The 144,179-nt window shown below is 42.7% G+C and overlaps 1 protein-coding gene across 4 annotated transcripts; it reads right to left on the reverse strand.

Annotated features, from left to right (window-relative positions):
- Nucleotides 1–965: 965 nt before the first annotated feature.
- Nucleotides 966–78,560, reverse strand: KDM7A (lysine demethylase 7A). Of its 4 annotated transcripts, none has more exons than XM_042926396.1 (20): nucleotides 78,281–78,559; nucleotides 43,141–43,226; nucleotides 38,361–38,478; nucleotides 34,924–35,084; nucleotides 32,719–32,860; nucleotides 32,228–32,414; nucleotides 30,834–30,996; nucleotides 27,030–27,117; nucleotides 25,641–25,747; nucleotides 22,200–22,291; nucleotides 19,821–19,910; nucleotides 12,743–12,952; nucleotides 11,109–11,233; nucleotides 10,741–10,895; nucleotides 9,425–9,522; nucleotides 8,788–8,936; nucleotides 8,245–8,453; nucleotides 6,775–6,860; nucleotides 3,958–4,231; nucleotides 966–3,297 (listed from the first exon to the last, which is right to left on the reverse strand). In XM_042926396.1, exons 1-20 carry the CDS (start codon nucleotides 78,472–78,474, stop codon nucleotides 3,203–3,205), a joined length of 2,829 nt encoding a protein of 942 aa, XP_042782330.1. In that variant the 5' UTR covers nucleotides 78,475–78,559; the 3' UTR covers nucleotides 966–3,202. The 4 variants fall into 4 exon arrangements, with proteins under 4 accessions (XP_042782330.1, XP_042782348.1, XP_042782339.1 ...); XM_042926414.1 differs by lacking the exon at nucleotides 78,281–78,559 and adding an exon at nucleotides 72,938–73,486; XM_042926405.1 differs by lacking the exon at nucleotides 78,281–78,559 and adding an exon at nucleotides 50,519–50,709.
- Between the last annotated feature and the right edge of the window lie 65,619 nt (nucleotides 78,561–144,179).

Raw genomic sequence — 144,179 nt, forward strand, 5'->3', positions numbered from 1 at the left:
GAGCAGAGACCGCAAGTTCAACTTTAAATTCCCCCACAGTACTAAGTAGTGCTGGGCACACAGGTGTTTCGTAAATACCTGCTGCTAGTATACGAGTCAATACAGTAGAGTTCATTTAAAAGGCAATAATTAGGATTACTAAAAAAACAGAACAGTATTCAAGCTAAGTATTTAAGTTGTGATAAAGATGGGCTTGTTTTCTCTGAGTTTACAAGGCGATTTCAGTCAGAATTTTTAACTCTGTAGGCTTAAAACTTAACTGATGCTTACGAAGTTCAGTGTATTTCTAGGACGCCAAACTACTATCAACTGCCAGCTTTGTATTATTTACATCGTTAATCAATCCTGGAAAGCATGTTGTGTGACATTATGAGTTACAGTACAGGGGGTCCCAGGTTAACAGAAGTCACTTATTTGAATCAATACAGAAAAACCATGATCTACTAGTACCATTAAAATCACGTATGTTAAGTCGCAATTGTTTTTACCTATTTATTTGCATGTGATCAGCTAAATGCCACCACTGTTGTCTCCTTGTCTATGCTGCAGTGTCCGTGTGGTAGTATGGTTTATAAAGGAGACAGAGGAAAACATGAAAGGTTGTCTATCACAGCGGAGTCCAGACCCTGGCTGCAGTCATCTCAAAGTTCAGTCATTTCCATGAGATAAAAGGATGCATCACAGCCAGTAACTTTAGAAGACCTTTGACTAGGAGACTCACTGGGCCAGTAGGCTGAATTTTCACCAATTCAGAGAAAGATACATGAATTCTGTTTCAGTGGTTATATCATACTACCGAAAGCTGTTTTTTGGTTGTTTTAACTTGGCCCGTTAATGGGCTAAATGTGCCAAAAATGAATCCACAGTACCTTCACTTAATACTTTTACATACTGGCTACTTAAAATTAGTATTTATTGGCCGAAGTACACAGGGTGGACACTGCTCCCCACTTTAATTCATAAAAATAAATCGATCTTCATTTTTATAGCTGAAGAAAAGAGGTCAGGTAACTAACAACACTTAGAGCTAAGAAAAATGTAAAGAAAACGAACCCAGATCATGATGTAGCCGGAAGAAGAAATTATAATTCTTATTTCTTAAACCCAAACAAAATCATGGGAACTCTAACACTAAAACGGTGTCTGCAGAAAACCAAAACGTCACAATTAATACATTGGGAGGTAGGAGAATCAGTCAAACCCCAACTTTTGACAACTTGAGACCCAATGACCAAACAAATGACTGATTATACCCATCTCCTTAACTAGTTTTGGCATAGTGTAGACAGAGTTTAAGTAGGCCATTTATAGACATTTAGTATTTCCATACCAATTCTTTTTCCTGACACCCAGTTAAGACCCAGACTTTGGTCCAGTCGCTTGGACCAGAAAGGCTAATTCATAAGCTATTTTATATTTATTCTATGAAATACTGGAATAGAGACAGAGTAAGAAATATTTCTCTTTGAAAATACACATTTGAATACAACCATGAAAGATGATGGTATAGGTTTTTTTCTTAGCTCTTCAAGTGACACTTAATGCAGAAGGGAATGTCCTGCTACCTTGCTGAGTAAAAAAGAGACAAATCCACAATATGGCCATATTTCTTCTCCATAAAAATAAATTTTATCTTATTTGCCTATATTTTCTTTGTAGAAACTTGTAAAATGTTCTAATGTCAGAATTGGGAATATCTCCACCCCACCCCCAGAAATCACTTATTTTTATGCCATGGGGGAGAAAAGGGAAAATATAAGTTATTAGAGCAACTGAAAACTGGCATTTAGTAAGAACTGTGCATAAAGGAGATAAACGATTCCTTAAAGCTCGACCAGATACTTAATCTCAATATGCACTGGTTAAGTTAGGACATACGGAAGAAACTGCAAGAAGCACCATTTTACTCCAGATCCGTATCTTAAATAATTCCTTAGAAAGTTAAGAAATAAGAAACTAGACACACATACACCCAAAAGATCTACTCCAACATGCTTGCTTCTATACAACTTAATATAGTATAGTCCTATTATATTACGGCTTATTATGCAGATTTGAATATACTAAGTCAAACCATATCTCATATTTTCCAACAAGTTAGATACACACGGAATAAAAGCGTCACAAAATATAACCTCTGTGGCAGGTGCTCGTCCTGCCCTCCAACACCAGCAGTATGAAGAAGGCCCTCTGTAGTTACAAATGTATTTGAAAAACTATAAACGTGACAATTTAACCAAACTTATGATCCTTTCCCCAAAGGTAGGAAAAAGATATTAAAGCTGTTCTCTTTGGGACCCAGATATCATTAGCAAAAATGAAAATGCAAGAAGCCTATTTATATATAATTAGAAGAAAACTGCAATGTCAAACGAAATGCGAAATGTGGGATCTTTTATGTAATTCTTACACGTTGGCTACGAAAGTGTTTCCCTGCAAAGAGAAGAGTCTTGTGTCGTCACAAAATGATGGGGAGTGCAGAGGGAAGGTGGGATGTAAGGTAATCGACCTGGATAACAGTATGCACCTTGGATGTTAGCAAAAGCGAAGCTAATAGCTTATAAAAAACACATGAAATATATAAAATAAAATGATTTTCATATACATCTTAATTTAAAATAATTAATGCATCAAATCCCTGTTTAAGACTTTAACCTGAATATCAAATTTAAGAGTCCAGACTAGTTACTGTTACTGTGGCTCCTCCCCACATGTAACATACACACTATCAAAAATAATTTAAAAACTTTCACATTCTTAAATCTAAATTAGTGAGATATTTCTCCAGAAATCTTCCAAATAAATAGCTTTAAAAAAGAAAGAATTTAAAAGCTGTTAACTTTAAAAAAAAAATCTGTTAAATAAATTATTGATAATTCTTTACCTTACTACTGAAAATAAATCAAGACACTACCAACAACAAAATGAAATTCAAGCCCTGACAAGAGACCTTTCCCAGTTCAAGGTCTCTTTTTAAGGTTCTACCCTCCTTCTTCCTCTCCCCCACCAGGTCCAAAACGGTTATTGCTGAGTGGGTGTGGCACAGTGAAAATGCAGCATCAGGTTCATTTTGTTCTTCAGGCAGTGTTCTCTACTGTACATGCAAACCGCGTCAGGCGAGGGCCCGGCCGGAGCTCCAGGCTCCCGCGCCCCCGAAACCAGTCTGTCTCCAAAGGGAAGAATGGCCACAGCAGCAGCCCCGTCACACAAAGAAACGGGCGTGGCCATTTCTGTTCAACTTAAGGATCTTCCCAAGACGTTGCTTGGCTGTTGCCATTCCTTTTTTCGGACGTTTACCTATAAAACACCAACAACAGTGTAAATCATAATGAAAATCATTCTCGACAGACAGCACTTGGAGGACCTAAAGGGAGAGCTGTACGGAAAGCAAGCCTTTTAAGGTGTTCCGATCGGGCAAAGTCACACTCCTGGAATCCTGTTGCTTCAAACTTCCACCTCAGCACTTGAGAGATACAGGCCAACCTCCTTCACAGGACTTACCAGGCCATCCGTCCCTCAGTCTGATCCCTGCCGATCTCTTGAGCATGAGCTCTAACCGGATTCCTGCGTCATCCGGTGCTTCACTGACAAAACGGTGGGTCCCTAAATACCACCCCCCCCCCCTACTGTCTCTCACCTTTGTACCATGGGCCATCCCATCTCCTTCACCCTCACTGTGGTCCACCCTGTCACTTCCCCAACCCGGCCTGGATAACCCCTTAACCTCCCTTTTCGGGATCCACCTCCTCTTCCAGAAAGCCACTCCCAATCCTCACGGCCGACCTAGGTATCCTTCTGTTCCCACGGGCATCTCTGCTCGCACAACAACCTCTGCAAGCTGCCATCACCGCACCATCCCTCAGGCATCAGGCTGTCAGCAGCTGCAGGGCAAACCACTATACGAGGCCATCGAAACTGCCACCAGCACCGCCACACACAAAATTATACTCAGCCTACCTTTTGTTGCCTGGTTGCTGATAGGTGGTGGATTTGATGCAGGTCTCTTGGTGGGGTGAAGGGGCACTGAAAAGGAAGTTTCACCAACTGGCCTTTCTGGGCTTATACTGCCATTATTCATCTGGCACGCCCCTGAAATCAAGCTTGAATTCTGCGTATACTTTCCATTTTGAGGGCTTGAGCCACTGCTGTCCACAGAATTTCTACTTTGTACCTTCTGAATGATTTCGGATGAACCTTCCTTTTTGATGCATTTCTGGCCTCTACTAAGATCCTAAAAAAGGAAGGAAATAAGGCCGGATTTTTAGAGTCCTTTAAGATAAGTGAGGTATTTACCCTCTCTATTCAATAGCAAGTCAAGGGAGAGAAGAAATAGACTACAGAACTGCGGTTTTTGTAAAATGTGGCAGCCACAGAAGACCACCCCTTCAGGATGGCCATGTCACTCCAAAACCCAACAGCACGAACGGATTCAAGTAGTGAAGTTTGCACAGTAACTTAAGTCCAAAAGAAAACTTTTTTATTTACATATTTATATATACACACATATATAGTTTTATTTACATAATTTATAATTTATATATACATAGCTTATATTTTTTAAATGTTTATTCATTTTTGAGAGAGAGAGAGTGCGCGAGCACGCATGAGTAGGGGAGGAAGGCAGGGTGGGAAGGACTGAGGATAGGAAGCAGGCTCTGTGCTGACAGCAGTGATCCTGATGAGGGCTTCAAACTTCCCAACTGTGAGATCATGATCTGAGCTGAAGTCGGTCACTCAACCGACTGAGCCACCCAGGCACCCCACTTATAATTTATGTATATAAATACCTCTTTCCCTAAATGTATACATTTGTATAAGTACATATAATACATAAAGTATATCATACTGCAGCATGGCACTGTGCGTGTGCCATGGTATGACATGGAAGGAACACGGGGATGGGGTATGTGGACCTACCATTTCCTTAGCATAACACAGCTCCCATGTATGGTGCAATGCACTATCTTTTTTAGAATCTAACCTCTGTTAAGTTTCATCTCCACTGTATGTAAGTTGTGTGCTAAGAAAAGCCCCTGGATGCTGAGCCCCAAGTCTGATTTTTCTCTAACAATTCTTCCTTCAGTCTCTTCAAGATCATTGAGTGAACCATTAGGAAAAACAAACAGTGCTACTGACTGGTAGGTCTTGAAACCAATGGAAAGGGTCATCACCAGAATTAAAAAAGGAAAGGAAAATACAAACTTGAAAAGAGCATACATCTGATGTGATGTTTCATGCAACCAGTTGTATATGTGTGTATGATATAAAATAAATTCCTGATTCCGTAATGGTCAAATAAGTTTTAAAAACAGCATTAAACACAGACTTGCTTTAAATTAGTCTTACAAATCTGTCTGAGGATGAGAAAACAATTGTTATGATTTGACATGGCTCTCTATAAAACCTCTCTAGCTTACAGGCAAAATAAATCTGATATTTTCTAAGGCGATCTTGCTAATTATGTGCTTTACTTCTTTATTTTCAAAGACAACAATAAAAACAACAGCTAGATTCAGGGGCGCCTGGGTGGCTCAGTTAGTTGAGAGTCCAACTCTTGATTTTGGCTCAGGTCATGATCCCAGGGTCGTGGAATCAAGCCCCACACTGGGCTCTGTGCTGAGTGTGGAGCCTGCTTAAGATTCTCTTTCCTTCCCTCCCTCCCTCCTCCGCCCCATCCCCTTCCCTCCCTCGCATGCTCTCTCTTTAAAATTAAAAAAATATAAAAAACAAAAGATTCAAATAATAGCTTATTTTTAATATTGAATCCTATAATACTAACAAATTATAAATTGTATGACCAGTGAGGTACTATAAAATCATACACTGAATGAGTGAATTACTAATAGTTAAAGGATTCCTTCCTTGACCTTTGATTCTGGAGCATATTCTTCTATTAAAAGAACTTGTACTTACGAAAGTTTGCCTTAAAAAAATAACTTGGCTATTTTTCTTATGGTAAAATCGATAGCTATTTAGAAAATGTGGATAAGCCAAATGAAGAAAATAAAAACCACACATAAAATCCACTGCTCAGAGTATGCTTGGCGTTGGGAAGGTTAGGGGACTCAACTCTGCCACATGAGAATTTTGATTCTTCCTCTGTCATTTTCCAAGGTTTGCAGCAAAAGGTCGTATCACTTTCCTTGTATGGTGCTACTGGTAAGGCTGTGGCTTTTCAAAAAGCTATTTTGGGTTCATTTTGTTTGGTATAAGCAATAATACACTGGGATCCCAAGACATCAAGTGTCTCTTCTCTTAGAGCAGGGGCTCCTAATCTGGAGTCAGTGGATGGTCTGGGGTAAGGATGGGACACAAACCGTGAGAAAATTCTATGCAAAAATCAGTATTTATGATGAACATTTTTTTGGAAAGAGAATCTATAACTGTCATCAAATTTCAAAGAAATTTACTATCTAAAAATGTTCAAGAAACACTGTCAGAGATTAAAAAGAGATCTTCATGGTACTTTTTTTCCCTTTCACTCTACCCAGACATAACTTAAAAGTGTTGGCGTCAGGAGTTTTTAACTTTCCTTATATCAACTATTCTTTTCCAGATCACATTATATCCACGTGGCTTGCATTAGTTGTTACATCGGAAACCCGTAAGGAGGAGAGCTGTTAAATGTGCATTTAACTGTAAAGTATTTTTTTACCTTTACAGGTCGAACAGTTGATTACTGGTTGCAGTAAAAAAAAAAAAAAAAAAATAGAAAGCAAAAAGAGTTAATAACAATCTTCATTCTCCTTTTGATGTTTCAAGCCTGGCACATACCTGAAGATGAAATCTGGAAGTGGTATCCAACTGTTTTCTCCAGGAAGAACTCCTCAAGTCTTGATCTTCAGTCTTGACATGGTACCCTAAAGAGATGTTTTAATTAAATCACCTCCGTACAGACTTGATCATAATGAACAAAATTCGCCTAATGTAAAAGTGAAAGTACATTTAGGTGGACATTTTATTAAAAAACAAAACAAAAAACAAAACAGTATGTTAACCCTTTAGGTACTTATGCACATACTTTCACCACACTTGTTTCCCTCCCAAGAATAAAACAGCCACCAGCTCACAATCTAACACATTAAACCTTTCAATTCTCTCCAAGACTGTCTTTCTATGACAGGTTTTGTGCCAGATGCTGGAAGATCTAGAGTCAAATTCTAAGGCCATCTGTTGGAGATGAGAAACCAAATGCAACATACTCTAAAACTGGTATATTTTTCCATAGAGAATAAAGGCATATGTTTGCCTGAATTCCGCAGTATTTTCCTAGAAGCCTTCTTTTCAAGGGACCAGAGAAATTACAAGGAGACACAATGGTGTGGACAGACAGATAAACCCAGACCTGAATCTGAGTTTTTCCATTACCAATGCATCTTCAGGCAAGTTATCTCTAAACCTCAGTCTCCTACTCTACAATAAGCCCAGATTCTGAGATCAGACAGTCCTGGGTTTAAATTCCAATACCAACAAATAATAGCTATGTAATACTATAATAGCTATGTAAGTACTGTAAGTACAGGCAAGTTCACTTAGCTTTATTAAGTCTTCTTGCCTCCTCCTATAAAAGCGTTATTACATACACCAAAATGTTGTTTCAAGGACTAAATGAAATGGATGTCAAGTATCTGGCAGACAATTCACACAACTAGGTGGGAATGAACACAATTTCTACAACAGGAATTTCGTTCTAATGTGGTACCGTCTTCTCCCCCTGTCTTCCTCAGACTTTCGGTAGACAAAATCTTCCCCCAAGGCACAGAGAACAAAAACACTACATGACATCACTAATACTGTCACTGAGTCTTCTCTTCCCCAGTACTTCTTTTTCAAGTAGGAGAGAGAATATTCTCAACCAGAAAGAGATCAAAACTTGTTTCCCCTCCCATGAAAGGCAAGAGGGTTGACGGTTCAAGCCTAGCAGACCATGTGAGATGCCTCAACATTCTTTCCACTCTGAACAGCTTAGGAAAGGGAAATAGTACTAACTATCTTGCAACAGAACTGGTAGGATTATGCCAGTGAACATGATTCTCCAGCCATTAATTTACATTTTGAGTTCTTATACTTGCATCTTGTATACATCAACATTATGCATTTTTTGGCCAATAAGCGTAACACCATCTCCAACTAAAGATGTCCGATCAAGAGTTCTTATTCATAATCTTTAACTGCAGCTAGGATTACAGAGCTATTAGTTGGGGGAGACATGTTACATTTTAGAGACTAATTTATGTTTCTTACCACATTCCACTGGTTTGTCACAGCGATACACCTGTCTGACCTCATGGTTACTGCTGTGGCAGCCGCTGGGATCCTGGAGAGAGTCTCTTTCACCATTGCAGTCTGTGCTTTGTATCTGCCTTTGTAAACATGTGGAATAGTGCAACCCTGCCATAGACAGCATGCCCTGAATCGCTTCTTCCTCTGTGCTCGTCGAGGTAGGACATTCCCTAAAGAGAAGGTAAGTAAAAGGACAAGAGTTTATTTATTCTTTTGACACTTTTTGGTAAAATTTAAAATAAAAAAATGTTTTCATATCATTTATATCACAATGTAATAACACCACTACCATCAATAAGCCTAACTTTTTTTTGAGAGAGAGCACACATACACATGAACAGGGGAGGGGCGGAGAGAGAGGGAGACAGAGAATCTCAAGCAGGCTCCATGCCTAGCACAGAACCTGACACAGGATTCAATCCTACGACTGTGAAATCATGACCTGAGCTGAAATCAAGAGTCAGACACTTAACCGACTGAGCCACCCAGGCACCCCAAGCCTACCTTTTAACTGGAATTTCATTCCTAGATGGCTTCTGGCCCTTTTGAACAAAGTTCCTCATCACAGTAGAGTCCTCCTTGAAGTTTGATGTTATTTCTTGTTTCTTTTCATCACCTGAACTTTCAGACTCTTCAGTGGTAAAATTATTTTTCTGAGATAATAAATAATTAAATGGAAGCAAATAATGTAAGAAATCTGAGTAAGTCTGTACTAACCAAAAACACTTTATCAGTCTAGGCAAAGTCAGAATCTTAATTATCATGGAATTATTTCTGTATTTCATATGACAGCTAAAGTTTCTAGCAATTACAGTACATACCTCCTTAGTACAAAAACATACAGTACAGGATTTCTTTAAAGTAAAATGAAATATAACCTATGAGAAATATAAGAAGAGTATTTCCACCCACCCTTTCTAAAACGAGACAAAAGCCACATTTATCAAATGTAAATAGTCTGTGACTGGGGGTATGTGTGCACGTGCATGTGTGTAATCACCATTACAGGGAAGACCGGGTCCACAAAGGTCATGGAGACGGGCTTTGGGAAAAGCTGTCATTTACTTTCCTCGTAGGTAAAGGAAAGTAGGTGTTCATCTTTCCATCAAAGATTGCAGTAGTCACAGGGGTTTGGGCATACCAGTGCAGTGCAGTCAGGTCCAGAGTCTTCTGAATCAGAAATATCAGAATATTCTGATGATCGATTCCTGAGTTCTGATTTCACACTTGTAAAAAACCCTACAAAGGAAAAGGAAGAGGGAAAAAGGAAAGTCAGTGGAAGCTTATGAGCAAGGTGGTACCTGAAGTTGGTCCAGCCTCCAGGTCTATCTCGACTGCCCCGCTCTCCCCTTTCCCACTGCTTTCATTTTGTTCATTTCTTTCTTCCCCCAGAGACTTTCTCCCTAATTGACCATGATACAGACTGAACTGTACTCTTAAAACGTTTGTGGCATTCACTGAACATGACGATATAGTCCTCATTTGCGTGGAAATTTTGTATTTCTTTCCAGAAAAAAACCTCCGACGCTAAAATTAGCTACAAGATGCTTTTCACTTTCCCTTTTGCATTCTTTCGCTCAACAAAAAACAAAAAGATAACTCTCCTAAACCGAAAAAGCATTCACGTGGATAGCGAATTCAAGAAGTGTGAAAACCAGGCTTTGCCACTGCCCTTCTCTCCCACGTGGCATCACCACATGACAACTGTCTGCTAATCCCACCGATGAGCTGCCTTCCCCCTGGCGTGTGAACACATGCACAGCCACACCAAATTTACTTGGAATTAGCAGGAACTGACGTATCCAAAACAGACTTGATGTTAATTTTTCTTGTCATTATCAAAATACTTAACTACTTTTTAAAACGGAAGCGTACACAGAGGCTCTGAAAAATGCTAAGAAATGAAGACTTCATTCAAACAAGAACGATCTCAAGAAGGAGGAAGTGTTACTATTTGTCATGCTGACAATAACCAAGCAGAGGTCGTCCTGTCAACAGGCAATCAAATAAAACAATATATGGATTACTAACAGCTTCAGACCAGCCAACTGTACTGCCTCCTAATTCTGAAAACCACACACGTTAGCTAAAATTATTTATGAGGCTGTATTAAACTGGTGACTATTTTATTATTTGGAGTAGAGGCCCATAAAACGCACAGGCTTCCATGTGACTCTTGATAAAAACTGTCACTAGACAAAGGTGTCACTGACCAGCACGTATCCTTGTCACTAAAAATGCCTTCCCTGTGCATTACACCTCACTTGGCATCCGCACCCACATTTCCCCGATGGACAAACTACTCGGAAACACTTCAGATTTCTCAAAAGAGTATTAGGGACACGACGATTTTCAATCCTGCCACGAATTTAAGAATCTTAAAGTTAGCAAGATACTTTACACATTATCACATTGGTAATAAGCAGACCTTTAAAGCGACCATTAAAACAAACATACTGTTAAGTGGTTTTTGAGATTCTTCATTCTCCACCCCCTCTATTCCTGAACTCTCTTCCATCTTCATTTTGGCCTTTTTTGTCCTTCTCTTGTCCTCTTCATTTTCACTATCTGCTGTATAAAGACTTGGATCTGCAAAGGGCTGTCTCTCATCCCTGTACGTGGAGGGAAAAGCGACCAAGTCACAAAACAGTGCAACAATGCAGCCAAATAGTATACCCTCTCCCCTAATTTACAGTCGGAGTGGAAAACCGAGATGCTTTCCCTGTATTTGAGTCAGACGTGCAATAATATGGACTAGGGATTAAATGAACACAGGGAATCCACCGAAAACTCATCTGTATGACACTGTGATCTACTTTACATACTTAATTATCCTTCCATTTGTCAGCAATAATCGTAGATCATTATCTTTTGCTCTCCATTCAGGTACCGTGGAAGATGGCTGGAGATGTTTGTTAAATTTTCCATTCAGTTTAGAGCTCAAGATGTCCTTAAAGTACAAAAACAGAATTGAACTTAGCATCTGCCCTCAAACATGCCTGCCTGACAAAAGAAATGCAGTATACTGCTTGCTACCTTCCTCCATGGCCCTGAATCCCAAACTGTGCTAGGCAGTCCCCTAGGCCAGGGGATACACAACGTGTGGCACTAAAGCTATGTGGTTCCTAAAACCAAAGCATAAATATGGTTTATCTTTCTGTAGGGCCATCGACAATAAAACACATTCTATAAAGCAGAATGTAAAATTTACATAAAGTGAATTTAAAGATATTTCACTCTTGCGGAAAGCTGAAAAGCTAGAAAAGCAGTGCCTTAACGTATTTTAATTCTCATTTCCTTGCTTCTTCCTGCGAAGCACTAGTCCCTCCCAGTCATCCTATCCTTGACCTAATCTCTAGTCTTCCCAAGAGGCACCATCAGCAACTCACAGACCACCACCCTGCCATCACGAGGGACAAAGGCCACTGTGTGACATAAAAGAACAACAGTAGCTGGTTTTTAATAGAGAGTATTTCCTTTTGGTGGTGATTTTTTTCTTTAGTAATAAATAGAACCTTTCATAATAAGCTACGTCTTTTCCAGAGGGCTATCGGTTAAAAAGGTTTAGAACAACAAAAGCTTAAAATAGTATCAATACAATTACATAAAAATGTAAAATATTTGTTACAATTCCTACGGAACTTCTTTAAATATTTTAAGTCAGAAGTACTTCTTTCTTATTCATTTTAAATTATTCCTATCCTTTACTTAAGATGTAAATTGATGGGTGATCTGCATCTCATCACAAACTCATTACCATGTTTTACAAAGGTCCGCCCTCTCCCCTTTGTCCATTGTGCCAGCATTTCTCTGACAGTTTCTCTGGGTTTATTCTGACCGTCTTCCTGTCCAACAGTCCCCCATGCTGGTGCTGTTGAGTCAGGGATAGGCTTTCTGTAATTGCTTTTCCCTCTGTTTCCTCAAATCCTTGTATCCACCTGACATCTTCCAGTGTTTGTCAGCTCAAATGCCACCCCACCTGAGAGGCCCTCTGACGGCCCCGGCTAAAGTAGCCAGCCACGTCCCAGGCCCTTTATTCTCTTGCTCTACTGTTTTGGCTTCCTTCGTAATACTTGTTATCTGAAATTACAACATTTTAGTATATGCCTCATGTTCCATCCTTCCAACTTGAGCTAGGATGGAAGCCACACAATAGCAGAGACTTAAGTTGCGCTCACTCCAGTATCTTTTTCAGAGCCTAGAAGAGCACAGGGCATTTGGTAAACACTCAATAAACATGTCCGTAGATAAATGAGATCTATTCATCCTACTTCTACACCGATGCCTACAAAGCTGAATGAAGCCTGTTCCCTGTCATAAGCATCAGTACTGTTGACCCCTACAACGCTAAGCAAAGATTAGAAAACAAGAATGGCCACACTCTTCTTTTTATGACCCTTCTAAAGAACTTGCAGGAACAGCCAAGTCTCTTTCTGTAACAATGAAACATAATACTTGCCTCTTCCCACGGACACATCTCTAACCTTCTGAGGACCTCCCTTGTATGGAGCTCTAGGATGTCTAGATTAGAAGGAGTTCGGACATTATGATCTCGAAGTTTCCTCATCTTTCGTCGGGAATGATATGGGGAAGTTGCTTCATTTGAGGATCGTGAAACTGGACACACAGTAGGAATTCCCTGAGATTTAACTGGTTTGCCATTTTCCTCCTTTAAGAATTAAATTCAGAGTGTTTTTATGACAAGGCCACCATATATACCTGACTAAATAATCAGCCACAAAAACATTTTAGAAAACAAAAACCATTCAGTTCGATCATGTAAAAAACAAAGACCAAATCATAACACTCCTAAGACTCAACATAAGCTTTGCTGAGACCATTATTCCCCTCACTCCCCCATGTAATATACTGTGAACATATTTCTTTGATTTCAAATACCATTTTGAAAGCTGGGTTGTGTTCCACTGTATAGATATAGCATAATTTATTGACCTAAAACACACTGGTAGTTATTACAGGCTGCTTCCAGTTCTTTCCTATGATAAGCATTTTTTCACACATACATATTTGCATAAATCAGCAACTGTTTTTTAAACCAAAGTCACCCATCTATGTAGTTTTAACAATTAACTCTATAAAACGTATCATGAAAAGCAGTTGTCTCCTCTTCCCCATCCGATTCCCATTCTCTTGAGGTAACCACTTGCAAGTTTCTTTTTATTGTAGTGACATCCACGTAATTTCGCACCACGTATATGGTAATATATACGTAACTTACCATTTTAACGTTTTTAAGTGTACAGTTCGTGGCAGTAAGTACAGTCACATTGTGATGCAACCATCACCACCATCCACCTCCAGAACTTCTTAATCTTCCCAAACTTAAACTCTGTACCCATCAAATACAGTAACTCCCCATTCCTCCTCAGCACCAGCCCCTGGCAATCACCATTCTACTTTCTCAATGAATTTGACTGTTCTCGGAACTTCATGTAAGTGGAACCACACAACAGTAGTATCTTTGTGACCGGCTTATTTCACTGAACACGGTATCTTAAAGGTTCATCCACAGTGTAGCATGTGTCAGAATTCCCTTCTTTCTCAAGGCTGAGTAATAGTCCCCGGTGTGTATGTGATGTCTATACCACTCTTTGTTCACCCATCCATCCATGATGGACAGCTGGGCTGCTTCCACCTTTGGGCTGCGTAAATGATGCTACTATGAACGTGCATGAAAACCCTGCTTTCAATCCTTTGGGGCATATACCCAGCACTTGCAACTCTTGCAGCTGTTTTGGTGCTGGTGGTGTTGTTTGTTCAGTTATTTGCCCACAAATTTCTAATCACGTTTAAAGTGTTATTTCTTGATTTTTCAGCTTTAGATATTACTGAATTCCTACTACGCAAGATGAAGTTTTAATCCTTGTACACTTTTCCTAAATGTACACATATTTCCTCTTCCTTCCGTAAACTGGACTCAGTGAAAATTACTTACGACTGAGGGCCACGGCTTATTTATTGCATTTCCTTTCTTTTACATCCTTTGTCTTTCCCTTGAATTTATAATTGTCTCACCCTCTGCTTTGTTTTCTATGTACTTATCACTAACTGATCTTAAAATTTTCCACTGGAAGAATATTCAAACACATTAGGTAATCTATCAATTTTATATTTTTCTTTAGTGACATGCCTCCTGGACAGGAACACCAGCTAAAGTACAAGATGCTCAGCTAAATGTGAATTTCAGATAAACAACAAATATAGAGCCCTTCATTCTCCTGATCCATCCTTGGCTGGTTGCTCATCAAAAACCTTTCCTGACCTGCTCTCACTCCACCACTTAAAACTGCAACCCCCACCACCATCTCTGGCTGTCACTCTCTATCTTTTCCCCTTCTTTATTTTTCTTCATAGCACTTGTTAATTCCGGAGACATTAAAGTATTTATGGTTAACCTCTTCCTACTCAGCTCCATATGGGCACAGCCTCTGTTTTCTTCAGTGTTCTATACCCATCTTAGATGGACACAGCACACAGTAGGTATTCCGTGTTTGTTGGAAGAATTCCAGAGCTCTTTCTTTTGTTGGTGTTATTTACTTCCTCTCTTTTGGAACAGCACCTGTCTAAGAGTTTCCTGAGAAGGGGTACATGGGAGGCAAACCTTTTGAAATCCTGCCTCTTTGTCATCTTTATTTTAAAGTATGGTTGGCTGAATACAGACTTTTGTAGGCTGACATCGCTCCCATCACCCTCTTCCCCCAGAATGTTAAAAGACTTTGCTTCACTGTCTTCTAGTTCTGCAGTGTCACTGTTGAGCAGTCTGATATTATTCTGATTCCTAATGCATTATTTCCTAACGCTTTTTAGAATCTACTCCGTTACATGTATTCTAAAATGTGACCACTATGGGCCTTGGCATAGGTCTTTTCTCACCTAGTGTACTCAGCATTCTGTAGGGTCTCAATCTAGGAACTTGTGTCCTTGAATTCTAAAACATTTTCTTGGATTATTCCTCTGATAATCTCCTTATTTTCTACGTTATCTCTTTCTGGACTTTCTATTATTTTGATGGTGACTATGTAAAATGACCTTCTAATTGTTCTGTCCTATTTGGTCTTTTTTTTTTTTAATTTTATTTTTTAACTTTATGGCAGATTTTTCCCAACTTTATCTTCCAGTGATTTTGCTACATATTGTTTCTATTATATTTCTAATTTCCAAGAACCCCTTTCCTTCCTTCTTTAAATATTCTTTGTTATAGCCACCTGTTCTTTCCTCATGAAAGCAATATTTATTTACTCTTTTCTCTCGAAGATATCAATTATATTTGGGTTTGGGCCTAAAGATTTGTTTGTTTATTGGTTGTTGTTTCCTTCAAATACTTTTTTTTTTCTTTTTCTCTTTTATTTTTTGTTTTTGCCTTCAAAACTCTTCTTGGTTCTCCATGCATTTTAAAAGAAAATGCATTTATTTCTTTATTTAAAAAAAATTTTTTTTAAATGTTTATTTTTGAAGGAGAGAGAGAGAGGGAGACACAGAATCTGAAGCAGGCTCCGGGCCCTGAGCTGTCAGCACAGAGCCCGACGTGGGGCTTGAACTCATGGACCGCAAGATCATGACCTGAGTCGAAGTCGGACGCCCAACTGAGCCACCCATACACCCCAAAAGAGAAAGCGTAATTAAAAAGCTAATTGGTTTCAAGAAATTGTGGCAAGAGAACTAGATAAATATATAGGGAGAAAATAATGCCTTAATTTACCTTATGCTATACATGAAAATTCAAGATTGCCCATGTACCCAAATGTAAAAGCTTCCAGGGAAAAAAAAAGTACCTTCAAATCTTGGGGTGGACAAAGATTTCTTAGAGTGGACACACAAAAAATATTATAAAAGAAAACAAATTTATAAATTGGACTTCTTCAAAATTAAAAATTTTTGCTCATAAAAAGACACTATTAAGAGAATGAAAAGATAAGCCACAGGCTGTGGGTAAATATTCACTATATTCATCATATATGAACACAGGCATGCCAAAGGACAAAGAACTTGTGTCTAAGAGCGGCGCCTGGGGGGCTCAGTCGGTTAAGCATCCGACTCTTGATTTCAGCTCAGGTCATGGTCCCAGGCCATGGAATCAAGCCCCACATCAGGTTCCACATTGAGCCTGGAGCCTGCTTGGAATTCTCTCTCTTCCTCTCTCTGCCCTTTCCCCAAATAAATAAATTTTATTTATAATAAATAAACATTTTTTTAAAAAGAACTTGTGTCCTCTCAAAATAAATAAACATTAAAAAAAAAAAAGAATTTGTGTCCAAGATATATAATGAACTCCTACTAATCAATAATAAAAACAATATAACTTCTTAAATGGGCAAAACTTCCAACAGATACTTCATAAGAAAAGATATATAAACAGCCATGTACAAGAAAAGGTGCTCAACATCATTAGTCATCAGGAAAATGCAAATTAACACCACAATGAAATAGTATTTCCTATCTCTGGGAAAGCAAAAATTAAAAAGACGGAAAACCCCAAATATAGCAAGAATATGGAACAACTACAAGTCCTATACCTTAGTGGTGACAGGGGCACAACCACTTTGGAAAACGGTCTGACAGATTCTTATAAAGTGGAAATTCACTTACCATATGACTTGATAACTCTACTCCCAGGTACTTACCCTCCCCCTCAAATGAAAACATATATTTACCACAAAAAGACATACAACGTTGTTTATAACAGTTTAATTCATACCGACCACATCCATATGTAACCCAAATATCCATCAACAGAAGAATGGAAAGCAAATCATGGTATATTCATTCAATGAAATACCACTCAGCAACCACAAAAGAGCTACTGGCTGATACAACAACACGGATGAATCTCAAAAGCATTAAGTTGAAAGAAGCCAGACACAAAAATAGTATGTACTACATGGTCGCCTTTATTTGAAATTCAAGAACAGGCAAACTAATTCATGATGAGAGCCACAGAGGTCTGAATGGTGGTGGCTTTTAATAGTCAGATTATATTGGGGAGAAAGGACTTTCTGGGATGACAAAAATGATTTCTATATCTCAGTTGCAGTATTGGTTACACAACTGCCTGTTTTTGTCAAAACTCGAACTGTACTTTTATGATCTGTGCATTTTACTGTATGTAAAAAGAAAAAAGCTAATTGGGAGCTCTGTGTAAGTAGGGCTTTGTCAATTGGTGGGTTTCACTGTAGGAAGCTGCCTGGGTTGTTCCATTCAGGAAGGTTTCAAATGGTCACTATCAGCGGATCTTCTTCCTGGCCTGGGAGGTATAGGCCAGGGTGCCAGCGTTTGGAGAGTCGGGTGGAAAAAGAATCATTCACTGTAGACTGTCACTTAATCCTCTTGTTTTCAGTATGTACCCACGTCCCTCAGCTGGGTTCAGTGTCCCCAAGTCCAGTCTCAAGTCCAACCTTGCAAACCACTAAATCCCTAGTTTTCTACATGTGTTAAGACAGGGATTTGGAGATTAATTCATTTCTTAAACAGACCTGTAATCAATCCTGTTCTCAATCCCACCTCCACTCTGATATTCAGAGGGTCCTAGCTCCCTAATTCCCGAGCTTTTTGAAGGTTCTCCTGTACAAGTAAGACCTGCTTCTGGGCTTCACCCACTGCCCACACAGATTTTGGCTCTCTCAAGCTTGTTAAATTGGTGATCACTTGTATACTTCTTTCCAGCTTCCAAAATCACGCTGGAGTTCATTTCTATTATTCTCCTTGTCTTCAGGAATATCGTTTTTATTCTTTTACTATCATTTTGGCTCCAAGAGGTGAGAGCAGTAAGTAGGCATGGTCAACATACCAAGTTTAATTAGAATCCTCTTCTTTACTTGATTAAGTGAAAGGGCTCAGCTAAGGGATATGCCACTTAGAAAGCGCAAGCTAATTTACACTTCCTGACCAGCAGGACAAGAATACAGAATTTTATCTTTGCCAATTAGATAAACGATCATTTGGAATCATAAATTATTTGGTAAAATATGGCTGAATACTTTTTCACATACTGAGAATCTTTTTCATATTTTTATTGGATTGGCCATTTCTATTTCTTCTTTAGTGAGATACCTGTTTAGTTTCTTGGCACATTTTTCTACAGTCATTTTGCTGCCTTCTATACTCTCAACCCTCCAATTTAAAAAACAACAACAACAACAACAACAACAACAACAACAGCACTTTGCTGGCTATTTTTGCCCAATTATTCTTCCAGATAGATCTCACCATTTTAAATCTGTAATATCAATTTGGAATTGACAATATTTCAGAAATGACATTTATTCAATTTTATTTCACCTCCCTTACTAAAGATTTATAGTTTTTTGTTTTTCATATAGACCCACACCTTTCTTTCTTTAAAAATCTCTTAAATGTTTATTTATTTTTCAAAGAGAGAGAGAGAGCGAGAACAAGCATGCACTTGAGTGGGGAAGGGGCAGAGAGGCAGGGGACAGAGGATCTGAAGCAGGCTCTGCACTGACAGCAGAGAGCACAATGCAGGTCTCAAACTTGGGAACTATGAGGTCATGACCTGAGCCAAAGTCAGATGCTAAACCAACTGACGCACCCAGGTGCCCCTAGACCCACACCTCCTTTCTTATTGAGTTTATTCTTAGTTTTGGTTATCACACATGAGATTTATGCATGTATGTATCTATACATATATTTAAGATTATATATGTGACTCTTGATTTCAAAATCTATCTCTGTGCATAAATAAATAAAATCTTTTTATTGCAATTACCACCACTCTTTAAAAACGGAAAATATTTTTCCACCGTATCAGAACACATTGAGAATTACATAAAATATTCTATCCGAGGATATTAAACACAGCATTTCATTGTTTCTTAGATGTATACCTCTTTCCATTCCCAAACACAGCCTGAATCTAAGCTGTTAAATTACCACTTAGCCTCCATTCCTCCACTTAATTTCCTTTCACTTCGAGCGAGACGCTAACAGAACCACCTTGTTGAAGAATTACTTTAATTAAAATCCCCTTTAATACCGAAAATAGTTTTCTAACTAAACAATTAAAACAACTAATCTCAGATTTTATGGGCTTTTATCAAGGGGGGGTTTACCAACCCAAGTTGCTCTCATACTTCAGTCACGTGGGTCTCCTTGCCTTTCCCCACCAGTAGCATCCCTCTTTCCCAACGAGCCTGACCTGGCTCGACTCACCTGACATTTTGTCTCTTCCTCTAATTACTTAACACATACTCATCTCTGCATAGCAGAAAGGAATGGGATCTGAAATTTTTTTTATTGTGTATTTTTTTATTCTTGGAGTAAGCTGAAGAAATTCAAGTAACCTGGTAACCACTTCCTTATTTCTTCATTATGATATAATACTCTAAATTTCTCTGTAGAACCTTGGAAGCCTGAGAACCTGAGACTCCTTCCAAGACACAGCTCATTCTATTTCATCTAAGAGTATAAATGCTTTCCAATGTTTGTAACGTCACGGTAGCTGCGTTTGCTTCTCAAAGCAGACAGTAACCAAGCATTCAGTTGATAGTTTCTACTCTTACCTCTATTGCGCGAATTACTTTTGAAAGTTCTTTAATAAGATGTCCAGGTCTGACGTTGTCTGGGATCTCAAAGGCATGTTCAGATACAAGCTGGATTCGGATTAACAAAGATAAGACAACCAAAGTTATTTACACTTTAATAAGTGAAAACTAATTTACTAAACAAATTTTGGATTCTCTAAGCGAAATACTAATAAGCCAGGTCTCAGAGTTCACAGAGTTGGTATAATACTCTTTAAGGAGAGCCTTATTAGCATGAAATCCTCTTAACTCGAGTTAAAGATGGACTATCTTACAGTGAGTTTTGCTTTACACTGAGAAGTAACCTTGTACTCTATCCCTCAAAGCCCACTGTAATTCTAACTACTACTATAATTAGTAAAGTCTAGCATTTAATTCATAGTATATAAGGATTTGTAAGTAGGAACACAGGGCACTAAAATAATCCTATTTCCTATAGGAGGTCTAATCTGAATAAGTTTTTGAAACTTTTTTTCTAATAGGAAAAAGATTGCATCAGTAGGACAGACGCATTGCTGAGAAACCCCATCTATCCAACTGCAAACTATTGCCATAATTTCTTACTTCTGTTTCTAAACCTTAACTGTTGTTAAGAACACTTTGATTCTTCAGATGCATCTGATAAACCAGTTTTTACTTTTGCTTTACATCTTCTCCTTGGTTTTAGCATAACTTGTTAAAACAAACCAGGAACAACAGTGACCGCAAGTGCTAACTATGTGCCAGGCAAGGTACCGCACTGTGAAGCGCTTGAGGGTGTTAACTCATTCATCCTTTCACCAACGCTATGACAGAGCTAGTACTATTCTCACTTTACATTTGAGGGAAAGAATGCACAGGGGTTCGCTAGTTTCTTAGTAGCATAGCTGAGATCTGAATCCAAACATCTGACTCCAGAGTCCATGCTCCCGACCACTAGACTAAGCTGCCTCTCATCCTAGAGCAAGGTTAACAGGCAGTTAAACGCAAACATCATGCTTTTAAAAGAGCACTTCAAATGTGATGAATTAACAGGACTTATTAATGAATTTCACTGTACGTCAAAATCACTTACAAAGTTTGTTAAAAACAGAGGTTCAGATCCCACCACCAATCTACTTAATCAGTATCTCTTAGGGAGGATCCAGGGAGTTTGTTTTTAGAGAGCTCTAAAGGCGATTCTGACAAATACGGGAGTTTGAGAAGAACTTATCTCAAGTCTTCAGCAGGAAACAAATTACACAGTTTTTGCAACATATCCTTTATTTTGTTATGATATGGTTGTACGGTTTTGTAATCTATTTACACTTTTATGTGTCATCTAGACGATGACGTCTCTGACAGGGGAAGACACAACTTTCTCTTTCCTGAATGCTTCCACAGTGCCTTGCTCTAGAGGGTATGTAGCGATGATAATACAGCGAAAAGAAGTGAAAAAAAATTATCGGAAGGATAACCTATTAATTATTGTCTCCGGTATCTCTTAAGAGCAGAATTTTTATTTCAAGTAGGCATTCAAAAAATTAATATGGGAATGTATTTTCATCAGCTCACATATATATCACTTATTAAAGAGTTGCATGTCAAGTTACAGAGGGGAATAAAGATGGCAAGTCCCTGTTCTTCAAAAGCTCATAAACCTAGTGAAGGGGATGTGAATATGTTACTTTACAGACATTACTTTGAAGTCCACCGGCATAAGAAAGATGCTACTAAGCATAAGGGTAGGACACACAGCTTCCAATTGGGGAGCCTGGACGACCTCTTGGAGGCAGCAGGACTCCACTGCAAACAGACCACATTTTAGTGAAAATGGAAGCTCCTGCTTGAACCTTGACCTCCCTTTTCCTTCATTTTTACAGAAGTCTAGCAGATGGATAAGAGTACTTTGCAATTACAGAGCCCCAGCTTTAGTCCAAGACCCTCCGGTATTCTTGGGCAAGTCACATACAACTCTTTCAACCTCAGCTTCTCCATAGGTAAGACAGGGATAAGGAGAGCATCACAGCCTCACAGAGTTGCTCTGAGAGCTAAATGGGATTATGGATATAAAGACTAAGCACAGCGATTAGCACACGATACGAGTTCAAAATTATTTATTATCGTTCTGTATCTACATGTTCTTTTCTTAGCATCTTAAATATATTTGAATTATTTTCTTTTCAGGCTAAAGATTAAAGAAGTACTTAGGTACTCTATCCTCATCAACGTAAACACAAGCCAGGACATCTGTGCACCACGTATGAACGCACGTTGTACTGAAAGCGTCCATTCCCTTGACCACGCCACTCAAAGTGCTGCCGCGGCAGCATCGGGACTCGCGCTTTGGATCTTGCCATAGAAACAGTAGCCATCGTTTCCCCAAAGAAAACTACTTACTTCTTTCTTCATCCATAATTTTAAAGCAGCATGCAGTGCCTTCACTCCCTGTACCAGGTACGTTTGAGGCTGGAAACCGTCTTCTCTCAGCTCTGTGGGAAGGGAAGCGGAGCGGGGAAGGGAGTTACAACGGAGAAAAGGGCTAACTTCAGATGCTGAGCAACCACCGACTCTCAGAGTGCGTAACTTCCAAGTTACCAGAGAGGAAAAAGGTGAAACAAAAGGCAAGAAAGAAAAAGAAATGGAATTACATTTAAGGGTAGTTGTACTAGGTGCTCCAGGCAAAAAGAAGCTCACACAGTGCTGAGGAAGAGACAAATCACGAAATAATGTCCTATGGATCGACTCACGTGAACTCTAAAAATGGAAAACATTGCGCTATTTTATCACTTGTGACAGAGGTGATAAAACGGAAGAAAAGGATTATCACAAAAGTCAGGACAGTGGTTCTCTCTAGAAGGGAAGGTGGGGGAGCGGTGGGAAAAATAACTGGACGTTTCAAACGTCTTGGCGAGGCTGTTTATGCTCTCCAGGTGAGCCTTGTAATTATTTAAACTGTTAAGCTCATGCACTCTACACAGTGTGTGTTGTCTACACAGTCAGCTATAGGCATGACATAGTTCATGATTATAAAGGTAAACACACCACACACACATGCGCATACCTTTTCCGAGTCTTTAAACCAAACTAATTATCTAAAACTCGCACAAAATATATTCTATTTATGTATGATATGGTCTAAAATTTGGGTAAGGTGAACCAAAAGCAAAAGGTTTTACTTCTGTCCAGTGGCTAATTTAGTTACACAAGTCCAAAATTAGCTCATTGCTGTATTATTACTGACACTAAACACAATTAAGTTTCATACAATCTATCCTCATTTTACCCATCACATAAGCCTAATAACAGTCTGAGAGCTGGTAAGTAACAGGCCACGATGGCAAGTTAAAAGGTCAGGGGTGAAAGAACATAATGCGGGGTGACAAGACCACCATTCCCGCTTCCAGGATGAATGCCTAGGATGATGAGCAATTGGTACACGGCCACTTGGCCCCAGCCTTAGTGGGATTTGATGGCCTCGCTCGTGTTGCCGGCTATCCTATCCCATACTGATCCTGTACTGATGAAATAAAAATATTTAAAAACTTGACCTACCAATATCCGTTTATAGTAAATCTTTTTAAGTCTTTAATGTACAGGGCCATGTTTTCAATCAGACCTCTGTATTTCTGAACTCTCAATGGCCTGAAACAAAGGCTAAATCAATATTCTCAGCAATTTGCTGTTTGTGGGTGCAAGAGGAACAGCAAGATTTTGTCTTTCAGATAAATTTTTTAATTTGTTCCAAAAAGTTGATTGATGAACCTCTCTTGGACATTAGGAAAAAATACCACTTGAGGTGCCTGGGTGACTCAAATGGTTAAGCGTCCTACTTTGGCTCAGGTCATGATCTTGCAGTCCGCAGGTTCGAGCCCCACACTGGGCTCTCTGCTGTCAGCACGGAGCCCGCTTCAGATCATCTGTCCCCCTCTCTCTCTCTGCCCCTCTGCTTGTGTGCTCTCTCTCAAAAGTAAATAAACATTAAAAAAAAAGGAAAAGCATCACTCGAGGGCTGGGTGTATGTTAGTGAGAAAAGATGGAAAAAGACTCTGAACTTTCTGAGTACTGAACTGCCAATCTCTTATCTGGAGAGTTCAGTAACAGGGTTTTATTTCCAAAAACCAAGGACATTTATAAATATTTTTATAAGTACTTGTAAGTGTTCCTATTTATGTAGGCTTCTACTACCCAGTACTTTACTGGAAACCACACACGGCAATTCTATGTATGGTCCACCGGGAGATTCCTGCAGTCCAGACATCAAGGCATGCTCACTGAAGGTGAGGTGGGGCTCAGCCTCACCAAAACCTGAAAACACTCAATGAGTCAGGGATTTAGGATTAGGATGCATTTCTGGAGACTGGTCTTGTAGAGAAAGCACCCATTCCTCTTCATCCATGGTCTCCTTCCTCCATCATATATATGACGGTATACCTGCACCACATTAAGACATCTACCTCCACTGCTGCAAATGTGGGAAGGAGCCCTACTGTTCTTTTTTCCTTTCAAAGAGAGGGAGGTTGTGGGGTGTGTGTGTGTGTGTGTGTGTGTGTGTGTGTCTTGAGGAAAGAAACATAAATGAGTTTTATCATTTAATTCTGTGCATTCTATCCTGGGAAATTATTGTTTCTTTTCATTTTACCTTTTATTCTTGCGCAACTTTTAAATGGAGAAAGAAACAAATGTTTAGAACAGACTACCTTTTATGTTTTTATCTGTTTTTCTGAGAGTTAATTTTTTTTTAATGTTTATTTATTTTTGAGAGAAGGCAAGTCAGGGAGGAGCAGACATAGAGAGACAGAGGATCTCGACAAGGGGCCTGAACTCACCAACCATGTGATCATGACCTGAGCTGAAGTCAGACACTTAACCCACTGAGCCACCCAGGCGCCCCCTTCTGAGAGTTAATTTAATAGCACAATTTACAAACTGACTAGAAAAGTCAGACAACACAAAAACCAGACAAACTGTATTCTCATGAGCACAAGTGAGAAAATGGATAAAAGTAGACATGACAATCTGTGTCAAACTGGACTGCTCAAAGATTATTAAACCAAAGATATAACACCAAAATATGAAATTCCACATTACAAAAGTTGCTTCTAAGATTAAATTTTTTTTTAACATCTATTTATTTTTGAGAGACAGAAAGAGACAGCACAAGCAGGGGAGGGGCAGAGAGAGAGGGAGACACAGAATCCTAAGCAGTTCCAAGCTCTGAGCTGTCAGCACAGAGCCTGACGTGGGGCTTGAACCCACAAACCGTGAGATCATGACCTAAGCCCAAGTCGGAGGCTTAACTGACTGAGTCACCCAGGTGCCCGGTAGCTTCTAAGTTTAAATAAAAGAATTTCCCCTTCCCAAAAAACATTTTTTTCAACAACAGACTCATAGCTTGACATTCAGCTGTTTTGTGCTAACAGGGACCTGAAACTGGCCAGCCGAATCGTCATTAAGGGCAATGAAACAGGTGCTACCTGATTCTTTCAGGACATAAAAAATTCACATTACAGTAACAGTCTCTTAGCTTAAACTCCATTTTTGTGAGGGAGGCCCTTTTACATGCCTGACAGTGTGTTCAGGCTACTAGAGTCCAAGGTGAAATGAACATTTTTCAGTATAACCTATGCTGTTCTGCTACAGCTCTTCATATATCTGATTTTTAAGGCCACGGACTAGAGACTCCGATTTGCTAAAAAGGTTCTTGGCAGGGAGAAATCGTGCATTTAAAAAGCCAAATAGGGGCAACAGTTACACCATAATAAAAAAGGGCTTTTCTCTCAGTGGCTTTCAGTGGAATTTACAAACATCATACATCATAATGTGAAGATTAGTAATTACCTTTCAAGGTTTCCAGCAAATTTTTGGCTACAAACCAACATATGGCTTCAAAGAAAGGGAATTTGAAAAGATCTGGTGTTTTTAGCCTTTTTTCCATCTCATAACACCTAAATAAAATTTGAAGAAATTTAGTATTAATATTAGCATTTCAAAGTTAAATGGAGGCAACCAACTCAAGGAAAATAAAAGCAAGCAGGCCACAACACATAAGCCCTATCAAGTAGGGTGTATTACTAAGCACTGCTTCATTTGAGTAAGAATGAACTGTGATCTTATCCAGGTCTGACTGACCTTAACAAAAGTACACTGAAGAATAACACCGGTCTTCCAGAAGATCAGAACCTCGGAATTTGTATCCCAGTTTTGGTAGAAGGAATTTTATAAGGGTTCCACCGTAATAAGTAAACTAGTACGCTTAGAAGAGAGCTCCCTGTGTTGGACGACACTGCAACACCCACTCAGGGAGTTTTCTTCAGGCTCTACTAAGCATTCAGGTTCAAGGACACAATCGGCGCTGGTCAAGGTGAGAAGACAGGAACCACAGCTTGTCACAGTGTCAGTCTTCCCTGGGAGTCCTGGCAGCAGTCCATATAGCCAGGAGCCATCTTTCCCCCAGGGACAGTTCAGGTAAAGAAACAAGATTCACATCTGACAGGTGTGTAAGGTGCCCTGGCTTAGAGCTTCCTGACCCGTAAGAGCCAGTATTTCTGTAGTAACTCCAAGGACACATAGCTTCCAAGTTCCCCGTGGGTATGCCAAATTACAAGAGTCACCACTTTCAGGAAAGCCCAAAGATATGGCTTCCTACTAGGTATCTCTAGTTCTCCCAGTCGTGATGCAGTTACTCAATCAGAAATCATTTTACCATAAGCAGTGAATGTAGCCTGGTAACATTCTACTCTCTTCAGGCTACCAAGGGGAACAGAGGCATCCAAAGGTCAAATTCTCAGACAGAAGGGGAAACAGCTGCTAATCCTTTACCCACAGCAAAACTAAAGCAGGTGTTCAGCAATACTAACTTAGAATTACTTTCCCCCAGCACCGTCACACCTGAGCCTGAGGGATTTGGTTCATCTCCCTTATTGTAAAAACAGTCAAAGGAGAGGACCCACCCACTTTTATAAAATTTTGAAATTCAGGGATACATTTAGTCTCAAACTGAATAAATGATTCTTTTTGTTTTTAGAGTTGAAATGCATCAAGGAACCTTCCTGACAAAATTTGAAGATAATACATTTGTTGAAAGGTCCTATTTCTAATAATTTCCCAGGGCCTTTCTTCGTGAGATTTCAATTAAAATATATTGCTGAGTTTATTTTTTGGAAACTTTAAAACAATGCCCTATTTAAGAAAAAACAAAAGATCCTTTAAATTACTGATGACACAAACCTGAGCTGCATGCCAATGTTAAGGTTGTGCAGAAAGTTCCCTCCAAAAGCCATACAGTCCTGAGATGTGAGCACAGCATGTATCCACCCTGAAATAGTTAAAAGAACATAAATCAGTGATCTTTCAATATTTAAACCAAACAAATGTGCTATCTATCTGGGAGACAAGAAACTCACAATATCAACATCAGTTTACTTCATACTCCGCCCGGGCTAGAGAAGTTAATGTCTATTATGATCTACAGATACATTCATTTAAGTATCCATTAAATGCCTATTATATGCCAGATTCTGTGCTGAGTTAGAGGAAACAAACGCATCGATCCAACCAAACAAAATCATGGTACAGGATAGGTGATGGTTTTTGTGGTTGTTGCCGTTTTCGTTTTTTAGTTTAAAAACACAACCCAACTTCACATTGAAGATTTTACTCCGAGAGTAGTCAAATGTGGCTAGAATGAGCTGAGCACATGTCTATGAGCACATGTCATGGCTGAGCACATGTCATGGCTAGAATGAGCTGAGCACATGTCAGCCTGGGACTGGCTGAGCATGTCCCTCCTCTAGTGTCATCCTGAAAGGAGTGGTGCCTTAGGGACTAAGCAGAGGAGCAAGAGTAGAACTCAGCTGGAGGCCCGGCTCTAAGAAGATAAAGGTAGATCACCCACATTTCATTATGGAAGGTTATGGTCCTATAAATATAAATGTTGACAATCAAAGTGAGGTCTTTTTTTTCCCCACAAAAATGTTTTGAAAGTAAGAATCATTTCTAAGAGATGATGCCTAACTTTTGAAAGAAATATGCATATGCTGAACATAAAGCCTTGATATAAATATAAATATATACACACATTTGCACGTAAAAATCAGCTACTAAAATAGAACCCATTTTCTTTATATTTTTCATTTTTTGATCTCTCATCATGCTGCAACCCAACATGAAAAAAACTCTTTTTTTCATTTAAAAATTTTTTAACGTTTATCATTGAGAGACAGAGAGACACAGCATGAGCATGGGAGGGGCAGACACAGAATCTGAAGCAGGATCCAGGCTCTGAGGTGTCAGCACAGAGCCTGACGCAGGGCTCGAACTCACAAACCAGGAGATCATGACCTGAGCCGAAGTCGGACACTTAACCGACTAAGCCACCCAGGTGCCCCAAAAAAAACTTCTTTAAAGACTTTCATGTGGTGCCCATTTGTGTGCTCAAAGGCACACAAAGCCTTGAGCTTCACCCTGAAATCACAAATTAGAAATTTTTGTCAGCTACGAATCCTATACATCAGTGGTTCTCCACAGAGGCAGCACTGCCTATAAAGGATGTTTTGGGAAGTTTGGAGGACCTTTTTTGATTGTCTCAGTGATCAGGAGGCACTACTGTCATTTCATGAAGGAGAGCCAGGGATGCAACGAGCAGGCCACTCCACGCAGTAAGAAACTGTCCTGTCCTGCACTAGTCAGGACTCTCTCCTGGGCACTCACACAGGTACAAAATCTGTCATTAACTGTTTAAGTCTAGAAACTGTAAGTCCATGATATATGTAAACAGTATTTTTTGCACATTTGGCACAATTTCCCAGGAATACAACCTACTCTGTAAATTGAAGGAAAGTATAGTTTGTTTGAAAGTTTATCAGCTGCCAGCTACCCTGGAAAAAAGCAACAGTCCCTACGGTAATGGTTCTCAAAGTGTGGTCCCCTGACCAGCAGCATCAGCATCAATTGGGAACCTGTTAGAAATGCAAATTCTCAGCCCCCCTTCCCAGATCTACTAAATCAGAACTGCTGGGGATGAGGCCTAGCAATCTGAGTTTTAATAAGCCTTCCAGGTGATTCTAATGCTCAGTGATATCCGAGAACCATTAATCTACACCAATGCTAAAGAATTTCAGTTGCCAATCATACACTTGTCTGAACAGGCACGTATAAAATTGTATTTTACTATAAATTACTTTTTAATTTCTTCTTTCTATTCTAGTTAGAGCACTACATTTTGGGGGAAATTATTGGTTATTGGAGGTTATATCATCAAAGAATATGAATTCAAGATTTTGAAGAGGGCATAACAAAATATTTGTTATAAAAGGGTGCCCTGGGAAGAGGACTGAAGGGAGGAGCTGAACCCACTCACAATAAAAATATTGATACACATCGAGATTTCTAAATTCTGGCAGTTCTAGGCATTTATTCTTCATTTATTCAATACATATTTATTATTATACACACCAGAGGCAAGGCAACAAAGCCAGACCTGCGGCGACAGATCCCCGTGAACTCTGCAGCCATTAAGGAAGGTCACCCACATCAGAAAAACATACTTCTCAAAACCACTGGCGTGGAGAGTCCATACCCTGCATTCAGTCACAACTCAAAGTGACTGACCTGATACCTATACTTGAGGTTATAGCTAAGGCTGGTATTCAGTCCCTTCCCAGGGTCCCTCAAAATATACCCGCTGTCTCCAGAATGTCCCAGGACAGCAGCCCAGATTCTTACAGCAGACTTGGCCTTCGGCAGCAATATAGAGCCGACTAATTAAAATTGAAAGGGTGTCATCAAAATTTCAACATTTTGTGGAAAGGACATTACAATGAACATATAAAGAAAGTGAAAAGATAAGCCACACAATAGGAGAGTCACCTGCAAATCACATATCTGGATATATCTAGATCATATATCTAGTACACAGAATAGATCAAGAACACTTAAAACTCAACAATAAAAAGACAAATAACCCAACTTAAAAATGGGCAGAGGATATGAATAGACATTTCTCCAAAGAGATACAAATAGCCACATTAAGCACAAGAAAAAAGTTCAGCATCATTACTCATTAAGGAAATGCAAATCAAAACCATAATAAGATACCATTACTTCACACCTACTAGAACAGTCAAAATAAAAAAGATAATTACAGTGTTGGTATAGACGTGGAGAAATCAGAACATGTGTACATTGCTGGTGGGAATGTAAAATGGTACAACCATCTGGAAAACAGTTTAGCAGTTCCTCAAAAAGTTAAACGTCATAAACTGTATGACCCACAATTCCATTACTAGGTATATATATAACCAAAGAGAAATGAAAACATAGCTCCACACAAAAACTTCTACACAAATGTTCAAAGCATCACAATTCATAATAGCCAAAAAGCGGAAACAACCCAATGTCCATCAACTGACAAATGGATAAACAAAATGTGGTATATCTATACAGTGGCATATCATTTGTCCATAAAAACTAATGAAGCACTCATGTGCTACAACATGGATGAGCCTAGTAAACATTATGCTAACTAAAAGAAGCTAAATACAAAAGGCCATACACCCCGCATATTATATATGAAATGTCCAGAACAGGCAAATCCAAAGAGACAGGAAGTACATTAAGTGGTTGCCAGGGGCTCAGAGGAGGGGGGGGAAATGGGGAATGCCAACTAATTGGTACAGGGTTTCTTTTTGAGGTGATGTAATGTTCTGGAAGTGGTATTGGTCACAACTTTGTTAATCTACTAAAAACCACTCACTCTTATATGTTAAAAGGATAAATATCATGGTCTGTGAGTTTTATCTGAATAAAAATTAAAATGAAGGCAAATGACAAAAAACACAATTCTGAAACAGGTCCTAACTACAAGAGAAGCCCTCTAACGGACAAAGCAGTGAAAAGTCTAAAATCAGGATTATCTCTCAGGCTATGCAAAGCTACTTTCCAAGCATGTTAAAGCCAGAGGTTCTAATAAAAAGCCAGCTTCATGTGACTGAGTATCAACCATGGGGTACGGGAATGGGATTAAAGCCTTACCTGTGGGAACAAATAATGTATGTCCCTGCTTTACCACACATTTGTAGCATTTATCCACTTTATCTCCAAAGAACACCTCACTCTGGGTCACAGATGAACTCCAAGACTCATAGAGTGCCAAGTTTTCATCTGTTGGTTTTATCAAATAGAAAATCTTCTCACCCTAGAAGGAAGCAATCACACTATTTTTGAAGAAAAAAAAAAAAAAGCACCATTCTTAAGACGCCCTACAGTGATGCAATTTTCCAGTACAACGATCTAAGTTAAATTACATAATTATCAGATTTTTTTAGGCTCAAAAGGACACCTTTCACAAACCTGATCAATAGCTCTTGCCCTTAATAAACATCTTCACAAAAGCTAAAACTCCTCCCCTCCCCCGCCAAAATCCGAGAAGTCAGTAAGACAGCATCGGAGAAGCAGTTAGAAGAGAGGAGGGTAAAGAATCATGAACATCTTACTGATCTCATTTTCAAAGTATGCAAGTAAATACATGTTAACAGGCCCAGGTCACAGAGAGGCATCTCTGCAAACTCTGCCCTTGCCCCTAAGATCTACAATATGATTATTTTTAAAGGCCTGTAAATAAACCTCATTTCATCAACTAACCCTTTGCCTTCTCCTAGAGAAAAGGAACAGAAGCTCAATGACACAGCATCAAGTACAGTCCAGAGCATCACAGATGCACAGGCACTGTATATAGATGAAGATGTGGTTCTCGACCAGCACTGTCCAACAGAACTTCGTGTGATGATAGAAATGTTTTTTATCTGTGCTATCCAATACACGAGTCATAAGCCACATGTGGCTGCTGAGCACTTGAAATGTGGCTAGTGCAAATAAGGAACTGAATTTTAAATTGTATTTAATTATTATTACTTAAATTTAGCCATGTGTGGCCAGTGGCCACTGTACCAAATAATGCAATTCTAGCTAAAGCAAGGTGAATATAAGCTGCCAAGAAAAAAATAGCAGCTTTGTGGGCATTCCCGATTTATCCAACTAGCTGTCCTGGCCTGCCCTTAAGATCAGAAGCAATTATTACTGTAATTTTGCTATAATCAGGTATTTGATTCAGGGATTAACTGATCATTGACTAGGAGAAAGAGGAAACAGAGACAAAAGGCTAAAAGAGACCAACTTATAAGATGGAGACAAAAAAAAAAAAAAAAAAAGGAATCTAAATACAAATTAAAAACTCATGGTGGCCCCTCCATTACTTGAGACTTAAAAACCAACAACATAATACTTAAAGGTAAAATGACAGATCCTACTTAAAAAGCACAAAAACTTCCCTCTTTACAAATGTCATTTATAGCAAACGAATGCATTCCTGGAAAAACAAGATTATGTGTTTCTGGCAATAAGGGAACAGAGAAATATACCAATCTTACCCAGAGGACATGGTACCAAACTGAAGTTCCCCCAAAGTCAATATGGAAATCTGTGTAGCTGTCTTGAACTCCCATTAAGCAATATTTCTGAACAAATGGCTTGGGAAAAACTGAATCATCTGGCCAATAATTTTCCACCCAGGACAGTTTTCTGGCTATATCAGGGACCTCCACCAATTCAGACATCCTTTAAAAAAAACAAACACACGCATATACATATACCCACGTCATGCAAATGAGTTCTTAAAATTTCATCCCCCATCTCAACCCAAACCAAGAAATTAACTGGAACTCAAGGTTAACACCAATAAAGTTTAAAATTCATCATATTTCTAAATATTCTCTGCGTGTGCCAAAGCAAAATGCACAACATTGCTATCACTGGACCACTTTAGAAGTAATAATTATAGTTCTTACTAAAATAAATGTATCATTTAACTACATTCAGCTAACACTGAGAAGACTACACCAAAATGTCCAGAACTACTCACTTTGTATCTGAAAATTCAAGGCTGATCACATTTAACACTTTTGGTCTGTTAGGATTCATGAAGTATTTAACATAATTGTGAAGTGTCATTTTGCTGTCTGCCTGCCTTGCCACATCAATGACATCTATCACTTTGTCACCACCTGCAGAGAAAAATTATAGTCTTATTATCGGGCTTAAGAGTTACATCAATAGATGCCCTAAACAAAAATATTTAAAAGACCATATTCACTTCAGCCAGCTATAAAACTACATAGCCTAGACAAAGAATCTGCCTGTATTCTTGCTTTTTAAGTCCAACTGGAACTTTTGAAAAAGGGGGCAGTTTTTGAGGGAAAGAATAAAGCAATGAAGACAGAGTTACTGATTAACACTGAGTGTGAAAACCTAAATGTTTACAAAGTTTTCCATACGCTAGTGATTTTTCGTGTGCAGCTCATACTGACAAAAACGCATTCTATTGGTACGTGCAAAGTGCACCACAGGCTCGGATTCTCCATTTCCTCACGCATAAAATGAGCAGACTGACTTCCTCCTTTCGCTTCTGTAACTTCTATGAGAAGTATCTTCTATAAGATTCTATCATTTAGAAAAACCAATCAGTCTCTGCGGAATTAGTGAGCAAGGTAACCACAACAGACAATTTCTGCTTGCCAGGTAGGGTCTCCTCTTCTAATATTCTGCTTCAAGAAAAAAGCCAGTGGTTAGGAGGCAAAACTCAGTTCCTATTAGCGCATGTGAGAGGAGTTGTGAATTGGGATTAATTTATAACTTTCCTATAAAACCATGAGGTGTCGCCTGCACACCAGTGCACTGTCCCCCCGGGAAGCATCACCAGTTCTGCAATGTGCTACAGGACAAGCGGAATTCAAAACACGGCAATAACCAATCTGAAAAAGAATTCAAATAAATGCCATTTTCTTACTTTAACTTTAAAGTATTACCTAGTAGACTTTATTTTATACTTCAGAGGCAATATGATTGTTAACCAAGGCATCTTACAGTGCTGAAAAGGAAGCTATCCAGTCGTTTGAATATTTTTTCCTATACTTACAGTACACTAGCCACTGACTCTACGGTGCTATTTATGCAAACAGGTTCAGGTTAAACCTCAGCCTCCTCCCCTGATTCATCAAATAACTCAAAATTAGCTGAATGTGGGGCGCCTGGGTGGCTTGGTCGGTTAAGCGTCCGACTTCGGCTCAGGTCATGATCTCACGGTCTGTGAGTTCAAGCCCCGCGTCGGGCTCTGTGCTGACCACTCAGAGCCTGGAGCCTGTTTCAGATTCTGTGTCTCCCTCTCTCTCTGCCCCTCCCCTGTTCATGCTCTGTCTCTCTCTGTCTCAAAAATAAATAAACGTTTAAAAAAAAAAAAATTAGCTGAATGTGAAGTCATGACATTTAACCGGGTTTCCTTGGTGAAACAGTTATCAATAAAAACTGTCAACCAGCGGCTCAATAAAAGAAGAAGTCCTCAGACATTTCAGACTCAGGAGATAATGTATCACAGTAAATGTACAATTCTGAGTCAAGGGAGATTTGAGATCTAACCCTCAAAAAATCTCTATCTACAGCTGACAAGGAATGAGATCTACAGAGTCAGTTTTATCTATAAATAGCATGATGAGAAGGAACAAAATGACTGAAAATGTCAAGAAGATGGCAAGACATAAATGGTTTTCCCTCCTGTTTCTTAAGCCTTTCTGGGCCTCAACATCACAAATGGAGTCCATACATCATTAAGTGGCAATATCATCAAGTCGTTAATAGAAAAACAGCCTTGAAAATGGTCTCCTCTTTTTTCTAGTCTTTCTCTACACACAGGAGGCCACTACAACACCAGGACCCAGAGATTCCTCTCTGAATGAACCCGTCCGGCTTCCCAGTGTCTTTCTTAGTATTTACAGTTACACCTCAGTTACGGTTTTTCCTAAGCAAGTACCAGAAAATTTGATGACAAAAAAAAGGAGCATGGTGAGCCTGAGGAAATAAGAATAGATACATTGTTCCATTCTGTTTTCCTGGTAATTGTAGGTCTGCTGAGAAGAAATAGTTTTCAATATAGGTGATACTGAATTTCACTTTTCCTGACCCAGAAAACTGAACTAAATTAACATCTCCTCACTTAACTTCTCATGTTATTAGGACAATACCACTATTACTTTTACCGCATTTTCCCAAGTACTTAAAGGAATCAAGTGCGTACCTACATAGCGTTCCACATCCATGACTGAAAAAGCAGGTGGAGGGAGCCTGAGTCCCAGGTCATCTAATTTGGGGACCATAATAGGAACTTCAAATCCATGTTTCTCCAAGTATCTTTGTGTCAGCTGGCTGCCATGCATCTTTACAATGATTTCATCGGCACTAAGGAAAACATAAGGATAAAATGTCATCTTTGTTGTTAAGTTCAGCTTTAAAAAAATAGTCTGGTAATGGGTCAATTCATACACTGCATTATTGTCCATATCAGCAGTTCTCAACCTGTCATACCGAACTGTCCATTCTATAAAAAATGTTTTTATAAAGTCTCTTTTACTATCCTAAAGTGAAATTCATAATTAGTCCAATACATATAATTGGAAAAATACAGATGTATTGTATTAAATGCCTTCACTAACACAAGAGAAAAAAATTACAGCAAAATATATATATTTCAAGATGTAAATGTTTAGGAAAACTATGCTAGAAGAGAGAATATAATAATAGGGTGATTACAATTTGTTGTAATGAGTGGCTGAATTTAAAAAAGTAACTAGATCAGAAGCCACTCAACACAAGTCGTGTAGGAAATCAGAAGAGCAAAAGGGAAGGGGCACATCAGAATAAAAATCAGTGTCAGGATAAGTAAAACAGATCAGATTCTATCTGGCTATAAAATTCTACATAAATACTTGTCAGACATTTCAAAGTCTCATGGCCACAGAACAATTCACTGCTATCCTGCACAACACAGGCAGACTGGCTCTCACAGTCCCTGCCCACTGAGACAAACGTCCAGAATGAACTCCTGACTTAAATTATCTGGTACAACAAGTATTTCATAAGTTCCAGTAAGCAGTCACCTTAAGCCACTAAAAAAGGATAACCCCACACGCCCTCTCTGATGATTAACACTCCACAGGCGTTACACTTAAGTGTGGTTTGCCCCTTTTCACTGTCCTCTCTCTTGCCATAAATTGAAGATCTCCTTAAGGGAAGTTCTAGATTTTATCTCCCAATTGCTCCCAGAATGCAGCTGCTGTACATTCAAATAAGTGCAACCCTTGCATTATAGGTTAGATCACAAGAGTTTCCATTTACACAACGAGACCTTAACCGTCTTGATGTCATCTGTGGCTTAGCCGTCAAAGAGAAGACAAGAGGTACTAGTTCTTTGAATTACTGGCTCTGTCCACCCTCTCAATAAGAAAAGGTCGGTTTGAGGCTCCCCAAAATGAGATAGACTTTTCCTGGATAGTCTTACATTTGGAGGGTGTAGATCTCCTTCACCGGACTCACTGAGTTCTGTACTACCTTCTACTCCCCCCCACCCCCCAGTTTCCCTCCTTCCCCAACCTCTGACAATCAAACACTTCCTTGAACTCCAACCTAAAGGAGAATTTCGAATCACTTGTACACCCTGATCTTTAACGTTTGGTGTTTTACTTCCCCTGTCGATCAAAAATACATAAACACAAGTGCTTAAAAACATAGTTTTTTTTTAAACCTATTCAAATCTAGTATTTGCAAGAGAAAAAAACTGGTGACAAACTACACATGTATCACAGAGGGACAGTTAAGTAAATTATGGCGAATATACACAACTGCATACTACACAGCAGTTAAGGAGGGAGGTACATTTTTGTACACATAGAGAAAGACACAAATGAAATATAATAGAATTAAAAAAGCTGCACATCATTTGCATAACATAACCCCATTTAAAAAATTAGATGCATATATATTTATATATTCATACATCTATATACTAAAATACTTTATTTTATTTATTTATAAGTTTATTTTGGGAGAGAGAGAACACACACACATGAGCTGGGGAGGGGCAGAGAGAGACAGAGAGGGAAAGACAGAATTCCAAGCAGGCTCCACGCCATCAGTGCAGAGCCTGACACAGGGCTCAAACCCACAAACCATGAGATCATGACCTGAGCCGATATCGAGGGTCAGACGCCGAACCAACTCAGCCACCCAGGCGCTCCTAAACATAAGTATCTTAAATGTAATTATGTAGACAAAAGGCTTACACTAAGTCTTAAAATAGGGGAGGAGAAAGATAACCCATTCACTTTATCTTATACACTTGGTGTGTTAATCACATCAAGTATGTGTAACTTAACTAATTATTGTCACTCTCTGGTTTTAAATGATATGAAGGTTTACAGAGTTAAACAAAAGAAAACCAAAGACCTTTAATTAATGGTAATTACAATTTAGACATCTGTGACCATCTCCATAACTTGCTCTCGTTAGTGATTACTTTGGCAGAGAAGCCACCGGCATAGCCAGGATTTTTAACACTATTCTTTTGGGTCACAAACCTATTCAAAAAAAATAAAAGCTATGGCTCCTCTTCCTGAAAAATGTACATTCACATACTGACACTGAACTGTTTATACAGTTGTAAGAAACTCACATGCCTCTCTGAAGCCAGTCCGTAGGCCCAGGCCGGAAACTCTGGCCCTAGACTCTGAACCAATCAAGGAAAACAAACATTCTCCTAACCCCTTTGAAACTGAGAAAAGAGTAATGTTGAGACTAGGGACTTTAATATCACAAAAGTCACGTGGAAACCACTGTGGAAACCTCAGTAGACCTGAGGGAGCCAACACGAGGCACGTATCAATTCTAGGTTTCTGTTTAAGGATTAAGGGGAAGGGGACAGACCGGAATGTAAAGGCTGTGAGGCAACGTCAAGGGTTTTATAGTCACAGGATCTGAAATAATTCCATAATAGGCTGCACGTGATGTTGTGATTTAAATTTAAATCGTGCTTCCCCTCTTTCACAAGCCTGGATATGATCTGTGTAAAAGGCTATTAAGCATTATCACTTTAAATAGATGTCAGGCAGCGAGCAGGAAATGATCTCAATTAGCATGATTCAAAGCTGGATCATACTTTTGACTCTCTTTGAGCCACAGATAAGTCAAACACTTTCCATTAACTTTAAAAAATCAAGAAGCCCAGTCCTGGTGCCCCCAGAGAGGCCAAGCCATGGTTATGGGTACCTCTGGTAGCCCTAGGGTAGAGAGAGAGATGCAAACAACCTAAGAAAAAAACCCGAGTTTGAAAATCAGAAGAGATGAGGTAAAAGAGAAAGAGAAGCAGCAGCTGTACAGCAGAAGGAACCCAGCACCAGGCTTAGTGTATCTCAGAGTTTCTGGACAGAGATCAACAGTGAATATATTTTTATAAGGTGACCCCAGTACACATACAGGACACAATAGTTCGTGAAACTGCACTTACTTATTCCTATTGCTAACAACATGCCGATATTTTCTATTTCATTTATAAAAAATTTAAAAAAAAAAGGTAAAAATCTGAGAATGGGGTTGCAATCCGAAATTCGAAAACATTGCTTTCGATAATGTCACGTGACCAGGTAACTCTCTCCAATTGTCTTTGGTCACAAGTTTCCGTACCTTGGGAAGACTCGAGAACGTAATTCCTGAACAAAAGTCCTGGTCCCAGCCTGCACTGGTTTGGAGCCATCGTCAATTTCGGTGTAGTCATGCCTGTGCCAGTTCCTCCTCTTTTTCACTGGATTTTCAGATTAGAAAAAGAAAACAGTTTTGGTAACTGGTGATACCATGCACCTTCTAAAAGTTATATTCTATATAATCAGAAATAACAACTGTTTAAGTACAAACACACCTGCTTTTTAATGCATTTCCACGCTGAAGAGGTAAATTTTACTTTGTGTAATGCTGCAATTATAGGCAATTAACTGTGGATTTTTAAAAATCTTTTTATTTCAAAAAAATTTTTAATGAAAGCAACAAATTCAAATTAGCAGGGAGTCCATTATAATAGCCACATTTACACATACTATAAAATATCACAATTATTTTAAATCATGATTTTCACTAGACCATTACGTCATAATATGGTTTTTACGGATCATCCAAATCATCCTCTCAGGATAGGACCTTTGATCCCACATCGGAAATTTATTCCAACAGCACAGCTCCCTTCTCTTTTATGTCAAGATCTATTCCCAAAATAAGCATGCTTACACTGCCACAAAAGAAGAGCAGGTGGCTACATCATAATTAAAGGAAAACAAGAGGAATGACAGAACAAATAACTTTATGATTAGTTCTAACGCCAAGATCCTGTGATGCTACAGCTCTGGGCGGCTACGATCTTCAAGAGTCACGGCAATCAAAATCAGTAGACTTGGATTGGACTCCTAGTTCAGCCATGACTTACTCCACGACCTTGGGCAAGTCACGGAACACGACTGGGTCCAGTTTTCTCAAGTGGAAATGAAGGCAGGAGGGCTGTGTTTCAAACTGTGTCAAGAAACCCTTGATAAAGCGGAAGATGGAGAAGAGGCCGAAAAGGGAACTCCAGACCTCATTCTGCTTCCACCAGGGCAGCACCACATACACCCCTTTTGTTGCTATCGGTGTTAAGATGTCAATTTTTTATCTTTTTTTTTTAAGTTCGAAAATCACTCTTAAGCCTAAAACCTTCATGATTCTGGGAAATGTACTGAAGTCTGCAACCAGCTTAGAATGCATCAAAAAAAAAAAAAAAAAAAAGTGGATACACAAATAGACAGTGGGATAGTTACACAGACCGCAGTAAAGCAAATAACGTAAAATGTTAACAGAGTCCTAGATGGTGAGTTTGGAGGTACTTCCTGCAAAATTCTTTCAACTTTTCCTGTATGTTAGAACAATGTCATAATAAAACATGGGGCGGGGGCAACTCTATGAATCTAAGTTATTTTAAACCTGCACCTTACAAAGATCATAATAATAAAATAATACTGGATCTTCATATGGATAAGAAGTCACACTAAATACCCAATGGGGGGGGGGGAAATAAGCCTTATTCATATCTAAGAGTTTAAAACAAGATTCCCAAGTAATTCATGGCAGTCAGACCCTCAACATGGAGAAGAGTAAATCCCATTTTTTAAAAGTCTCATGAGAAAAACTGAGGATCTTAAAGCAACCTTCCTAGAAAATACCATTTCCTAGTATCCTTCGTGTGTTATTTTTTTCTCATTTAAATCACTTGTAAAATTCAAGGGTGTTTCATTTCAGGCTTCTGTTCTACATATATATAGATTCATAACCCCATTTTATTTTCAACTGGGATCATGATATTCATCCTGCTTACCTTTCTTATTCTATCAGGAGCATTTTCTCATTAAATATTCAAAAGCAATTTAAAGGCAGCCTAGAATTTTAAGACGTAGATGTAGATGCATCATTTTATAATCCTTTTTTTGATTCTTAAGCACTTAGCTCATTCTGAATCTTTCTTCAAACAAAGTTAAGATTAATATTCATATACATCAATCTGTTTCCCTCATTAATTCCTCAGGATAAATTCTTAGAAATGCTAGAAGAAAGATTCAATATTATGAAGATACTTGCTACATACTGCAAAACTGCCTCCAGAAAAGTGGTAGGTAACTCATACTCTTACCAGAAAAGCAGTAGGTGACTCATATTCTTACCAGTGTACATATAAGCAGCAGCCATTTCAAAACCCTGGATCAACAGTGAGCATCATCATTTAAAAAAAGAAAAAGAAAAGGCTGCCCATCTGATAAGTAAACTATGGTATTACACTGTTTTAATTTTCATTTCGGCAAAACAGATTAGAATTAGAACAGATTTGGGACTGGACAGCTATGGGCTCAAACCCCAGCTCTACCAAACAGCTACGTGAAAGAGCTGGTTAGATAATATTTTTCTCACATCAAGGTGTTACAAATATCAAAGGAAATGACAGAGGTCAAGTACTTCTTAGCACAGTGTCTGGGGCATCCCATGAGCTGCCAATTACTTCTCTTTCCTTTTAAATAAGCAGTCTTGCATGATGTTAACAGAATGCTATAAATGTCCTGTTAGGCCAACAGGCTTAACACATAAAATCAGCCACTGCAAGAAGGTGGCTGAATATCTGAGGGGAAGGAATATTCTAGCAGTGGTCCTAGGGAGAGAAAATGTTGAGTTTGGCTTCCATGTGCCTGAGGAGCACTGAGGTATGTATTTAAGTATTGGGCTTTTTTGATACTTGCCCTTGAATAGAGTTCCTGATTCCCATTAAAAGGGTCAAGTCTAAATTCACTATACCAAGTGGGTATTATACTGACTAATAGTATCTATAATAAGAATTCCCAGGGAATTCTGAGAAGACAGAAGCTCTAGGTAGCCAGCAAGAGAGGCTTAACAGCAGAGGGAAAGAGGCCAAAAGCGATGACCCAAGTTGAGGGTGGAGGGTGAGGGGGTGGGGAAAATGAGCCTTAGATCAAGATAAAACAAATTACTGGATCTTGGGCATTTTCCCTGTGGGTATTCAGAGCTGGACTCTTGCCCAGAAGATAACCAATGCCTGACCTTATGTTATTCAAGGATGAGAAGCATATAGGCCAGGGCCAGGCAGTAGTCAAGCTTCTCTCTGAAGCATCGTTATTCAAAGTGCAGGTCATGATCCATTATGGATTGTGAAATCAATTTAGTGAGGATGACAAGCTTTTTAAAAAATTAAATCACATAGGAAAAATAGAAAATAGAGTGCATCAAATATCATAGTAACCCACTGGTATTTCATAGAAATTAAAATCAAATTATTTCATTTTGGGATTACATACTTGAATTCTGAACTAAAACTGTTATAAATTTTAGTTCCGTTTCCTTTCTTGAAATAACAACCCAGTATTGGTTACTCCCTCTAAGAATTATACTTGGTCAATAATTATTACAAGTTATATGCCACATACTTCACGGCTATACAAAATAAGAACTTTTAAAAACATTTATGACCATAAACTGGTCAATTACACTAACAATTCTACCAATTTGTTAACCTCAAATTTTATACTGTGTAACTAATAAATGGATAACCTGTAGATTACAAGGAAATATTTTAATGTATTCTTACAGCTTAAATTTCTCAATCTCTTACAAAGAGACTAGATAAATTACTAATATTTCTAACAGATAAGCAGTCAGTTGCTAGTAAGTTTCTCTTAAGTAATTACTTGCCCACAACTTCAGAAAAAAATTTCTATGAAGAAAAAAATACTAGGAAAAAAGCTGCATTTAAAAAGGTTGGATAGGTTACCTACATCTCACTCAAGTGTGTATCAAAGTATGTTCAGGTAAAGTTTTCTTCCTATTGCAAAATGATTAAGCTTGGTTTTTCCCTCTAGTCTCATGAACACAAAAATGCTAGTTTGTAGTCTACATTTTTTACAAAAGAAAGTTATAACATCCTTCAAAACCTTTTAAACGTTATCCCTACTTTCCATCTGCACAATGACCATTAACATTCCAGTCTATTCTTCTGAAGCATCTGTAAAATATCGTTTTGTGTGTGACGCTGGTACACCCCAGAGGATGTGTGAACTTCCCTGCCTGTGTCCTGCCCCTGGGGCAGAAGAGTGCAGGCAGACACTTGGTCTGGCTTCGGTCTTCCTCAGAACGGGACTGGACGGGGTGTGGTTTCAAGTTGGGCAGGACTCTAGGCCATACTCAAACTGATGACCAAATTCAGAAAACGTAAGTAATATTTTAGCATATTGATGCCCTAATTTTCTCCTAAAAATATAATGCATGTGTGTGCATTAAAGTCTGTCCCAAATATTACTGAAAGGTTTTTAAAATTTATTTATAAAGAGATAAAAGCAGTTGATATCAGTTTCTAGAATTAGCAAATTTTTCACATTTCTCAAATTGAAAACTTTGAATGTATGTCCTTGAGTTTGGGGGCTTTGCACTGGCAATTAAGAATAATATTTTTTCATTTAATCTTTTTGACTTATGAAATAAGTTATTCAATAGTTCAGACAGAAAGTGCATTCTCATTATCTTCAGAAAAATATTCCCTACAGTTCTTAGTGGATGTAACATAACTAGTGAAAGTATTATTAAAATATTGTCATGTACACATTAAATTCTTTTTATTTTTTAATGTTTATTTATTTTCAGAGAGAGAGAAAACAAAAAAACATGCAAGCGTGAGGGGAGGAGGGGCAGAGAGAGGGGGAAAGAGAGAGAATCTCAAGCAGGCTCTAAGCTGTCAGTGCAGAGCCCGACACAAGGCTCGATCCCATGAACCATGAGATCATGACCTGGCCAAAATCAAGAGTCGGACACTCAACTGATTGAGCCACCCAGGCACCCTGTACACATTAAATTCTAAACTTCAGTTTTTATTTAAGCTTCTAGTACTTACTCAAGGAGGAACCATGTAGAACTGCACAGTTGGGACAGTGATAAAGGTCAATGTCAACAGCATGATGTTCTTCTACACCAACACAGCTAAGATAAAGAAAAATAGAATCAATATGTAAATAAGTTGAAAATATTTACTTAACTGTAATAGATGGTTAGAATTTAGCTGCGAAGTGTACAACAACTTCACCAACAAATTTTGTAGATTCCAGAAACATATGTACAAATTTTATTCTCTTCCCTACACACTTGCTAAATAATTATGGGGCAAAAATATGCCCAAATACATGGGAAATGATTCACTATTAACAGCAGAGACATCAGAAATAATATAATTATAAGCCATAAGAGCTCAACCATTATGTAAATGTCACCTAGTGTGGATTCAATGTTTGTGTCCCCCCAAAGTTCACATGCCAAAGCTTTAACCCCTCCACGTGGCTGTATTTGGAGACAGGGCCTCTAAGAAGTAATAAAGACTGAATGGGGTCATAAGGGTGGGGCTTTGATGCAACAGGATCAGTGTCCTTAGAAGAGACTAGAGAGCTCTCATGCTCTCTTTCTCTTCTCTTCCTCTTCCCTCCCTCCTATATCCTAGCATTCTATTAACCTAGCACTTAGTAGTCAGTTAAAAATATGTTTCAAGAAGGAGGGGGGAGAATGATTTGTAGTGAACCAAAACCTGAGAGTTCACCTCCAGCTAACCCACAGCACAGGAAATGCAAAGGACATACTTCTGGAAAATGGGAGATGACCACAGAGAGGTCTGGATGCAAGAAAAAAGTGAAAAGCTAAAAAATGTAATAAATATATGGGTAAATTTACATGGAGACTCACTACCGAAAATAATGTCATGTGAGATTTAAAAATATAGAGAGAACTAAAACACATAACAACAGCACTTGAGTAAGGAAAGGACAAAAGGAGTTACAGGCTCTTCAGGCACTTACCCTGGAAGGACAGGAAAGGTGATGATTAACATCACCTTAAGTTGAGAATGCCTATTAGAATTTCTTGAGAGATGACTAAAGGAACGGAAATAGAAAGTATAGCTTCCAGGGGCCCCTGGGTGGCTCAGTGGGTTAAGTGATTTCGGCTCAGGTCATGATTTTGCAGTTTGTGAGTTTGAGCCCCACGTCGGGCTCTGTGCTGACAGCTCAGGGCCTGGAGCCTGCTTTGGCTTCTGTGTCTCCCTCCCCTCAGCTCCTCCCCTGCTCACACTCTGTCTCTCTCTCAAAATAAATAAAGATTAAAAAAAATTTTTTTTTAAAGAAAGTATAGCTTCCACACTAGTACCGAAGCAGAAATAGAATTTATAAGAATTTATTTTTAAAAAATCAATTCAAAAACAGGAGGGGGAAGAAAAAGAGGAAAAGAAATAGAGACAGCAAAATAAGATGGAGGTATAAATTAAAATATATGACCTCTGTCATTACATTATATGAAAATGGATTAACCTGTTCCAATTAAAAGCTACAGATTACCTGGCTGGACTTCCCTAGTTACAGGAGACATACATAAAACAGGAATACAGAAAGATTGAAAGTAATAGGATGGACACATAAACACCATGAAAATAGTAATCAAAAGAAAGTACACTATATTAAAATTAAGCAACACAAAATCTAAAGTAAAAAATATGCGATAAAGCCTAAAACTTTCAGTTCCCCAGGAGGACAATAACAGGAACAACTAACTGTACTGGGAGATTTTGACACCTCTGTCAGTATCTGATGGAATAAGCAGGTCAAACAAGAATCTAAATATACAAGATTTGAACTGCAGGATTAAAAAAAAAAACCATGAACTAATGGACATTTATGGAATACTCTACCCAACCTCTCCAGGACACACATTCCTTCAAGCATACATGGACCATTGGTAACAAGCTACCATACACTGGACCACAGTCAAATTCTGAAGGTCTGAAATTAGGAACTCTCTAGCTACAGTTCAATTAAGCTAGAAATCAATGACAGAAAGCTAAATGGAAAATCTTCATGTGCTTAGAAATTAAGAAATAAACTGCTAAGTAACCCGTAAGTCAACAGATAACGAAACACTGAAATTATCTGGAAGTGAGCACTAACGAAAATGCTACATAACGAAACTTGTGGGATGCAGAATTTATAAACAGAATACACAGTTTTTTTTTTAAATATCCCTTACAAAGTAAAGTGTTTTTATTTCTTTTTAATTTTTTTTTAATGTGTATTTATTTTTGAGACAGAGAGAGACAGAGCGTGAATGGGGGAGGGTCAGAGAGAGAGGGAGACACAGAATCCGAAACAGGCTCCAGGCTCTGAGCAGTCAGCACAGAGCCTGACGCGGGGCTCGAACTCACGGACTGCAAGATCATGACCTGAGCCGAAGTTGGATGCTCAACCGACTGAGCCACCCAAGTGCCCCAGAAATATACAGTTTTAAGTGCATGCATTAGAAAAGGCTGAAATCAATACACTAATAAGCATCCACCTGAAGAAGTTACAAAAAGAATAGCAAAATAAGCCTTAAAACATAAATAGAAAGAATAAAAAAGCAAAATTGATGACACAGAAAACAAACCATGCAACAGAGCATCGGAGCCAAAAATTCTTTGAAAAGACAAAACTGGGAAAACCTCTAGCAAGTTTAAGAAAAACAGGTGACACGAATAACCAATACTGGGAATGAAAAGAGGTAGAAACTAGATTCTTATAGACATTAAAGGTAAAAGAGAGTATTATGAACAACTTTATGCTGAGAGACTAGAAAATATAGGTAAGACAGACAAACCTGAATCACAAGGAAATAGAATATTTGAATAGTCCTGTAACTGTTACTTAGTAATTTTTAAAATTGTCCCACCAAAAAAAAAAAAAAAAAAAAAAAAAAAAAAAAAAAAAATCCCAGTCCCAGATGGCCTCACAAGCAAATTCTATCAAATACTCAAAGAGTAAATAATTCTTGCACTAGAGGAGCATCTGGGTTGCTTAGTCAGTTAAGCACTGGCTTCTTGATTTCAGCTCAGATCATGATCTCAGGGTTGGTGAGATCAAGCCCCGCATAGGGCTCTGCATTGACAGTGCAAGCCTGCTGGGGATTTTCTCTCCCTCTCTCTCTCTGCTCCTCCCACGCATGTGCACCCACATACTGTCTTGCTCTCAAACTTGTTTTTTAATTTTTTTTAATGTTTATTTATTTTTGAGAGAGAGAGAGAGAGAGAGAGAGAGAGGGGGGGGGGGGGAGGGGCAGAAAGAGAGCCACACACAGAATCCAAAGCAAGCTCCAGGCTCCGAGCTGTCAGCACAGAGCCCAATGTGGGGATTGAACTCAAGAACCTCAAGATCATGACCTGAGCCAAAGTCGGGCACTTAATCAACTGAGTCACCCAGGCGCCCCAAACAAACTTTTTTTGTTGTTTTATTTTATTTATTTTGAGAGAGTGTGTGACAGTAGGCGAGGGGCAGAGAGAGGGGGAGAGAGAGGGAGAGGGAGAGGGAGTGGGGGAGAGGGAGGGGGAGAAATGGGGTGGAGAGGGGAAGGGAGAGAGAATCCCAAGCAGACTCCACCATGCTAGTGCAGAGCCCTATACGGGGCTTGATCTCACCAACCATGAGATCATGATCTGAGCCGAAATCAAGAGTCCCACACTTAACCAACTGAGCCATCCAGGCACCCCCCAAAATAAATAAATTAAAAAAAAAAAAAAAAACTTGCACCAGAGGGTAGGACAAAAAGCCTTACTCCCTACCTCATCTTAGGATAGCATAACTTGATACTAAAAGTTAGGATGATACAAGAAAGGAAAATTACAAACCACTCTCATTTATGAGAAAACATACAAATACCAAGTTTGGCCTATCTCAGGAATGCAAGGTGGTTTTAACACTAAATATTTTAATCAGTGAAATGTGCTACATTAAACAGATTAAAAGAAAAAACGTATGACCATTTAAAAAAAATGCAAGACAAGTTCTCAACAAAATTCAACATTTACTTATGATTAAAAAGCAAACAAAACCTCAAAGAAAATCAAGACTAGAAGGATACTTCCATAATCTGTTAAAGGATACTTCTAAAAAATTCTATGCAAATAACATGAAATTGGTCCGAGATTAAGAACAAAAGACGAATGTCTGGGCTTACCAGTTCTAGTGAATATTAGCTGGTGTAATAAAATAAGGTTAAAAGGTTTAAGAATCAGAAAAGAAAAAAAAGCTACCATTTGCAAATGCTACGGTTACATATGCAGAAAACTCAAAAGAACCTATACATAAACGATAAGAATCAATAAGAAGGTTGCTAGATGTGTTATCAGGACATAAAAAGCAATCACATTTCCATATACAAACAATATAAAGCTAAACAATGAAATAAAACACCACATAGATGCCCCCATAATTAAAACGTTTTAAGGATAAAATTCTATCTTATTTTTACAACCACGTAAAAAAATTAAGCAACAAAAACTCTGAAATGTAGCAATCTAACGACCATAGCAAAATATCAAAAAAAATCTTAGAGATCTCTGAATATCCGCAAACAAGCCTACTTTCATGTGTGAACTCCATCCAGTACATCTGCTACCATAAAGTCATTGAGACTCTGAGTAGAGCTCGCTGCAATCAAGACAAAAAAGTTAAAACCGGCTGTCAAAAATAACATGACGGGGGCGCCTAGGTGGCTCAGTCGGTTGAGCATCCGACTGAGGCTCAGGTCATGATCTCACCGTGAGTTCAAGCCCCATGTCGGGCTCTTTGCTGACAGCTCAGAGCCTGGAGCCTGCTTCAGATTCTGTGTCTCCCTCTGTCTCTGTCCCTCCCCTACTTCCGCTCTGTCTCTCTCTTTCTCAAAAACACAAATTAAAAAAAATAATAAATAAATAACATGACAAGGCCATTCAAACACTCAATCCATGTACCTTAATCAGGTAAGTGCAATTTACTTTTGAGCAGACTGAAAATTGCTTTATTTTTTTTTTGGTCCAATTTAAATTTATTTCCTTTATTTCCACAGAAAGCAAAAGGTGAATATGCTAATTGTTTAAAAAGCTTTTTTTTTGTTTTTTTTTTTGTTTAAAGAGAGAGAGTGTGTGAGCAGGGGAGAGGGAAAGAGGGAGGGAGAGACAATCTTAAGCAGGTTCCACACTCAGCACAGAGCCCGGCGCAGGGCTTGATTCCACCGCCCTGGGACAATGACCCAAGCCAAAATCAAGAGTCAAACCCTCAAGCGACTGAGCTACCCAGGTGTCCCTATAAAGCTTTTTTTTTTTTTTTTAACTGAAAGACTATAAATTTCCACTTCAATAAAATAAACCCTATGTAAAATTTTCTACGTATTTATGTATCATGTCCTGGGCCCACGGTTTCTTATACCCAAAAAGGTTTCTATAACCCAAAGAAAAGGTTAAAATTCATTGGATGCAGGATCCAAACTTCCAAATTTCAAAACTTACATATAAAACTACAGCAATCAAGACTGTGTGGTAGGAGCATAAGGACAGACCAACAGATCAATGTAACAGGCTTGAGAACCCAGAAATAAAGCCTTACTTTTAGGATCAACTAATTTTCGACGACAGTGACAAAACCATTCAATGGGGAAAGAATAGTCTTTTCAACAAATGCTCCTGAAATGAACAAATACGCAAAAGAATGCATTGGGACCTCACCATATACGTATACCAAAATTAACTCCAATGGATCATACACCTAAATGTAAAATTAAAACTATAAAACTCTTCAAATAAAGCAGAGGAGTAAATCTTCATGCCTTGAATCCAGCCCCACACGCACACGGAACAAAGGAAAAAATTGATAAATTGGACATCACACTACAGCCTGAAGGCTTCGGTTTTCTCAGCTTAGTCTGGTGTGAGATAATCAGCTGAGTGTGGAGAGCGTGAGAAAAGAAAGGCGTGAGGCGTGAGGAGCTAGGGAAGAAAGTATAAAATTGCCGACCTGAAGAAGGAAAGACCAAGAAACACAGTCACACTGCCAGGCAGTGTTGAGAGTCCACCTGAGGTCTGTGACCACAAATTCCAAGTAAAACCACTTCTGCCCACGTGTGCGATGTTTTTTCGGCAGTGTTCAACACAGGCCCAAAGAAGGAGAGTGGGTCTGTCCAGAGCTGGGGTTTTGTGGACAAAGACCAGAAAGAGAGGTGAGGGTATTTCCAAGGAAGTTAACATAATGATGGACGCTGCAGTGTGAGCTGGACAAAAGGGGCAGGAAGACGGGAAAAGGCAGTGAAAGCGAAAAAATGGTCAGATGGTCTGAGGCGGCTCAGTGTGGTCCTATGCGCCTCAGCGGAGGCCGTGAGCAAGCGATCCGCGAGGGGCAGAGGTTATGCTCAAGTAGCGGAACGTTTAGAGCTTGAAACATCCAAGGAAGCAGATTCTCCGACAGTGCTACGGGCAGTGGCAGCGTGCTGAGATGCAGCACAGAAGCAAGCGAGATGGGGGAGAGCTCTCTCTGTATCCAGTCAGAGCTCCAAACCAAGCCTCGAAAGGGAGGTTCGTGAGGTGCCAGCAGTAGAGGCTACACTCCAACCAGAGCAGAAACTCAAAGGTACAGAAGCCAACTTGACACTTCCAGAAACTCAGATTTGTCAGGTCATACCTCGACTATGGCCACATTCCTCTTAAATAGTGACGGTTACACCAAATTAAGTAAGAAAATAATGTCCTGGAAAATCTAACTCAACATATAACACAAACTCATCTATCGATAGCTAAGATACATAAATAAGGGTGACTCCCACAAGGCTTAGGGAAGAAGATAGGGCCATTTGAACTAATTTAGGACCCTTTAGGCAAAACTTAGCTAATAATCCCCAAAGATCCCTAGTTCCTCTCTCCAGCTTCTACTCTTCACCCCCCTCCCCAATATAATCTCTTACACTAAAATGTCAGTGATGTTTTCAGGTTTTGACAATTCTCATCAACTAGCAAAACATTTTCACCAACATTCATTTTAAAATTTCAGAACCTGGAGTGCCTGGGTGGCTCAGTCGGTTAAGCGTCTGACTTTAGCTCAGGTCATGATCTCGCGGTTCCTGAGTTCGAGCCCTGCGTTGGGCTCTGTGCTGACAGCTCAGAACCTGGAGCCTGCTTTGGATTCTGTGTCTCCCTCTCTCTCTCTCTCTGCCCCTCCCCCATTCACATGTGTCTCTCTCTCTCAAAAATAAACATTTAAAAATTTTTTTTTCTCAGAGTCTAAGAATTTTAAGTTTTTATCAAGATAAAAACTAAAAATAAACCAAAACATTATAAATGGCATTTTACTGAAGAACCTCTCACTACCTTATGTGCCCTCATGATTATCAAGCAAGCTAAATGTCTGCATGAGGTGAAGCTATACTCTCGTCCACTATGTGTCTGATCTACTAACTCCTACCTGTGCTTCAAACTTGGTTCAGAAATCACCACTTTGTGGACCATCACTGCCTGCCTGACTCCAATCACAGCTGACAACCGAGTTAGGTTTTCTCGTTCCTTTCTATAGCTTCTGTTATAAAGTTCAGAATATACCTTTTACCAATTTGGATTGTAATGGTTTCTCAGGCCATATTTCCAGTAAATTATGAGCTCTGTCAAAAAAATAAATAAATATAAATAAAATTTAAAAAAAATTTTTTAATTTCAGAACTTTATAGTAAATTTGGTACACTATTTTTTTTACTAAAGCAGTAAGTTGATAAATTATTTAAATCTCTTTAATCATATAAAATATCATTTTAAAAAATCAAATTAAACACAAAAAATTAAGTGTTCCCAGGGCACCAGGGTGGCTCAGTTCGTTAAGCATCTGACTCCAGCTCAGGTCATACATGATCTCATAGTTTGTGAGTTTACGCCCCATGTCAGGCTCTGTGCTGACAGCTCAGAGCCTGGAGCCTGCTTCGGATTCTGTGTCTCCCTCTCTCCCTGCCCCTCCCCTGCTTGCACTGCTCTCTCTCTCTCTCAAAAATAAACAAACATTAAAAAAAAATTTTTTTTTAATTAAATGTTCCCAAACCAAGAAGGTTATTTCAGATCTATGAAGGGCAGTAAAAGGAACTACTACATACATTTCAGTTTCTTTCCCAGAGGAGGGATAACTTTTCCCACTTCTTACCCTACATTAAGAGAATTCTAGAATCACTACAGCTTTAACAGGTATGTTAAAAGCAAATAGAGTAGGACACACAAAATGCAGAATTCTGAAAGCAAATTTTGTAAGAATCACTGTCAACCCTTTAGTCTCTCCATTTATTTCTCTTATAAAACTTTCCTTCATATACAAATCGCTTTTTCCTAACAGCAAAACGTTAAATGTTTATTAGACTAGTGTGTGTATGTGTTGGGGGTGGTTTTCTATAGGGGTGACAATCTGACCTTTGCTGAATAGCTTCCATCTATAGAAGAACAGCCCTATTGCCATTTGGTGAGTGGGACAGTGACAACTTTAGCACTTTCTATTGTCTTAATCTTCTGAAATTGTTGCTTAGCTGGCTTTTTTTTTTTTTTTTTTTGGACCCTTGACAAGAACAGAATTGAATTAATGACTAACCAGAATTCCGTAGGATCTGCCACGCATTCTCTTTTTTCCTCTTAGATAATGCTCCCATTTATATTCTCTACTCTTGTGGTTGGAAGGGTGGGTGGCCAAATTCTTTAAGATCTTACTGTCCTGTGGACTTCATTAGATATTATTCCTCTTGCTTCAAATTCTCTCTCCATTCTTCACCAAGCAATCCACACTACTTAGTCTTCAAAGACTCAACTCAAATTCCAACTTCTCGGTGAAACTTCACTGGATCGCCCCACAGAAAGTCCTTCAACATTTTATTGCTACATTTTCACACTTTGATATTGAGCTATTTTACATACTCTATTTCCTGAGTTGAGCTCAAGATTTCTCCTGGCTAAGCACAGTGTCCCCACACCACCATGATCCCAGCAAATTTCTACTGATTATTAACTATGCAGAACACCTATCTGAAAACTAATACGTTGTGTTAAAGTTATAAGCAACTTTTGTTTAAGTTTATTCAGCTTGGGGTGTCTGCCTGGGTGGCTTGGTGGGTTAAGTGCCCGACTCTTGATCTCAGCTCAGGTCTCGATCTCAGGGTTCTGAGTTCAAGCACCACATTGGGCCCCACACTGGACATGGAGCCTACTTAAAAAAAAAAAAAAAAAAAAAAGTCCATCCAGCTTTAATTTTTTTTAAGAATTTGGTACAATAACTAAAGGCATCAAACAGTTGGTAAAAAAGGGAAAGATCTTTCAACATATGAATTAGTAGATTTTTCATCCTTTCTTGGATGATAGAAGGCTCTAGTAAAGAAATTCATTCATTTAAAATTTTCCTTCCTTACAAAAGTTTTAACCTGTGTATCAAAACTCCACCTTCTCACCCAAAGCACCAAACTACTCGACTACGACCTCCAAAGCCCCACACTATCATCAAAGAGGCTGGGAAGTAGCCTTTGAAGTGAATGACCTCCAGGAACATAGAAGATAGTTTATAACCCGCCTTCATATTTCCTTTTAGATTCTAGCTCTGAGGTCAGTGGGCTCATGGGACAGCGATAAGCCAGGCAATATCTACCCGGCCTAGGTCCTTGCCACAAGATAAACAAGTGTGGACTAGCTTCAGTGAGATGCACGGATTTTGGAATTAGAAAGGCTTGGTTTGATTTTAGCTCCAGTAGTTTTGACTCTGAGCAAGTTTCTTAATCTCTCTGGGCAGGAGTTCCCCTAGGATCAAATACAACAATGTGTGTAAACACATTTGTAAGGCACAGGGCTTGGCAAATAGTAAGCAATGGCACTGTAAATATTTTAAGTAATAAATGGGAGCCATTAATATTATTACATTTCTATCAGAGCGGTCATAGCTAGTATACCTTTGGGTTTATTTATGAGGTTTGAGCGTAAGCAGGAAACTTGGCTTAATATTTTTTCTTCCCGATGTCTCTTCAGAGAACACTTAGCTATTCAAATGGCCATTCTTTAAGGGGGTGAGGGGAGATACTTTGTTTTCAATTTCTGATTGATTTTGATGGTTGCATTGACTGGACTCAGTCAGCCTATATTAGAATCCTGGCTACTCCACTTGAGTAGTTGTGCGACTTTGAGCAACTGACTCTGCCTGTTTTTGTCTTATTTGTAAAGATGGAGATAATGATACTTGTTTCCCTCATAGAGCTAATAATAAAATTAATATACATAAAATGCTTAGAATGAAACTGTAGAACATTAGTTTTGCTGGTCCAAAAACTTTATTTTGCTAACTAGTATTGGCTTAATAGGCTGACATTCTTACTAAAAGTACAAGGATGCCAATAGGCATTTTCTTTCTTTCTTTCTTTCTTTCTTTCTTTCTTTCTTTCTTTCTTTCTCTCTCTCTCTCTCTCTCTCTCCGTTCTTTCTTTCTTTCTCTCTCTCTCTTTCTCTCTCTTTCTCTCTTTCTTTTAGAGGGAGAGAGAGAATCTTACACAGGCTCCACACTCCATGCGGAGCCCAATGGGGGGCTCAATCCCACAACTCTGGGATCATGACCTGAGCCGAAATCAACAGTCTGATGCTCAACCGACTGAGCCACCCAGGTGCCCCAGGCACTTTCATTTTTAAATTACATTTTGTGCAGTGTGTTAACCCTGAGATTATTACCAGATATCAGCTAAAGTAAAAATTTATAATTTGCACATATGAAATTCAAAATGGTAATTTATGATTAAATCTGTGGTTCAGAAAAAGCCCAACTTCTATTATTTTCTTGCTGACATGTAAAGCTATTTTCATAAAATTAAGTGCTTTTCTTTATAAGTCAAGTATGGCATATTTCAACTGCTGGGGAGATTTTATTTTTGACATATTAAAGCTATTTATTGGCATATTATGTGCTTAACTATATTTAACGAGGGTTTTGAATGAAGTGCATACTATGAACCAAATTCCTTCAGTTCATAATAATCTCAGAAAATGAGACACTTTTTCTACCTCAAACAGCTGGCTTATGCTTCCAACTGTTCCAGGGCTTCCCAACTTATTTCCAACCAGCTGATGAAAACATCTATGTTACTGAAGAACAGAACAAAGAACATGAGAGAAAAATAAGGGGAGGTTGAAGAACCAACAGGTGTGCTCGCTGGTACAAAACGCACCCCTTAAAAGCCGGACATTCTGTTAACAAGCTTCTAACAAAATTTGTTCCAAGGTAAATTTGTGAAACCTATCGAACACATCGAATACATTTTAAATGCTGACACACTGTACTGTTTGCTTCTTGAGTGCCAAAAACATGTTCCTTCTGCCTGTCACTGCCTGACATCTAAGTACCGAGCAGGCAATGTAAATGGTAAATGGGTGAAATGGATCTTTACAAATAAACTGTTCTCTCACGAAGGTAATAATTTCTATTAGAATGTTCTAAAGAAAGAAAAGGTGTTTAAGATTTCCGAAATACCCAAACAGCGAAACATATTTGCCTTTCACCAGCCTGTGGTCATTCCACTAGCCATTCGACCTCTTGGGCTAATAGTCTTGCTTCTCTTTGGCGAACTACTTTCTGCCTGTCTGGCTCTGTATAAGGTATGTCTGCAGAGACTAAGGGAAGCTATAATGCAGACAACGCCCAGCGGATCCGCTATTTGAGGATCTGCTATTTCATGGAGCTAGACTATACTGCACTTCTATTTGTAACCAGTGAAACAGCGAATAAACGCCATCCCAAAGCAAATATGATGTGAACATGTAAGAACTTTGTAAATTATTCAGGGGGGAGAAAAAAACTTGCCATGTCAATAAAGGATAAACATTAGCAATTTCATAAAGGTTTGCTTGGCAATTTTCTTAAGTTAATAAAGGAAGGAATTTAAAAGTATGTTATCAGTATGCGTATCAGTATATAATGCCTTATATATTTTATATACATATTATAATGCCTTATATATTATATATATAATACATATAATACTACTGCCTTAGTATATTTTTGACTGACAAATTTTACCTAATAACCATATCAAGTAAACATTATGTAAAAACTTGTTCTAAAGCAACCTGAATCTAGAAGTACACAAAATGTTTGCTGAGTCTAGTCCCTTGCTGTGGAATGCAAGATTTAAAGCATTAACATCTCAAGAAAACTTTTCCTAACCTCCTTTAACATTCAGACTATCTGTGGCTCCCAAACCTGGCTGTACAATAGAATCCCCCGTAGGGTTTTTATAAGCTGCTAGGAGGCAGCCTTTCAAAAGAATGAGGCAGCTCTGTGGGGAGAGACGGAGAAAAAGATCTTTAAGATATGCTGGAAAGAAACAAAAGCCAGGTGCAGATTTGTATAATATGCCCCCACCCGGCCAACCAACCACACATGCATGTTTGCAAATGCGTGCAGAGTATAAGTCTGTAACAATATGCAAAAAGTTGGTACAAGTGATTGCCTCTGGGAAAGAAATCAGAATGGATGCAGAATGGAAAGAGAGAATTGCTTTTTACCATATAACTTTCTAAATCTTTTGTGCCGTGCATTGCTTATTTTTAATTCTTTAACGTTTTTATCCATTTTTGAGAGACAGAGGTGGGGCAGAGAGAGAGAGAGAGAGAGAGAGACAGAGAGAGAGAGAGAGAGACACAATCTGAAGCAGGCTCCAAGCTCTGAGCTCTCAGCACAGAGCCTGATGCGGGGCTCAAACTGCGAGATCATGACATGAGTTGGATGCTTCACCGACTAAGCTACCCAGGCGCCCGCGCATTGCTTATTTTTAAAACGAAAAACATATTCTTGAGCCCCACCTTAGATCTACAGGGAAAAGTTAATGGGTGGGGCCCAATAACCTTTATTGTTAACAAGTTCCCCAGGTGGTTCTTCTGCAGCCAGCTCAGCGCAATCCTCAGCAATGGTATCTGAGGAACTGCGGATGTAAAATCCTGGCAGGGAGGCCAGGGCAGTACCTTATTCACAGTTGTTCGTCAAGACGATGGTAAGATGGAGAGGCAGGTATGGTAGAGCACTTCAGGGACAGGTTTTTCTCCCTTCATAAAAGAGAAGGCCACGTGACAGAAAGACTGCTTTTGACCCCTTCCTTCCCTCCTGCTTTGGATGCTCTTAAGAAGACCTTCGCCAGCTCTCTTGCACCCATGTGGTGACAAGCCCGAAGACAGGTGTCAGCATACCGGGGAGGTAAAATAACAGTTCTCCTTCACGTGGTAACTGAAATCTGTGCGTTATCAGAACCTTGCTAAGTGAAGACTGCACATACAGCAGTCTCCAAAAGAGCATGTCTTAACCGTCCCACAGGAGGTAAGGTTCCTCACAAAACGATTCCATGGTCAAATAAGACTGCCTCAGAGGCAAGATACAGCCTATCGCCACCCCAGCCGTCTGCGTGTCCTCTGGGTCAGACTACCTGTGAGCCAGCACTACCCTCATTCACCAGGCAGAGCTTCTGCATTCCAAGCTACTATCCAGCGTCACGAGCACACTTTACAAATTCTAACCTTTCCTGCCAGACCTATTGAAACGGTAACTGCCAAATCCCTCGGCACAGCTTGATTCCATTCCTGGCCGGGCTCATCCTGTCACAAGTGTAGCACAATGACAGAGTGGGCAATTTAAGAAGACCCGTTGTCTGATTCCACTTGAAATCTTACATTTCTCTCCAGTTAAGAAAACACGGTAAAACAGGAGCAGAATGTAAGAGCTAGCAGGAAAGTATAGCAAGTTAGGAGATGAAACACTACCAATAAATACCACCGGTCTGAGGCAATTTAGTGCACAAACGGTCCAACACACGCCAGCAGCCCATGCGGCACAGCAAACCAAGGTCCGTGATGCTTAGTCATCAAAATTCAACAGTGCAGTATTCTCTAGTAGAGCATAATATGCCCACCAAAATCCTTCTAAAAATAATTGACATATGAGGAATTTTATCTCCAGAGCAACTTTTCTGAGGACATTCAACTACATTTCACAAGGAGAATCTTCAGTTATAGGGAAATTTTATTCCAGTAGACCACATCATTCCTCAAAGATAGCAAAATGGCTGCTAGTTTTTATATGGTAATTAATCTGTGAAATGTTAACACTTGATTGCAACTGGACCCATGCCAAAGGTTACTTACCACTACAGAATATTTCTAGCATTTTGAAAAAGGGATTCAGAAAGGATAAAGAAAGGGAGAAATAAATTAAAACAGTAGCAAACAACTTCAAAGTCAAATCTTATCACACAAGACATCTTTTTAAGGTAGCAGGACCAGAAAACTATTCAATGAGGTAAGTAAGTGGCTTTCATGTTGTACTTTGCAGGTAACTTTCCCAGTGCATCTGCACACAGATACAAGTAAATGAAAGCACACTTATTATACAGGCATTAATACACAAATATGACCATCAGGTAAAAAATCCGTTACTATTTATCTTTTATAAATTTTTCTTCAATGTTTATTTATTTTTGAGAGACAAAGAATGAGCAGGGGAGGGGCAGAAAGAGAGGGGGGCACAGAATCCAAAGCAAGCTCCAGGCTCTGAGCTGTCAGCACAGAGCCCGGTGCGGGGCTCCAACTCATGAACTGTGAGATCATGACCTGAGTCGAAGTTGGATGCTTAACCGACTGAGTCACCCAGGCGCCCCTGTTATTTACTATTTAATAAAGGGAATCCAAACTCTACTTTCAAACCCAGTATCTCTCATTTATGACCCTTCTTCTCATTAATAATTTTCTACGGCTTTGGGTGGGAGTCTCCCAAGAGCAGATCCTGATACACAAACCTGAATGCAGATGTTCACATGGCAGTGATCGCAGGCAGCACTAGCAGAGGAGTGTAAAAGTGGGACAGGAAGAAGCCACAGTGCAAACCCTAATGAGCATTCACCCCTTTCGGGACAGCTGGAAGACTGTGTAGTAGGGACATGGTCCCATCCAAAGGAAGAGAAAGCAAGGTTATTTATCCAGTCTCCCAACAGACAATGGTGACGGCTATCCTCCGGGCATTAACTTCCCAGCATTTCCAGCCTATTTCAAATGCAAGGTGCTGAGCTCCTACAGCTGGAGAAAGTCCTCGGGCCAAGTCTCAAGTGCTTTCAGCAAGAAGTCTTCAAGAGATAAAGACAGAGGGGCGCCTGGGTGGCTCAGTCGGTTAAGCATCTGACTCCTGATTTCAGCTCAGGCCATCATCTCATGGTTTGTGAGTCTGAGCCCGGTGTAGGGCTCCACCAGTGTGGAGCCTGCTTGGGATTCGCTCTCTCGCCGGTGCGCTCTCGCGCGCGCGCTGTCTCTCTCTCTGTCCCAAAAGAAATAAACTTAAAAAATTAAGAAAAAAAAAGGGAGATAAAGACAAATAGAAATAGACTGAAACACAGAGAGCCAGGGGAAACAAGGGTAGTGCTCCTACAGAGCCTGCTACATATGCAAAATTCCAGTCTAGTCACACTAGTGTGCGCACCTACTTGTTCATTCTTGGTACGTGTATGCTCATCTCAATACTCATGGAGTTCTTCCCCCTTCTCCCTATTATTCCTCCATTTTCTCGGGGACAAATGCTGAACAAGTATACATGTAGAATATAATAAAGTTATCATAAGTAACTAGGTATAAATTAAGTAAAAGACACTAATGTGTAATACTAATAACTAATATTAATTACTTAAGTAATATGCAATATACTAATATGTAATATTAAGTAATATTAATAAGTAATATTTCTGAACAAAAATTAAAGAAAATTTGTCCAACTTGATGAAGAAATTCACAACTGATTTGTGTAGGAGGGGAAGAACCATCACTGGACCTCGGCAGCTCTCCGGAAGGGAAAATAATCATTCCTAGCAGCATATTATATATCAGCTCCAGAGACATACATAAAGTTGATGAATTTTCAAGACAAATTTTGTTCCACCACTGAGGGCAGTCTCAGCTCTGGGCTCAGCTACCCTGAATCTCTTATGAGACTGGACCATTATGCAGAAGAACGAAACATGGAGCAGATGGAAAGAGGGCAATCTTTTAGACAAAAGGGATTAAAATATCTTAGCTATCCTAAGAGAGGTTCCACAGAAAAAAGTACCATTTCAGGAACTATTTTTATTGTATTTTATTTTTTTATTTTTTTTAATGTTTGAGAGAGAGACAGAGTGTGAGCAGGGGAGGGGCAGAAAGAGAGGGAGACAGAGTATGAACAGGGAAAGGGCAGAGAGAGAGAGGGAGACACAGAATCTGAAGCCTCAGGCTCCAGGCTCCAAGCTGTCAGCAAAGAGCCTGACATGGGGCTCGAACCCACAAACCGTGAGATCATGACCTGTGCCGAAGCCGGATACTTAACCTACTCAGCCACCCAGGCACCCCACCCCAGGAACTGTTTTTAAATTAAAGAAGAAATCATGGTGATGACTAGGGAATTTCCAGAGACTTTTGTTTAAGAGGAAAGTGCTACACTAAATTACGTGGGGAGGGGGGAACAAGGGGGATGAAAAAGGAGCATACAGAAGGGGTTAGGGAGAGGGGTGGCTCAAGGAATGAGAAAAGAAAACAAAGGAAGCTGGGATTAGATAGAAGAGATTAAGTCACAAAGAGACCCCTCGAGGGCAATGTCCAGCACGGGAGGTGAGAGCAAGAAAAAGAAATACAAGCAGGTGGAGGTGCAGGCGGTAACACCGGTTTGTTAGTTTAGCAGCCGTAACACCGTACGTGGGTAAAAGACACACTTGACATCTTCTTTCCTTCATCAAGGGATAAACTCCATACCGTAGAGTGAACCCAGAATGGCTTCTATGACTCAGCCATTCACTCATTCAAAGCACTATCAGGACACCTGAAATGTAACAATGATAAAAATCAAGAAAATCAAGTGTCTACACTCCTGAAGCTTACATTTTATTTGGGGAGACAGAAAAACAAACAAGCAGCCATACAGTATATGTCTGATGTCAAGTGCTGCAGAGGAAAAAAATGTGCCAGAGGGTAAGGGATTTTCTATCTTATACTACCATAGTTAGGGAAGGCCTTGCTGAAAAGATGACAATGAGAAAAAACCTAGAGGAAGTGTGGAACAGACCCTGGGGTATGTGAGGAAAGAATGCTCTGAGTTGAAGTAAAAGCAAATGCAAGGGCCCTGAGGCAAGTCAGCCTGTGTAAGAAACAAGAAAGCAGGGACGCTGTTGGCCAGGAGCAGTGGAGGACATGGTGTTCTTAGAGGCACAGAAGGCTTTTACTCTGGGGGAGATGGGACTCTCTGGAGAGTTCCAAGCAGAAGAGTCACAAGACCTGACTTATATTTTAAAAGTGTCACTCTGGTTCCCATGGCAGCAGAAGGAAGGGGACCAGTTAGAAAGCTACTGCAATAACCTCAATTTATGTAAGGGGAGCGATGTGAAGGGATGAGACCATGAAGGTAAGCCAACAGCGTTCTGCTGGAGAATTTAAAACACAGTCTAAGAGAAGAAATAAGGATGACTCCAACGATTCTGGCCTGAACACCCTGAAGGAGTGTTGCCATTGACAGAGGCCGGGAAGGCAGCAGGAGGAGGAGAGGGCTGACTGGGAAGGGAGCTCTGGGTTCAACTGTGGACACACTAGAGGGCGGGATGACTACTACTACAATCATCCGAGTAGAGACATAAAGTTGGCAACTACATATTCAAGACTAGAGCTCAGGGGAGAGGTCTCTGAAGGAGATAAAAATTTAGGAATCATCCACATACGGATGAAAGCTGAAGTCACGGATGAGATAAATGCTAGAAAAAGAGAGCTACTGAGGACTAAACCCTGGGATCCTCCAGTGTTAAAAGATCAGGAAGATAAGAAGGACTTGCTGGAGAAAACCCAGCACAAGGATTCCCTGGAAGCCACAGAAGGGGAAGCTCACCAGCAACTTTGACAAGACCATTGGCACAGAGTGGTAAAGATGAAAGCCCGATTGGGTTCAGAGAGAATGGGACCTTAAGTAGCAAAGAAGAAATAGAGAAAAAGAACAAAAACAAAATTGGAAACAGTGAACATGTACACTTCTTTTGATGAATTTGCTGTAAAGGGAGTAAAGAAATGGGGGCTGCAGACGAAGGGGGAGTGTCAGGTTAAGGATGTTTTCTTCATTTTTAAAAAATGAAGGTTATATACTACTTGCTAATGAGAAAAAACAATATGGGGTAAGGGGTACAATTATTGAAGCCAGGTCCCTGAACAGATGACAACGGATAGGATCTAATATACCTAAAGATAATTCCCAATAACTTTGGCAGTTTCCTTTTCTTTCTGGAAAGTTACATTTCCAGAAATTTCCTAAATCTGAAAAGAGATCTCTCCATACTACAGCAAACTTCGGCAACTGTGGCTCACATACAAATGACTGAATACAAGATGTATCGCACTGACCCTTCAAAAACAATGACTAGAATAAAAAGCACTACAGAGGAAAAAATGTCATTTATTTCAAGAATACATGTTGTTCTGACAAAACAGATATGCTACATGTCCTCATTTAAAGATCCCTTCTTTCCAGTGGGTATGCAGACAGCTTCCAGTGACTCTATACTGACCCAGCTCAGGGTCTACCAAAGTGTAGTTACGCAAACCTGCATCAAGTGGCTTGAGAGCCTCCTAGGAAGATGGTACATCTGAGCAGCTGATCTTCAAGTCACCCTGTCTTGCTCTCAATGCTAAGGGATATGCTGTGGTTCAGAGCAGTTACTCTTACTCGCTGGGCAGGCAAGGCCACCGCTAAATCAGGGAGGAATCCAGAGAACCCCACCCAGCACCACCACCATCGTTAGAAAGGCTGGACAACCTGATGGGATCCAGTTCCCAGATGGCGTTACATCGGCAACAGGACACATTCACGAGAACTGAAGGCCAGGACGGCTTGTCCTGCCGCGGGGCCTCCTGCTGTATGAAGCCATTCTCATTTGGTTAAGTTCTTCTTCTATCCTTTACTTCCCTTAAAGAAATGTGTATTCTTGGGGCCACCTGGGTGGCTCGGTCGGTTAAGCGTCCAACTTCAGCTCAGGTCACGATTCCAGAGTTCATAGATTCAAGCCCCACTTCTGGGTCTGTGTTGACAGCTCAGAGCCTGGATCCTGCTTTGGATTCTGTGTGTGTGTGTCTCTCTCTCTGCCCCTGTCCCGCTCATGCTCTCTCTCTATAAACATTTAAAAAAATTTAGGAAATGTGTATTCTTTCCCCGTGTCTGTAATTACCCTGTCATCAATCACCACCACCCTTCTGTCAATCTTACACATACACATTTTCTGTGATAAAGAGTCTTTATCTCAATACATACATCTTTTCTCACAAAAATTCAAATATGTAGTGAGTACTGCAAACATGCGATTTAACAGACACCTTTGTTCAGGACGAAATTAAATTTAAAAAGCCAAAATCCATTTAAAGCTGTTTTAAAGAAAAATGTTAAATAAATACTGCAGTACACAGATACAGCAGAAACCGTGATGGTGATCAATAAGACGAAAACTCACTGATGTGGTGGAGAGGAAGAGACAGAAAGGGAAGAAAAGTCACCCATATCCTAACGCCACTTGACCTTAAAGTCCTAAAAAGCCGTGCCATCGTCTTCCTCTGTTGTGTCCAGAGAAACAAAAGAACTTCTCCAAGCATGGAGCTGGTGAAAGAACCATGCAGCAGGCCTGGGGCCAGGACTAAGGCTGGAAACAAGCACTCTGCGACTGGCAGGAAGTAAGAGAAGCTGCCTGGGTCAGGTAACACTCCCGAAGAGACGAGCAGCCCCAACAAGGTGATTCTGAGAAAAAGATGTGTGTGAAAGGCTGTGGATGAACAATTAGAACAAGGGGTTCAAGGAATGAGGACACCGAAAAGAATTTCACATCAGGGGATCCGGTCTCTCCCACCACAGGCTGGATGCCCACAAAGGGAGAGGCAAGAACAAGAAAATTCGGGAGCGGAGGCCAGCACAGGCTACCTGGCATTTGGATGGTTGGAAAAGCAGGTTTGGGGAAAGAATTCCCTGAGTCAAACAGAAGAGACTCTGCTCTCCCAGTAACCATGGGATCTGATCCTTTGATATACAGAAAATAAGGACAGCCTAGCAAAAAAAAGAAAGTGACTCAAAGAACCAGGCACACAAAAAATCAGCCTTAAAAAAGTACTGAAATAGGGAAGACTCTAAGAGAGAAATATGAGTCATATCTGTGACAAGTTAAATTAAGTAAAAAGACTCAAATTCCTCTAATCTGCAGATGAAACTATTTATACCCCACAATTCCTTCAGAAAGCAATGAAGTAAAAAGGACTGACCACATGTCTCCAATATAGTGTGTGTGATGTGATAGGTGAGGCAGTGTGGGAGCTCACAGAGAAGAGGAAAAACCCATGAACCCACAAAGCAGTTTCTGGGGGGAGAAGGCTCTGATGTGGCCTCCCCAGAAGGCCACAGAAAGTTTCTGACGTCATTGATGGGAACTGGCCAGAAAGCCTCTGCTTCCAGGGTGCCTTGTCCCACACTTTGTCACTTACTAAATTAGGACGCTATCCAAACTCACTCGGTTCTGACTTTTGTTCATGTGGAGTTGTTGGGGTTTTTTTTGTTTTTTGTTTTTTTGCTATTGTTTTTTAAATAGTCTGTGGAGTTCCTGAGCAGTAAGAATATCTCCAGGACCTCCAAGCAGATCCCCAGGACCATTTAATTTTCTTTTTTATATTTGTTAATACTAAAGTATCCATAAAACACTATATAAATCAAAAGGACCACAGTGGACATTATCCCAATTTCTTTGTCAAATAGTGACTGCTTATCTGACAACAGCTTGTGCACATAAAAAAACAAAAACAAAAACAAAAACACCAAATTGGAGCACTTGGGTGGCTCAGTTGGTTAAGCCTTTGACTCTGCTCAGGTCATGATCTCACAGTTCACGGGATGGAACCCCATGACGGGCTAAGCACTGACAGCATGGAGCCTGCTTAGGATCCTCTCTTTCTGCCCCTCCCCTGCTCATGCTCGCTCGCTCTCTCTCTCTCTCTCTCTCAAAATAAACAAACATGAACAAAAATTAAAAAAAGAAAAAAACCCACCAAATTATCTACAATGGTATAGGTTCTCCCAGCTTGAACAAGGTCATAATTTACTGCACATGATGTCAGGCTGTTATGATTGCTAACTGATAAATGGGAATCAATATTAGATATTTGAAATGCCTATGTTTTGAGCTCAAGGAAAACTATACTTCTAAATTACAAAGGAAGAGAAGTTCTGCACTTCTTCACAAAACATTCTGAAAATGTTTTATTCCCCCTCCCCATCATGCAATACAATTTGGATATGTCGTTGTATGTTCTCTAATATTGATTTTGATTTATTAGAATTAGCTGATGAATGCAACTTACTGCCTTGGTAAATTAGTATGTTAAATTTGCATAGTTAGTAGGGTTAAGCTCACCAAACTTATATTTTAGTATCAGTGTTCCTTCTGCTTCCTGGTTGTGCTCAACATTCCCCTTAGAACATAAATTTTAAAATATGACTACACGGGCGCCCAGCTGGCTCAGGCAGTTAAGCATCTGACTTCGGCTCAGGTCACAGTCCCGTTATTTTGTGGGTTCGAGCCCTACATAGGGCTCTCTGCTGTCAGAGCAGAGTCCGCTTTGGATCCTCTGTCCCCCTCTTTCTCTGCCCTTCCCCAGCTCGTTCTCTTTCTCTCTCTCTCTAAATAAATAAACTTAAAAAAATTTTTTTTAAATAAAATATGGCTACAGATAAAAAAAATTTCAAAATGTGTAACACTAGGAACTTATCTTAAGGCTACCCAAATGCTTGTCAAGAATAAAGATAAACATACAAAAATAACATATACTACAGCACAGTTAGGTACTAAGAAGAAAAGAAAGAAAAGAAACAGAGAAACCAGATGAAGAATCCATCATCAGAGAACCAGGTTAATTATGGGAAATTCACAGAATGGAATTCTATGCAGCCATTTAAAGAAGAATGAAATACCTGTTATGCTGTTACAAAAAGCTCTCCTCAACCTCCAGGATATTTTAATAAATGAAAAAGAGCCAGTACAGGGGCACCTGGGTGGCTCAGTTGGTTAAGCATCCAACTTCGGCTCAGGTCATGATCTCACCGTTCGTAAGTTCAAGCCCCACATCAGGCTCTGTGCTGACAGCCTGGAGCCTGCTTCAGATTCTGTGTCTCACACTCTCTCACTCTCCCTCTCTCAAAAATAAATAAACATTAAAAAAAAAAAAAAAGAGCACAGTATAGAATCATCTGTACTGTATGACGTCCGCCTTCTTGGATGGTAACTCAAAACTGTCAATGTTGTTTACTGCTGGAGAAGTGGACTGTAGGAAGGAGACAAGAGATTTTCACTTCTCATTTTCTCATCTTTCTATATTGCTTGAATTTCTCACTAGATTTTTTTGGTTTTGTTTTTTTTAATTACAGGGTATGTGGTCAAAGGAGATATGAACCCTTTCTTGTATTCATCTTTTTACCTCCCTATATCGCTTAAAGCTGATAAATGTTATACATTAAAATAATTCTTTAACGAATAATCAATAAAGAATGCTAATAAGCCGATTAATTCCAAAACTAGTGATAAAGGGAAAGAAACAGTTAATTCCGCCTCTCCTACACAAACTATACCACTAGGTAACCAAAGGGTAGATAAAGAAAAATCTTCTCTTGGGGAGCCTGGGTGGCTCAGTCGGTTAAGCCACCGACTTTGGCTCAGGTCATGATCTCATGGTCCATGAGTTCAAGCCCCGCGTCGGGCTCTGTGCTGACAGCTCAGAGCCTGGAGCCTGTTTCAGATTCTGTGTCTCCCTCTCTCTGACCCTCCCCCGTTCATGCTCTGTCTCTCTCTGTCTCAAAAATAAATAAACGTTAAAAAAAAAAAAAAAGAAAAAAAAAAAAAGAAAAATCTTCTCTTTATGGAAGTATTCTAACTAGTAAATAAAAAAGAATTACGTAAGTAAATTATCATCATTTTGGAACCACTCATAAATAAATGAATGGATACTGACATTGGTCAATGGCAGTAAACATGACAAAAAGAGAAATCAAACATTTTATGCTTCCTGATGGAAGACTATACCTCCCACTTATAAAATATTCTTTAAATTTATTTATTTATTTATTTTGAAAGAGAGACAGGCAGAGGGAGAGACAGAGAGAGAATCCCAAGCAGGCTCCGCACTGTCAGGACAGAGCCCAATGCAGGGCTTGAACTCATGAACCACGAGATCATGACCTGAGCCGAACTGGAGTTGGACACTTAACGGACTGAGCCACCCAGGCACCCCTATAAAATATTCTTGAAGGGAAAAAACTGAATCTGATCAAGCTTCTCTAGATCCAACTACCAATTTACAGGAAAGAGAAGAATATGTTAAAAGATGCAGCAGGGATGTAATAAGCAAAATCCAGAAAGTGGAAAACTTTGCAGGATAAAAGAGCACTGCTGACCAAAAACAAATTGCAAGGGGAAAATAAGAGACATGAGGAAAATCTGTAGATGAGGGTTTTCCAAAAGCAGCACTAGTGACACTTAGGGATGGGTAATTCTTTCTCGTGGGGGCCGTGCTGTGCACGGATGTTTAACAGCATCCCTGCCCTCTACCTACTCGACTCCAGCAGCAATCCCCCCTCTCCATCCACCGGCCCCAAACCCCGGTGCCACCAAAAGTGTTTCTAGATATTCCCAAGTATCTTCTGGTGGGGGACAAAACCTATCCAGTTGAGAACTACTGCTACAGATTAAAAGACTTGTGGACTATATTTGGATCCTGATTCAAACAAACAGTAAAAAAAAAAAAAGTTAATGACATTTTTGAGACAAGTGAAAATTTGAACAATGACTATTTCATGAAATTAAGGAATTGTCAATTATTTTTAGTTGTGATACGGTATTTTTCTATAAGATGCCTTATCTTACAGATACACATGCTAAAATATTCACAAATGATTTGTCATGAATTTGCTTCAAAATAACTAAATGCAGGGGCGCCTAGCTGGTTCAGTAGAGCATGCAATTCTTGATCTCGGGGTTGTAAGTTCAAGTCCCATGTTTTGGGCGAGAGATTACTTAAAAGTTTTTTTAAATCTTAATACAAAAAATGCAAGGGAAGAGGGAGAGTTCAATGAAACAAGACTGGTCATGAATTGATAATCACTGAAGCATAGTGATGGTTACCTGGGAGCACATTGTATTATTCGGTCTACTTTTGTGTATGTTTGAAATCTTCTCTAGAAAAAACAAAAATTAAAGTCAAGACCATCATGGTAACTAGCAGCACTCAGCTGAATGACAAGCCAACCCAGTAACTCAATCTTGGTAACATTCAACTGGTTTCCACTAACTATCCCATGAATGTCACTCAGAGGCACTCAAACTAATGCATTAAACACACACACACACACACACACACACACACACACGCTATTCCTCTTTTTCCAAGACAAATTAAAAGAAACTCCCAGGATACTTTAAACCCCGGGGGTTCACAAAACACAGATTAGAAAATGCTGCTTTAGAGATATTCCTGAATCATTAATAATGCTTTAGAGATTCCTATTATATTCATTTAGTTGCTCAGTGTATATCTGTTCCTTTATGTCGCTTCGATTCATCAATTTTGTTTAATACTAAAAATGACCAAAAGCAGTGGTATTTTAAAATTTAGATAAGAATAATATTTTTATCTTTCTTTTTAAATACAATTTATTGTCAAATTGGCTTACATACAACATCCAGTGCTTATCCCAACAAGTGCCCTCCTCAATGCCCATCACCCATTTTCCCTCTCCCCACTCCCCCCTCCACCCTCAGTTTGTTCTCTGTACTTAAGAGTCTCTTGTGGTTTGCCTCCCTCTCTCTCTGTTTGTAACTATATTTTTTCCCCTTCCCTTCCCCCATGGTCTTCTGTTAAGTTTCTCAAGACCCACATAAGAATAATATTTTTAAACTTAAGTACAAAGCATCACAGGAATACAACTTAAATATCCACTAGTGAACACTGTAGTAAAGAATATTTTCCCACAAGGCTATTCTTCCCAGCCAGCTAATGATAAGGTACACTTAAAAATATGTGTATATTAACAGATGTAAGAGGGAAAGCATACGGTTCTCTTCATAGATGCTGAAGAAGTCTTTTGACAAATTCAATATTCATTCACAATAAAAACATTAAAAAAAAAAACCTAAGAGACTCTTAATAGGATAAATTATGCCTAAAGCTAGTATCTAATTTAATGAAGAAACAGAGGCCTTTCCACTAAAATCAAGAACAAAGAAAGGATGTCCACTATCTCCACCACTATTTAATATTGCAAGTGGGATAAGCCTGTACAATTAGATAAGAGAATTCATTTAGAGGCAGAATAGGTATGATAGGGACCTCCAGTGAACTGATAATACAACGAACTCAAACAATTCTTTTAGTAAAATAGCTGGAAATAAAAGTAACTCCCAAAGTCAAATCTTCATATACACAACCAATAACCAATTAGCAAGCAAATGATAGAGAAAAGCCCATTTACAACAGTAACAAAGAAAACAATACATAGGAATAAACTTATAAACTTGCAAAATCTTCAGAAAAAAAAAAAAACCATTTAAACGTATCTGATAGTCACATTAAGTAGACCTAAATAAAGAGACATCCCTGTTCTTGGGATTACAATGTCCATTCTCCCTAATTTAGAAATTCAATGTAATACCAGTAAAATATCAACAAGCCTTTTTTTTTTTAACTTTTAATTTTAATTCCAATTAGTTAACATAACAGTGTTATAGTAGTTTCAGGTATACAATGTAGTGATTCAACAACTCCATACATCACCCAATGCTCATCACAACAAGGGCACTCCTTAAATCCCCATCACCTATTTCACCTATCCACCCTCCTCCGGTAACCATCAGTTTGTTCTCTATAATTAAGAGTCTGTTTCTTGCTTTCAAATAATCAACAAGCTTTTAATGAAATTAGACAAGTTGCTCCTGAAGTTCATATGGAAAAATACACCCCCAAGAATAGCCAGAAAAACACTGAAAATAACTAACTGCAAGGCTGGGACTGGTGTTACCAGACTTTAAAACATACAATAAAAGCCATACTTAAAAGTATGGTAGTGGTATAAGAGTAGATAAACAGATCAGTGGAAAATAACAGAAAGGGGAGAAACTGATTCACATATATACAGAATTTCAATATCTGATAAAGGTAGCATGTCAAATTACCGGGGCAAATAAGAACTTTTCAATAAATAGTGCTGCGACAGTTAGGAAAATTTATTTAGAAAAAAATAAAACTATATCCCTATTTCATACCATATACAAGAATAACTTCCAAATGTATTAGGGATATAAATGTAAAAGAACAAAGAACCATACAAGTTCTCAAAGAAAACCGTTAAAATCCTTTTTAACCTTGGGGTAGAGAAAAGCTTGCTAATTATGACTCAAAATCCAGAACCAATAAAAGACTGGTAAATAAGACTATATATGTGATATGTGTGTGTGTGTGTGTGTGTGTGTGTGTGTGTGTGTGTGTGTGTACATTTGCATGGCATAAAAAACATCACCACAGGCAAAATTATAAAAATAACTATGACCATGGAAGGAATATTTACATATGCCACAAAGGGCTAATATTCCTAAAATGTAAAGAGCTCCAAAAACCTGACAGAGTCAGAAAAAGTTATAAACAATCTTCAAAAAAAGAAAATGCCCTCAAATATATGAAATGTTGTTTAAACTCATTTATAATTAGGGAAACACACAGAGATACTATTTTTCACCTATCAGATTGGCAAAGATTAAAAAACATGACAACATTCTGATGGCAAGAACATGGGGAAAGATGCACTCTCATATCCTGCTGGTGGAACTGCAAAATGGTGCAACAATTCTGGAGGGAAATCTGGTAATCTTAACAAACAATATATGCACTTATCTTTTGACCAAGTAAACCTACTTCTGCTAATCTAACCTGAATATACCTCCAACAAAATGAAAATACATATGCACAAGGTTATACTTTTTTGGTAGCCATTTGTAATCACAAAATACTATAAACAATCTAACTGCCCATATACAAGAGAATGGATGAATAAAACTGGGAACATCCACACAAAGGAGTACTATACAGCTGTTAAAAAGAATAAGGAAGAGCTCTATGAACGGACATGGAATGATTTCCAGTATGTATTCTTAAGTGAAAAAAAAACAAAGAAGAGTACTCATCATAAGCCACCCTGTGTGTAAAGGAAATAGATACAAGAAAATACACATTAATCTTCCCACATTTTGTGGGAAAACAAAAACTCCACAACGGATAAATCAGAAACTAAAGAGAGGTAGCTGGAAAAGAGATGCAAAGGTACTGGAGAGATGAACAGGGTGTGACCCTTCTGAGTACACCTTTTCACGTAACTCTGACTTCTCAGAATCATGGTAATACTTTACGTACTCAAAGTATAAACCAACAATTAAACCAACCAGGATGTGGGAGGAAACCAAAATGCAACACAAATAGTAACATATAAACCCAACTGTATTACAAATAAATGACATGACACACTAAATTGGGGGATAAAAGAACAGAACCTAAGTGTGGAAAACAGTGTTTGACTAGATGTTATAGATAGCTAGAAAGTATAGGCTAGATATTATAGATACATATTTGATATTATAAAGCTAAAGATATTGTAGGTATAAGGCTAAAAACAAAAAGAACCACAAATAAATGCTATAATTTAGTTAGTAAATCTATGACAACAGTGTGGTTTAGCAATTCTAGAACTACTTTATGTATATACTAGGATGGAAGAAAACATAACTATATTGGAGATAATAAGAGCTAGAGTGTCCAACCCACTGCTGGACAAAAAAGTTAAAAGTAAGGAAAGGGAGAAGGCTAAACTGAACTCTGTAGTATTAAATTAGCATCAAAGTTATGATTATGAAAACTCGTAGGTTTTAAAACATACAGATAGATGGAACAGAAACAAATACAGTTGTGTATGCATAATAAATTTCCTAGCTTGGTCATGGAGAACGCCTACAAGCAAAAAGCCCATCTAATGCCAGACCTTCCTTTCTAAAAACCAGTCTCCAATAAAAGGAACCAGGACTCACAGAAACACACACAAAAATCATCCAAGTTTCTATTAATTCACACCATAATTAATGGAAAAGTATAATACTAATAATATTAATGGAAAAGTAAACAATCACTATAGTAACAAAATGTCACTTCCAAAAAGAATCAGAAACTTGGTAGCAGCTGCAAGATCAACACTGGTCAACTGTTCAAAAGCTGTGCAAATTATTGTGGGGTTTGAATTGCTCAAACCAAGTAAAGCTTGCTTCATAATCAAATTCCTCTACACCTGTTCCATTATTCTTAAATCCCCATTTCAGATCAAATATAAAGGCATTCTTCCCCTTGGATATTCAGTAAAATCAATTTCATACCTAAGAACACAGGATATGAGAGCATACCAAGCAGAAATCTTCCCCAAATTGAGAGTTAAAAAAGAAAAAAAAGAAAAAAAAAAAAAGTTGATGAGAGAACTATGTCACTGCCTCCAAGCAGCCTGAGATGACTCCCACATCAAAACAGATTTTGTTCAATAGCAAAATCAAGTACACATATATTCACTTTTATAAGTCAAACACATGAAAAGAATGCTCATATATTTTCTTACGATAAACTGTCATCTCAAAAAGAAAGTGGCGGGGTGGTGGGGGGCGGCGGGGGCTTCTGGGTGGCTCAGTTGGTTAAGCATCTGACTCTTGATATCAGCTCAGGTCATGATCTCACAGTTCATGATTTCAAGCCCTGAGTCAGGCACTGCACTGATAGCTTGGGGCCCACTTGGGATTCTCTCTCCCTCCCTTTATCCCTACCCCCCCCCCCCCCACACACACACTCATGCGCATGCATGCTCATTCTCTCTCAAAATAAATAAATAAAACTTTGGAAAAAAAAGATATTGGTAAGTTCCTCAAATGGGCTTTTCATTTTCTTATAGGGAAATACACGTTCACCTGGTAAGTTTATGTCGTAACACTAGAAGTAATTTCACCTTTAAGAAGATATATAAAATAAATTTTAAAAATAATTTTTATCCCTAATGTAAAAATAAAGTAACAAGAAATAAAGAAGTAAATAAAAATAAGAAATCCATTATAACAAGCATGAAAACAAAGTTATAAAACTTCTCAAATATTTTATAAGTGCCACTCCCAAAGCAGTTATGACCGTTTTTAATATATTCATGCCAAAGACAATAACTTAATAAAGAACAAAAACAAAAGTACAATGTTTATAGATGTATCTCTCTGGAAACTGTTCCATCTATTCCACCAATGCCCCCCCTCACCCCATCCCAGGATAAAAACAGACAAGGGGGAAGAAATCCAATACCGCCCACTACTGGTCAAGAGAGCGAGCTCAGGAGTCAGCTCACCTGAATTCAGATGCTAGCTAGCTCTAAGACCTTCTAGCTTTGGACGCTGGAAGAGTTAGTAACCTCTCTAACCCTCAGATCCCATCTGTAAAATAAGGATAACAATAACCCTTATCCAGCAAGGTGACTATGAGAAACAGATGAGCTAATTAATACATCTAACACAACAGTGCCTAGCACTTGGTATAAAGCATTCAATAGTGTCTGAGTGAATTCCAGGACTCCGATGACTTCAGGTGAGGACCTGAGAAACTGCTACCAAATAGCACTATTCTAGATAAAATTTTTCTTTTCTCATAAACGAAGCTTTTCATTCATTCTTTTATGACATCTGAAAATTACCAAAATTGATTCCAACTTTTAAAGTCCTCTCACCTGGATGATTACAACAGCCGTCTTCCTGGTCTGCCTGTCACCTTTGCCTCTCTGTCTATTCTCCACATAGCAGCCAGAATGAAGCTTTTAAAGGTTAAGTCAAATCGTTTACTCCTCTATTCAAAATATACCTGAGCAAAATAAAAAATATTCTTGTGTTCAAATGTCTCCTCAAGGCCTTCCATAATCACACCATATAAAAGCGGCCTTTTATACTACTTCCCAGCCTTTCTTTTTTCCTAGGTCAATTTCCTTTTCTTTTGTAATATATACTTATCTATCTTCCCCCACTAGAATATAAGTTACAAGACAGCAAGGAACATCTTCTTCATTGCTATACTCCTAGCACCAAGAACAGCACCACGCATACCACAAACCCCGAGCCAAAGCCAACATCATACTTAACAATAAAACACAGGCAGCAATCCCATTAAAGACGGGGACAAGAAAAAAAATCGCAAAATACCATACATCAGCTACCAAATTGGCAAATTATTAACTTTTTAAATTTTGAAGTACACTTCAACAATAAAATCGTTTTTAAAAAATCTCCAGTGCAGGGGGCGCCTGGGTGGTGCAGTTGGTTGAGCAGCTGATTCTTGACTTCATCTCAGGTCATGATCCCAGGGTCATGGGATAGAGCCCTAAGTTGGGCTCCACGCTGAGCTCAGAGCCTGTCTAAGATTCTGTCTCTTTCTCCCTCTGCCCCTCACTCATGTGCATGTGCACTCTCTCTCTCTCTCTCGTGTTTAAAAAAAAAAAAAAAAAAAAAAAAAAAAAAGACAATTATTTAGGGGAGCCCAAGGGGCTCAGTCGGTTAAGCATCCAACTTCAGCTCAGGTCATGATCTCCGAGTTAGTTGGTGGATTCGAGCCCTACACTGGGCAGGCTCTGCCCTTGACAATGTGGAGCCTGCCCAGTATATATTCATATTCATTCATTCATATTCTCTCCCTTCCTCTCTCTCTCTCTCAAAATAAGTAAACTTAAAAAGAAAGATCTCCAGTGCACATACATCTCAGTGAATTTTTACAACTGCGTACATTTATGTAACCACCACCCAAGATCAAGATACACATTTCCTGAACTTCAGAAGCTCTCTTGGTTGGGTCTCCTCTCAGTAAATAGCCCCAGAGAGGTAAGCACCAGTCTGACTTCTCTCACCCAGTTACTCCTGTACTTGAACTTCATATAAGTAGGTTCAAACAGTAGTTGCTTTTGTGCCTGGCTTCTTTCATTCAACTTTATATCTGTGACATTTGCCCATGTTATTGCATGCATCAATAGTGCGTTCCTTTTTTAATCATTGGGTAGCACTCTCTCTTATGAATATACCACAATTTATCAAATCCACTGTTGATGACATTCAGGCTGTTTCAGTTTGGAGATAATATGAATAGTACAGCTGCAAACAATCTTCGGTATGTCTTTTGGTGGAAATATTATCTGCAGACTGGCGAAATGTTTGACTGGTTCTGGAGGAAGGGTTTAATAATACTTTAGACTACGGATGACACAGGGAACTAGAAGTGGGCAGTGCTGGTGAGAGTGTAAACTGGAATAACCTTTCTGGAGGACAGTGTGGCAACAGGCACCAGAAGCTTGAAAATATCTGTGCCCTGAGACGAATAATTCTACTTCAAGGAAATTTCTTATCGGATACTTACAAGTGCCAGACTTCTAAGTGTTTTGCATGTATTAATGCATGTGATTTATTCTATAGACATATTAGAGATGCTCACAATGGTTTAGAAGGATGTCAACCATCCATCACTAGGAATTGCAAGTAGTAGCAGTAAATAAGGTAAAAAACTAAAAGGGGAATGATGTGAAAACATGCTGTACCTCTATGAAATTAAACATTATGCAGCCACTGAAACTGTTTTTAAAGAACATCACAGACACAGGAAAAAACATATGTTAGCAAAGTTAACAGTGGAATGAATAAAATGAATTCCAGTTTTTTAAATCTATGCATATCCCTTAAATGTTAAAATAGTGGTAATCCCTGGAAGACATGGGTACTTTCGTACTCTTGATATTTTTCTGTACTCCCCATTTTTTCCATATTGATTTTGTCAATCAAAGAGAATACAACACTAAAAGGACTAGTAAGCAAAGGTGTTTACACTCTTATGGGGAGACAGAAGATATAATCCAATTTAATTAGGGCAGTGACGCAGTTTTGTATAGGATGAAATTGAGAGTACTATGTGAAAGACCTCGAGCCTAGAGATCAGGGGGTGAGACATTATCAGGAAAGATCTCCATTGTCTTACTTCCACCAAGGACTCCCGAGAGGAAGAACTCCATCTCTAGGCTGGAAGGAACCTTCACAAGAAAATCCTGTTAATTCTTCAGCTCACCATCCTTAGGATATCAATTACACATTGTACCCTGGCAAGTGTTCTTTTCCCCGCCCACTTAGAAAAAAGGCTTAGCCAGAGGAGGAGTGAAAGAATTCCTGAACACCAAGGATACGGTAGTTCAACAGCTTCAAACGTGGAGGAAGCTGGTTCCACCCACTCTGCAGCCTGGCTGAAATGGCATGAAGGAAGGGCCTCTCTTTCCCTGTCAGGCTAAATGAGGGCAAAAACTTTTCAGATTTCCAGATGTCAGAAACTCCAGATAGAGTAAACTCAAATTTATACCAAAACACTGATCCCTTGAGTTCAAAAAATTCTTCTACTTAAAGAAATAAAATCATCAAGAAATTATCCTGGTAAAGGTAATTCTCTGTATCAGCCCTCCCACTCCCTCCTCCTCTGCAGACAGACCACTCCTGGAAACCAAAGGAAAGCGGAGCATGAAGATTAAAACTATACCTTAGTATCTGAGTGGCCAATTCTCACTTCAGCAAATGATATTTGTTTAATAATTAATACATAAAGAATATTTTGAGGTGTTCAAGAAAACCACCACTCATTTTTATGGTACAATAAACATTATTTTCTCAAATGTTGCTCAAATTACCCATACTTGATTAAGAAACTTGCTAAGAAGATGTTGCTTTTGCATGGCAGGGCGTTATTACTAAATTTTCTAACTTGTGACATCTGAACCACATTAAAATTCTCAAGGACTGCTGGTCAAAAAACAAAACAAAACAAAACATTTCAGAGTCACTTCCACAGATATGAAGTCACACAAATTTATGTGATAAATTTATGTTTTGGTCTCACTCTCCCTCCTTCAATATATGCCCTCTTTATTTTCCCTTCAAACTTCTGTTTTCAAATTTATACTTAAATGTTACAAAATTCTCCATAACCTACCTGCAGCTTTTCATGGCTATAGTGTTAAATTGCCTAAATTAAGATTTAAGAAAATTCTAGTCTAAAATTTATTAATGTATCACATCTCTACATCACACAATAGAACAAATTTCTTATGCAGCTAAAATAGTTTTTTGAAAAAAGTAACTATTTACATAATCACCAGGGATCCTGGTTTTATTCTATATGTAACCTAGATTTTTGGATAATCTACTCCGGTTGCCTAGAATATGTTATGGGAACAGAGGATATAGAAATAGAACTGGCAAAATTTGGTATGTTCAAATTTCGGCTTTACATATAATCAAAATACAGAAAAAAAATCGCTTTGGAATAATAAAAAAGAACGCTGGATAATTTATTCTTAATTACATGTTCCAAAGTTGTAATAATATTCCCTTAGCATAGACCAGACTGTGAAAGATTACCTGATATACAAAATTAGGACGCTGTCCTTCTTTTACAGTGACAATTTGGCGGGGGAGGGGGGGGTGGTCATTGTTGTCGCTGTCAGAATTGTGCAACCTGATTAAATAAAACTACTTGAAGATTAAGTAAAACTAACTGTACCTAGCACTAAACACTGAAAAGAACGCTGTAACAGAAGCGGTTTTCTCTCCCAGGGCCAGTAGAGGGAGACTAAGACATCTGGCCTGGTCGTGCAGTGTTTCTGTAAAATTGGGGAGGGGGAGCGGAGGCTGTATTTAAATGTCCTGCTGTCAATCAAAGGACACTTCCTACAATCACAGTCACCATATCTGCTATTAGCCGTGAGCGTACTCTCGCCAAGATACAACGCCAAACGGTGCTCGCGTAACCTGCTTCACCTAAAGGTGACCGCAGGCTTTGCCACAACACCCAAATAAGGACTTTGGGAGCCCAACCCCAACTAGTTTCTTTGTTTAAATGCCTGCGAATCCCTCCCACGCCGGAGTCAAGAGGCTGTGGCGCCGCCCTTTATTAGCCTCACACTTTGATTACAAAACACACGAGTCGACGGCTTGGCGGCGGAGGCGGCCCGAGCTCTCACAAACGTCAAACCCGAAACGCAGGCGGCTGCGGAGGCAGAGGGCGACGCTCGCCGCCCCCGCCACCCGACCCAAAGTGCCCACCGGCCGGCCAAAGTTCGCCCGCACCAGGCCCCCCGGATGCGAGCCCCCGGCCGTCCGGGTGTCGCCGGCTCCTTGGGCGACGGGAAATTTCACTCTTTGTAAAGTTTGAGCTGCGGCGCGGGGGCGACTCAGGGGGTTGGGGACCAGAGGCTGTCGTTCGGGCCCCGCTGACCACTCCACCCCCGCCAGGACCGGGTGTGCTGGGGCGGCGGGTGGGGGGCACGGTCAGAGCCGACCTGCCGCCCCGCCCGGGACCCCCGGCCCCAAACTTCCGACTGGCATCTTTTAAGTCCCCGAGAGTGCCTCATCTGTTGCTCTGTTTACTCCTCGGAGCCTCGCCGGGCTGGCGCTGCCGACGCCCCCGTCCCAGTGTCCCGCGGCCGAGGAAGTTTGATAAAGACCGGGGAAGGGGGCGCGACGGGGACCGCGGAGGGGGAGGGGAAGAGGGCAAATTCTGGAGACCCTGAGCTGGGGCGAGCCGGTCGCCGCCCGGAAGGAAGGCGCTGCGGCCAGCCGAGCAGGGCGGCCGGCCGGGCGGCGACTCCGGGCCGGAGCCCCGGGCGGGCGGGGCGGCGGCCGGGCTGCGGGCGCCGCGAGGGGCGGCGGGCCCCGCCGGCGCTCCGCCCGCCGCCTCCGCCGGCGCCTGCCCCGGCCGCGTCCCCTCGCCCCGGTCTCCCCCTGCCAACTTCTCGGCCGGCCCCCTTTGTTCCCGTTTGTTGTGGCGACTCTTCTCCCGGCCGGGAGATCCCACCGGCCCCCCTCAGCCCGCCCAGCGCCCGGCGAGCCCGGGGCCCCGCGCGCCCCGCTGCCCGGGCCGGGGGCTCGGAGCTGGGGCCCCTCGGCGCTCGGCGCCGCGGCCGGGCGGAGGGGGGCGCGGGCGGCCGGCGCGGCGGCGGCGGCGGTTGGCCCGTGGCCGTCCGCGGCGGCGGCGGCGGGGCTGGAGGGGGTTTATTTACCTGCCGTGGAACCAGTCCTTGCAGATATCGCACTCGATCATGAAGCGGTTCACGTCGTACGGCTGCCGGCACACACAGTACACCGGCGGGGGCGGCGGGGGCGCCGAGGCCCGGCCCGGAGCCGCCACCGACACGGCTGCCGCGGCGGCTCCAGCTGCTGCTCCCGCGGCCACCGCCGCCGCCGCTCCGGCCATCTTTAAAAAACACACACACGCTCGCTCGCTGCTCCGCTCGCCGACTGGAGCGAGCGCAGCCGCCAGCCAGCGCCGCCTCCTGCAGCAGCCGGAGCAGCAGCCGCGGCGGCTGCGGCGGCGGCGGCGGCGGCGGCGGCGCCTCAGTGCGCGCGCGCGAGGTCGCTGCCGGAGCCTGGGGGCGGGCGGCGGCGCGCGCACGACGCGCGAGGCTCCGGCCCGGCTCCTTCCGGCGCTCCGCGCGGGGCCGTGCGTCTCGCGCACGTCGTCCCGCCGCCGGCGCGCGCGCCCCGCTCCCCTCGCGTCGGCCGGGCGGGGGCGCTAGGGGGGGTGCGGGGGGGGGGTACCCGCTGAAGGGCACTCGGGGCGGGGGAGGCGGAGGGAGGCAGAGGCTCCCTGAGGACACGCGCGGCGGCGCAGGGAGCGCGGCCACAGGAGGAGGACGGCGGGAGCGTGCGAAAAGCCGGCTTCGGCGTTTCTGAGTGCGAGCTGAGGCCGGGGAAGTTCCTGCGCAGTGGAGAGCGGCACACGCTGCGTCTGTGCGCCGGGAAGGGAAACCGAGGAAGTTAGAGCCCCGCCAGGGCCACCTCCCGACGAGGGGAGAATCCTTAGGCAATTAGCAGCCTCCCTGCGACCTTTGCGGGCCGGAGCCGAGGGTTTAACAGCACGCCGAGCCCTGCCGAGGTGCCCGAGTGTGCTGGGGAGTTCCTCAGACCCGAAAACGTCCCACTCCAATTCCTACCGACCAGCTAGGGAATTAGTGTTGATGGAGCCGCTGATAGGTGAAGGAGGTGGTTCTCAAGAGGAATTCATTAATGTCAGCGAGCCGAGAGGGACCAGCGTGAAGTGTGCTGGGTGGAGAAAGGACTGGAAAGGACTCTGGCGTGTTATAAATAACACGACGTAGATGCGAATGCTTTCGAGTCCCAAGTTCGGAAGACAAGGATAAAATTCTAAATGACAGTGACACCTCGGGAAAGGAATACTGCAAAAAAAGACAGACAATACGGTACCTGGCGCGTAACAGGCCATTAATAAATATTTTTGAATGAGAGGTGAGATTGATAATAAAAACAGCTAACAAGTACTGAATAGAGAAAGAATGCTTTGGAATCATAACTACGCGAATTGGAAGGCACGTTAAGGATTATTGAATCAGATATTTGTAGCTGAATTTCGTAGTAATTTCTATCATGGGGAAAGCCCTATGGCTCCCATCTCAGCCAGCCCGACAGAGAATCGCTGATCTAACCTACTTTTTATAACCGAGGAAAGTGAGTAATTTGCCTGAAGTCTCACCGATCGGAGCTAGAGCTAAACTTTCAGTTTCTTGATTATGCGCCAATCCTTTTTCTTCCACACCACTACCTGGCACGTATTTTGCAGGCAAAGAAACACCTGGAAATCAGAGTTGACCACAAAGTGAATGCGTTCGAAACATTTATACCGGAGAAAAAGGAAAAAAGTTACTGTAATTTTGACATATGTTTAGAGGCATGATGGAGTGGAAGCCCCACACTCAGACCCTACATATATATAAGCTGTGCAACGTTGGGCGAGTCACTCCATTTCTCTTCAACTAGATCCCTTGGAGATATGTTCAAAGAAAAATTATGGATAGTAGTACTACCTCACAGAGTTTTCATAACAAGCAAAAGAGATCATGTATTTTTAAATTTGTTTTAATGTTCACTTATTTTTGAAAGGCAGACACAGAGCACGAGCGGGGGAGGGGCAGTGAGAGGGAGACATAGAATCCGAAGCAGGTTCCAGGCTCTGAGCGATCAGCACAGAGCCCCCACGAACTGGGAGATCACCACCTGAGCCGAGGTTGGATGCTTAACTGACTGAGCCACCCAGGGTCTGCCAGATAATGTATTTTTAAAAGTACATTGTAGAGGATGTGTGTTGTTAGGGGATAGCACAGCCGAGTGTAAGGGAAGGAGAGGCAGCCAAAGCTGTCATGTTGGATTTGGGGTGAGAAGGGCATCCACACAGGGAACTGGTCCGGTGCAGGGTGCTCTCCTCTCCCTGCTGAGGGGCTATCTGACCTTGGGAAATCAGCCTGGGTAGGTTGAAGAGAGCAGCCAAGTAGAAGAGGGGGCAGTATTGGTGGTGGGAGATTGGTTATATATGAGTATTGATCCAATAAGTAAATAAGGGAAATGGGAATCATATGTCTCACTATTAAAGAAGAGAGTTACAAATATATGGAAAGAAAACTAGAATGAGCCTTTTGGTAGTGGACTGACAATGGAGGTGTCAATTATTTATATAGGTGTTTAAGTAGTATATACTCTGTCCACTGAGACAGTCTGGGAGTAGTGACAAAACAAAACAATGAGCACATCTAGTCCAGATCTTGGCTTTTTTTTTTTTTAATGTTTATTTAATTTTGAGAGAGAGAGAGAGACAGAGCACAAGCGGGGAAGGGGCAGAGAGAGAAGGAGACACAGAATCCCAAGCAGGCTCCAGGCTCTGAGCTGTCAGCACAGAGCCCAACACGGGGCTCCAACCCAAGAACTGTGAGATCATGCCCTGAGTCGAAGTCGGATGCTTAACAGACTGGGCCACCCGGGTGCCCCCAGATCTTGGCTTCTCTACCATTCTCCTTATTTTTCTTTTTTGGCAAATTGGCTGATTTCAGGACTGGAGAAGAGAAGTACAGGATGAGCCTGGAGCCTCAGGCTGTGCCAGAAAATAAGGACATGCTCAAAGAATAATGGGGCATGTCAAATGGACACAGGCCAACTTGGGTCCCACTGGCCAAATCTTTGACAAATCCAGCTTCAAAATAAAAAATGATAATAATGTATTATAGCCTATTGAATAGCACAGGAAACCATACAGATGTAAATAACATAAACTGATAATTTAAAAAAGATTGGAATATTTACATACTTTCAGATTATGTCCCCACAAAATACTTGTTCATTATGAAGGGGAATAGAGTAATTTTACAGTGGAGAGAGTCTGGCAGACACCATCTTAAGTGATTAAAGGCCATTGGTAATGGGACAAATCAAAACTGTGCCCCAGCTGATAGGATCCAATGAGAAGTATACTAACATCATTTCTGTGTATTTCTTCCTGGTCTACTTAGAGGAGTCTCTAGTTTGGAAATGCAACGTTTTAAAAGGTACATCAAGAAATCAGCAAGAATAAAAACACTATAAGGCATACGATCTGTAAGGAAAGGTTAAAGAAATTGTAAACACAAGTATTTGACCTTGAGAAGAAAGGGATGAAGGCCACACGTCTGAATAATGCCAAAATTTTAGTGACAAGCGCCATGCATGGTAATTAAGAGCATAGATTCTACAGTCTATTATCTCTGTGACAACGTACTGTTGGGTTTTAGTTTTCTCATTTTAATGGGGATGATAAGAATAACTGCTTCACAGGGTTGGGTTCATTAAAGGAGATAACAAAATGCTGGCCACAATTCTTAGTGCCTAATAACCCATATAGCTGTTAGCTGTAACTATGAATAATTATTTTACTTGTTTATTGACAATAATAGGACTGAAGAGCATCTAGAGAGTTAGAAGGGAAGCCTACGAGAGTATTATCCCAAGTCAAGGGGGAGAGAAATTCCGAAAGAAAATATCTTAAAGAAAGACACCCAGCTCCCTGCTAGCATTGGTCGGCAATGACTGTGGGGCTCCCTCCGCCTTTTTCTCCTTTGCAGATACCCTAGTACCTGAAGTAGACCTTTACTTTTCATATCAAACCTAAGCTGCTCTGTTGGTTGTTTTTAACACTGCACTTGTCCTTAAACCCTCATTTCTGTGAAAAGAAATATATTCTCCAGCCTAACAACTCTGCTTCCTACTACTACCAATATTTGTCTAGCTCCGTGATCATGTCTGCTATTCTCTCCCTTTTTCTTCAAAATGCTGTTCAAAACCCACCCCCCAATCCTGATGATACTGTGTACCTTTATATACATAAAATTTAATTTGCATACTACTTGTGTGTTACCCAGATATTCAGCCAGTACCCATACTTTTTTTTCTAGGGGATAATTTCCTTCTTACAAATTCAGGAACTGAAAGAGCCTGCTTCCCAAAACTTTATATACTTACAGGAAAAAATTGAATAATGAGAAAAAAATTTTTTTAACAAAAGAAGGGATATTAGTAAAATATTTAGCAGTAGCTCTGGATGCTTCTATGGTGATGAAGGCTATAGACCATTTGTCCTATGCAATTTATTTGGGGTCCTGAAAGAAATTACCTATCCCAACTTGTTTTCTTCATCAACCTGCCAAGGTACATAAAAGTCCCATCCCTCAAAGGTAGCGGTAGGTAGGGTCTCCTATCCTCAAGGCTCCTGAACAAAGACAGATGTATCAAGTGTGAGAGGTATCCCATTGATGGTGATTCTGTGGAGCAGTAACACTAAGAAATATTCTGGGGACTGCAGGGTTCCCACAGCCAAGTAAGTTTGTAAGATACAGCCCTACACATAGGGCTCCGTGCTGAATATGGAGCCTGCTTAAGATTCTGTCTCTCTCCCTCTACCCTTCCCCTGCTCATGCGCTCTCTCTCTTGCTTTCTCTCTCAAATAAAAAAAAAAAAAAAAATTAAAGAACGAAAAGAACCAAGCGCAATTCATGAACCTTGATCCTGATTCCAAAAAAAATAGCTATAAAAGACAGTTTGGGGGATAATTGGGGACATTTTAATATAACCTGGGCATTAGATGATGCTAAGAAAACATTCATATTCTTTGGTGTAATGCGGTATTGTAGTTTTATAGAAGAATGTCCTCGGGGCGCCTGGGTGGCTCAGTCGGTTAAGCGGCCGACTTCGGCTCAGGTCACAATCTCGTGGTCTGTGAGTTCGAGCCCCGCATCGGGCTCTGTGCTAACAGCTCAGAGCCTGGAGCCCGTTTCAGATTCTGTGTCTCCCTCTCTCTGACCCTCCCCCGTTCATGCTCTGTCTCTCTCTGTCTCAAAAATAAATAAATGTTAAAAAAAAAAATTAAAAAAAAAAAGAAGAATGTCCTCATTTTTAGAAGACATGCTGAGGTTTTAAAAGTGAAGCATTATTTTTAAAAATAAATAAATAAATAAATATTTTAAAAGTGAAGCATTATGACATCAGCACTTGCTTTGAAAGATTTAGAAAAAAAGGAGAAGATGGAGATGAATGAAGACAGTACAATAACGTTAGCCATTGTTGAATCTGGGTAATGATGTGTACATGAATGTTCAATGGACTAGTCTTTCAACTTTTCTGTATTTTTGTAATTTTTCATAAGTTTAATAATACAGCCTCTTTCCTGAGTCTGCTCAGAAGTTAAATGATACTTATGTAGTCAATGATTTCCTATTCTGAATATCTCTACAGTTTCTTTTCTTGTTATAATGCCTTTTGGAGTTTCACCTGTCTTCCAAAGAGCAAAGTACTATAGGACCATTATTTCATTAAACTCTAAAACCCAAATATGGCTCTTCTAAACAGGAACAGGGATTGGCACATTTTTAGACTATCTATATGCACATCCAGAAAGTTTTCGAAGTGCTCCTAACACTGTGCCTCCACCCCTCCATCTGTCATCTAGTGGGAGATGTTACTCATGGGTGTGTGCCACACATGTGTACAACATGGAAGCAGAAAAAAGTTGATAACCACCATGTTAGATCCTTATAAAAAAAAAACTCCACTTGTGCCCCAGTCCAACCATGAGAAAAACATCAAACAAATTCCTACAGAGGGGCATTCTACAAAGTACCTGACCAGTATACCCAAAATGGCCAAGATCATGAAAACAAGCAAAACCCAAGAAACTGTCACAGCCGAGAGCATCCTAAGGAGATGTGACAATTAAATGTAATGTGGTACCCTTGATGGGATCCTCAGGGGGAAGAAAAAAACACATTAGATTAAATCTAAAGAAATCTGTATAAATCATGGGCTTTAATTAAAGATAATGTATCAATATCAGTTCATTAATTACAATAAACGTATCAGACAGATGTAGGATGTTAATAATAGGAAAAACTTGGTATTTGCATATGGAAACTCTGTACTACTTAAAACTGTTCTAAAAAATAGAGTTTATTCCAAAACACTGTTGTGTACATTACCTACAAGGTCTCCATGTTTCAAATACGAACCCAGTTGCTAAAATATAGCTACGCAGGGCACTAGATCATGCTTTCCCATTCTGATTTCTGTGACACTTTGATGCAGTTTAAGAAGGTATGCCTGGTGGGGTGAGCAACATATTACTAATGATTAAGTCTGGAAAAGTATGCAGGTCTGTGTCTATATGTGTAACATTATTAGCCTGAGGGATTGGCTAAATTTAAAAGTAAAGTAACTTATTTTATCCATCCATTCATTCATCATTATTGAGTGACTGGCTACTACATACATCTGATAGTTGCTAAGAAAACCAGGGATGAAACACACATCCTCTATCCCCAGTGGGCTCTCACTGTAAAAAAATAAATAAATAAACAAGTAAATATAAAACCACAGCAGGGGACACCTGGGCGGCTCAGTTAGTTAAGTGTCCAACTCTTGATTTCAGTTCAGGTCATGATCTCATGATTCGTGAGGTCGAGCCCGTGTCAGGTTCTACACTGACAGTATGCAGCCTCCTTGGGATTTTCTCTCTCTGTGTCTCTTTCTCTTTTATAAAATAAATAAACTTAAAAAAAAAAAAAAACCATAACACATTATGGTAAGTGTTGTGGTGGAGAAAAACACAAAGAGTTGTAGCAGCACGTAGGAGGGTCAGCTAATCCAGACTGGGATAGATCAGGACATGTTTAGTTCTAAAGGGCAGACAAACATTGAAAGAAGCTCTATGTCCTTCACCGTCCCTATTTCTGAAATATTAAAAATTTACTTTCCAAGCAACATAAGGAAGTTTTACTCTCACTGCAAGTAGATGTATCTATCAAGTAATATGTACACATGTATGTATGTATGTTATGTATGTATATATGTGTGTGTGTATATATATATATGTGTGTGTGTATCTACACATATATAGACACATATATATCAAGTACATATATACTATACATATATTCAAGTAAACATATATATATATATACATTTACTGTGTTCATATATATTATATATATATATCTCAAGTAGATATATATATTTATAAGTATAGATATAGATACAGATATAGATATAGATATTGGTTTTAGAGTTTTCAGGCTATAAGAAGCAAATGAAATAATCAAGATAGTGCTTACTAGTAAACAAGTCAGGTTGTATATCTTTAAAAGGGATTGAATAAGACAGTGTACCAACACTAGTGTACCAACAACCACAAACACTTTTTAAGCACCCAAGGCAGTATGTTTAACAAAACTGCAGATATAAAGAAAAACTGGATAAATACCATAATAGAAAATTATGGGAAAGTTCTTACTAAATTTTGTTTCCATTCCTAGTTCAGGGGTAATTCATCCTCATTTCTGATTGATAATAATCAGTAGTCACTCCTAAAGACCTATACATAAATATTTCTAAAATGCAAAGAATCTCTTTCAAACTGACCCCAAATGACAGGTAATTCTTTTGTGACCTGAAAACTGCAGCATTAAATATATATGTAATAAGTACAGATATTGTTCATTGTCTTTAAATTCCTCATATATCACCTATGGCCTATGCATAACTATATTTACAGCCTAGTAAGTCTATAAATTTAGTTCAGTTGTGAGTCCTGCCTCTTGAGTTTATTGTCCCACAGATTTATTCCTCTCTAAACCCTAATTGAGAAATTAACAATAAAACCAAAATTGAAGTTACAGTTATGTTTTGTTTTCTTTCTTTCTTTCTTTCTTTCTTTCTTTCTTTCTCTCTTTCTCTCTTTCTCTCTTTCTCTCTTTCTTAGAGAGAGAAAGAGAGAGAGAGAGAGAGAGAGTACGAGTGGGTAAGCAGGGAAGCAGGGTGGAGAGAGAGAGGGAGAGAATGAATCTCAAGCGGGCTCCACACTCAGAGCAGAGCCCGAAGTGGAGCTCAGTCCCACAACCCTGGGATCATGACCTGAGCAGAAATCAAGAGTTGGATGCTCAACCAACTAAGCCACCCAGGCGCCCCTTAAAAACTGTAAAATGCCACTGAACATCTTTCTTCATAGTATAGGAGATAGCGTTTAGAATTCCCAGGTCTCTTTTGTTTCAGTACTTAAAAATGGTAATTAATGTACAGTAAGCCTTAATATTTAGGGCCATTTATGGGAAAGAAGTTTGCATTTCCACATGTTTGAGAAAGAATAGCCTTAAAGATGCTTTTAACAAATGCACTAAGAATTACCGGAGCATGTAATAACAAAAATAAAGGGGGTTAATAAGATTTTGCTGAGGTCTGTTTCATGTAAGGCAGTATGCTAGATGTCATGGAGAAAAATGAAAGAAATATACAAATGGCTCCTGCTTTTAAGTAACTTATAATTTACAGGAGTAAAAATAGTGAGCAAAGGGCTAATCGTGTGGTACACAAGGAGCCCTGGAAAGCCAAGATTTTCAGAGAAGTTGGACAAAGGGACATCCAATCAAGAACAAATACAGAACTGCAGCACAGACTTGTATAAAAGATATGAGGAAGATTAAAGCATGGGATGGGATGGGCCTTGCCAAAAAAAGTTAAAGACAATTAAAGGGACTCTGAGAAAGAGAGTGAGAAAAGAACAAGGAAGACATAGGCAGGATGCTTGGGGCTGATGGTGTAATATTGACAGATGACAAAGCAAACTTGCCCAATTATCTATTTCATTTTCATCACTCTTACCAGAAGACATCTTTGAGCTAGAAAATACTCTCTGCCAAAAAAAAAAAAAAAAAAAAAAAAAAAAAGATGGCATGTGGAACTAAGTACTGATTTGACCCGACTTATTTGTAGCAGGATTGGGAAGACTAGAAAGGTTCTCTGTTTAAAACTAGACTTAGTTTTTGAGTGGGCCAAAGGGAAGTATCAAAGTATGAGAGAGGCAGGGGTAGGTGATGCCAGAGACAGACGTAGGTTCATATGTATGAGGGTCAGTTTGCCCAAAGGAAAGAGTAAAACCAGTTGGCAATGCAAAGACAGCAGTTTACTGTGGGATCAGAGACAAGGTAATAGGGCATGGAGAATAGAGCTAGTATTTCTATGCAGGAACTATCCTGGATGCTTAGTATACATTCTCTCATTTAATGTCTTCAACAATCTTAATGGGAGTAGGATGATCCTCAGACTTCTCTAATGTGGAAAATAAGGCTTAATGTGCAGGTTAAGGTTAGGCAGCAAGTGAGAGGAGCCAGTGAGCTCTTCACCCAGGTCTGTATGACTTCACAGTATCTTCCTCTATATGTTGAAGATGGCCCAATAATGTGGAATCTAAGGAATAATAAACTCAAGAATCAGAGGTGCCCATTGGCATCAAGTAAGTCTGTGAACACCTATAACAGCCCCCCGCCCCCCACTGCTTGGGACTGGGGTCTAGGGTTAGGGTGACCTTCCCTAGGCAAGGAAACTGACTAGAGCAAAGTTAGGTACTAGGCCTATGTTGTCTGAAATACATCAAAAGAATGACCTAATCACAGGGACTAGGCCAGAAGGCCAGGAATTTGACATACAATTCAAGGAAGAATGACTTGGCGCTGACCTGCTTAAATACTTCCAGCTAAGTTTCACGCAACATGGGAAAATGGTTAAGGGAAACCCCAGGAGTGTAGCTGAGCAGAAGCCTGCAAAGCAACCTGTCAGATGGGAAAGGCAGACAGCTAGGAGAGGAAGGTCTCCAGGGATTAAAACAAAAACAAAAACAATGAAACTGACAAATGGCTTGAAATGGTGTTTTAAACAAACAAAATACAACTGATGGGTGTGACAAGTATATTGGAGCATTTGAGGAAAAAAATTAATAAATAAACACTAAAAAAAATAAGCAAATTCAGGGGCTCCTGGGTGGCTCAGCCAGTTAAGTATCCAACTCTTGGTTTTGGCACAGGTCATGATCTCACGATTCATGGGTTCAAGTCCTACATCGCGCTCCGCGCTGATGGTGGGAAGTCTGCTTGGGATTCTCTCTCTCTACCTCTCACTCTCCCTCTCTCCTCTCTCTCTCTCTCTCAAAATAAATAAACTCTTAGAAAGGAAAAAAAAGAAAAAGAAGCAAATTCAAAAATTGGTTGATTTTAACATTAGGACAAACTCAAATTGTAAACGAAAAACAGTACACTATAAGGTTCTGTAGTGAATCCTATTTAAAGTCTGGTTATTGATTTAAAAAGAAAAAAAACCTAATACATATAGGGGCACCTGGGTGGCTCAGTCAGTTAAGCATCAGACTATTGATCTAAGCTCAGGTCATGATAATGGTAATATTCAAAGTTGATAAATTGAGAAATAGCCCTATAAGTATGTTATTTAGAAATATAGAGTTATAGAGTGGCTCAGTCGGTTAAACGTCTGACTTCAGCTCAGGTCATGATCTTGTGGTTTGTGAGTTCAAGCCCCACATCAGGCTCTCTGTTGTCAGTGCACAGCCCGCTTTGGATCTTCCATCTCCCTCTCTCTGCCCCTCCTCCGCCTCGCACATGCTCTCGCTCTCTCAAAAATAAAGAAACATTTAAAAATTTTTTAGAAATACAGAGGTAAATGACAGAAAAAGAGGCTGAAAGAGTTCAAAACAGTTGCCAGGAGAGAATGAGTCTGGGTGGCATGGGTGAGGGCAGCAAGGTGTAGTGATGTTAGCAGAGGACTGCTTTTTTCATTGCAAGTCACTTTTGTACTATTTGATCTGTTACTTATATCATTATGACAAAATTCCTCATTTTTTATTTATTTTAAATGTTTATTTTTGAGAGAGAGCGGGCACCCGCAGGGTTCTGCGCTGTCAGTGTCCAGTGCTGGGTTCGTCAGCACAGAGCCCGATATGGGGCTCGAACTCACAAATGGTAAGATCATTACCTGAGTCGCAGTGGGACACTTAACCGACTGAGCCAGCCACGTGCCCCTAAATGGCTAATTTTGTTAAGCTTATTTATTTATTTTGAGAGAGACAGCACGAGTCGGGGAGGGGCAGAGAGAGGGGGAGAAAGAGAGAGAGAGACAGAGACACATAGCGAATCCCAAGCAGGCTCCGCGCTGCCAGCGCAGAGCCAGATGTGAGCCTTGAACCCACGAAGCCTGAGATCCTAACCTGAGCAGAAACCAAGAGTCCAACGCTTAACCGGCTGAGCCACCCAGGCGCCCCTAAATTGCTAATTTTTTAAAAGCAGATGGGGTTTGATTGAAAAAGAAACAAGGAACCACACCACAAAAAGTAATAATGAGTCACCAGTCAATACATTTAAAGAGGAGTGAGCCATGGGACAGTCAGCAAAGCAACTCACTAAAGAACGTGAGAACCAGCTGGAGCAGGTGTACCCTCCCCTCTCCTTCTCAGAAACAGAGTTGCTGGCAGCGGTGGCTTCGCCCTAGGCCAATAGGTGTCACACTACCGGGCTTGTTTTGGGGCTTGTTAAAACCTAGATCGCTGAGCCCCACCCCCAAAGTTTCAGTAGGGCTAGGGTGGGGCAAAGAATTTGCATTTCTAGCAGTTTCCTGATAAAGCTGCTGCTGCTGCTACAGGGAATCTGGGACCACAGTGAGAACCTCGAATCCGGGATGAAGCTAGAACTGCTCTCTAAACAGGCAAAACCATAACACTTAACGACAGAGAACAAACCGAAAGTTGCTGGAGGGAGGTGGGCTAGGTGGGGGGATGGGGACTAAGGAGGGCACTCGTCATGATGAGCACAGGGTGTTGTATGGAAGTGATGAGTCACTCAATTCTACTGCTGAAACCAATATTGCACTGTAAGGTAATTAACTAGAATTTAAATACAAACTTGAAAAGAAAAGAAAAAAAAAGTACACGAAAACCGGCAGGGAACGTGCCTCCGGAGGGCTCTTAATAAGGGGACTGAGGGCCGGGAGACACGCAGCACAGCTAAAACTAACTCCAGGCCTCCACAACAGATGCCAGGAAAAAGAAGGAAGAGAAGAAGCAGGAGTAAAAGCCAAGGATAGAAACACGCTAACTTGCTATTTTCCCAGAATAAAGCTCTTCTTACTTTGACAATTGAGGAGGTCCCCAACCTGCTTGCCCGCTGCCCACATCCTGACCAGCAGAATGCCTGCAAATATTCCTCACCCACTGACCTAAAACCCACACTCAGGGCTCCCATACAGGGAAGAACCACGTCAATCAACTGCAGGAAAACCCCAAAGCAGCTACACACTAACGTCTCTATTTTTATATATATAAACGTGTGTTGTATATTTTTTAATGTTTATTTATTTTTGAAGGGAGGGGGGTGCAGAGGATCCAAATCTGGCTCTGCCTTGACAGCTTGGGCGCTGACAGCCGTGAGCCCCAATGCGGGGCTTGAACTCACAAAACGGGAGACTCTCCCACCGCGAGATCATGACCTGAGCGCAAGTCGGATGCTCAACCAACTGAGCCACCCAGGCGCCCCACAGGAACGTGTATTATAAATGTGAAGGGACGAAAAGGCATGTGAAGAAAATCCACGGTATAAAAGAGGAGGACTAACGTGAAACACACACACACAAAAACAACTCACCCTAAAAGAAGTATAATTCAGGAAGAGAAATGTATTTTTGTCCTAATTCTGGTGAGTAGCCTCGGAGAAACGAGAGAAAACGTCAAGCAACGAGAGCAAACTGCTATGAAAAAGAAGTCCAGCTTCTCACAGAGTTTGAGGAACCTAAAATACATGACTATCAAAACTAAAAAAAAAGAAAAAAAAGTGAATGAGCAGAATAATGAATGAACAAATTAATGGCCAAATTCGTGATCTGGACGATAAACCCAAGGATATGTCCCAGGACATGATACAAAAGACAAGAAAATACATGATATGTGAAGGAAAATGAACAGAAGAGGAAGGAAGTCCTATGTTCATCAAATGGAAGTTCTTCAAGGAAAGCAAACGGAGAAGGGGGGAAAAATCAGAAACAACAAGGCAATATATATATATATATATATATATATATATATATATATATATATATATCCCTAAGCTTAAGAATGAATGATTTCAGAATGAAGGGGCCCACAGAATGCCAGGCCAGCGCGGTGTAACAAGACCCAGAACTAGGTGCATCTTGGTGAAAATCCCTAATAAAATTCAGATTAAAATATCTATGTGTATGTACATGGAAAGTTTCCAGAAAGAGAAGCATGTTACTTACCAAGGAATAAGAATCAGTCTGACTTCAGACTTACCAAGATTGCTAGATGCTTGAATGTCTTCTAAGCAAGGTCAACTTCATAACTTAAGGGTTCAGTGGCAATGAAAATGTGGGACTCCATGATAAAAAAAGTATTAAGAATTTCAAGATGGTGACAGGACAGTCTTATACCAAACAGGGGAGGGTGGGCACTTCCAAGCACAGGGTCCTTCTAAGTACGGGGGCCTCTTATTTTGTGCTTCCTTTATTTCCTGATCCTTCCCAGCTACCAAGGCTTATAATACTTCATGCTATTTTCTTTCTTGGAGAGCACAGGTCTCATGCCAATAAAGGCAGTCCTGTTTCTAAGTTCTGAGAAGCAAAGATTTTGAACCTAACATTCTATACTCAGCCAAACTGTTGACTAAGTAGAAGGGCAAATAGAGATGTTTTGAGACTTGTAAGAATTTAGAAAATTTATTTGACACCTATCCTACATGAAAATGGTATTTGAGTAGCTTTCAAAACAACTTAGAGCTTCCAGAAAAATAAATCAGGACTCCAAGAAATAAAGTGGCTTGAAATACCAGACACAGTGGTAGCTGGGAATGACCTAGAAGTAAAGGAAGATGAAAAGAAAATGGGATACATTAGGTATTGATGCTTAAGCAATTTTTCTTGAAACTTCTAAGATTTAATGACATTGGATTCCATTCCTTTTCTATAGAGCCAATCATTGGTGGTTCAGTAGTAAATAATATTTAAATAATTATAATATTATAATGGCTTTTTTAATGATTTTTATTTGTAGAATCAATCTATAGTCAAAACACACACACACACACACACACACACACACACACGCACACACACACCATCATTATGATTACAGAACAGAATGTAAACCTTGGTAATGTAAGAAAAAAGAAAGTCACATAAGGAAATAAGAGACAGATAAGAAAAGCAGAGAGCCCATTGGATCTGCCAGAATTTGATAAATCCAGAAATAAAGGTTTTGGTATTTTATCTGAAATTGTAAAATACCCCATAGGAAAACTAAAGAACTAAAATAATATATCGAATAAAAACTGGTAGGGAAAGTAGGTGGCATTGTAAGATGTATTAGATTCTTCATTTTCATAGCAAGGCATTAGTAGACGCTTTCTGATTAACCAAAAAACAAAGGTATAAGCAAATTATTTCAGGTTCTGTGATAACCACCATAACATTTTTAAAACAGGAATTCTTGACAAATTCTGAAGAGTGAGACTGAGGGAGTAGTTTGGCAAGGAAATATAATGTCTATTTTTCGTTTTATATTTTCATTTTCTACTTTTCTGTATCATTCTAATTTTGCTATGTGTGTGCATTATTTCTATAATTAAAAATCAGTTCATCACGAAAGGAAATGAGAGTGATAGGGATCAGCAGGAGCCAGTATGGCTCGATGAACTTGATTTTCTTCCTGGTTACTAGCCTGGTAGATCAAGATAACTCATTACAACCATGTCCCAGACCCTCTTCTAGGAGCTGGGGATGCAGTAGTGAACCTTCAAAAGATAAAGAAACAAAAAACTGAACTTACATGCAAGTACAGGAAATTCACATCCTAGGTGGTAAGGTCTAAAGCAACTTCAATTAGGGAAAGGTCAAGGGATGCGTGGGCGTATGGCAGTTTTGGATTGGGTGACCAGGGAAGGCCTCGCTGAGAAAGTGACTAAATAACCAAAGACATGAAAGTGATAAGGGAGTGCTCATGGGGATCCCTGAGGGAAAGTATTCCAGGTAGAATAGCCAGTGCAAAGGCCCTGGGGCAGGAATACACTGAGTAAGCTCCAGGTACCCAGTGGCTGGAGTGGAGAGAGCAAAAGGGAGTCTTGTAAGAGAGGATATAAGAGAGGTAAGAGAGTAGGGGCAGATGACACAGGCCTTATCCGGGGGTGGCTCAGTCGGTCAGTCGTCTGACTCGGTTTCCACTCAGGTCATGATTTCATGGGTTCGAGCCCTGCATCAGGCTCTGTGCTGACAGTGCAAAGCCTGCTTGGAATTCTCTCTCTCCCTCTCTCTCTCTCTGACCCTCCCCCACTCACGCTGTCTCTGTCTCTCTCAAAATAAATAAATAAACTTTAAAAAATTAAAAAGAAAAAGAAAAGACACAGAATCAACCCCCCTATCAAGCCAACTACAGCCCTATCAAATACCTCGACTGCAGTCTGTGACAGACCCTGAGCCAGAAGATACAGCTAAGCCACCCCCAGATTCCGGACCCACAGACACTGTGAAATAATAGATGTTTGTGTTTTGAACCACTAAATTTCAGAGCAATTTGTTACACAGCAATAGATAACTCATACACCATCAAAATTCTCCTTTAAATCTACGGGGCATTGGGGTGCCTGGGTGGCTCAGTCAGTTAAGCGTCCGACTTCAACTCAGGTCACGATCTCACGGTCTTTGAGTTCGAGCCCCGCGTCGGGCTCTGGGCTGACGGCTCAGAGCCTGGAGCTGCTTCGGATTCTATGTCTCCCTCTCTCTCTGACCCTCCCCCGTTCATGCTCTGTCTCTCTCTGTCTCAAAAATAAACCTTAAAAAAAAAAATTAAAAAAAAAATCTATGGGGCATTTATGATGCTATAGCCCACATTATCAAGAACATTCTTGATAGGCAAGTTCCTAGGCAGGAACTTTTAACTAGGCGTTGATGAAAACCAAATCATTTGTGTAAAGCTTACATACCCGATGACTGAAAGAATTTTCCACTGACTGGCCTCTGGCTCCATACATTTAAAAAAAACGGTTTCTTCTCCCTTATTCACATATTTCGTATCAAATTACCAGCTCTTGCCCTGAACCTTCGTGTCATAAAACGGGGTGAATCAACATAGTGGCGGTAGGAGTGCTCCTGGTATTCAGCGCTGTGATGGGGCTGGCTCATTCTGGCTCACCAGCGCCGACTCTTAGCTTTTGGGGAATTTTGGGAGGTCGTTGTTGATCATAGCCATTCTTAAAAATTAAATAACATAAACGTATAATGAAATAATGCTAAAAACAAAGATAACAAATACTCAAAACACATCCTTTCCTAATTATTTCGTGACATTTTACTATCACTATGCTCTTGGAGTTATTTACATCTACTGTATTCATACGGTGCCTATACTAGACGATGGTATATACTCTTCCCGCCCCGCATACAGTGATGACACCAAAAGCTTGGAGTAGGTGGGAGCATTTATAGCACAGAAATCAGCGTTGGGTACCAACCTGGTTCTAAGCATTTCCCAGCACGGCCTGGTAGCCGCTCCTTCTCCAGGTTCGCTCTGCCGTCGCATAACCACGCACAGAACTGACTGCGACCTATCGAAATCTGTCCCACAAACCCAAACAAAAGGAAACCCCAATTCAAATTTCCTTATCGGGGCACCACTCCTCCACAACCCACCAGGAGGGTACATGTGACGGAGAGGAAACTGGAGTGGAAAGAGACGTCAGTTTTAACCAACTGCCGTCAAAATATCTTTTTGCTAAGAGGCATCCAAATCGGCCAGGAGAAGGTCAAATTGTCACTCTTTGCAGATGACATGATACTCTATATGGAAAACCCAAAAGATTCCACCAAAAAACCGCTAGAACTGATCCATGAATTCAGCAAAGTTGCAGGACATAAAATCAATGCACAGAAATCAGTTGCATTTCTATACACCGATAATGAAGCAACAGAAACAGAAATCAGGGAGTCAATCCCATTTACAATTGCACCAAAACCCAGAAAATACCTAGGAATAAATCTAACCAAAGAGGTGAAAATTTTATACACTGAAAACTATAGAAAGGTTATGAAAGAAATTGAAGAAGACACAAAAAAATGGAAAAATATTCCATGCTCCTGGATAGGAAGAACAAATATTGTTAAAATGTCGATACTACCCAAAGCAATCTACATATTCAATGCCACATCTATAAAAATAACACCAGCATTCTTCACAGAGCTAGAACAAATCATCCTAAAATTTGTATGGAACCAGGAAAGACCACAAATAGCCAAAGCAATCTTGAAAAAGAAAACCAAAGCAGGAGGCATCACAATCCCAGACTTCAAGCTGTATCACAAAACCGTAATCATCAAGACAGTATGGTACTGGCACAAGAACAGACACTCAGATCAATGGAACAGAATAGAGAACCCAGAAATGGACCCACAAACATATGACCAACTAATCTTTGACAAAGCAGGAAAGAATATCCAATGGAATAAAGACAGTCTCTTCAGCAAGTGGTGCTGGGGAAACTGGACAGCGACATGCAGAAGAATGAACCTGGACCACTTTCTTACACCACACACAAAAATAAACTCAAAATGGATGAAAGACCTCAATGTAAGACAGGAAACCATCAAAATCCTAAAGGAGAAAGCAGGCAAAAACCTCTTTGATCTTGGCTGCAGCAACTTCTTACTCAACACGTCTCCGGAGGCAAGGGAAGTAAAAGCAAAAATGAACTATTGGGACCTCATCAAAATAAAAAGTTTCTGCACAGCGAAGGAAACAATCAGCAAAACTAAAAGGCAACCAACAGAATAGGAGAAGATATTTGCAAATGACATATCAGATAAAGGGTTAGTATACAAAATCTACAAAGAACTTATCAAACTCAACACCCAGAAAACAAATAATCCAGCAAAGAAATGGACAAAAGATGTGAATAGACACTTCTCCAAAGAAGACATCCAGATGGCCAACCGACACATGAAAAAAAATGTTCAACATCACTCATCATCAGGGAAATACAAATCAAAACCACAATGAGATACCACTCACACCTGTCAGAATGGCTAACATTAACAACTCAGGCAACGACAGATGTTGGTGAGGATGCAGAGAGAAAGGATCTCTTTTGCACCACTGGTGGGAATGCAAACTGGTGCAGCCACTCTGGAAAACAGTATGGAGCTTCCTCAAAAAACTAAAAATAGAACTACCCTACGACCCAGCAATTGCACTACCTGGTATTTATCCAAAGGATACAGGTGTGCTGTTTCGAAGGGGCACATGCACCCCCATGTTTATAGCAGCACTATCAACAATAGCCAAAGTATGGAAAGAGCCCAAATGTCGATTGACGGATGAACGGATAAAGAAGATGTGGTATATATACAATGGGGTATTATTCGGCACTCAAAAAGAATGAAATCTTGCCATTTGCAACTACATGGATGGAACGGGAGGGCATTATGCTAAGTGAAATTAGTCAGTCAGAGAAAGACAAAAATCATATGACTTCACTCATATGAGGACTTTAAGAGACAAAACAGATGAACACAAGGGAAGGGAAGCAAAAATAATATAAAAACAGGGAGGGGGACAAAGCATAAGAGGCTCATAAATATAGAGAACAGAGGGTTACTGGAGGGGTTGTGGAAGGGGGGATGGGCTAAATGGGTAAGGGCACTAAGGAATCTACTCCCGAAATTATTGTTGCACTATATGCTAACTAACTTAGATGTAAAATAAAAAAATAAATTAAAATACCAAAAAAAAATTTTTTTTTGCAAATTTGTTAAAAACAAGATAATGTGAAGGGGCACCTGGGTGGCTCAGTTGGTTAAGTGTCCAACTCTTGATTTCATCTCAGGTCATGATCTGGTAGTTTATGGGTTTGAGCCCCGTTTCAAGCTCGCAGCTGACAGTGTGGAGCCTGCTTGGGATTCTCTCTCTCTCTCTCTCTCTCTCTCTCTCTCTCTCTGCCCCTCCCCAGCTTGCGTGAGCTTTCTCTCTCTCTCAAAAATAAATAAACAAAAAAAACCCAAAACACGATATGTGAATACCTTGCTAGAGCCCTCCTAAGACATTGGGAGAAGCTCCAGCAAGTAGGAGGCCCCTGAAGCTAAAGCTTCATGGACCTCAGGGTAAATCCACCTCTGTTCCAGAACTTTCTGGATGCTTCCATCACCCCTCAGTGGCTCCCACCAGAGTTGACTCGAGGCTTGGGAACATGGGGTGAGGGACATTGAGAGCTCTAGCATCTGACATGTTTCTGCACGCTCTGTGCTAATGCTCACTCAGTGGTGGGGGGAGGGCTCTCAACGCACACATGCTGGAAGGACTGTGCCCCTCCCCGTCTAATATTTCTCTCTGAAAGAGACTGCCCTAGGGGCATGTCTTTCTCATTCTTCATTGCCAAAAAGTCATTAGCTTGCCTGGGCTGCCACAACAAAATACCACAGACTGGAAGCCTTAAACTATAAAAATGAATTTTCTTACACTTATGGAGGCTAGAAGTCTAAGAGCAAGATGTTAGTAGGTTTGTTTTCTTCTCAGCCCTCTTTGTTGGCTTGAAGATGGCCGTCCTCTTGCTGGACCTTCCCATGGTTGTCTTTCTGTGTTGTCATGCCCTAGTGTCTCTCTGTGTCCAAAAATCCCCTTCTTAGAAGGACACCAGTCAGATTGGATTAGGACCCATTCTAAAGACCTTGTTTTAACTTAATCATCTTTAAAGACCTTATCTCCAAATACAGTCACATTCTGAGGTACTAGGGTTGGGATTTCAACATGTGAATTTGGGGGGGTGGTGGGGAACACAATTTACCCCTTAACGCTAACCTTCTCGGGAGACACTAAGCTCAGCCTCTTGTCCTAACACTGATAGTAATAAGACTGATGGAAAAAATACCTCATTTATCAAAAAGGAAAATATAGCAGTATTTCAAAAACTATCATTCTGTTGCAGAATTATTCAGGAGATTCACAGAGAATGGGATCATAAGGAGGACTTCACGTCTGGGAGCTACAAGGAGGCAGGTGATGACAGTGTGAAAAGTGCCGTGCCAAAGTGGGACTGCCTGGTACCCGAAGAGTTCTCTGTCACTTGAAGCCTTCACAGAACTCAATTGTCAGAGACAGGTGCCCAAGCAGAAGCTGGGAAACTAGTCTGAGGCTATTCAAGCACTAGACAAGGTTTTAAGTTAAACAATCTTCGGGGCACCCGGGTGGCTCAGTCAGCTAAGCGCCCGACTCTACTCAGGTCATGACATTGCAATCCGTGGGTTCAAGCCCTGTGTCAGGCTCTGAGCTGTCAGCCTGCTTCCGATTCTGTGTCTCCCTCTCTCTCTGCCCCTTACAGGCTCATGCTCTATCTCTCTCGCCTTCAAAAAGAAATAAACATTAAAAAAAAATTAAACAACCTTCAAGACTCCACTACCCCCACATTCTCCAATTTTTTTCACAATCAACATGACAACCACATCACTGGATTTAGCAAATCTTTTATTTAAGAAATGCCGACTATTATAATTCAAAGTCTATTTCATCACTGAGAGCTATTGCTAAGTAGTTTTCCCTTAAATTTCTGTCTGGGAAAGATCTGAAATGATGGAAAGGCAAAATAAAAACAAAAATTCCCCAAGCTTCAAGATTTGAAAGTCAAGAAAAATGTTCCAGATCTCAGCATGAAATGATCCAAAATAGGCAATATAATTTTCACATCTCTTGGAAAAATACTGAGTCATATTGCCCACCCACATCTTACAAAAATAACAGAAATCCAATGATTCAAGCAAGATACTCTGCCATTGTCTGAAGCAAACATTTGAGTCATTCAGGAAAACGAGGAGCAAAGTCCCCTCAGTGAGAAAACATTGAAATTCCATGTCCCAAGGGAAGTTTTGTAATGAGGAGTTCTCTCCAGCCCCAAACATACCTTTTTCTCACATCCTGGGATAGCTTCGGGCCAGAAATCAGAAGTCCCCTTTGCCAGATCAACAAACAGCACTTGTTGAACAGGCAGAGGACAGCCACACGTTCAGTGAGCAGTGATTAGGACTCGGTCAACAGTCGCCTGGGACAAAGGTGGGAACGGCTTCGCAGAGACCCCCAGGGCAGATGGAGGCCACACTTCGCCCACCCCCTGGATTCCCGTCCCCTCCCAGACCACCTGTGCGTCTCTACATTCAGCAGCAGCAGGCTGGCCCTCCGTGCCCTCCACCCGAGATTCACCCCCCTTGCTCTCCCTCTTCTGGCCAACTGTTCTGTGCCTTCGTCCCCTTCCCCCCGTGTGCCTCCTTCCCTCCCTGCTCCCCATTAGCCCCTTTCTCTCTCTCTTTCTGCAAAGCCCAAGTTTCCCTGTCACCGCCTAGCAGGGTGTCTGACGGCAGTAACTGCTTAAGAAAGGTTTGACACGGGACGAAGACAACAAAAACAGAAGGAATCCTAAATAAGCTGCTTCTGGGGTTGTCACTCCTGAAGGAACTGACCCAAGTGCCCTCCCCCCACGAGGAACTTCGGAGCCTCTGTTTCCTCTCCAGTCCCTGGTGCTGTGCTTGGCACCACTAGGAAATTACTGAAAGGGCTCCAGGAAGGGCACCAAGGCCCAAGTGTGCCAAACGAGGGCCCTCTGCCCGTCCTCATTCCTCTCAGTCTCTGCAACACCGGGCAGCGATGATGACTCACTCTCTAAAAGAAGTATCCTCTCGGCTGCGGCAGCCCTTGCTCTCTTCATAATTCAACCAACCACGGCCTGCACGGCCCTCTCTGGCGGCACCTGCTCTGGGGCCTGGTCTTTGCCGACTCCTCTTGCTTTCCACTCTCTGCACACCTCAGACCTCCCCTCCCTTCAGAGAGCGCCCCTTCGGAGGCTTCGAGCCGACCTCAGTCTCCATCCCTGTTCAGACACGGCCGCTTCTCTTCCTCATTCCTGCTCATCACCCGTCTTCCAGTCGTGCACCTTCAACCCTTATCTTCTTGGATTTCCATCGAGCTTTGCCACCCCGCCTTTAACGCCCTCATCCCAGTCACGTGAATGAGAAATAGGCTTTACCAGGCCCTACGAGTTCTTTCTTTAATTTTTTTAAATGTTTATTTACTTTTGAGAGGGAGAGACAGAGACAGAGAGAGAGCACGAGTAGGGGAGGAGCAGAGAGAGAGAGGGAGGCACAGAATCCGAAGCGGGCTCCAGGCTCCGAGCGGTCAGCACAGAGCCCGACGCGGGGCTTGAACTCACAGACTGCGAGATCATGACCTGAGCCGAAGTCGAATGCTTAACCAACTGAGCCATCCAGGAGCCCCATCTTTCTTTAAAATTGTTTTCTCAGGGAGCCTGGGTGGCTCAGTTGGTTGAGCATCCGACTCTTGATATCAGCTCAGGTATGATCCCAGGGCTGTGGTATCAGCTCAGGGCTGATCCCGCGTGGCCTCTGCACTGAGCATGAGGTCTGCTTAAGATTCTCTCTCTCTCTCTCTCTCTCTCTCTGTCTCTCTCTCTCTCTCTCTCTCTCTCTCTCGGGGCACCTGGGTGGCTCAGGTGGTTAAACATCTGACTTCAGCTCAGGTCATGATCTTACAGGTTATGAGTTGTATGTGTGCTGACAGCTCAGAGCCTGGAGCCTGCTTTGGATCCTGTGTCTCCCTCTCTGCCCCCCCCCATCCCTAACATACAAAATTAATAAGTAATAATATATTAATAACGATACATATTATATTGTAATATGTTATAATAATATACTATTAATATTAACTAATAAATAAAAATAATTAATTAATCTCTCTAAAATAAAAAAATTAATAAAAAGAAATTAAAATTGTTTTCTTCCCTGCCTCCCTCCCACACTTTTCCTTCCTTCTTACCACACACCTGGATGCCTTGAGTTTTAGCCCCTCTTTCCTCCAGTTCGGCTTGAGGCGTCTTCCTAAAGCACCTCACTGATCCACACTGCCCTGCTGTTAGACTGCAGCAGGCTCCCAGTCTAAGGAATTGGCTCGGGTGATTGATTGTTGATTACGGAGGCTGACAAATAAAAGCAGGCTGGAGACCCAGGGAAGAGTTGATGTTGCCACTCAGGTTCGAAGGCAGCCTGTTTGCAGAATTCCCTCTTCCTCTGGAGCAGTTAGTCTTTCTCTCAAGGCCTTCAACTGATTGGATCGGGCCCACCCACGTTATGGAGGTGATGTCCACGGGTTCAAATGTTAATCCCATTCCAAAAAATGCTGGGTTGGTCAACCTGTGCTGCTATGACAAACACCATCCCTGGGTGGCTTCAACAACAAACACTTGCTTCTCACAGTTCTGGAGGCTGGGAAGTCCAAGACCAAGTGTCCCGCCAATTCGGTCCCTGGTGAGGGCCTGCTCTCCGGTTTGCAGATGGATGCCTTGTTGTTGTGTCCTCACACGGCAGAGAGAGAGAAATTGTCTCGCATGCTCATGTGCTAATCTTATCATGAGAGCTCCATTCTTCTGAAGGCCCTACTTCCAAATACCACCACACTGGGATTAAGGCTTCAACTTATGAATTTTTAGGAGAACACAAATTTTCAGTCCATACCAAATACCTTCCCAGAAATATCTAGAATGGTGTTTCACCAACTCTCTAGGTACTGTGGCTTATCCAAGTGGACACGTGAAATTAACCATCACGGCCTCTCCAAACTCCAACACTGGCTCTCTCAACTCAAGACACCACTAGGCTCTGTTTAGAATCCTCTTCCTTGGGGCGCCTGGGTGGCACAGTTGGTCAAGCGTCCGACTTCAGCCAGGTCACGATCTCGCGGTCCGTGAGTTCGAGCCCCGCGTCGGGCTCTGGGCTGATGGCTCGGAGCCTGGAGCCTGTTTCCGATTCTGTGTCTCCCTCTCTCTCTGCCCCTCCCCCGTTCATGCTCTGTCTCTCTCTGTCCCAAAAATAAATAAAAAACGTTGAAAAAAAAATTAAAAAAAAAAAAAAAATAGAATCCTCTTCCTTACACGGCAGGCAGACACTCTCACCAGGTAGTAATCTGGGGGAATTTAATGGTGCCCCTTATTGGTTCCAATTCTTTCAGTGATCACTGTTTTGCATTGCCTGTTGTACAAAGTCTGAAAACTGTTCTCTTATACATCTTGTCTGGTTTGTCAATTGTTTTAGGTGGGAGGGTAAATCCAGTCCCTGTGGCTCCATCATAGCTCAAGGCAGAAGTTTATTTCTACATCGTGCTATGAGGAGTGCTTTGTTCATCTAAGCTCATGTTCATCAAATAGCATTTCTATTTTCTAATTTAACATTTTTTAAATGCTTTATTTATTTTTGAGACAGAGAGAGACAGAGCATGAGCAGGGGAGGGGCAGAGAGAGAGCGAGACACAGAATCTGAAGCAGGCTCCAGGCTCTGAGCTGTCAGCACAGAGCCCGATGCAGGGCTCGAACTCACAAACTGCGAGATCATGACCTGAGCTGAAGTTGGACGCTTACCGACTGAGCCACCCAGGCGCCCCTCTATTTTCTAATTTTAAAATGAAGCTGTTTATATCACAGAAAGGGCAAAAAGAGGCCACACCTTTGGCTGTGTAATCTTCCTCTTTTTGTGAATATATTACTCTCTCCATAAATCCATTTATGACTCTTTTATTATTATCATTATTATTAACCATCTCAGTAAACACTTTTGGATGAAGACCTGTGAATTGGCGCTAAAATCCTTCTGGGACCACGCACGCACGAATCCTCTTGGATCCTAAGAGGGAAGTACCCTGCCGCTATGCAGATGCTGGACATGGAAGTTCCTGCAGAGGGGAGGTTACTTAGGGAGTGTGGACAACCGGAGTCAGAACACAGAGCCCAAACCTGAGTGTGAGTTGCTCTCAGTTGGCAGGCCCCAAAGCCTCTCTTTCCAGGACAAAGACTACTTTCGATCCAGAAAAGGAAAACAGAGCGTCTGGTTGCATGCTAAGGGAGTCTGGTCTGAAATGACTAACGGAAGGAGGGGAGAATTGATCTGAGAGCTCAGAGGTGCTTGGTCCTGCCGAGGCGATGCCCCGCTACACCCCAGGAGGAAAGGGACACCCCGAGTGTCCTGCTATCATGGATAGAACGTGCTTCACGCCCTTCTCCTTGTGCCTTGCTCATCAAAGGCCCAACACAAATATTGGTTATAATTGGTGAATGGAAGATAGAACCAAGGGGAGTGCCAGGGTGGCTCAGTGGGTTCAGCACCCAACTCTTGATTTCGGCCCAGGTCAAGATCTCATGGTTCATGGGTTCAAGCCCTGTGTTGGGCTCCATGCTGGAGGTGCATAGCCTGCTTGGGATTCTATCTTCCTTTCTCTCTAAAAAAAAAAGAAGGAGAAGGAGAAGAAGAAGAAGGAGAAGGAGAAGGAGAAGGAGAAGATAGAAGGTCTCTGAGAAGCCAAATTTTTTTCTGGAAAGCTCTGTTTCTCCCTGATGGTTTCACCCTTAGCCAGTGTTTTGGTAGTTTTGCCAACACCAGATCTGGGGTGTCTTACACTCACACCACAGGGACAGAGGCCCGATAATTAATTGGTTCACAGATGCACACATTTTTATCATACTTTAAGTCTTCAATTGTCTGACCTTCAACCATTTAAGGGGCCAGTCTGATGACCTTTGACTCCTGTCATTGACCTCTGACCTCTCAATCGCTTCTGGGAGCAGTGGGGGAGGATAAGGGGTAGAAGGAAGTTCAACTGTCTATGAAGCGGAAGTAGAAGAAATCCTCTTTTGGTAAGAACCCACCAAGAAGCCTTAAGATAGATAGCAACAGAATACAATGGAGGTGAAAGAGAGAGAGAGAAAGAACCAGATCCCTTTTTTCTGCATCGAACACCGGTGATCCTGAGGCTGGAGACAGCCAAGCAGCCTCAGATCTGATGAGCTCAGCCGACCACAGGAGAGCACCTTACGCAGTAATAATATCTCAGTTCTCGTTGATGGGGCCTGAGAAAGAGCCCCCCATTTTTCCCTCTTTCTCATCTCGGTCAGAGAATCTGCTGGGCAGGACGTTACATTGGCTGAGGGCACGGGCTCAGAAAGTTACACACCAGAGTTTGCAGGCTGGCCCCACCACCTAACACCGTTGTGACTCTGGGCAAGACCCTCACGTGTAAGGGGGGGCAGAGTTTGGCAACACCTACCTCATGAGTTGCTGTGAAGATCCAAGTAAGTAAGGCATTTGGAATGTCCCTGTGCTCAGTACATCTCAGTAAATCTGAACTGCTATTATTTTATTTTTCAGACCTTTCTCGAATGTTCTTTGGAGTACCTGGTTTCATTTAAAGAAATTTTGAGGGTAGAGTTGTAGATTGTTATGAAAGATTGAAGACGTGACAAAACAAAACATTGCTGATGGGAGGAAGGGGACGGGGAAACTTGGAGGAAAGAGAACTATATTAACTGGGAAAGATACAAAAATGGCCTTCAAAAAATTAAAATCCTTTTGATGTTTGGAAACATGAAAATGGACTCTGTATAGGTTGCTGCTCTTAGAATGCTTTATATAATAACTATAAAAGGAGAGCTTATCTGAGATTTAACTGTAAAACTATCAGTTGACTCGATAATCGTATGTTCTTGAATTCTTGTTGCGGATGGGACTACAAGACGTTAGGAATCTAAGTTGTGCCTATTTGCAAGAATCAGACAAACTCTAAGAACTGGGGGAGAAAGTAGCCTTCCAGTAAAACAAAGAAAGTCATTATGTTCTCTGCACTCGGTGTCCTCCACTGTTTCAAAAAAGATACAGAAAGCCCTGATTTCCAGAAAAGGAGCTGAGAATAAAATGAACCCAGATTCACAGAGAACATCTTTTTTTTTTTTTTTCTTTTTTTCGCCCACAGCTCTAATTAGTCTTGTTTTGGTGCTGCCACTAACATAAATTTCTGCCTTTTTTGTTTCTTTTTCATCACCTTCAAGGATTTCGGCAGAATGAGGTTTTGTCCAAACTAAAATTGATTGCCCTATCTTTCCCATGCTAGATTATTTCTAGAACAAATACATGTCATTTGTTTGCTCACTCACTAAATATCGATTAAGTCCCTCCGGTGTGGCAGGCACTGGGTGGGGGCATAAGGACACACACAGCCCCTGACCCCAAGGAGCTCACAGGCTGTGCGGGAGACAGGTGAGGAATTATGCACACTGGAGAGCTATAGGAGCAGCAGGGCCTGGCGTTTAGAGGGGGGCACTCAGGGACGTGCCCACCCAAAGGGAGAAGAGCCTACGTCTGCCCGTCAGTGGGAGGGTTACGAATGTTTTCAGGGGATGTATTTGATGACTCCTTTTCAGATATGCTTTCCAAATTGGCCTCCTTCTTTCCTTTTCTGTAGGACTTGGGGGCCTCTAAAGTCATCAAGGGTCATGGCTTGCAAAGGCCTTGTACAAATGCGAGAATATTTTTACAGTCCCAATATGTGCTGAGAGCATCAGTGCTATTCGTTAAGAAATGACTGAGAGAGATGCTCAGTGCAGCCATTTCCTCCCCCAGTGTTTGTTGATTGCCTGCTGCAGGCCCCTGTGACTACTATCCTAATTTCCTTCGGGGACTTCCCCAAGGTGAGCCCAGAAGTCCTTCTTCTCAAGGACAAGGATCCTTACATCTAGAAGTCCTTTGGGTACCTCACCCTTAACTTTAAGGCACTCCTGGCTTTCACAAACACTCACAGCACTTTAGAGGGGACCCTTACCAAGATTCACCACAGAGTTTCAGTATCTTTTTTTGCCAGACATTCTTTTCATTTCTTTCTTTAAAATATTTTTTTTATTTTTGTATTAAAAACAATTTTTTCATGCTTATTTATTTTTGAGAGAGACGGAGAGCAAGCAGGGGAGGGGCAGAGGAGGGGGCGAACAGAGGATCCAAAGCGGGTTCCATGCTAGCAGCAGAGTGCCCAACGCAGGGCTCGAACTCATGAACCTATGAGATCATAACCTGAGCTGAAGTCGGATGCTTAACTGACTGAGTCACTCAGGTGCCCCTCTTTTCATTTCTTCTTGAAGATGGCGTCTACCTGAGTGGCTTTTATGGGAATGACCAAAGGTCACGGTTGAGGAAGGGTGTGAAGGGAACAGGAGTCCAAGTGGAAGGGGGTGAGCAGACAAGTTGGGCCAAAGGCCTGGAGAGAGCAAGCCTGGGACCTCAGAGCAGGCTGCCAAGGTTACAAGAGCAGGTGGGGAAAGGCAGTCAGACTCCGCCACAGCCGTCTACTTCCTCCTGCAGGTGAGCACCAGGTGCTGACGACAACACCCTCCTCTAACTTCTAGAAGATTTTATTATCTGTTCTAGCTTCCCCAGATTTAGGGACAAACGGGTTTAGGTCTCAGGTTCCCAGGCAATCGGACTCTGAGACAGACAAGAAGGTTATTGGGAATGCCCGAAGGTTCATCGCTGGTGGGGCCAGAGGGAAACAGGACAGGGCTAGGGAGGCTTTGGGCTGTGATGTGGTCACAACAAAGGCCTCAGCTCCCCCGAAAGGAGCTCTGGAGCTGGGATGGCCCATCAGTGTCTAGCACTGGGGCAAGGGAGCCACACCCCAGCACTCACCAGGCAGTAGATGTGGGAAGTCCTGGGAGAAGGCGGGTGACCTTGAGCAAGGACAGCAATTTCTGGAAAGAGACTCAACTCAGAGCCATCAGCCACCTCCTCCCAGCAGGCGGCAGAAAGAGCATTCACAGAACCCACTCCTGAGAGGGACGGTCACATAATGAACAATCATTTGTTCATTTTGTACTTCTCATTTGTTTCCACATTGGATGATGAGCATGTTGTGGGAAAGACTTGCCCTTTCAGCTAGAAGCGTCCCTCACAAGGCCCTGCCTCTTGAAGGCCTCCCTGGACGGGATTACCAACTGGGCCTGCAAATACCAAAGTCCTTTATGCTACAGGGATGCCAGCCATGATAAAGGGGTCTTCGGGGGACCGTCATGCTGGCTTGGGATGCCTCATCTTCCCCAAATGCTGAAAATCAGGAGCTGAGGGTCAAGAGGCCTCTCGGAATCTCCACTCCCGCTGACCTAGAGATCTGCAGACCATGGGTCTCGGTGTGGTCTGGGACCAGCAGCCTCAGCATCACCGAGGAACTCCATAGAAATGCAAATTCTCGGGCCCCAGCCCAGACTTACTGAATCAGAAACTCCAGGGGCGGGGTCCTGTGATATGTGTTCTCACAAGCCCTCCCCGTGACTCAGGCTCACTAGTTTGAAAAGCATGGAGTTAGTAACACAGCACGGTAAGTGTGGGAGGCAAGGGATCCTATGAATCAAGGGAGCCTATGAATCATGCCTTTGCAAGAGCCCGCACCTGGCCAGGGAAGAAGAAAAAGACAAAAAGCGGGAATGACAGAGTATCCAGGGTCAGCGTGTCCATCCAAGAGCACGGTGTGTCCACTCTGGCCCAAGGGCCAGGGGAAGAAGCCAGGCAGGCCCCGACACTCAGCACACACCTGATGCCACCTGAGATGCACTGTGGCAAAGGTGTAAGAGGATCTTTGTTGGCATCCTGCTTCTCGCCGCGTTCAAAGGGTCCCGGGCTGGTTGTGGCTTCCTTATCGCAGTTGAAGGGGAGGCACACCGGGTGCCACCTCCTTGGCTGAGAAAAAACAAGCTTCTGTCCAAGCCTCTACCCTCCATGGGAAGGAGAAGTGAAACAGGCTGCGGGCTGGGGAGGAAGGAGGGCCGAATGGGGTTTCTGGAGATGCCGAAACTTTCTGGTTTGATCTGACGGTACAACCCCAGCCGTGCTAGGAAAACAGAAGCGGCTCCCTCCCTCCCTCCCTCTGGTCCGTTTGGGCAACGGCTGCGGTAGTCAGGACTTCCTGGCACCTGTCCACGCTCTGGTCTTGGAAGACAGAGCCCTTTGTGATAGGTGCATGGAGCCTCGTTAGAGAGAGCAGGTTCAGTCACCTGGAAGAGTGACAAATGAACCTGGCCCATATACCTGGGAGCTAAATGGCATGGTGGGGATCTCAGTGGGATCTATCAGGGGGGGAGCGTGCTGTGAAGACTCAGAAGACCCCCAGGAGGAAACTGGAGGGAAAGACAGGCTCAGGAGGCCAGGAGAAAAGGAGGAGAAGGCGTGGGGGCCAGTAAGAGCAGGACCAGAAGCAGGGAGGCGGGGAGGCCAGGGAGGAAACAAGTCCCACTGGAGCAGAGGGTCCTGCAAAACACACCAGGCGATGGGTCAAGGCCAGCCGAGGGAGCCTCCCCGACAGGGTTGCCAGATAAAACACAGGATGCCTAGTTCAATTTGAACTTCAGATAAACAAAGAATAATTGTTAGTATAAGTGTGTCCCAATTATTGCAAGACTTTCTGTTCTAAAATATTATCCACCGTTTTTTTTTAAATTTTTTTTTAATGTGTATTTATTCTTGAGAGATGAACAGAGCATGGATGGGGGAGGGGCAGACAGAGAGGGAGACACAGAATCGGAAGCGGGCCCCAGGCTCCGTGAGCTGTCAGCACAGAGCCCGACGCAGGCCTTGAACTCACAAACTGCGAGATCATGACCTGAGCCGAAGTCAGCCACTTAACCGGCTGAGCCACCCAGGCACCCTGAGCATCCTGTATTTTTATCTGCTACATTGGGCAACCCTGTTCCTCAAGTAGTTATATTTTATGGTCCCTACTTACTCCATGAGGTAGTTCTATTGTCACCATCATCCCCATTTTACAGATGAGAAAACTAAGTTGCCGTGGTCACACAACTAGCGACTCTGTGTCCACAGCTGGGGTTCCTAACCTCTAGGCTACGATATAGAGTCTGGAACCCGTCAAACCTTAATTCAAAATCTGGCTCTGCCACTTACAAGGTGATGACGGAGTAACAGGGACCCTCAGCAAGTCATTTAATCTCTCTGAGCCTCCAGTTTACCTATTTCCAACTCCTCCCCAGTAGTGTTTTATGAGAACTAAGCGAGGCAACTAAACAAACGGGAAGTGCTCAGTCAATGGTACCGTGATGATGATGATGGCGGTGGTGCTGAGGAGCCTTGAAACTCATAAAGAGGAGTCATTTACGACGCTACAGAAAATGAGGCACCACGGGCAGGGTCTGGGATGGTAGCAGAAGCTGACGTGTCTTCTGCCCTCTCGTGCCTGCCTCCTACCAGGTACCCGGTCTGCTCAGTTCTCTGACTTGTCTCCCTGCCCCTACCCTTACGCACTGAACCAGCCCATCCCGCGCGTATCAGAGGCATCCTGGCCCACGCTCACTTCAGAGTCCAGAGCCCCTCGTTGCTGGAGGCGGGGGTTCCCTGCCTGCACTTCCAGCTCACGTTCCTGACTGTAAGCGGTCCTGGCCTTTCCACCTGTCCGTTAGCTCCTCAGATCGCTGCCCAGATGTGCCTACATCCCAGTTCTTGCTGCCATCAGGAAAAAAAATGCAACAGACGGAGCATTTTGCACCCATCTCCAACCACATATCACAAACGGGTCCTCCTCCCTGTTATATAACTCAGCCTAACTTACCAGACCGCCAGCACGCATGCTCGGAATGCCTTTCATCGGCATATCTACTGAGTAAAATCAAGACAGAAGATATCTGGTGATTAGGCTCAGTTTTAGTCATTTCCTGCCTTCTCAGGACAAGTCAGGTAGAAGTTCGCTCCTGGCTCCTCAGCTTCCCATGAAGCCCCTCGCTGCCCCAGGTCCGCTTAGCAAGGGGCCATCCCAGACAAGCTGCCCCACCTTCTCCAGCTGGGTTAGGTGTCCAGGGTACTAGGGATCCAGCAAAGATGCCTAGTATCATCACTGTTCACTTGTTCATTCCTTATGATTTTTTTTTAACCATCAGGGCTTCATGTAGCCATTAATCCTAGTAAATAAACTAAAAACCGTATGGCCAGTGCTCTCACCAGAACTCTCCTCCAGGGCTCAATGAGTCACGATTACCTCGACCTTCAAGCAGCCCCCCTGATTCTGTCTCTCAGTCTGACCTGTGTGACTCTTTTGTTCCAGGTCATGACAAGATTCCTGCTCTCAGGGGGCAAAATAATATTTTTGACCCAGATTCCAACCATGTGGTCGGTCACTCACTCTGAGTCCCTATTTAACTCACTTTCTTGACTTTTGGAAGCAATGGCCCCTGGCTCCAGCCTGCTCACCAGGCTTGGGCTCCACGCTCTCAACACCGACCCATATTTCTGGTCTCATCTGTTCCCATGCCCTTTGCCTGTGTGGTTGATGTGAGTTTCCAGCCCTCTTCAGACTCTCCCAGCTTCAGGGCTGAGTCCTACCCCCAGGACCCTCAGCCACCCACCCCGCAGCACTGACAGTGCCCGGACTCCAGCCATCTGGCCCTCATAAAGTGTCCCTGGCTCCGTGCCGAGCTGCACTACAGATTGGCCCTTGGTTCCCTAGGAAACTGTAGGCTGAACTGGCTGCCAAGTCAATGGAGGGTTTCAGCCATGTGGTTGGCCACCTGGGCAGAAACCTTGCTGATTGCTTTCTTACCTATCATTTCCCCTTTTGAGCTCCGAAGCCCAACCCTATCCGAGTCACCTGGGCCTTGGAAACCTATTCCTTTGGAGTCATTTGCAACTTGGAAACCCAGTCCTCCTGGGTCACGGGCACCTTGGATATCTGATGAATGTCCTGCGTTAATTAAGTCTTTTGTACTCTGAAATATTTCATCTTGTTCCTGGTGTCCTAGGCCTGGGAGACCTGGGCTCTGAGAACCGGCCACCCTGTCTCCAGAACCCAAGTATCTGAGTCACCAGAGCCTTGGTTACTTTTTTTTGTTTAATTTTTTGTTGATGTTTTATTTATTTTTGAGAGAGAGAGAGAGAGAGAGTGCACAAGCAAGGGAGGGGCAGAGAGAGGGAGACACAGAATCCGAAGCAGGCTCCAGGCTCCGAGCTGTCAGCACAGAGCCCAATGTGGGACTTGAACCCAAAAACTGGGAGATCATGACCTGAGCTGAAGTCAGATGCTTAACCAACTGAGCCACCCAGGCACCCTGAGCCTTGGTTACTTTTGCTAGATCAATAAAACCCTGCAGTCATGTCAGAGTCCTGCCTTCATTCACCCTCCCCCACACTCATTCACCCAACTTATCTATTCACAAATGTTTATAAAGCATGTATCTTAGATAATATGTTAGCTCAGGTTTCCCAGCAAGGAATAGGCAAGACGTGGTTTCTGGATGAGAGGAGCTCATAGCCCAGTAGAAAGCATCAAAGTAGAGCTAATTCATCTCAACAGTGTAGACAACGTCACAGTAGGGTTGGGGCAAGTTCAAGGTAATGGGAGCAGCACCTGGCAAGAGCATATCTCCTGCCCAGGGGCACAGGGAATGTCTTCCACAGTGAGTCTACACTGAATCCTGAATGACAGTGAGAGCCAGTGAATGAGTCCAAGTGGGAGGGAGCACTCCAGATCTCATGTGTGAAAGGTCAAGGAGAGAGAGCAACTCAAAAGGGAAATGAAAATCATCAACGTGACCAGGGCAGGTGGAGAGGTAGTCAGGCCTGACCACCAAGAAGGAGTTGGTTGGGGGTGCCAGGCTGGCTTAGTCAGCAGAGCATGTGACTCTTGATCTTAGGGTTGTGAGTTCAAACCCCACATTGGGCATGGAGACGACTTTAGGGAAAAAAAAAAAAAAAGAAGGAGTAGGTTGGTATCCTGAGGGTGATGTGAGGGCACTGAGGGATTCTAAGTAATACCCATCTCACCTGCTCTGAATTTCATGCTCAGATCCACACTTTGGGAAGCTCTCCCTGCTTCCCATGATGGAGATGGAGAATGAATCAGAGGGAAGGCAATGTTCTTGGCAGGAAGAGGCTACAGTGGCAGGATTCTGAGGCTGTGATGATAATGGCCTGAACCAAGGAAGCAGTAAAATGTATGAGGAACATAAAATCCACAGGACTTAAGATTGTGCACAAAGCTGAGGGAAAGGGAGAAGTCCAGGAGGGGAGCTCCAGCCCGGGCTGACATCAGTGCATAGAGGAGGAAGGGCTCAGGGAAGGACAGCCAGGGAGAGAGGTCCTGAGGGGCATCCGGTGAGGGAGCTGTGTCTCCAGGAGCCATGTGGGCCGGAGACAGAGGTCTGAGACTCAGCAGTGTGAGAGGAGGAACGGGAGCCAGGAACACGATCCAATGGGAAAAGCAGAGGCTAAGGATGGAGCCCAGGAAAGATCAGCATTTAGAGACAGACAGAAATTCCACGTAGTCCAAAGTATCTCCCACACCTGACGCTGATTAATTGTGATAGAAAAAAGTAACTTTATGATGGAGAAACCTGGAAGACACCACTTTAACTAAGTCATCCAGGGGCTCCTGGGTTGCTCAGTCGGTTAAGCGTCCAACTCTGAACTTTGGTTCAGATCATGATCTCATAGTTCATGAGGTCGAGCCCCTTTGTCAGGTGCTACACTGAAAATGTGGACCTGTTTGGGATTCTCTCTCTCTTCCTCTCTCTCTCTCTCTCTCTCTCTCTGACTCTCTCTCTCTCTCTCTCTCTCAAAATAAATAAATAAACTTTAAAAAGAAGTGATCAGTATAACTATTGCCAGTAATGGGACAAATAGCCATCATGTACCTCTTGATATGATGTACTAAGAAGGACACAACATTACTTCTGTAATATTCCTGCCCCAATGCATGATCTGAGTCTAATCAAGAGGGAACATCAGACAAACCCTCACTGAAGGACATTCTACAAAATAACTAGCCCATGCTCGAATCCCAAGCAGGCCCTTCAAAGATTCCAAGAGTATGAAAGACAAAGAAAGAGGAGTGCCTGGCTGGCTCAGTTGGTGGAGTATATGACTCTTGATCTTGGGGTCATGAGTTTGAGCCCCATGTTGGGTGTAGAGAATGCTAAAAAAAAAAAAAAAAAAAAAAAAAAAAGGAAAGAAAGGCTGAGAAATTGTTTTGGATTAAAGGATGCCAAGGAAGGGGCACCTGGGTGGCTCAGTCGGTTAAGCATCCAACTTCAGCTCAGGTCGTGATCGTGTAGCTTGTGAGTTTGAGCTCTGTGTTGGGCTCTGCACTAACAGCTCAGAGCCTCGATCCTGCTTCAGATTCTGTGTCTCCCTCTCTCTTCCCCTTCCCCAACTCATACTCTGTCTCTCTCTCTCAAAAAGAAATTAACATTAATTTTTTTTTTTTAAATAAAGAATACCAAGGAAAAACCACAATAACTAAAGAATTCAGTGTATAATCCTGGATTAAATCCTGGACCAGGAAAAAAAAAGTGAAAAAAAAAGTTTACCATTAATGTGACTTTGGGACAATTAGAAAAATTTGGAATAATGTTTACAGATTAGACAACAGCACAATATCAGTGTTTTTCTGAGTTTGAGCATTGTACTTTGTAAGTGAATGCCCTTGAAAGTAAAAACCAATAGAAGTATCTAGGGGCAAAGGAGAATTGTGTCTGCAATTCACTCTCTACAGTTCAGGAAAAAAGTAATATGGATGGATGGATGGATAATGATAAAACAAGTTAACACTTGGGAAAGTAGGGTACGAGTGTACTGGAATTTTTTGTGGCATTCTTTTACATTTTTCTGTAAATCTGAGATTATTTTGAGGTTGTATTACGTGCTAAATATTTATTAAATGGAGTTGAAAACTGACTTGTTAGTTGTTTCTCTAAGAACTTCAACCTCCATCTCTACCCCTTCCTTCCCCTTTGCAATGTAACTATGCCTTCAAACAGCATTCTTTTCTTTTTTTTAATGTTTAGTTATTTTTGAGAAGCATGAGTGGGGGAGGGGAAGCGAAAGGGGGCAGAGGGTCTGAAGTGGGCTCGACACTGACAGCAGTGAGCCTGATGTGGGGCTTGAACTCATGAGCTGTGAGATCATGACCTGAGCCGAAGTCAGACACTCAACCAACTGAGCCACCCAGGCGTCCCTCAAACAGCATTCTGTTTTAAAGCTGTGGTTAAAAAAAACATATAACTTTAAACTTGCCATCTAACCATTTTTAAAAATATTTATTTATTTATTTTGAGAGAGAGATCATACATATACAAGCTGGAGAGAGGCAGAGAGAGATGGAAAGAGAGAATCCCAAGCAGGCCCTGAACTGTCAGCACAGAGCCTGATGCAGGGCTTGATTCCACAAACTATGAGATTGTGACCTGAGCTGAAATCAGGCATCGGACGCTTAAGCAACTAAACTACCCAGGCACCCCCCATCTTAACCATTTTTAAGGGTACAACTCAGCAGCGTTAAGTAGATTTGCACTGTTGTGCAAATATACTCTCTCTGTCTGAATTTTTTTTTTTAAGATTTTACTTTTAAGTAATCTCTATACCCAACGTGGGGCTCGAACTTACAACCCTGAGATCAAGAGTCGCAGGCTCTACTGACTGAGCCACCCAGGCACCTCAGTCTGATATCATTTTAAAAGAAAAGAGAAAAAAAGCAAGAAAGCAAGGGAGGGAGGGAAGAAAGAAAAGAAAAGAGAAAAGAAAAAAAGAAAAGAAAAGAAAAGAAAGGAAAGGAAAAGAAAAGAAAGGAAAAGAAAGGAAAAGAAAAAGAAAAGAAAAAGAAAGAAAAGAGGCAGGAGAGGCACCAGAGGAGGAGACAGAAAGAACAGGCATGGAGGTAGAGGAAAAACAGCAGACCATGAGGGGGTAACAGCCCAGGGAGGAGAGCATCAGTCAAACAGAAGTTTGTGGTCTGAGGGGTCAAGGCTGCAGAAAGGCCACATAAATGCAAGGGGGAGACAAGACAAACAAACCTCAATCCCACAAGTTTGCCCTAGAAAAGCTCTCCACTCTCCATCCACAGGCGCTACTGGTGGGGAGAGAAGCCTGGAATATTCTTGGAAACCACTGACTCCATGAAAGAAAAGATGGCTTCAGAATTTCTGCCAGTGTTCTGCGTGGCTGAAGGTGGAGACCCAAGGGGAGATTGCATTTTGGTGTGGAAGATGCCTCGTGGGCCCACAGTGTAAAAGCAGGGGAGGCTCACCCCCCAGCACCCACCGTCACCACCCTCACCTCAAAAGGAAAGTTGAGTCAAAAGGGAACTGGAATTACCCAGTGTGAAAGGTAAGGGTTATTTTCACGGGCCCTTGGTACCCTGGTGGCCTCAGAGACAGGACTCTGGGATGGACCTTGACACAAAGGGAAGCTAATGAATGTGGGAGGAAATTCTACGTGGGGAGCAAGAAGGCTCTGTCAACAGGGCAGGAGACTGGTCAAGAAGAGAGGCTGCTGGAAGGAGTTTCCACAGACTCACTGGACAGCGGACATCAGGAATGTGGGTTCAGATACTCAGTGTTCATGCTCTCCGTGCCATAATTCCCAGGAAGCATCTATAGACTTTAATAACAGTCCCTTCCACCCAGCGCCACTGGGTGAGCATTGTCCTTGGGTATGAAGACAAGAGGTGAGTTCATATCTGGGATAACGCGCATCAGAGAGTGAGGCTGAGACCAGCCACAGGAATTGGGACGGGAACACTTAAGAGAGAAAATTGCAAGAATTTAAAGACATACACACACCACATTCCCTCGGAAACATTGGGGCTCACACCCCACTTATACATTCTACTTACAACTGCATGCTGAACCTTCCCTTGTTAAAGAGTGACCTCAGGAAGTCACAGGAACTAGGGACATTCAGGCTGCAGAACTGAAGCCAGTTACTGGGGATGTTCATGACCTTGGCAGGAACAGATTCAATATAGAGGTCAGGCACAAACCCCCTCCCCAAGAGCTGGCAGAGCAGAGGTGGAGAGAAAGGGAAGCCGGTTCACGCAGACAACGCCATGGCTGCGAAAGGAGGAAGGACACAGGTATTGACAGTCATCTGCCTAGAAATAGAAGGAATTTTGTCTCAAGATGAGAAAGACCTCAAGTATGTAATGGATGGTGAGGGGGAAAAGCCAGTAAAGAGGGAAAGACTAATGATTTAGGGAAGAGAGTAACAACAGCAGGGCGACTTGGTTGGTTTTAGGGCACTGGAACATCAAACGCCCACGGGATAGGGGCTCAGTCTAGACACCATCAGGGTGATGCTCCCGGGTCCAGTGTCACCATTTTTTTAAAAGATGTTGATTTATTTTTGAGAGAGACAGAGTGCAAACAGGGAAGGGGCAGAGAGAGACAGAAACACGGAATCCGAAGCAGGCTCCAGGCTCCAAGCTGTCAGCACAGAGCCCAACGCGGGGTTTGAACTCACGGACTGTGAGATCATGACCTGAGTTGAAGTCAGACGCTTAACTGACTGAGCCACCCAGGTACCGTGGGTGTCGTCATTTTTATCTTGAGCCTTAGGAACCAATTGGCTGAATCACTTCTGCTCCCCCTCCCCGCTACCCCAGGCAGTATGGGACCCTCTGCTCAATGGGTGACACTGAAGAAGACTAACACTTCCTCATGGCCTAAGCTTCCTATACTCAATTACATTCAATTCTCCCAGCAGCCCTCCAAGTGGACATTATTATCCCCATTTTATAGATGAGCACACTGTGGCTCAGAGAGGCTGAGTATCAAGCAGCAAAAAACAGAAGAGGAACAAGCCTGGATCTTATTCCAAAGTTCATTGTCTCTTCACTCCAGCCCTTAGGAAATATATTCTAATGTCCCCGAGTTAAGAAAATTATGTCTGGGGGCGCCTGGGTGGCTCAGTCCGTTAAGCGTCTGACTCTAGGTTTTGGCTCAGATCATGATCTCACAGTTCGTGAGATCAGCTCCTGCGTTGGGCTCTGCGCTATCGGCACAGAGCCTACTTGGGACTCTCTGTCTCCCTCTCTCTCTGCCCCTCCCCCTCTTTCCCTCTCTCAAAAATAAATAGACATTAAAAAAAAAGAAAATTATGTCTCATTACCTACAAAATCATAAAAGTATTACCAAGCTTTTTAGCTGAGCCTGGGTTTCCTGAATTACAGAAATGTGTGCCTCTATCTCTAGAACCACAGAGACCTAAGCCCACATAACCTGTTCAATTTGCTTCTCTTGAAACCCAGAAACTTTCCACCATTGCTCCTGAAGTTTCTCCCTGGGGCCATGGAACTTTACAACTGCTGAGATCCCTGGTAACACAACAAAGCAAATAAAAGAGCAGGTCCTGGCTTGGGCTCCTCGCCTGTCTCAGCTCAAGGTGCTTCTGTTAGCCTCTGAGGCGCCTCCGAGAAACCCCAGGACTTCATGGAACACAGTTTAACAGTCACGGCTATTGGTCAGGAAGTCTAACTTTTTTCTTTTTTCAGTGAAGATGCCCGAAGCTCAAAGAAGTAAAGTGATCTGCCTAGGGTTGGTGCCACACAGAGTTAAGTGAATTACAAATCCCAAAAACCTGTTTATTTCACAGCTACTAAATACAGCTTTCTCTGATAGAGATTGCTAGATGTCTGCCCAACCTAACAGCAATGCTGTTTCTCCCGCTTGGTAACAGAACCCCAAATTTATTCCAAGTAGAATTACCCCCTGCTAATGGACTAATTTTCAGCTGGGTCTGGCCATTAAGCTCTAGCCAGTGAAGTATCAGCAAACAGTACGGTTCTTCCAGGAAAGTGTCTTTAAAAGAAGGTATAGGGCCTTCTTTCTTTCTTCTCTCCTACTGCTTAGAAGTCAGGTGTGATGGCTGGAACCCCAGCAATCGTTTTGGACCATGAAGGATGAGACACACCGTCTAGAAAGGGCAGACAGAGGGCTGGAAAGAGCCTGTACCCCTGATAATGCTGAAGCTGACATATTAGAACTAGATTGTGTACATGAGAAGCAATTTAATATGTCTGTTTGAAGCTGCTATTGTTGTGGCCGAATCTAAACTAATTGATATAAATCAGGAAATTTCAACTGTTTTCTCTAAACCATAAGGATGATTCCTAACTATATGGCCCGGAATGCATATCTGGACCTGAGAAGGTATGACCAGCAACTTTCCACTCACTCTTGAAGCCTCTGTGTGATGTGTTTCCAGAGGCAGGAGACCAATCCTCTCGAAGCTTCTGTGTGCTGTGTTTCCAGAGGCAGGAGACCAATCTAGCAGCATTACTCATCCTTGGAGGATCAGGTCATCCAAGCTGCCAATCCAGGCTCATCAAGGATCTGTAAATCTACATCTGGGCTCTATTTCCAGAACTCCCAAAGTCCATCCACCTCCTGAGCCTTCAAGCTGCTGTTTTCTCTTAACCTCAGAAAACCCCTGCGGTTGTATGATCATGAATTCCAAACGGGGGTCATTGAAAAATCACAAGAAGTCAGGAAATAAAACTACTTAGCCTGTTCATAGAAATTCAGTAAAAGTACACGTAGTAGCATGAGTGAGGCAGAGCAAATCTGTAAATATAAAGAGCTTAGAATCCAATAGTGATAGAAATCGCTGGGATGGGATGCTCAAGCCTTCACTAAAAGAGTTTCCCATTACAGCAATAAGTTCAGTCTTGCCTGAAGAAATCAGAATATAGGAAATTCCCATCCATTTCCCACTGAGGAGAAGCATCTTGGGAGACTCAGCCCGTCACAGGTCACTAGCTCTTCAGTCCCTCCAGCACCTGTCCGCCCCTCCTTCCTGGTCCAGCCCCAGTGCTGGGAGTGAACAAGGTGTGGGGAGATTGCACCTGTCGGCGGGAAGACACCCAGCAGCTTCTTAGTGCATTTTCCTAGCTGCCAGGGAGACCGACGGGCTGTAGGGAGAGTGTATGGGTCCCGGAATTTAGGAAACTCAGCCAAAAGCAAGTTTACTCCCTGACAAGGCTGAGCTAATCATTAATCATTTGCAACCATCTCAATTGTTTTTTTTTTTTTAATTTTTTTTTCAACGTTTTTTATTTATTTTTGGGACAGAGAGAGACAGAGCATGAACGGGGGAGGGGCAGAGAGAGAGGGAGACACAGAATCGGAAACAGGCTCCAGGCTCCAAGCCATCAGCCCAGAGCCTGACGCGGGGCTCGAACTCACGGACCGCGAGATCGTGACCTGGCTGAAGTCGGACGCTTAACCGACTGCGCCACCCAGGCGCCCCAACAACCATCTCAATTGTTAAGGCTGCAGCCCATGGAGGAGATTAGCCACATGGGAGGTGGTCCAGAGGCAGGTGACGGGTGCCCGGGCCCCTGGCACTGAGCATGTTGTGGTGCATATGGAGATCGTCATGTAGAAAATCTAGAGAGAACTCTGCTTCCGGGTAGTGTAGGCATGGATGGGGGAGGTCCCCCTGTGATGCCGAATACGGGGGATGGGACATCGTGCCTCACATCCTCTTTCCGCTCCAGCGGTTGCTACAGCAACCAGCCACACAGGGTGTCACCTACGGCACCTTGCCTCAGCTGTGCCCCGGATCTCCTGCCTTCTGCCCTGGCTTTTCTCTACTGTCACCTGTGGAATCGGTAACCTGCAGCAACCCACTCACCGTGGGGCAGCTCTCACTACCAGGAAACCAGAACCAGTGGGGAGGCTCCACCCCCTTTGCTTGGGCAAACAAGTCACAGGCGTGGTCTTCACGGCTTCTTGGAAGACCCCCAGCAGGACTGAGCCCTGGTTACCCAAAGCCAATTGGGGTGACGTTTCCCTTTCCTGTTTGTCTTGCCCGGTCCTCTCTCTAGTTCCTCGGGATCATTTCCCAGGGGAGGTGACCCGCATGCAAGTCCATCTTCTCAGGCTCTGCTTTCAGGGGGAATCAGGCTAGAAAGACAGGAAACAGACCGATGCCCAACTGTGGGAAGACACCAGCCTTGTGGGGTCCCAGCGGAGCACCTGTGGTATTTAAGAAAGTACCCAACGGGAAACTAATAACTCCAGTGGCCGGGGATGTGTCCAAAGGCCTGAAGCCGGGACTCTGGGCTCTGGGACACCGTGACTTTTGTGTGTGTTCTTCGGCTCCATACCCTGTCCAACGCCTCATCTCAGAGCCCCTCTGCCCACACGGTTTCATGCGTCCAGTCTACACTGACGGGTTGCAAACACTGCATCAGTTCACCATCCCATTTCTCGCCCAGACCCCGGGCTGGTTCCAAGGTACCTGTCTCGGTCAGTATCTGAGAAACGTCTCTCCTTCCCAATTTCTGCTGTGAAGGTCCAGCTACCAGGCTGGAAAGTTCAGGATTCCTTTCCCCCAGCATTAAATCAGCCAGCAAGTCCTGTAGTTCCTTTAGTGACATTCTTCATGTCTTCACTCCTTTCCCAGCAGCCTGGCCCTGGGCTCACTTTTCAACGCAATTCCTGACACAGCTGGTCTCCACCGGTGACGCCAGTGATGCGACCTCCAGCACCTTTCTCCAGGAATCCACCCTGGGCCCCGGGGTGGGGCACCACTCTGTCCGGAGGGCTCACGGGCTCTCGGGGCCCACAGATCTTTGGCTCGTCCTGGGGGCAGACAGAAGGTTCCAGTGAAGACCACCGCAGCCTGGTCTCACAGGAGCGAGTGGGGAGATGGGCCCCTGGGACCCTCCAGCACCAGCGGCCTGCACCCCAAGTGGCACAGCGAAACCTCCCAAAGCAGAGCCTGTGACGGTCGCTCCTAACATTCCATTTTCCCTTTGGACAGTTTTAAGTGTTGCAAGTTGTCCTGTCACTCTAAGCCAACACTGGTGTCACTCTAGCTTTTGCCCACTGGCTCTTGTCCTGCCCCCCGGCTGTCTCTGATCTGGACTTACACGTATCAGTCTGATCCTTCTTTCGTGCGGTGGCTTTTCATACTTGAAGACAGTTCTCCTGTGCTCTCCTCCTCCCCTCAGTGCTTTCAGCACCTCCAGCAACCTCCTAAATGACTTGGTTTCTAGGTCTTTCATCATCCCCAGGATTCATTCATTTGTCCAGTAAATAATTATTGTGCACCTACGTGCCAGGTCTTGTTGGGCAATGGGAGGTAACATTGAAAAGGTCAGGCTTGATCTGCTTTCGTGAAGCTTATTTAAGTCTGGAGAGTTCTTGAGTTTACTCTTGTGCCTTTTAAAATGTGATGCCCATACTGAATGTAATAAATACCTGGCACCTAGGACCAGTGAATTGTACGATGGGCCTGTTATGTCCCCTCGTACCTTCCCGCAACTTGAATTTTGTGTTCATCGAAAATAGAAAAACACTGGGCCAGGGGGCCAAGTCCATTTCTTGCTTAAAGCCAAACCTCTTCAAGGAGCGTCTGGGTGGCTTAGTCAGCTGAGCGTCAGACTTCAGCTCAGATCCTGATCTCATGGTTCATGGGTTCAAGCCCCACACCGGGCTCTGGGCTGACAGCTCAGAGCCTGCAGCCTGCTTCTGATTCTGTGTCTCCCTCTCTCTCTGCCCCTCCCCTGCTCAAAAATAAATAATCTCTCTCTCTCAAAAATAAATAAACATTAAAAAAGAATTAAAGACACGCTTCTTTGAGACTTTGATTCCCCATCCATAAAATAAGGGTAAAAATACCCAGTCCGTCTTCCTGAATCATTCTGAAGAAACCATTCACGTGCACTGAGTTTTCAGCAGCCTGGGGTGAAATCTGATCCCTTTTATTTATTTTTTTTTTTTCAACGTTTTTTATTTATTTTTGGGACAGAGAGAGACAGAGCATGAACGGGGGAGGGGCAGAGAGAGAGGGAGACACAGAATCGGAAACAGGCTCCAGGCTCCGAGCCATCAGCCCAGAGCCCGACGCGGGGCTCGAACTCACGGACCGCGAGATCGTGACCTGGCTGAAGTCCGACGCTTAACCGACTGCGCCACCCAGGCGCCCCCTGATCCCTTTTAGATTGCTACTTCAAATCACAGTGATTCTGAGACGCTGGATGAATGTCAGTGCTCAGTCCCATCCCTGAAAGTTTCCCCTGGGTCTTTCAGGGAGTCCTCAAAAGGGTTCCCTAATTAGTCCCAGTCACGACTGTGTCCTTCTGCCCTGACTTCTCTGGCTGAGATCCATGGCCCCCAAACCACCACTAAGAGCCCCAGGGCCACCACTGCTAATGGCACAGTGCCCATGGTGAGGCTGTAAGTCTCCAGGTCAGAGGGGCCGCCTCCATGCCCTACGGCCCCCACGCCCCACGTGACCCACCAGCGCTGATTCTGTGCAGAGATGGAGAAAATGCACCTTGCACCCTTGCACTCGCCCCATCTCCTGCAAGCAGCCTGCGGCAAATCTCCACCCCTTCTCCACCCACCTCCTTCCCCCTCAAGGGGAAAACAACAACGACAACAAAAACACCAGTTTCTGTAAGAGTGAGTTTAGAAATCACTGGCTCTCCAGTCATTTGTTCCCCCGGATTCAGACCTGGCTTCTCGTAACAGATGATTAACGTGCTGAAACCGGAACGATGAACCTCTACACTCAGGTGAGATGAACAGTGTATTTGTTGAATTGAAACATCCACCTCAAAAAAAAAAGACCAGAAAGCTGCTAGCCACTTTTAAAAGACAACCCCTCCTCCTTCCTGGCACCTGGACTGCCCTGCCTGGGATAAATGAAGGGCACAGGACCTGGTGACAGTGATATGGCAGAGACGGCAGAGCATATGGGCAACATAGATGGTCAAAGAGAATCAGGCAGATGAAAAGACAAAAAAAGCTGATAATAACTCCATAAGAAGAAAAGGGTTGTAGGAGAAAGGGGTGTGGTCAGAGGCTGACAACATTTGTCTAGTCCTAACGATGGGTACACTGACCACTTCATCAAATGTTGTAATAGAGGGACATGGTAGGGGGCTATCTCCTCAGCTACCATGGTTGGAAGTCAACAGGTAATGTCCCAAACTGAAAAATCAAGAAATAGTAATATACACATATTATTTAGGAAAATAGAGGTAAATGCCAGGAAAAAGGCTGTCCAGTTGAGAGTCATTTCCTCAGAGGAGAGAGCCCAGAGGACAAAGGGTGGTTGTTCCTTTTCATGACGATAAATATTTATTCCATTTCAGTTTCTTTTTAAAGTTTATTTCAGGGCCGCCTGGGTGGCTCAGTCAGTTAAGCGGCCAACTTCGGCTCAGGTCATGATCTCGTGGTCCGTGAGCTCAAGCCCCGTGTCGGGCTCTGTGCTGACAGCTCAGAGCCCGGAGCCTGTTTCGGATTCTGTGTCTCCCTCTCTCTGCCCCTCCCCTGTTCATGCTCTGTCTCTCCCTGTCTCAAAAATAAATAAAACGTTAAAAAAATTTTTTTGAATAAAAAAAGAACATTACTTTGTAAAATAAAAAAAAAAAACCCACTTTTTTAAAAAAGTAAATGATTTGGTAAATAATGTCAAAGTCAAGTTACCATTTCCATGTCATTAACACACACACACACATTCCATTTTAACTCCAGGGCATCAAAGCACCCAGCTGAGGTCTGAACGGCATGTTTTTGCTAACGTGTTTTTGCTAACGTCTCCAGTTGGGAAGGAAGGACAGATCAGGTCCGGAGCAAATCTCTGTGGGAAAACTTCAGTATAGTTTGTCTTGGAGCAACTTGTTCTGGAGTCCAATTCCCAGTACCATTTAGAGACAGCTCTCACCAGGGAAAAACAAAACCCTGAATGCTTCTGAAAGAACGCATCAAGGTCTACTGCCTACGACTGCTGTAGAACTTGCTATCACGATAGAACTTTCATGCTTATTCTTCGTAATGGCGACAGTCATCCAAAAAATCAATAACTTTTCACTGTGCAGTTACTGTGTGCCGGGCACTGTTGTGCTTTGTGGGTTTCGATTTGTTTGATTCACCCAATTCGCTTTTAGCGGAGGAGGTGCTCAAGAAGGAAAGCTCTAGAGGCACCTGAGTGGCTCAGTTGGTTGAGCGCCCTACTTGGGCTCAGGTCATGATCTCGCAGTTTCATGAGTTCGAGCCCTACATGGGGCTCACTACTCTCAGAGCAGACCGCGCTTCAGGTCCTCTGTCCCTTCCTCTCCCTCTGCCCCTCCCCCACTCAAGCTCTCTCTCAAAAATAAATAGCACATTAAAAAAAAAGAGAGTGGGGCCTGAGTGGCTCAGTTGGTTAAGTGTCCAGCTTCAGCTCACGTCATTATCTCGGGGTTCCTGGGTTCGAGACCCGCGACCGGCTCTGTGCTGACAGCTCAGAGCCTGGAGCCTGCTTCACATTCTGTGTCTGCCTCTCTCTCTGCCCCTTCCCTGCTCACGCTGTCTCTTTCTACAATATATAAACATTAAAAAAAATTTTTTTTTAAGAAGAAAGGGTCTCAGACAGCTAGGCTTTCAATTCCCCATCTATAAAGTGGGGGATAATACCCGCATGGGAGAGAGTAGTTGTGAGGAGTAAATGAAATAATGTAGATAAAGCACTTGGGCCCAAGGTTTTCCACTGTAATTTCACAGGCATCAAGAATTGAATGATACATTTGAAAAATATGAACAGCATTAATTAAAAAAAAACAGCAGGAAATGGAAAATTTTAAGATTCTAGAGTATTTCAGTCTGCCCTTCAATATGTCCGTCCTGCTGGAGGTGAACTTGGGGGTGGCGTTTGATCTATGGGTCCCCAGGAGCCAGTCTCTGCTAAGCCTGGCGTCATTCCACATCAAAGGAGACAAGGAGAAGTCAGAGGAACCGAAATGCTGCCCACACTTCAAAGGGAGTCCCTCTTCCGGAAGTTGTTACAGCCTTTCAAGGAGGGTAAAACAGCGGTGCAGCTGGGGGGGGAGGGTGGGGCACTCTCAGCGAGGTACAGCGACATCCAGCTGGCTTCCACGCTGGGACGCGGAACTTTCCGGGGTCCAAGCAGCACAGCGGGGGAATGAAGATGTCGCTGTGTATACAGACCGTCGGCCCCTCCGCCTTCCTCCTTCCCAGCACACTGAGGGGCAATCGGCAAGCTCCATCTCGGAGTGGACCATCAGCGACGGCCAGTCCCCCGCAGGCGGTGCCCCGCTCTGCGCTCTGTCAAGTCCACAGCTCTGATTCCTGGGCTTCCGCCGAGAGGCTAACACATTGGATGGCTGCGTTTCAAAGTCACAACCAGAAATAAAACGCTCCCTATTCTCGGGGCGGAGACGCCGGGGATGCAGGGAAGTGAGGGAGAGGGGCGGGGGTGGGGAGGGTGGTAGTGAAGAAGGGGCCTAAAATGATCTGCTGTCTCCTGAACAGGTGCTCTGGGCCCAGCATTTGAAGGCCCCCTCTCGCCGGCCCCCCGCCCTCCTGCCTAGGGCCTTTGGCTAAGCTGGCGGTGGACAACAGGCCCTTCTGCACCCGTCCGTAGCTCACTTTCTAGTGACAGAGAGGGACAGAAACGGGCTGAGAGGGCTTGGGGAATTTCCCGGCGCTCCCCTAACAGGTTAGGGAGGTGGTCGAGCTGCGGGCGGACCCTCCGGTGGGCCCTGGGGTACTCCCTCGGCGCGCAGTACTCCCCCGCCCCCTGCGATCCCCACCCCATCGACCCTTAGGCATCCCCCTTACCCCCTGCGCGTTCACAGCCTCTCAACACCCCACTGACCGCCCCCCCCACCCCGGGCCGCTCGCACCGCCCAGCCCCCCCCCCCAATCCGAGCACACTCCCGACCCCCGCGCGGTCCCACCTCCAACCCCCTGCGCACCCCCCTCGCCGGCGCAGCCCGGGTTGTCTCGGGACCCACTCCCCCCCCCACCCCCGAAAACCCGGCGGAGCCCGCGCAGGGCGGGGGCCGGATGCGGAGACGTGCCGCACGTGCGCCGCGCGGGGATTGGCAGCTCGGGCCCCGCCTGCGCCCCCGCGCCCCCGCCGAGCTGCGGAGGCCCGGGCTGGTGAAGGGGCGCCCCGAGCCGCGGCGGCTGCAGCCGGTCCGGAGCGCGGGGGGCCGCCCGGGCGCGCGGGGCCGGGCTGCGGGGTGCGGGGTGCGGGCTGCGCGGCCCGGAGCGGCGGGGGAACAATGACAGCGGGATGGGAAGTGGGAGGGGGGTTGGAGCAGCCTCCGGAAAGAGCCGCCAACTGCACGGGTGCTCTCTTGCCCGGCGCGGCTAAAACGGGCTTGCTCAGAGGGGCCGGAGCTGCTGTTTTGCCGAGTGAAAATACTTTCTGTAAGTGATGAAAAAATTTTCCACTTTATTCGGTTGTTGGCTGGGGCCCAGTGCATTGAAGTCCCAGAGTTCTTCGGGGAGGAGCCAGGAGGTTTACTGCATCCCCCGACCTGTGTTTCGCGGGGAGAAGAGTTAAGAAGCCTGAGCATTCTAACGCAGCTGGCGGAGCTTGAGAAAGTGACAAAGGCAGAGCTCGTGTGCGTGGCTCGGGGACGATGCCCCGCCTCTGAGCCGGGGACCAGAAATGTGTCCATTAAGGGACTGGTAATGGCTGGGTTAAGCCTGGGACGGTTCCCCCAAGGAGGCGATTTGAGAGGAGGCTGTAGGTGCCCGGCCTGGGGCTGGAAGAGCAGTCCGGGAAGGGCCCAGGGGGCGTGGAGGGCGCACCCACCGGCCACCTGGGGACAGGAGGCAGCAAAGGCGCCAGCAGCCCTCAGGGATTCCGGGGCTGTGAACTGCGCAGGGCCTGTGGCTCCTGGTCCCAGCTACAGACAGCCAATAAAAGATAGACGCAGGGGAACCCTTCCCTACCCCCCCCTCCCCCGCCCCCGGAGCCAATGGAAACCTACCCGCCGGCGGAGGAATTGCCACCTGCCTGCGGAGGAAACGTTTTCGCACACCTGGCCAAGAGGCTTCCCTTGGGGGTTGCCTTTCCAGGAGCCCAGGACAGGTGTGTATGAAGGACCAAAATACCAGGAGCGTGTTCAATTAGTCATTCTTTTGGATCAGAGCGCCTGCTGCTTGTAAAGCCACACACACGCCATTACAAACTGTGAGGGGGCAAAGAGCAAAGGCAAGAGGGCAGAGGGGAAGAAACGTGCTTCCTGCCCTGAGCATCTTAGAGGGGCCTTTCCGCCTGTTGTATGTCCTGCATCATGTTCCCTGCTGTAAAGGTTAGCGTCTTGTATTTGTGTAATGCTTTACAGTTTCAAACTGTATGATTTATCTGGTAATCACTGTAACCTATAAGACAGGTATTATTACTCATGTTTAACCAGCAGAGGAAGTGATGCTCAGATTAGCTAAACCCTACACCCAAAGTGATACTGCCGTTAGTGATGGCTGTGGGACTAGTACTCAGTGTTGTGGCTGCAAATCCAGGGCTCTTTAAATACATCAAAGGAAGGAAAGCAGGCCTGCTTTATGATTCTGGCGCCCAGGACACACCCAACAATTAGAATGAAATCCAGAAGGACTAGGTTAATTTCTTAGTCATTGCTCTTTCAGATCGTCCCCTTGCAACACAGGTGAGCTCCAGTATTATACACCTGTGTGTGAAGAAGGGGTTCCATTGACTCGCTGCCAGGAAAGCCAGTCCTGGAGGTAAGAACAGAACGGGGGGATGAACACGGGGCACCAGCTGTGGCTCCCTTCCTTATCCACACTTAATAGTGCCTGAGAATGAGCAGAAGGACAGCTCCATTCACGAGAGCCCAAAAGGGAACGAAAACCACTGATGGTAGGAAAATGCTGTGTCGTGTATAAGACCTCGGAGGAATATAGGGTAGGGAACTGAGAATGGGTGGGAACTTTTTTTCACTAAAATAAAATGAAAGAGTCAGTACTCTAAACCGAGATAAGGTCAGTGGCTTACATTTACATGACTTCTATTCTGATCAATGGACCATGTTTGCTTCATTTCCTTACTCTCTAGACGTGCCCTGTTCCTACAGCGGCCACTAGCCGTGTGTGGATGCTGAGCCCTGAAATGTGGCTAGTCCAAATCAAAATGTGCTGTCCATGTAAGATTTGAAAGATTTGAAAGACTTGGGAAAAGTAACAGCTTACTGACACCTTTAACACTGATGATGCCTTAAGAGAATATTGGGGATCCACTGAATTAAAATCAAATACATTATTGAAATTAATTTCATCTGTTTTTTACTTGTTTTCATGTGGCTCCTAGAAAATTTTAAATTACATACATGGTTTTTGGGGGCTGAGAACGTTCTTGATCTGGGTGACAGAGATTTATGTATATGTGCGTAGGTGTTCATTTCATCCAACTGTGCCCTTAAACCTTGTGTACTGTACTGCTATATGTTAATAAAAATCCGTTTAAAAAATTTAAAAAGAAACCAACAGTGGGTTCCTGTTGCATTTAGAGCAAAAGCGAAGCTCCTCTCCTGGGCCGCCAGACCTGGCCTGCTCCTCTCCCTCGCCGGATACCATTCTCCCCATGGCTCACTGACCTTCCCACTTCTCCAGTGTGCCTAGCTCATACCCATCTTGGGATATTTGCATTTGCATTTTCCTCTGCTTGGAAGGTTTTTCGTCCAGATCTTCTTTGCTCCCATTCATATCTTAGCTCAAACATCACCTCCTTCTTCTTTGACCATCTATATCGGTTAAGATGTTTTGGTCAAAAGGAACAAGAAACCTAAATCGGCTTAAACATTGAAGGGAGTCTATTGGCTGTAGAACTAAGTCCAGAAGAAAATCAGGCTCCAGCCAGGGTATAGTCAGGATTTTTCTGTGATTCTCTGGGTGCTCCCCTCAACAGGTCACCTTTATCCTCATGCTCAAAATGGCTCATGCAGCAATATGGCTGCAGCAATCCCTGGCCTCACATCCATATCCAACCTCATCCAGAAAGAGAGATTCTTGTCCTCCAACACTCAAAGGAAAGTCCGGACTTCACCTAACCAGTCCCTTAGCCCAGGAGAATCCCACACACTAACTGGGGTAACCCTGAACCAGTCAGTGCTCAAAGGACCCTAATTAGTAGGCTTAGGCGGTGAAAGCCCCATGCCACCACCCAAATCTCAAGGCTACGATGCGTTTGAGACATTTGGAGGGGTGCTGGGGAAGCAGCGGATGTGTCACTAGACCACCCTACCACCTTGAGTCACTGTCTAAACCAGTACTTGGCAAACTTTTCCTGTCATGAAAAAGAGTAGATAATGAGGGTTTGCATGCCTCCTAGAAGTCTGTATTGTTTTAGAATCCTTAAAAATACATAAATGATTCTTAGCCCATGGGCCTTACTAACTAGGCCAAGGGCCGGAGTTGACCCAAGGGCTGGATTTGCCAACCCTGATCTAGACCATCGTGATGCTTGTGATGTCTAAATTTACCTTGTTTATTTATTTCCCCTGACTATAATGTAAGCTCCATGAGAGCAGCAACCATGTCTGTCTTATTCACCACTGTCCTCTCAACACCTAAAACAGTGCTGTGCAGAGATGCTCAATAAATACTGGATGAACGATGAGAAGAACTTTATGTCAGAGTAGGAGGACCCAGTGCCTTGCTCTGACCTGGCTTTTTCTGCCCTCCCCTCTAGAGGACACAGCTGTCCCATCCTGGGCAGGACAGCCGCTGGTCCATGAGATGGCTTCATGCAAACTGAGAAAAGGAAATCCCTCTGACTGATGCAGCCTGGCACCCAAGGCCATGGTGAGGGGGCAAGGACTGGATTGTGTACAGCGGCCTCGGGGTGGAGTTCTGAGTCAGGGTTCTAAGATCTCACCTTCTTTTATTGTTCCCACACCTCTACGGCAAATCCTCTGGCTGTGCTCTCCTTGCTGCTTTGACTCTCTTCTCTTTCACCAACTCCCAATACCCTCTTGTTCTGGTTTTCAGCAAAATGACTGCAATTTGCATGTACTGAAGTGAAATTCTCATTTGGTACCTGGAAGGGCATCCAAGTGTAACAGAATGTGGCATCGGGTCAGTATGCAGTGGGGGAGGGATTTCTGTCCTGTGCGCTTACTAAAGCTCAAGAAAGACAGTGGGAACCTAGAAAAAGGGCCAGCCAAAGTCGTCAAGGAAATAGGGAAGCTACCATAAAAATACAGAGTAATATGTTGAGGGTTCTTCCATCTGGGAAGATAGAAGCCAAGAAGGAATCACATCTGTTTGATCATGAATGTTAGGTGAGGCTGGTCACGAACGCATTCACCAAATCCTGAACTAGACCAGGGTGCCCTGCTTAAAAGCTTGAGAGAATTCTGTTTAGGAAGAATAAAAGAAAATCTGACTTCACTCCGTGGGTGGTAAGCTCATGGAACTCATTACCCCAAGCAGGCATCAGGCGGGAAATAAAAATGCCCAGTAACCAAGACTGCTGTTGACAGATTTTAATGACTTACAAGAGGAATGAGGATGCCTTGGGATATCAGGATGTGCTCTTAGAAGTGGCTGACAGGAAGCGTAACTTCACATTGCTTCCCTGCATACCCCCGGAAGGGACAGAGTTCCGAGCAGGAAAGATCACGAGTCATGGCCATAGGCCACCCATGTCTTGGGAGGTCTGGAAGATTCCCTTGCTCAGGGGAAGGGGACCTCATCGATCAAAGAGTGACTTTCCCAACTTGGGTTCCTCTAGGCCAGCTACAATCTGTCACTGGGAATCTGGAAGTCATTAAGATAATAAAATGATGTTCGTGGAAACATTACATAAATGCCTACTCAGTGGAAACTCACCTGTTGTCATTGTAATAGCTAATGTATATTATGTGCCATGTGCTGCTGTAAGTACTTATTTAATCCTTATAACAACCCTGTAATATGGGTACTATCATATCATCATCCTATTTGACAGGTGGGAAAACTGATTCACAGAGAAATAACTTTTTCAAGGTCCCACAGCTAATAAGTGATCCAGGATTCAAACTCGGGCTAACTGTGGAGTATATCATTTCCCCCATGAAACCAGGGTTAAGGCCACCCCTACAATCCTACTGAGGAAGACACTGCTCAGCTCCAGTCAAGTGTTTCCATGAAGGAATGCAGGCCCATCGTGCCCATATAGATTTTTTTCAAGGAAAGTCATACGAGTCAACACTTGGTTCTGGATCGAACAAATCCAGCTAAATCTAGCCTGAAGTCATCTGGCTCCTGACTTCTGCTCTGCCCGCACCACCTCTCCAGCAACATGTCTCACAGACAAGACGCTTGACCCAAGTTCCTAGGCATGTGCTCTGATCGGTGGGACAGAATCACGGGGCTGGGGTGCTTCTGTGACTGGGGGGTCTGTCCCCACTGGAACAGATTTTGTGTCCCTGCCACTCAGCAATGTCCAGTAATCTCTCTGCTCCCTTGCAGTTCCAGGACCCACTGGAAACTATGAATGCCATCACTGAAAGTAGCATCAGAGGCTCTGAGGCAGAGAGGTTGGATGTGTGGGGAGATAGGCTCTCTGGCATAGAACTTGATTGTCCAGAATAAGCGCATAAACCACACAAAATGTTTAGAATCCAGGGCTACACCTTAGATCTGGTGGGTTCTGAGAAAACTGGCAAAGCAGAGGCAGGGCGAGAACCTGTGGCATCTAGTGGAGCCTTCATTCAGGGTCACCCCATAGGGTTGGGCAGGTTGCGCACTGCACCTCAAGTTGAACAAAGAGGACTGGGGGCCTTTTTCTAGTTTACACAAAGGCACTATCTATTTGTTACACTGAGCACTCCTGAGGCTGTGTCTGCCCAGAGGAAGGACCTTTTCTAATTCATACCAAGTCTCCATATGTACCTGGGGGACCCTGAAGAAATTTGGGGTGCTGCTCTATAGCACAGAGCCTGATGCACTGCCACCTCAGGACAGGGCTCCGAGCTCAACGACAGGACTGAAGCTCAGCTTCAGTCCAGGATTTAGAGCTCTGGCTCCCCAGCTCCCTGTACCAGCCAGTGCTCCAGGGAGGAAGAAGAGGGAGGGCAACGAGGCCAGCCTGCAGTGGGACCAGGGTTCAGCTTCCTCATTCCGTCCCCAGTGAGGAGACGCCCACCCAGCCCCTGGGAGCAGGAAGTGAGAGAAAAGGCCACACCTGGGCACACGACCCTTTATTGCACAAGAGCCCCACCCCCCTCATAAAAGTGTCTGAAACAGCGTCCTGGATCCTGACCAAACAGATTACAGCAGCGACCTGGGGGGAAGCCAGCAGAGGGGTGGAGACTTTCTCTCCCCTACAGAACACGGAACCAATCTCAGCTAATCCTCACAATTTCCCTGTTCACGGGTAAGGAAACTGAACCAGAGCTAAAGAAAGATAAGGAATTGGGTCAAGGTCACATAACTAGTAAGTTGCAGAAGCGGACTTTGAACTTGAAGTGGACGCTGTGGCCTCTGTCCAGGTTCCCCTTCAGGGCTGATGACAGCTCACAGCCAGTCCCTCAGGAATAGCCCTGCCTGAAGGGAGCCACCCCATGTCCAACACTGGCCCCTTCCTGGGGCGGCCCCCATCCAACTCAGCCGTGCTGGGGTGGGGGTGGGGTACAAAAATCAAATCCCTTGCCTCAATTTGGGACAATTCCAAAGGGCCATCCTGGCTTCGGAGTTTTTGTTGCAACTGTTGCATGTCAACATATCCCTCTGCTTCCCTCACTTCTAAGAGCTGCTGCTGGGGGGCATGCTCCCCAATAAACTCTCTGCTTGCAAATCTCCTTCTTAGCATTGGCTTTGGGGACATCCCACCTAAGACCCCTGCGTTCCCCACCTTTATGAAACACTGCCTCCCACCTCAAGCTTGCCAGGATAGAAGAATCCAGAATTCCAGTAGGGAGGGTGAGGCAAACCAGCAATGAGCAACAGCAGGAAGCCACCATCACCCCCTAGACTAGGACAGAAGATGGGGCAGTGTTACCCGAGCCCAGGGGTCATCCAGCAGAAGCTGGGAGCACAGTAGGTCACAGCAGGTCTGTCTGGGAGAAACAGAAACCCCCTACTGGAGACATCCTTGAGGTTTGGGAGCGTAAGACCCTGGCTCCTCCCTTCTCCCTCCTTCAGTTTTATGACTATAGACTACTTACAAGCACAGAGAGTGAATACCCAGGGTTAACTCTGCACCTATTTAGGTAATATTAAAAACTGAGAATGTTAAGTCAGTTTCAGGTCCCTTCTGAAAGGGAAACATTGCTGTGGAACCAGAGCATCATCAGCCTCAGCCCCAGCCCTGCACAGCCTGAATGTCCAGACTTTCTATCCCTCCTGGATCTTTGATCCCTCCTGGATTGGGGGTGGGTAGCCCAAAACAGCCTGGAGAGCCAGGGGACTTTACAGCCAGAGGGTCCATCCTATGGAGGGTCCATCCTATGGAGGGGCCCCTAACTTTAGGAGTCCGTCACTCCAGGGCATTAAAGTCACCTCGGGGCTGTGAATGTCAATCCAGAAGAGTGTGTGCATATGTACGGTGTCTCTCTCTGTGGTTCACAGACGGGCGGTGTGTGCACATCTTTTCCAATGGAGAGGAGTCGCTGGCATCGGTAATAGATGGAATGTGAATATTGTATTGTGTGGAGGGACAGCTCCTCTGGCCTGTCCCCAGGGAAGGAAGACAAGATCCAGTGGAGAGGTGAGGACCAGGGAGCCCAGCCCAGCTCCTGGCTCCAAGGAGGCCGGCCCCGCCCTGGAGACAAGCTGCCATCTGTTTGTTTTCCAGTGGGCTGGAGACCTGGGCTGAAGGCACATCTGCTTCTGTTTATTCTTCCTCCTTATCTTAATGGGCCCCCACCCATCACTCCCTGTTACTCCTTGCCACCCACCTCACCACCGCTGGGACACTCTCTTGCTGCCCCAGGCAAAGACTCAGGGCTGGGGGGCGGGGGGGGGGGGGGAGGACAAGCTGGAGACTTGGTGTCCTGGGTTAAGCGTCCTCACTAAACACCACCCCCCCACACACAAGTTCAACTGGACTCTATGGTCAAAGTGGAAAAGGACAAAAGGAGTAAAAGGCCAAAGACTCTCCTCCCGAGAAGGAAAGCAGGAAACTGGTAGGTTGCCAGGGGCAACCTTAGCTCTAAGAGAAATGTAATTACATTGAAATTTCAGGTTACACCTAGGCTAATAACTACAACTGGAAATTCCTGTGGGGAGGAGGAAGTTTTCTCTCGTTAAGAGATAATAGAGAGTTACTCGCCCTTGAACCCAGAACAGTCAGTTTCGTACAGGAAGAACTTCAGTCACAGAGGGCCCCTGCTAGCCAATAAGGCACCTTTGTGCAGATTAGAGAAAGGGGCCCCTTCCTCCAGGCGGCTGCCCTCTCACTTCCCAGCACCCTGGGACAGGAGAAAAGGGACAGTTACATAATCCTAGCAGCTCTCCCTTCCTCCCTCCCTTTGCTCTCCCTTTCAATAACCTGGACAGCCTGAGCTCTGAATAGACCACCCCAGGAGCAGAGAAAACCACCGGTAGCTGTGAGGGAAGCTCGAAAGGCTTTGAACACTAAACTGGTCCAAAGTCCCTGCTCTATTTCATTCCATGATAAGGCTTTGAGTTGAGTTGTAAGAAAGCTTTCTAATCATGTTCCAGGCCTGACCCAGGTTATGCTAAGTTGTGATTATTGGCAATTTAGAAATCATGAGAAAGGTACCAGATTTCTCAAGGATTTCCTTTTTTTTTATTTTAATTTTTAATGTAATTTTTTATTTCAGAGAGAGAGAGAGAGAGTGAGTGGGGGGTGGAGGGGTAGAGGAAGGGAGAGAGAGAGAGAGAAAGAGAGAGAAAGAGAGACCCAAGCAGGCTCCATGCTCAGCAAGGAGCCCTACAAGGGATTTGATCCCGCAACCCTGGGATCATGACCTGAGCCAAAATCAAGAGTCAGACACTCAATCGACTGAGCCACCTGGGTGCCCCATCAAGGATTTCCTTCTTTAAATTTTGCTTAATACCTGTCATCACCAAGCATGGTTTTTGCTTCTGTTTTTAAGTGTAGATATTATGAAGTTCCGTTCTTTTTAAGTAGTTCTCTTTTTTTTTGGTAGCAAAACTGGCAATATAGCATGGTGGTTCCAAGCCTGATTTTAGAATCAGAATGATCTAAATTCTAATTTTTTACTCAATTGCCAGCTGAGTGGCCCTGTACAATTTGCTTAACTTCTCCACGCCCCAGTTTTCTCATCTATAAAATGGGGATAAGAGTACTTACCATAAAGAATTGGCACATGAATTAAATGAGGTGATGCATGGAAAACAAAGTGCCGGGCACACAGCACCTAATATCCATTAGCTATTCTTAAGCTTCTTTTAAATGGATAGGGAAAGTGACACCTTACTTCTGGGTAACCGAGAAGGATGACCATGTTTTCTGTCCCTTAGAGAAATGGCTGATTCACTGTCTGGGGCAGAGAAAGTGAAACTGAGGCATCAACTTGTGCCAAAAGACTAGGAAGTGTTCAAAAACATAGGAGATATAGACGGGATTCTTACTGGCCAAATTTGGGACAATTAGAGCACCAAAATGAATAATGACTACAACTGGTAACACAAGGAATAGAACAAACTCTATGTGTCCATAGTGATATTCAAAACAAGAGGGGAAGGAAGGGAAATAACTAATAAAAATGGAAGGAATAATAGAATTGGATATCACTATTTTGCAGCCCCCAGTAAAATAAGTGATTTATACAAAGTTTATCAATGGAGGGGCGCCTGGGTGGCGCAGTCGGTTAAGCGTCCGACTTCAGCCAGGTCACGATCTCGCGGCCCGTGAGTTCGAGCCCCGCGTCAGGCTCTGGGCTGATGGCTCGGAGCCTGGAGCCTGTTTCCGATTCTGTGTCTCCCTCTCTCTCTGCCCCTCCCCCGTTCATGCTCTGTCTCTCTCTGTCCCAAAAATAAATAAAAAACGTTGAAAAAAAAAAAATTAAAAAAAAAAAAAAAAAAAAAAAGTTTATCAATGGAGCCACTGGATAAAAGTTTACTAGACAGTAAGATATTCACTTTGCCACAGAGGACCCAAGTATTATCAAGGGGGAAATTTCTCTTTACAATAGAGAGACCTGGGAGTCAGTATCTTAACTGAGTAATCAAACAGAGCATCACCAATAGTACAACAATTATGCACCTTCTGATGTAATATAATCTTTTTTTAAGTTTATTTATTTTGAGAGAGAGCGTGGGAGGGGCAGCGAGAGAGACAGAGAGAGAGAGAGAGGGAGAGAGAGAGGGAGAGAGAATCTCAAGCAGGTTCTGCACTGTCAGTGCGGATCCCAGTGTGGGGCTCGATCATGACCTGAGCTGAAATCAAGAGTCAGACACTCAACCAACTAAGCCAGCCAGGTGCCTCTGATGTAATATAATCTGAAATACACAATACCACTTGTGAATTATTCCTGCCAAAGTAACTACCATGAATCTAACCAAGCCTCCTGACTACATTCCAGCACATGAGAAAGATGGAGATAGAGGAACAAGAGAAATCAAGAAGATAAACTCACAATGTGGAACAGACCATAAGACAACTGACTGGTGACAAAGGCTCACTCCTTGACCAGACTTTAGTCAGGCTCCTTTGAATGTCTTTTGATTAGGACTTGAACTTGGTCCCCACTCTGTCTTGAGCCTGCCCAGCTAGTCTTAGCAAAGAATCTTGCTAAATCATCCCCCACCCTTGACATCTGATCACCCTTGACTTCGGATCAAGGTCTTCTGCCCAGCTTTGATGTCTAAGTCCCTGACCTGCCCTCAGCGAGTCATTTCAGGCCAGTGTAGCAAGAATCCCACTTACCCTTGATGTCTGCTCTTAGTACTTGTCCATCCACCGATGCCCTCATCCTGCTCTTTGGCTATAAATCCCCGCCTGTCCTTGTTTCAGAGCTGAGCACAATCTGTCTCCCTTATTACAATAATCTTCGTTATCGTTTGACAATAATTTTTTCATTAACACTTCAAAAAGTTAATGTCATTTAAAAAAAAAGTGGATTACTTTAGAATCAAAGAGGTTAGAAAGACTTAACAATCAAATGAATATAAAAGGTACCATGATTGGATTCTGACCAAAAACGAAAAAAAAAAAAAAAATCTACGAAAGATATTTGGAGGACAATTAGATCCTTCTGATTATGGACTGGATATTATAAAAGTATTGTTAGTTTCTGCAGGTGTGATGATGGTACTGGTTATGAGGAGGATGTCTTTACTCCTGTGAAATACCCACATTTTGGTAACACCTATATGTAGAAGTTGTCTTAGTTTCCTAGAATGGTTGTAACAAAATAACCACAAGCAGGTGGTTTTCAGCAACAGAACCTTGCCCTCTCACAGTTCTGGAAGCTAGAGGTCTGAAGTCAAGGTGTCAGCGGGGGCCATGCTTTGTCCGAAGCCTCTGGGGGAAGATCCTTCCTTGCTCCCCCCAGCTCCTGGGGCTCTGGCAATCCTTGTTGTTCCTTGGCTCAGGACCACATTCACTCTAATCGCTGCCTTCAAGTCACGTGTCCTCCCCCCTGTGCCTCTCTGTGACTTCAAATCTCTCTCTCTTTATAAGGATACCAGTTACTGGATTTAGGGCTCACCCTACTCCAGTACGCTCTCACCTTCACTTGATTACATCTGCAAAGGTGCTACTTATAGGTAGGTCACGTTCACTGGTACGAGGGTTGAGGACTTCAGGCTGTCTTTTGGGGGAACATAAGTCAACCCACAACAAGGGTGAAATGTCAGGATGTCTGAAATTTACTAATTTCAGAAAAAAAAATTTTAACCAAAGAAAGTGTGAGAAAGGAAAAAAACCTAATGTAGTGAATGGGATCATCGTGAAAGCTAGGTGGAAGGTTTAGGGGTGAGTATTGTATTCTTTCAACTTTTCTATATGTTTGAAAATTTTCAAAACAAAAAATTGAAGAAAATTTAAAAATAAACAAATAAATGAATAATTGAAGGAAAACCAGACTCCTGACAATTCTGCCATCCACAATCCTAGTGTTTCATTCATTCATGTGTGTGTGTGTGTGTGTGTGTGTGTGTGTATGTGTGTGTGTATATATATGTATATATGTAAATACATATATGTAAATATATGTATATATATTTTTTAACAAGCATTCTCATTTTTAATAAGCACTTAAAGATGATTCCAATGCACCACTAGGGTTGAAAAAATACTATAAATGCTAATACTATACCATACTATTAAAAACACTATTGGGTGGCTCAGTCAGTTAACGGTCTGACTTTGGCACAGGTCATGATCTCACGGTTCATGAGTTCAAGCCCCACATGGGGCTCTGTGCTGACAGCTCAAATCCTGGACCCTGCTTCGGATTCTGTGTCTCCCTCTATCTCTCTGCCTCTATCCCGCTTGTGCGCTTTCTCTCTCTCTCTCTCTCTCTCTCTCTCCCCCTCCCTCCCTCCCTCTCAAATAGTAATTTAAAAAACACTACTACTACTAAATACTAAATATATATATCTACACTAAAACACTAAATGTATTTAGTAAATATAAATACTAAATACTCTAAATAATACTATCCTTATATTTATAGTACTAAATGCTATAAATATCATAAATACTAAAAATATTATAAACTCACATGGATGTATTTAAATCTCCCTCCCCTTCTTTCTACTAACACACTCTAAGATGTATTCTTTTTAGAGCATGAATTTATGTAAAATTGTGTCCGCCGAAACAACATACACATACACACACGCATACAAAGATGGTGAGTATTTCAGAGCACACTGTCCAATGTAACAATGTCTAACAACTTATTATTAGATATATATTTCACAATAGGGAGTTATATCCAAAGTAAGTTTATTTCCCTTGAATAGGCTTCAGCTAGGATTTCTTCACCCCTCTCTCTGCTCATATCTCTCTTATGGGTATATGGTTTTTTTTGTTTGTTTTTTTTTAAGTCTCTTTACCCACATCTTAGCAGAGCTTGGGGAGGAGGCTTGAGGCTGATGGACATGTTCAATCTGCTGTGTTTAACGGGAAGTCCTCAGAACCCAACGTTTTCCACCCTAATTTTATTGAAATAGGCTTCCTCATGTAAACTAGTCCCAATTTTGAAATGGAAGTCAAGGAGAAATATGACTTGATTCACGTAGTTTGAAGACCACTTTCCAAAAATGCTTTTGGCCTGTGTGGTTAAGTCTGAATGATCAGTCTAAGTATAATCGTCTGACCATCATGTGTGGACCGTGTATACACAGCTCGAACCCAAAGCCCCAGCCTCGTCCCTTCTGATGAACACCAGTGCCCACAAACAGAAGGTTCCCCTTCTCTCGCCCTGGAATAAACAGGAAGGTCTCTTGGAGCTGTGGTCTCAGGGCCATAGCCCTGCCCCTAATTTCTTCAGACCCTTTACTAAGAACTGAGTCATTGCAACATCGTGCTCAGCCAGCTGTCTCAGCACAAGAAAAGTTTTGCTGTGGTATGAGGTTTTGTGGGCTGCAAACTACATCTAGGTCAGCAAATTAAACTCCACGGTGTGGTTACACAGTCCAGCTTCATCTAGCTCAATGGCTGTCTGACTTCACTCTCTGGGCAATGGCTCCTCTGGCACTTGGGACACCCTCGGTGGGTGTTCAAGGTACAACACTTCAAGCCTAAACCACTGGATGGCATGTGCCTAAACACAGAATCTTGTTTTCTCCGCCAGGGCTCCAGGGTATGTGAGTAACAGCACTCCACATCTGTAGACACTGAGATTTTGTGTGTGCATATTGGGACAAAAGGGGAAGGTGGAGACGTATTTCTTTGTTCCTTATTTTCATCTACTACTTGTGTTTTTTTGCTGCCATGATGACCCAAAATGAGCCTTGTTTTTTTTTTCTGTTCCCTTTCATGGAAGAAGAATTTTAAGTTTCAAGAAGAATTTCATAACAGACGGCCAACTGGTATACCTGGATAGGGTTTTACAAAAGGCAGTAAGTAGTTCAATGGGGTGGAGTCACCTGGTTCAGGAACTGGGTCTCAGGTTTACAGTGGATAAAGCCCTCAGAAACTAAGTTATGTTAAAAATTCAAAACAACTCAGCAAACACTTACTTGAGGGCCTGCTGCTATCCAGGGCTCAGGAACACAGATGTGAAAACCAGAGTTGCCTTTCAGGAGCTCTTTGACAATGGAGAAAGGTCACCAACGTTCTAGTGGATGACTACACTTTTTACTACCTAGCACCTACTCACACTTCCGGAAATAGTACCCCAAGTTCACTCTGGGGAAAACCCCTCCTTCATTCTCTGTGTGCTTTCATTGGAACTAGATCTGCCCCTGGCTCTAGAGCTGAGATACAAAGTCAGGCCTGGCCATAGTGATTGGTTGAAGATATACATGAAATGTTTGCTGAACTTAGTATTCAGGAAGAGGTACTAGATACTTTTTACCAGGGTTGCTACCAAGAAGGATGATATGAGAATAGAGTTGCCAGAAGCCACAAGATGAAATCTAAGAATGAGGCCAACATAGCAGAAGACAGACCTGAATGAGGGAAACCGAGCTCCTTGGTCAAGCCATTCTTGAAGTTCCATATATTCCTACACTTTCCTGTTAATTGTCCCAATTATCATTTTTATTTGTTTAACCTACTCAGATGGCATTCTCTGTAATTGGCAACAGAAACAGTTCTGTGTCATAGGTTGAATAGTGTCCACCAAAAGTTCACATCCACCCAGAACTTCGGGATGTGATCTTATTTGAAAACAGGGTCTTAGAAGACGTAATCAGTTAAAGATGTTACAATGACATCATCTTTAATATATAGTGTGCCCAAATATTTTTTTTTAAGTTTAATTACTTACTTGGAGAGAGACAGAGACAGCACGAGTGGGGAGGGGCAGAGAAAGAGAGAGAGAGAGAGAGAGAGAGAGAATCCCAGGCAGGTTCCACACTGTCAGCACAGAGCCCGATGTGGGGCTCGATTCCACAAAAACTGTGAGATCATGACCTGAGCCGAAACCAAGAGTCGAACGCTTAACCAACTGAGCCACCCACAGTGTGCCCCAAATCTAACGACTGGTCTTCTTAAAGATGAGGAGAGGCGGAGGTTGGAGGCATTTATGTTGCCAAAGGCCAAGGAGCACCTGGAGCCACCAGCAGTGAGGAGGAAGGCGAGGAAGGATCCTCTCCCGAGAGCACGTAAAGGGAATGTGGCCTTGCTGACACCTTGATTTCAAACATCTGGCCTCTAGAGCTGTGAAATTTCCAGTTTTAAGCCACTCAGTTTGTGGCACTTTATTACAGCAGCCCTGGCAAATCAATACCCTCTAATACATGAAATCACTCAATAAATATTTATTGGGCCCTAATATGAGTCTGAACAGATCTCAGAATAAAATCCAGAGAATGCAGAGAGATACCTGAGCTGGGACATTATGACGCCTGAAGGACTGTGTGGCCCACCAACCTGCCCCCTCCATGGGCACCTCCGGAAGGCCCAGGGGAATCTGCAGAATTCATGTTCTCCAGGGCTCCCCTTCTCTAGCCTTCTTGCAAGCCCCTCTCCTAACACGTGGACTTCTTTTTCTTCAACAGAGAAATGAGCTCTGTTTGATATAAATTGAATACATTTCTCCCAGTTTGTCTTTTGTCTTTTTACTTCGTTTATAGTAACAGTTGCCCTGCAGAATTTCCATTTTTTTTACATTTTCAAATCTATCCTTTTTTTTTTTTAAGGCTTAGAGTTGTTGGCTTTTAATCCCTTTGTGGGGGGGGGGGGGCACCCGGGTGGCTCAGTCGGTTAAGCATCCACCTTCAGCTCAGGTCGTGATCTCACGGTTCGTGAGTTCGAGTCCTGCGCTGGGCTCCCGCGTCGGGCTCTGTGCTGACCTCTCAGGGCCTGGAGCCTGCTTTGGATTCTGTCTCCCTCTCTCTCTGCCGCTCCCCCACTCACGCTCTCTCTCTCTCAATAAAAACATTAAAAAAATTTTTTTTTTAATTTCTCATTTTTATCTAATGGGCCATACTATCTAATAACGTAGCTTTTTTTCATTTTTTTTTCTTACTGTAGAAGAACACACATAACAAAATTTCCTATCTTACCCATTTGTTAAGCGTACAGTTCAGTGGCCTTAAGTACATTCGCACCGCGGTGCCACTGTCACCACCATCCATCTCCAGAACTCTTCCCATTTTGCAAAACTGAAACTCGACACCTATTCAACGATAAGTCCCCATTTCTCCCTCCCTCTGCCTCTGGTGGCCATTGTACTTTCTGTTTCTATAAGTTGAACTACTCTTAGTGTCAAGGCAGCTTTCTTTTAGATTTACTTGTCCTTCCCTCACACTGCATTTCTGCCGCCTTTATTGGGTGCTCCCAATAAACACCAGCAGTGGTAAAGGCTTCCATTTGTGTCCAGGCATCGTTCCCAGGCTCCGCGTCCAACGGCCCTAATCTTCCAGCATCCCGGCCAGCCGGGTGCATTTGACAGCGCGAGGGAAGCGTGGCCCCAGCGAGGTGTACAAATTGCGCTGATTAAGAGTCTCACTCGCGCTCTTAATTGGAAGAGGGAGGACTTGTGTTCATGTCTGTCCAACCGAAAGCCAGGGCTCTTTCCACAATGCTATTTTAGAAGACCTGCGTGTGGGCCCTCGGAGTGAACAGCTTCTACAGACCTCTGATCTCGTCTCTCAAATGTGGACTATTCCTGGCTTTACTCCCACGGGAGAAACTTCCTTTCAAATGCTGCATATACCTTTTGCACCTTGAAGCCCGGTTACAGAATGCAAGTCTATTAAGACCATGGCAGAATAAGAGGAAATGAGTATTAAAAAGTGAAGGCTATGCCCACGGTCAAGATTCCAAAGTTGAAGCCTACGGTAGAACCAAGTCGGCAGTCCCACGGGCATGTCCCCACCCCGCTCTCTGCCCTCCCTCAGGTGGGTGGCCTCTCGCTGCCAACTTGTCTTGTCCTAACCACAGGAAAGCACAGAAGAGTGTGAACTTTGCCTCATTTGAACTCTGTTTCCTGTGTGAGGGCCGTGTCTCATCTAAAGGAAGTGTAAACAATGGTGAATGATACTTGTATGAGTTTGCTAGGGCCGACCTGATGAGGCGGGCTCGAATGACAGAAATGTCTCACAGTCCTGGAGACTACATGTTCGAGGTGAAGGTGTTGGCAGGGCGAGTGTCTTCTGAGGCCTCTGTCCTTGGCTTGTTCACAGTTGTCTTCTCCTCGTGTCTTTATATCATGCACCGGTCTGCTTGGGCTGCTGTAACAAAATACCACAGGCTGGGTGGCTTAAACGGCGGAAGTTGGTTTTCTCTGGGCGCCTGGGGTTGAGCATCTGACTTCGGCTCTGGTCATGATCTCGTGGTTTGACAGTTCGAGTCCTGCTTCAGGCTCTGGGCTGACGGCTCAGAGCCTGGAGCCTTCTTGAGACTCGGGGTCTCCCTCTCTCTGCCCCTCCCCCGCTCGCGCTTTCTCTCAAAAATAAATAAACATTAAAAAAAAAATTGTTTAAAGGGGCATTCACTGGGGCGCCTGGGTGGCTCAGTCGGTTAAACGTCCGACTTCAGCTCGGGTCACGATCTCGCGTCCGTGAGTTCGAGCCCCGCGTCGGGCTCTGTGCTGACCGCTCGGAGCCTGGAGCCTGTTTCAGATTCTGTGTCTCCCTCTCTCTGCCCCTCCCCCATTCATGCTCTGTCTCTCTCTGTCTCAAAAATAAATAAAACGTTAAAAAAATTGTTTTAAAAAATAAAGGGGCATTCACTTTCGAATGCCCCCTCTCTGTAAAGAGAGCTTTCATACTATTCTTCTTTTCTGGCCTTATACTCTAATGAACTTTTGCCTGCCGCTCAAAAAAGATTTTTTTCAAGAAAAAGAGAAAGAAAGAAGCGTGTTTTCCCACAGCTCCGGAGACTGAAGTGCAAGCTCAGGGTGCCAGCCTGGTCAGCTTCTGGTGACAGCCCCCTTCCTGGCTCAGAGGCGGCTTCTCCCCGTGGGCTCCAGGAGTAGACAGAGGTCCGGTGTCTCCTCCTCTTATCAGAGCACTAATCCCAGCACGAGGGCCTGTCTTAGCTCAGGCTACTGTAACAAAACGCCACAAACTGGGGGGGCTCACAAACGACAGTTGTGGACGCTGGAAGTCCAAGGTGCCCGCATTGGTCACGTTCTGATGAGGGCTTTCTTCCAGGGTGCAGAGTGCCTGCCAATACGTTACCCCCTCGTGGGGCAGAAAGCGGGGGCAGAGGAAGCAAGCTGTCTCAAGACTCTTACCAGAACACTATTCCCACTCGTGCAGG

Source organism: Panthera leo, chromosome A2 (genome assembly GCF_018350215.1).
Source record: "Panthera leo isolate Ple1 chromosome A2, P.leo_Ple1_pat1.1, whole genome shotgun sequence".
Lineage (NCBI taxonomy): Eukaryota > Metazoa > Chordata > Mammalia > Carnivora > Felidae > Panthera > Panthera leo.

What these genes read in the sequence shown, in the direction of transcription:
- KDM7A (XM_042926396.1), bottom strand. Translation starts at nt 78,474, where the DNA reads ATGGCCGGAGCGGCGGCGGCGGTGGCCGCGGGAGCAGCAGCTGGAGCC. An exon ending in GGATGTGGAACGCTATGTAG is followed by an intron (nt 32,861 to 34,923) that starts GTACGCACTTGA and finishes TTTTCTCTGCAG; the next exon opens with GTGGTGACAAAGTGATAGAT. An exon ending in AGATGTGTCCGTGGGAAGAG is followed by an intron (nt 11,234 to 12,742) that starts GCAAGTATTATG and finishes TTGTACTTTAAG; the next exon opens with GACATCTTGAGCTCTAAACT.